The following is a 144,179-nucleotide window of genomic DNA, read 5'->3' as shown; positions in this document are numbered from 1 at the left end:
AAAATTTATCCCTAATCTGGCATGTTCTTTTCATGATGTCCCTTATGGCCGTCGGTTGAAATGAAGTATTTTCCAAGGATGTATATAATGCAGAAGCAACTGTTACAGTGTTAAGATCATAAAAATCTGTAAAAAAGAGAAAAGCCTGTGAATGTGTGCATTAACTGGTGTGATATCGGGTCCAATTCAGCCTGGAAAAGGAGATTCAGAGGTGACAGGAGAGCATGGTATATTACTGTATCCCGGAGCCGTCGGGAGGAGAGAGATCCAGCAGGCAGGAACTGTGCAGCAAGATTGATTTTATTTAATTATTTTACAAACTCTTTTATAGACTTTTTTCTTTATAGTCTAATTGGACAAAGGATCAGCCCCCCCCCGGGGTGATTGGCTAAAATCCTAAAACATCCATTGTCAAAATATTTTTCTACTGTACCATAAACATAGTTCTACAAGGATGCAGGTGTTCATAGTTTACAGAACTCTGCTAATATCTTTGTGAGAGAGAAAAGTATCTCACGGGCTTAGAAAGAAGCCAGAAAATTTCTTGCTAACAGCATTTTTGTATCCACAACGGTAACAGGAAATCAGTAAGGCACACCCCAGGGCTACGGCTCCTTCATGGCAGAGTTCATGTATTACAAGGTGTGGTGAACGAAGGGTTGCTGCTTTTTCTTCTAATGTCCATTTTACATCAAGGACAAGCCTCCATCAAAACAGTCTGTGAATTATTCTGTACCTTTTCTATATCTCATTGCTCATTCTTCTGTCTGGAAAAGGAAGTAGCTCTGGGTTCACATGCCGTATGCTTTTTTGAAAATATTTTGTGGTTTATGGTATTTAAAGGTATTTTATGACTCATCATGTTGAATGTACAAAACGATTTTTCATCTACAACTCTCCTTCCCACGGTTTTTTGAACAGGCTGACTTACCTTTCAGATGCACTTAGCAAAAACATTATGCTCTCCTGACAGATCCTCAGCAAGACAGCAAATTCAGAATGAAACCAGTGTAAGGCAGTCATACGTTCTCATACTTGAAATTTATGCTCAACTAAGCTACTAACAGTGTTAAATTTCTTCCAAATAGTTGGACATATTTAGCTGCTTCTTTTGTTTGAAAATAATTCACTGAAAGATTCAAAGCTTTGCAGATTTACTTGTCAATAAACATTAATCTGCAAATGGCTCATGGAAGCATTGTGCAGCCAATGGGCGGCTCACAATCTGTTTATTGCTCCTATTGCCTGGTAGCTGTTATCACTGCAACTGCTTTCTCATACAATGACTCCTAAAGAGCTTCAAAAGGCCACCAAACACTTTAATTCAAATATCCATGCAAAGCCACATACCATGTTTTCTTCCTGCTAACACCCTTCTGAACACAGATCCACTCAGCAAATATTGATGGAGACAGAAGAGTTGTTTTTGAAGCATTTGCCTAAGGCCAAAATTTTCAGAAGTGACTAATTATTTTGGGTACATCTTCAGTGCTTCACAGACAGGCACCTACAAGAGATCTGTGTATAAAGTGATGGAAATCCACAATAACTCTGGGTCAGATGCTCTGAGAACTTCTCCAGGTGGACAGCCAAGAGTTAGGGTGTTCAACATCCTTAGGCATTTTCGAAAATCCTAGTTTAGTGTGGAGTTTTTCTTGTTGTGTGGGTTTTTTTTCCTAACAGAACTTGAGTGCTTTTTTCACAGACATCTTCTCTTGGCTTATAAGATTTCCATAACATAAGATTTTGGGGTATCACTTTTCAGTTGTAATTACATTCAGATAACATGTATCTGATTTCTTTTCCTTGGGGATAGAAAATTTATGGTGAAAAGAAACAGGAAAAGAGGAGAAAGAGGACCGTGCATATTAAATGACAGAGCAAACTCTCAAATTGCCATAGTTATTTACATTTTTCAAGGTCATGTGTCAAATACAAATGAAATAATGAACTTTTGCTAGTCTGTGGTATCCCATGTCAGGCAACTTAGGCATCAGCATCAATACAATGGCTTTGATGAACTGCACTTCTGTGCCCTGCTGCTCTAACCTGGAAGTTTAAAAGGCAGCAATTAAGTTTCCTAAAGAGGAGCAAAAAAAACAGGAAAAAATGGGGCTAGCAGTATTCTTAATTGCAGAATAGTTATTTAATACAAAAGCGAAAGAACTAAAAATATGCAGATTGAAGGTAAAAGGCAAGGAGCAGGGATGTTAACGAAAAGGTTGAATAGGTTGCAGCTATGAGACTCACACTGACCCATGAGACACTTCAAGAAAACAACAAGGTAGGAGTGTGGGGGAAACATTAGAGGTGAAGGAGCTGTTACTTACAATCCTATGATAGAGTGCACTGCAAAAAAAAAATGCATCAAAGCTATTCTTTCAAAAGACACAGGGCTGCATGAAAAAACTCTTCAACTTGGATGATTTATTTTGTTCTAAACTATGTAACTGCAGTGAAATCATCGAGTGCCTTCCAGAAAGGCAACTTACAGTTAACTAGATACTGTAAAGGGGGGTGTATATTATAATCCAATTTAGGATACGTTATATAGTATCATTAGAGAACAATTTTCACTTCATGCAGCACAAAATGTCTTAATGGGTTTAAAACACATGCCTCTTCCTTTTCTCCCCTCTCAGTACAGCATAAAATGAAGCTATGGGCAATATTTCTGTTCCATGTGCCTTCTTGGGAAGTATATGTTACTGAAAATGTAATGGGTGATTCCAGGGTTGTATATGTTACGGTCATATTTTGAAAGCAGTCATTTCAGGAAATAATTAAAATTTTCAGCTATTTCACAAAATGGCTGTTTCATTCAGTTATTCTGTGAAATAAGAGAAAATTTCACACCTTTAATGAAGTTTGGGAAACAAGTAAGGAGGCACCATGTGAAATGCCTGATACCTTATGACATGAATTAAGTTATAAAGACAACGCATGAGCTTTTTATAATTTATTTACTTCTAAAGCCATATGGACTTCTACATTTATTTCTGAAATCTTCCAGTCTCGCATGCCAGAACTGAACTTGTCTTCATAACTAAGGTAGCTGTAACATCAGTATTACCTCCATATTTTTCAGTGTTTTCCTCCCTCTGGAGATGGTGCTTTACCAAGAGCCATGCCCGCAAAGCCAGCACTGCCCAGGCTCCTTCCTGGTGGCCAGGACAGCTGACAAGGGCAGGGGACAGCACATGGGGCGGGACTGTGCAGGAAGTGGTTGGCAAGGTGCCTTAAAAGGACCAGTTAGCTTTTGAGTATTGATGGGTGGAGGATTCGGTGGATCTGGATGAATCCTTTCTGAGAGAGCTTGCTCTACAGGAACAAGTCTGACCTTGAGCTTAGTTTAGCAGTGCTTGCCATTTGACTGCCTAGCACTGTATCAGGCACGGGGAGCACTGTGTCTGCTGGGGATGTGGGTGCACCAGAGTCATCAGAAAGAGCACTGAACACTGATTGCAGATTCTGCTGTTTGTGGAGGTGACTGACGAGCTGTGCCCACATTTGGGATTGGTACCAAACCAAGCTGCATACAGTGAGAAATCTATTCCAGATTGATGGGCGGTGCTTTTGAAAACTGGGCAAAGTGAGTCCCCACAGTCCAGTCCCATGAATTATTGTCTGCCATCCATGCTTAGAGCATTTGCTTAATACCCCCTTTGAGAGACCCCTGGATTTGTGAATATCTTGCTTTCCCATACCAAGCCAAACAGAGGCCACAGAGGCTTCATTTCTTGGATGACTTCAGCAGCAATTTGAGCTCCTTTATCACTCTGCAACCCAACCAAGTAGGGTTACCAAGACCCAACCAAGAGTTGCCAAGTAGGAGAAAAATACTGAAAAACTGAAAGGCTGTTTCTGTTTCCCTCTGAGGTAAGGTCTCAGAGAACACAAAACCTAAGAAGGTGGTCTTGGTACACCGTTATATCGTTCAAATTGCCTTGAGATGAAGCTTGCAGACCAATAAAGTCAGCTTGGCCTCATGATGAGTATTCATTGCTCAAATGATCAGTTTTATAGCAAGGCCATTAGTCAAGGATTTTGGCACACCAAATAGAAAAATCTCAAGAACTCAGCAGTCTGTCTTTTGATGTTTGCGTATTCAGATGATAAATGCTTTATGACAAGAGCATGTAACAATTCTTGCTTTTCTGGCAATATCATCCCTCTCTTCAATGTTCACATAGTATATGGAAAATGCTTCTTTAGTCCAATGTTTTTTGACTAGCTGCTTCTTGTCACCAGCCATAGAATTTCATACCTATGGGCAGTAGAGGAAACAAAAAAGAACTAACCAGCAATTTCATAACCAAAGAAGAGACAAATTACGATGAGAACAGAAAAAAAAAAAAAAAAAAAAAGTCTCTTCTTTAAAACTTACTTTACAAGCAAGTAGTGTTCAAGTCTTGAATTGAGTTTGGGATCTTGGCTTGCCTTTTTGATCTCAGCAATAACTGTACTATCTTTTCCCTTTAGTATCAAGTACTTTGGACACTTCTCATACTTTTTGTAAAGTTCTTTTCTGCAGCTACTTTCAAAATCCAGTGTCATCTCCAGCAGTCAAAGCAAAAAAAAGCAGAGGATCCTTATCCAATAACAGTCCTTTTCACAATATGCCTGTTACTGGGTGAAACAAACAGCCAAATAGTCTGGTGGAATATGCAGCACGTCAGTCACTTCGCAGAACGCATGAAACTTTTAGTCATTTTCCCAAATGAGTGACTGAAGGAGTCATTACGCAAAATGACTGAAAATTTCAGTCATTTCAGGAAATCACTGGTTTCATGATACTTCTAACATACCATGTGCTGGAGGGAAGGTTTAGTCTGGAAGCGGGAAGCAGATCGTGTTCTTCAAACCCCCTCTTGTGGCTGTGGGGAACAGCGCCATGAAACACCGCATTTTACAGTAATCTTTTGTTTAAAGACTGCAGTGATTGTCGAGGAAGGAAGGAGATGTGAGAGACCTTGTTTTATCCCGATGCTTATATTCTTCCTTGAAAATCTCTGTCAAAGGAGGATCTTAGGGTTTTTTCTTAAGTTGTTAAACAATAGTACATGTGGTTTGAGCTGGATACCTCTGCAGAGATCCAGGACAAAGAAGTTGCCAAAAAGGTTCCATATGGATGAATCCACTGGCTTTTTTCTGTGACTGTTTAGTTTTAGTATAGCTGTATCTGTCTTATATAAAAGCAAACCCTTCATTTTGTTTTCTGCAAAGTATTTTAAAGCTGCATAGCCTTCAGGTAGATCTGAAACAAAATGAATGTGTCCAGAGAATACTTTCTTAGGAGATAGTTAGCAGTGAAAAATCTTTCACAAGTGCAGGTGAGCAGCTATTCAAATTCAAGCGACTTTGAACAAAAGCTGTCCTTAAGGCCAAACTCCTTGTTTTCCTAAGTAGAAACCAAATAATTGATCTTCTGGTTACGTTTGGATGGGACTGAAACGATGAACTGACATTTTACGTTCCATTGTAAAAGGAGAGCAGGATAAGGAGAGAGGTGGTTGTGGTTTACTCAAAACTCTAAAATTCTTGCTTAATTCCTAAGTGCTTTATAAAGAGTGAAGCAAATGATGGCAGAAATTTTGGTCAATACCACATATCAGCAGTGCTGCCTTCCTGTGGAAGGAAATTACCACATTGGCTTTGGGATATTGCAAGCTGAGGGCACGTTTGCAGAAATGGCATCATACCTTGAGTCCCTGTCAAAAGGATAATGCCAGAAAGAGAGTTAAAGCCCTCAAATCAGATCCTTGGTTTGGAGCCACTCAGAAAAGATCAGTACATGTATCCTCTGTAGGACTTAATCACAAAAGCCTTTGGACACCATCCAGGCCTGTGATACCTCATTTTGCCAGCATTCCCCTCTTCCCAAATACCACATACTTCCCCGTTCTTCCACTATTGTTTCAGAGAATTCTTTTAAATATATTTTTTATCTAATGTAAGTAAACATTTTTTCGCAGCATGACACAGCTACTCATTTCTGGTTTTTCTTTTTTTAATTTATTTTAATTTTGAATTTACAGTGATATTGAGAGTCAGTAGACATAACTTCTAAGAACATAGCCTGAGAGAATCTGGTTGAAGTCCATTTTTTTTGTACATTATAATCTGGCAGAATGAAAGACGACACAGATCAACTACAGAAGTACTTCATACCAAAACTTAGAGGAAATGTGTCTGATCTAATGCAAGAGAAAATGACTGAACTGTGTAATTTAATAAAGGCTTATGTTAGTGTGAAATACCCTGTGAAAATAATAGTTAAAAAATATAACATGGAAAAACATTACTGAATCTACAAAAAGGAAACAATTGGTTGTTCTTTGCATGGGCTTTTTTCCCATTATGTAAGGTACCCAAAATAATAACCATTGTTAAGTTCAGTATACTTCATTTAATGTGTTAGTGAAACGGCTCAGTGAGCTTCTGCTACATAGGTCTGTAAAAACTAAACTGAAATTCCTTTTCACATTAAAAATTAGAGAGACTTTTTAGGGAAACATTGAAATATTTCATTTTGGAAATGTAACTGTAAAAATCAGCTAGAAAACGTTCTTTTTCCCTAGCTAAAACTGTCATACTTGACAAAAAACACAGCATGAATACTGGCTATGCATTGGTTTGACAACAGATACTTCAGCAGTGTGATTTTGTCCATATCTCTGTATATTTAAAGAGCTCAAGGTTTGGTGGCACAGTTTTTGCAAGTGCGTTAGGTCAAGGTCAGGACTTGTAACAGTGGCTCTAAACCTGCTTGAACATGTCTGAGTTTGAAACCAGTGAAATTCCACTGTGCTCCATTTCAGAATGTCCTGGTGTGCCTCAGCTCCCTAAAAATATCTTTCTGGAAGGGGAAATTTATTAGCTCTTGTGAAGCACCCTTATGCTGTGACAACAGGGAACAGACAGGAGGACAAGGGCAAATCAGGACTGGCCCAAAGCTCCTCAGCAGGGCAGGACAAAATGAATTTTTTCCATTCTTCAACTTATGTCATCCTCACAGGAAGTAGCAACACAACTTCTCCATGTAGAACCCTTCCTAAATTACCTAGGGCATTAGGGCATATGCTGGCCCAGGGAAAGACCAGCCTTCCTGGGAGGCAGCAGCAGGAGCTAGAGTTTGCCACCTCCCCAGATCTTTGGGGCTCAGCGGCTCTTGTCCTGGTCTGATCCCAGCCCCCTGCAGTCCCTGCTTTCCTCTGTGGCTGCAGGAGGTTTTGTCCTCACAGATGGTTGTGTGGGTCCTTGAAAGGTTGGCTTACCCCTTGCTTTGCTTTGAGGGGTGGCATATGTTTTTGGGGCTTTATAATGACCAGACATAAACTGTCATGGAACCTGCTATAAGCCTGACTTAAAACCTCACACAGCATTAAGCTTTTCCAACCCAACAGTTTTAATTAAGCCAGCCAGTTCGTACTACATGTTTATCATCATTAAACCCAGTATTATTTGCTGAAGTGAATGTAGACATGCAGAGAAGTCAGGTATTAGTAATTACTTTTCAAGCATACTGTATATATACAGCCACTCTATTGATTTCAAATATTTAATATTCCACAGTGACCAGCACAAAGCTAGCTATACTAATGAAAACACTAGTATATCATTCTCAGTTCCTTGGCCAATATTTTTATTTACCTAATACTGAAGAAAAACTCTATCCCTAATAAGTTTATCTGAGTGAGAAGCTACTTTCAAAGACCACAATACGCTGCATGATGCAAAAAGAAATATGTTTTCAAATGTAACTTGACTACATTATTCACATGTTACTTTTAGAATATATTTTAAGTATTTTGCACTTGTGCACTATAAATATGAAGAGTGAACAGTTTCACTGTCAGGCTGAGAAAGTTGGAGCTGTTCTACCTGGAGAAGGGAGTGTTGTTTGGAGCCCTCACAGCAACCTTCCAGTATCTGAAGGGGGCCTACAGGGAAGCCTAAGAGGCAAGCTTCAACAGGAACTGAAGTGACAGGACCAGGGGGAATGGCTTCAAATTGAAAGAGAGTAAGTTTAGATTAGATGTTAGGAAGATATTATTTACTGTGGGGGTGGTGAGGCACTAGAACAGGTTGTCTAGAAAAAGTTGTGGATGCCCCAAACCTGGCAGTACTCAATGGCAGTTTGGATGGGGCTTTGAGAAACCTGGTCTAATGGAAGGTGTCCCTGCCTTTCCAACAGAGGGGTTGGAAATGGATGAACTTTAAGGTCCCTTCCAACCCAAAGCATTTTGTAGTTCTGTTGTGCGATCACCACTGTGATCACGTTTCTGCAACAGAATATGACAGGTTGGTAATTCTTTCCTTTTTCTTTTTCTCACTCCATGAATAGGTTTCTACTAAGTTAAATTAACTTTATTTCTCAAAGATGGATAACAAGTAGACTTCTAAGCCTCCTGAACTTTCAGTGAGTGATCTATCAGATCTCCCCTGTGCTCTTGTTTTCTAGCCGTATTATTATGGAGATTGGACTTCAGGAAGGCAGATTTTTAGAGACCACTTAATTTGGGTTGGTCTCACAGACAACTTTTCTTGTGAATTCTGCCATTGTCTTCCATATGAGGAGCTTCTGGTGAAGATTGAGTACGTTTGAAACTCCTTCAAATTGGTGTTTTTCAAATGATATCTGTGGCTAGAAGAAGCCAAGCTGCAGGTTCAGGGCCTCTAACAACTGTTCACTTGATCAAAGACTCCAGAATTGGTGGTAATTAGATAATAGACAATAAAAACTGCAATATGGAACAGACTATAGGACATAAGAAAATGCAGTTTTTGTATGTTTAAATACAAACGTGAATGTGAAAAAAAAAAACTCAACCAAAAAAAAAATTTAAGGCAAGTTGTCAATTCACTGGAAGATACAATACCTGGTTTTCTTAACCTTTGCATAGCAAGTGAGGATAACCAGCTGAGAGGTTTTTTTTATCAGAACAGAATTTAGTAAGTTGAGATTTCCCAATCTAGGTCTTCTAAAAAGCACGTCAAACTAACATTATTTGTCTGTCACATCCATTCACCAAGTGAGATCATCTTGGCTTTTTCTTTTTCTATAACAGCTTACAAAAGCATTCAGTCCAGCCATCATATCTATTTCTTCTAAGTTTTGCTTCTGTCATTTCACAGCTTAAAGTTGTGACACTTAAAGACCCACACTTCCTCACAAAATAATGCTTCAAGGTACAAAATCCTTCTTGAAGATCAGTTTTCTTTTAAGCTCTGATGTTACTCCCAGTTGTACCACCCTTCTGTCCTATCTTCTGCCTTCAGTAATAGACAACAGAGAGTCTTTGCAAAACATGAGGAAAGTAATCACCAGGAACTGGATTTGTCTGACCATAAGGAAAATTCTGAAGAGCTATTTGCTTGGCAAGAAGTAACTTTGCTCAACAGAGAAGCTGAACAGTTAAAGATGTCTTAAAGAGATCTATTTTTTAAACCTTATTATATTTAAAATTCACATTAAAGTTAATGAGAATAATTTTGTTCTAACTATTGATAATTAAGGAATCTAATGCTTTCAAGTGGGAAAACAATCAAGTCTCAAGTAACAAGTGACCTCTGCTGCAAAATGAAGACTGGAAGCTTTACAATGTTTTCAGTCTTCTTTCCTGGAAAAGATCATATACTACAGATGGGGATCAATTAAAGGAACATGGAAAAGCTGACAATTGGCTTCCTGGCTAAATTTAAAAAGTAAAAAGAAGTTGTTTCAGATGATGCCAAAATGGACAAGTTTTTCTTGGGAAGTGGAAAACTATTGAAAAAGGTGAAAATCTTTTCAAAATGTTTTTTATTTCTCTCTGGGGTTTTTTTGTCAAGAGAATTCAACAAGCTTATCACAAACTTACACATAGTTTGATCTGACCTGCACTTACATTTACAGCAAAGAAATCACTCAAGCAAAAGACATTCATCACCTCTGGGAACAACACACACCTTTTTTTCCATGCAGCTTTCCTGAACACTAGTAAGCCATTAACTGTATTTGCTGCTTCCTGCATTCAATTACCAAACACGAAGTGTTTGCCAGACCAGATTTTCCGCATGAAAGTATTCAACATACTGATATTTTTTGCAATTCTTGTCCTATTCCAACAAATAGTTTTGTTTTTATCTGAACAAGGAGTGGGTTCCTTGATCAAGGATGAGAAATGCTATTTCTACATGCTAAATTCAAGATCTGTATCCAAATTATAGCACTCAGACTGACTCTCAAGAGGCTGAAGTACAGCTTCTTTCCGTATTTTTAATTTAAAACCAGTATTATATTGTATAATTGTACTCTTGGTGTTTTTCAGAGGTACTGTTTCAACAGCAGATGCACTCCATCAATGACAAATACTTTAAAAAACAATAGGACAGGTACTTTAATTAATTAATGCACTGTTAGAAGCAGTTTTGGATGCATAATCTATGGGGGAAGTTTATGAATATTTTGTCTGAACGGTGCCTCTGTTTTCCAACAATTCTGTAAATATTTTAATACTGTAGCAAAAATGATGCATCCCTGATGAAAAGTTAAGAGACAGGAGAAGGGAAAAGAAAAAGTGTTTTCAACCTTTCAACCAAAGTATTTCCACCCCAAAATAGGAGATGTAGCCCGGGGCCAGGCAACTTCAACCTTGTTAACTGAGCCATGAGCATCCTCTTAGGAATGACTAGAATTCATTGCAGGCTCACCAGAGCACTGTAATGGATTCAGCATTAGGCTTCAAATGCAAGGGCTGAACTTCATGGGCCAGCAAAAGGCATGGATTGCAAAACAGGCAAGAACAAAAGCTCTGTGTGCAAACTGCTTCTCCTACCTTTAAAAACTGTTTTCTGCTGATTTTTTTCCTTTCTGCAAGAAAAACAGCTGTTTCAGGATACCTTGCCTTCCTAATTCTACTCAAATTAGAGAAATTATCCTGGGAGAAGGGAAAACATAGACCAGGGTTGAAAATATAGGTGTGAAATAGTGGTAACATATTACTGGTTTTGCACTTTGGTTTGGTGATAGTGGTTTTTTGTAGGTTTGTTGTGTTGCTGTTGTTGCTGCTGATTTTTTTTTTTTAAACTTTCCATTCCCATTTCATTTACTCCCCTCTCCAAAAAGAAAGGGTTCAATTTTTCAGTCCCTTCTTTGCTGATATCCATGGAGGCAGATTTCTGTGTATCTTTTTAAGATATCTTGAGCTTTCTGGAAGGCAACAGAATATTCTCTATTAACCTGTAGTGTGTCAATGGTGAAAAGCCTTATGGTAGCTCTCCTGTTTTCATTTTCAATCTGTTCTTTCTGGAAGGGATAATCTGCTTAGTCTCTGTTGAGTAGGATGGGAGCTTGGGAGTTCCCACATTCCTTCTTGGCCTGCAGGATGCTGATGTTTTCTCCTCTGAAATTTTGAAGAGTCCTGCTGAGAGGATTGCAAAACCCTTCTCCAAATCCATTTTTCACCTGATATGACACAGCACTAAATCATCCCATTTATGTAAATCTGTTCTCTGAGACCATTCAAGGACTGCTCTCCTCAAAGTCTATCAGCACTCCTCTCAGCACTATCTGGACCACTTGTTTTTCCCTCTTGCCTTAAACAGTTGTGAGAAACTACAGACAACCAGGGAGTTTTCTTTAGGAGGCAAGTTATTAAATATGAATGCTGTAAATATGGGACTCCTAAATCCCTCCTCCTTTTTTTATACACACACACACACACCCCCTTCCCCCATATTTAAAGGCATGTGAAGGCTGCTGGCCAGCTCTCTTTCAAGGTTATTTGGAAGGTCTTCACTTTCCCTGGTGTCAGCAACCAGACATCAATCACAGTGTTCAGAAGGAAGGGCTGCCTGTTGGCTAAAGCATCCCAGAATACTCCTTTCAGACTCATCCAAAGCACTGCCACAATGTCTAATATTAAATCCCAGTGATAAGCCGTAGTAGAAATTAAACAATGTGGATGTCAAAATCAGCTGGATCTGTACAAAGGCAAACCCAGTGCACTTTGAAAAACACTGAAACAGCAATACCGGGGGAAATCAGTGTGTAAGCTGTCTGACCTCTTATTTTTTCCCCCATTCCTTCTTTACTCTCTTTCTCCTCCATCCCCAAAGGAAGTTAAAGATGTTTTTATAATGTGGATGATAGAGACGACTTATCTGCATAATGAAGCTGAAAAGAGCCTGCTTGTGTTGAAGCTCCTCCTCTGCATGTTACATGCCAGCAGAGATTTGCTGTGAAACAGGAGAGCTGCAATGCAGCATTTTCCTCTGGAACTTTGCAGCTGTATTACAGTTTCAAGCACACCACAAAAAGACTTTTGTTTACAGTATTTAAATTCAATTTAAATGGCAGCTGTTAAAAGTAGGCAGATGAATCACTACACAACCACTAACATTTTAGTGCTCACCTACTCTAAGGCTGTTGTTCTTAACTGAATTACTTCATGTTCTCTTACAATTAATTTTCCTATTGCTTTATCATAATACCTGCCTCTAACAATTAGTGGTCCTTAATACTTGGCTATTAGCAGTCTTTAATACTCATCAAAAAATAAGATGCCTGAGAAAACAAGCAGAGTCATAAAAGAGCTCAAAATACACAAAAACACTAAGTAGGGATGGTAAGGGCAGTAGCCTCAGAAGGCGGAGAAACTTCAAGGAAAACTTCACACAGAAATAATCTCTTAATTTCCTCAAGCACAGCAGTGTTAGCTCCCAATAATGTTCACCATCCTGCTTCCCGAAATGCACAATGTTACCAGAAGGTCAGTCAGGATGGCAGGATCTTACCTCCAGGAGTCAAAGCTACAAACACTCGATGACTCCAATCCCAGGCAGTGAAGTGTCTGCCGCTCCTCCTTCAAGTCCATATTGCTTTAACATTACCTAGCTTAGCAAGGCAGGATGTTACAAGGTCATTTCCAATATGCATCCCAAGCCCCAAAGCACTGTTCCAATTTAATCATGAATCTGAACTCCAAATACCCTACAAAAAGATAAATTCTGGGTCCAGATTCCCCCTCTTAGCCCCTACACAGAAGTATTAGTTTAATGCACCAACATTTCCTTTACAGGTTCAAAATATGCTGCAGTTGCAAGTGAGAATAACGGTGCTCTTCGACTAGTTCCCCATGGAAATAGTTGCCAAACCAGTCAGCATAATTATCAGACTCTGGTGAAGAAAAATCCTGGATGAAAAATATATCAGTGACAATGATAAAATTCAGCTGATGGAAAAACTCTGACAGAGCTCTGGGGGAAAACTATTCCAATACTCTCACGCTTTTGACATGATATGAAGATAATTCATATAGAAGAATTATATTTGCACAAGGTTAGTAATAAGAAATCTCAAATTGGATTTCTGCTCTGTTTTTTTTTTTTAAACCCAACTTCCTATATGCTGGATTTAACCACTGATTTCAATAAAGCTGGGATTTAACTCTCATTGACTGCAATGCAGCCATTTCTCCCTAAGCCTGAAAAATACTTAGCTTCCCACACCTGTGCACGCAAACAGAACAAAAGAGCAGAAACTACATATCCACATGTCTCTTACAACATCTGATATCAATTGCATCTTACAGAATGACGGCTGCAAGCGTGCTTTGCACCAAGCTTTCACTCTATGTTTGAAGCTATAGCACACAACATTAAAGCACTTGCAAATAGCTATGACTGTCACAAATGATAGAAGTATCTCTCCCCTTCATCTTTCTCCTGCTATTTCACTAGAGAAGGCAGTTTTATGATGGGTCCTTATTTGAATGATCATACCCTGATTTTTTGCATCTTCTGCTGCGATTGACTGGAGATTGATCTGTTGATAAGCACTGTGAGTGTTAAAACACGTCAGGCCAGAAAGAGGGACAGATTTCTCTATTAGCTGTGTACATAAAGCCCAAAATAGCAGACTTCTCTCTCCTGAAGTACTTACACCTTGCTGTATTGCAAATATCAAGCAGCAATGAGTTATTTATTGCCCAGTCAAGTCCTCTCACTCCTGAACATGAAAAACTTTAATGCTTTGCCTGAACTGACCTCTGATGGAACAAAATTAATCTCTCTGTTTCCAGAAAGACTGTACAGATGTCCAAAATATGGGATCTTCCTAGATGTTTTATTCTTTTGCTGAGTAGAGTGCTGAACTGGATAATCCCTAAATCACTGAATGTTGAGAGGGTTTAGCAGGGGAAGGATCACTATTTATGTTCCTATGCACTTCCCTAAGCATCTGCCCTCGCTGATTGCTAGAGACAGAATATTAGGCTAGAAAGACCCATCGACCAACCTCTGTCTTGTGACTATAATCACAGTTTGAATTCACAGTACAGGTTTTGTAGTAGAATTTGCAGATAATTTATGCTCCTCCATGCCAGGAAGAGAAGGTACTGGAAGTCCGCCTCTCCTTTCCACCCTCTGTTCCCACACTCCCACCACCAGCACTGGGGGAGGACCTGCTGGTGGGATCACATCTGGACTCCTCTCCCAGTAGCAGTCCTGCCACAGTAAGCACAGGTCACTTCTTTACAAGGTGCAAAGCCATGTTCGCTGCAGCACAGCAACATGGATACTACAGCTTCTCACTGTGCCGTGGAGATGATATTCTTCTCACCCTACAGCAACAGAGCTCACATGAGCCCTAAAAACTTCCTTCAGCCCCACAACCACATCACAATTAGGGTCAGGAGAGACATAAAATTTCAGATGTATGGAAAAACACTGGACTTGAGTGTAATCGCTTGGACCTAGCTGAACTAATATGGCCACTGCTCAAATGCCGAGCAACTTTGATTCTCACAAGACTGCTCCTTAATTGAAACTATTCAACAAATGTTTTCTGCAACTGTAATTCAGCCAATTGATTGTTTAGAATCTTTGGCTGTGACTGCTGCATTCAGTACAGGGAGAATTCTCTTGCTGTACTCATTTGCATCTGAGCATCAGCCTTGAAAACAAGGGTATATTGTTTATCAGAACATTCACAAGAAAATGTTAGAGGAGCAAATCCATACTTTTCAATTACCTGAAAAACATATTCTCAAAATCACCTGTGCCTACTGATTTTATACAAACAACTCTTTAAACCCAACCTTGGTCCTTGGCAGCTACAGAGCTATACAGAGTATAGTAGCTGGGAAACATTACCACCTTGAGAAAACCAAAATGCCAGCAATGAGCTACCATTAGTGAAAAATAAAAATTCTCATATGAAAGAAATCCTTACTTTTCACTGCTTTAGAACTATTCAAAAAGTACTGTCTCGATGCAAGACTCGACACATGCATTAGTGAACTCTGACCTCACTGGGTAGTACAGTCATAAGCTGCAGTGTTGGGCTTTTATTACAAAGGTCCTTCATAGTCAGTACTGATGGGGTAGGATCCCAGTGGCAAAAAACCATTAGAGAAACTTTCTTTTTCACCTGTCTGACAAACCTTGAATGTGCAAAGTACTCAGGCTAGTGAAGAACACCAGAAAAGCAAGGACATGTGCAACAAGAGTGTTGGACAATTTAATTAGAACAGTCACAAGATGAAAAACAACACCACAAACCAATTGATTGTTTCATACTCAAATACTACTTCGTCTTTATTCCTTTATGTTGTTGCAATTAAACTGCAGATTACTGTTTAATTTCCTTAAATGGGACAGTATTTCACAGAAAATGGATGTCCTCCTGGATCTCTGAACTCCTCCCTGAGATGTAAGTCACTGTTATTAAAACACTATTAAATTACCCTGTAGTAGTAATTAATCAGCCTCAGTTCTCAACTGTAAATGGCAATAGGGGAAGATTCCATGACCACCACTGAATATTAGTCCCTACTTTTAAAATCTGCATTGCTGATTGGATTTAGATTTTGGCAGGCTTGTCACTACTCCTAATCTGAGCAACTAGAATTTGATCAAGAAGAGGAAGTATGGGGAATGCAAGGGGAGAACAGCGTGTTTGGATCAAGCAAGAGGCAAATTAAAAATTCTTTATTCTATTTGCAGAAAGTTCTGCCAATGAAAACATATAAAAACAGAATTTAATCAAGTCAATAGAACCTAATATACAGGTACAAACTCCAGCTGTCTAATTTAGGGAAGTGGTTTTCTCTGATTAAGTGGTCAGCTACCTGGAAAAGACTGACATCATTAGTAGACTTCTTTGAATGAGATAAGAGAAAGATGCCTGTTTTTCTGAAATGTAAGTAAATAAAAATAACTAAACTCAGGCAAATATTACATAATAGAAAGACAACGTAAATGGGACTGGATGCTTTGACAGGACAATGATACTCCTCTGACAACTTGAGTTTCTTTGTTTCCCTGTGAATTTCTAGTGCTTAGTTAAACCACAGAAGACACCACTTTAAAAGCCTTGCGACTGACTTAAAATTGTATGTTTCATTAATCTGTGTTAAGGCACAGATATGCCAGACCTTTCATTCTTCACTCAGAAGGAATAAAGATACTCCATACTCAGGGCTGCTCCATCACTTAGCCAGGAACAGACAGTTCTACGGTGCAGTGCAGGTCAAATAATAATAAAAATTCATGCTTCTAACCCCTCAACAGTCACAAATTTCGGGATGTAAAAATAACACACTTGAGATGCATTAAATGCTCATTAAAATTAATGAGAATGATGTGATTCTTACAAAAAGTGCAGCATTGTCTAGTGAAGGAACTATTTAGTCTCACAAGTGAACTGAGAGTGTTAAGAAGTCTGGTGGTACCAGATAAAACACATGACAAAGCTGTATAGAAAAATTCACATGGCCACCTGGAAAATAGAAAATCACATTTCTGTCAGCTCTATTTTATCACAGATTTTGATACTGTTTCCACATATACGGAGGGTAGTTTTCACCCCTTGCCTTTTGATTTCTTTTTTTTGTGATTGTTCTTCCTCCTTTCATGCAGTTCTTCTCTCTGTGTTTCATGACCCAATTTTACCTCTTTGCCCTTGAAAGTCTGTATTCATTACCAGACAAAATAATGACCAGGAGTAACAAAATTAGCATGCTACAGTTCTCATGCTTGGATGTAGATATTGATAACTTTGACTCTGCTCCAATTTTGAATAGTATTTAACCCCTCCAAGATCTAAGATCTGGTAAAGAATAGCTCCAATAAATGAATTTTTCAAGGGAAAAATCTAAGAACAAAAATGGGGCTTCCAGGACTGTGGGAAGTATCTAAGAGGCATACAGGAGAGTTGAATTAATATTAATAAGGTTGACTATAACACGAGATCTTTAGAAATTGTCTGCATAATTAATTTTAACTCCTAGTTTGGCAGAAGTGAACATGTTGCAAACACATAGGAGCTCTACACAGCCATTGAGACACCTGGCTCCTCACTTACATTCCTGCTGCTGTTTGGAAAACTACTGCACTAAAGCAGGGAAGAGAGTACAGTTTGGGGTAAGGCATAGGAGATGGGGTCTGCCCCGTCTCTGTCAGAGAGGTGCTGTGGGGGTGTCCAGTCTCCCTCTGCTGCCATTCCCACTGCTGGTGTGGCCCCTCCAGCCTGGGCACTCACCGAGGCCAGGACCCTCCCTCGCCACCAGTCCACACATTGGTTAGTTCAAATCTAGGTGCCATCTCAGACGAGGCCTCAAGGTATTAATATAAAAAGCACTACATGGACAAGGACAGATTCCATACAAGTTAATCAGTGCTTAACAGGATTGGGATTTACTACAAAGAGTTGTCTCCTAACAAACCATGCCAGTATGAGACAGTCTGGCTGTTTACTGCAGTTCCTTAATGGCAATAAAGCAATATTAAAACAGAAGTCCTGTTAATTTGTGGTGCACTGAGAACATTAACAATTATCCCAAAAGATGTAAAAGAACAATACTTAATATGGAAAATAAAATCTAGAACTACAAAAGAAATTCATTTTCTGTAGAAAGGATTGGAATGTGTTAGCACTGCGGTGACATAGCCTGTATGTTTTACCTAAGGCAGGTCTGCAGTAATTGCAAAATCTCAGGCCAGACTGCAGCCAGATTAATCCTCTCTCTCCTTTGAATCACTGAAGTGTCACTAGAGATTTGTATCCTAAAACGATGCCTTGGGACAGTCCCACCATACAGCTGGTGTCAAGTTACCTGATAGCCCAACAAGAAAGAACTGTCAATAATCAGATCCCTGAAAGAGTAGTAGCCTTGAATTGATCAAGCACAAAAGAGCTTCAGTAACAGCCATTCAAAACATTAGAAAGCCTGAGGAAAATGAACAGAAAAAAACTGCCACCAACAAAACAACAGCAGCAAGCAAGGTTTGTACAAAGCCAAATGGAAAATTACTAGATTCAGCAGCTGTTTTACCAGGATGCTAGATTTTATATTAAATTTCAAAAGCTGAATTATCATTCATGTCCTGATAACAGTATAATGAAAAAAATGGGAAAAAATCCAAATGTGAATAAAATAATATTTTTTATGACAATACATGGGGGAAGGAAGACTGATATACACTGCTTAGCTTCAGTCCTCCTGACATTTCAGTTCCCACTCTCTAGTATTGAGTTATATTAACCAAATGCAAAAAGTCAGCTATTTTAAAATGCTAAAGTAGAATATTCTATCTAAATTCTGTGTAGGAAAACAGGTCACAGAATGCAGTCCCAGACTACTAAATCTGCTCAATGCAGACACATTCCTTTTCCACTTTAAATCAATACCATGATTTTCAGGAGCTAGGCAATGTTCTGCTGCTAAACAAATGTCCTTGTATCAGTAATGCTGAGATCCTATTGTTTCAAGAAAGTCATGCAAGATATAAAAGACACAACTTTGCGAGACCAGGACCAAACTGCCTATATGGATATAAAACATTAAATCACATTATATAAATAATGAAGAGAGATTCATGCAACAAAAAATCCTGAAAGAAAATAAGATTCTAGTTCCTGCACTTTTACTACAGATATTCCTCTCTTCCCAGAAGAATGGAAATGACAGTGCCTTTTTACCATGACAGCTTCCCTTAAAATACCGTTTTTTGTTTTAGATTGTAAAACCGTGTTTGACTCTTGATTTTAAGACCAGGAAAAGGCATCAAAACATTCTACTGGTGCTGAGAAACCAACAATAGTTTGATTTCTGAACACTGCCTACAGGGACGCTTCTAGTGACCATCCCAGTAGTGCTGCAGCATGCTTGGCACTTTGCAAAATCAGAAACAAAACAATTATTCTCATCCCACCTTTCCTTTCCAGTCTCTAAAGGGATCGAATGCAGACAAGGACAGGAGAGAGCAAATGCACAAACCAAATGCTTACTAAATACTTGCAAAAATGAAAGCAGAGCTTATTTAACATCACCAGCCCAAAATTTTGGTCTGCTGAAAAAAAATCCCTATCTAGATAGGTATCATGGTTTCACCCCAGCCAGCAACCAAGCCCCACCCAGCCACTCACTCACTCCCACAACCAGCAGGATCAGAGAAAGAATTGGAAGTGTAAAAACTGGAAAACTCATGGGTTGAGATATAGGCAGTTTAATAGGGAAAGCAAAAGCTGCACATACAAACAAAGCAAAACAAGCAATGAATTCACTGCTTCCCATGGGCAGGCAGGTGTTCAGCCATCTTAGCAAATCTCCATAACATTTAACAGTGACTTGGGTAGACAAACATCACCGCTCCAAATGTCCCTCCTTCTTCCCCCCACTTTATTTACTGAGCATGATGTCACATGGTCTGGAATATCCCTTTGGTCAGCCGGGGTCACCTGTCCCAGCTGTGTCTCCTCCCACCCTCCCAGGCACTCCCAGTTCCCTCACCAGCATGGCAGCACGAAAAGCAGAATAACAAAACCATCTCTATATTATCAATCCTGTGTTCAGCACAAATCCAAAACACAGCCTCATAGCAGCTACTGTGAAGACAATTAATTCTACCCAAGCTGAACCCAGCACTAGGAATGGATTGAAGGCAGGATACTGACTTTTAGTATGATCATCCCTAAAAATAGCAGTTAACATTATCCTTCCCTATTCTGAAGGGAATATACTTGTATATCACCCAGGTGAGACACCTATTCTTACAGGCATCTAAAATCCCAAATTAGGAGCCCTCTGTCAGAAAAGCAGCAATGTCGAAGAGAAGGGAGAGCCTGGGCTGTGATACAGCATGCAGCATGTAGACTCTCTTTAATTATCTTTCTACAAATTAGTACCTCTGTCTCTCAGAACTCCTCAACATAACCACATTCACTGGACTCTTAATTTAAGGTGTGTAGCTGCTGTTCTGTATGATATTTCTTCCAGATATGAAAAAGGTTGTAGAAAGGAGTTGCATCAGACTGTGGCAAAAAAAAGTCTTTCTTATACTATTTCCTGGGAGTAGTGGTATTATTAATATGAATAATAATGGTAATCATTATACAAGATATGTGTGCCTTTATTTACTTCACCTGAAGTCTACTCTGGTTTTCTCAAACCTGTCAACATAACATTCAAAGGGCCCTTTCAATTACTGAATTATTTTCTAATAAATTAGAAGCAATGTACTTCTCAAAGAAATAATCTATTATTTATATCTAAAAGGCAAAGAAACATCTAACCCACAATGTCTTTACAAAATCTTACAGCTGAACTGTTTGGCTGTAAACAGAAACATATTAATGGGCTCATTCTACAACAAAGCACTTAAAGATAGCACAGCAACAATGATAGATGCTAAACAGTTTTAATAAAAATAAAAATACAAATCCAAACCATTCATGAAAACATGTGAGACATATGAGTGAAATTCCCCTACTTGTAAGCATCACCCAAATGTCTGGTGTGGAACTCAAGTACAGCTCATTGCCTCCCTGCCCCAGATTCCTACAGTCGAGACAAGAAGCTTGGATATTTGTTGACTCCTGCTATAATATACTACACATATAATAGGCAACAATCAATATCTGCCTCATAATAAGGGGAGAGGAACTTCAGTCCTGTTTTATAGGAAGAAAAAAAGGTAGAAACCTATAAATCTTATCAGCACCCAAGACCCAGTGTGAAAGGTTTTTGTTACTGCTATTAGCCTAAGTTTAGGCCCATTGTAATATATCCTGCTCAATAAAAACCCAAGATAAAGGGAATTTATTGAAATTGTTAGTTTTCATTAATGAGAAGAAACTGAGCCCATTCCTTGGAGTCTAACCAAATAAGATGACTGTAAGATGGTTCCTGGAAAAACTCTGGATATAGCACTACATTGTGGGAGGGAAGACCTGCCCCTAAAACTCTCATTTGTCTCAAAACACTTCATCTTTTAAGCAGTAAATATAAAAACTGCAAAAGAAAAGCCTGGAAGAGGCCTCCAGACTTCATCTGGTTCATCCCTTAGACTAATACTCCTGCACTGTTTCAGACAGATGGTTTTCCAATCTCTTACAGGCTTTTTACAAGTTCTTACAGATTTTCAAGAAAGCTGCTGCCCAGGCTTTGCTCTTCTTTCTAGTTTTTCTTGAGTCCTAATTGAAGCATCCCTTGTAGTAATTTAAAATCATTGCTTTTTGCTTTACCTATACAGGAAAAGCCAATTGGAACACTAACCCCACTCAAGCAGCTTTACTACTACTACTACTACTACTACTACTACTACTACTACTGCTACTACTACTACTACTATTATTATTATTATTATTATTATTTTATTTTATTTGAAGACACAAATGAAACCCAAATTACTCCCTGGAGAGCATTTTTTTTTAACCTCAGTATAGGCCTCTTTTATAGAACATTTTCTCTCCTCTCCTTTGAACTCTATCTTGTCAGACAACACCTTTTCCAAACACAGTGACCAAAATTAAAAATAGACTTTTCATCCTGCAAGACCACATCTAGCAGACAAGATTTATACATCCCAGCACATTTGCATTTTTTCGCAACAGCAGCTTGACTCATGCAATTTGCATCCACAATAACCTGTGGATCCCTTTTCTATAGATGAGCTTGTTCTTCCCCTTGTATTTATGCAGCTGATTATACATGCCTAAAAGTAGAATTTGTAGAATTGAATTGTATCTTACTTTTTCCCTTAGCTCATTTCTAATTCAAATTCTCTCCTCCAGGGCATTTATAGGTCTTTCCACCTTGATGTCATCTATAGATTTAATAAACAAACTTTTCATTCCATTAACCACACAACAAATTAAAACATTCAGCAAGTTAAAACTCAAGACAGGAACAAAAAAAGCCCCCAAAGCAATGCAAAACACAATGTTCTATCTTGAAAACAAACACTGTCAGCACGATTTTTCAGTGCTTACACCTGCAATATAGTGGTTTTGTCCAGAATGTGAATCTGCAACTTTCAAACGTCATGCAAGTCAACATCAGAAGCATGAATCCTGAAAGTTAGAATATCTGTGGTTCCCTCTCTCCCCAGAATATCTGTTGCTTTAGTAGCAAGATATCAGACTGATTTGATGCACATTGTTTCCAACAACTCTCCATGGTGATTCCATTGCATCTCATTAATACCTTGCAAATAGCTATATTATCATTTCTGTTTGTTTGCTTGCTTTTTTATTTAACTAGAAATTGAAATTACATTAGTTTCTATTCTACAAGCTCCTTCTTCATGCCTTTTGAAAACAGAAATCTTATTTGTCCTTTTCCAGACTTCTAAAACCCCAAGTACTATTCATGAGGTTTCAAAGGTAACCTTTCACTTTTTGGAATTTGCTTCATCTTGCCTTCTAAGGAGCTTTGGATAAATGTTAGATATTTTTGAATTGAATGAATCAGTCTTCTGAATACTCTCTAACCTGTACTTTCTTTAAGTCTGTGAAATACTTCTGGTTTATCATTGTTTTTTTTAAACTATATTAATCTCAGCAATATCTTTTTTTGGTGAGAACTAAAACAAGGAACCCCAGAATTTCAGACTTCATCACATTTGATAGCTTTCTCTCTGTTTTGAACAGTGACAATTTTTTCCTTGACTGTCTTCTTACTAATAACATAACTTCCTGTTATCCTTTACAGTCTATGTAGTATGCATCTTGATTTATTGATCTTGTCCTTTTAAATTTTTCCTTACAGGCAAATTTTATTTTTTTATACTTATGTTTAGCAACTTGATCTGTTTTCTGAATCTGTACAAGTCTTTTTTCTGCTCAAGGTCATCTAAGTACTCAGGAGTTAGCCATACCTGTTTTTTTACTCTCTAGTCTCCTTCTACTTTCAATTGTAGCCTCAGAGTAACTTCTTTAAAGGTCTGCTGTCTCTCTTGAGAAACATTTTCCTGAGACTTACTTTCTATGAAGTCTTATCAGTCAGTTTTCTAAGTTGGCTCAGAAATGTTCTCCTTGCCTTACCTCTGTAAGTTGCTTCAGGTTGTTTGTACAGGACTGCATCATAAATCACCAAGAAATATAGACCTACTATTTTGTACGACTTTGTTACAATCTGTTGCCAGTGATAAATCTAATGTGGCAATTTTTTTTCCTTTTTTATATGTTTGCTGGTTTGGGGTTTGGTGGGGGGTTTGGGAGGTTCTGGTTTGTTTTTTTTTTTTAATTTTACTTTTTATGCTACATAAAAAAGCCATACAGAAACGGGTATAAGCAGAGAAACAGCAGGATAAGGGATCATTTTGGTGGGCAGAAACAAACACCCTCACTGTCTCTCCTTCTTTGCCCACCTTCACAAACAGGATACCTTTCAGAAGGATAAGGAACAGATATTGAGAGGCATAAAAGCAAGCTTTAAACGTATCAAGGCAAAGATATCACATTAGCAGTTGCAGCTAGAAATGGATTCATGCAATCAAATATATTCCCTCAGACAACTCAGCAATACAGGCAGCTCTCAGGTAGTCTGCAACAGTCCCTTTCACAGTGCCATCCATACAGCTACATGACAGAGCAAGCAAACACCTCCAACCAACACAGGCTTTTGGTACAGGCACACAGAAATCCACCCCAGGAATTCTGCAGCATTTCAATGTCAGTCTCCGTGGCAAGGGCAAGAGATTTCCGCAGCAAACGTTCGTCAATCCTGCGGCTGTAATAACGCGGTGCCATCTGCAGCCCCACACCCCCCGAATCCCCTGTCGGCTGCTGCCGAGTTGGAGGAGCCAGGGCTTTTCGTAATTCCACGGTCACACACGCGCTGCCCAAATTATTTAACTCTTTCTCCGCGCTCTGCTGTTGAAACAGCAACAAAATAACCGATATGCACAGAGCTTGGTATGAAATGTAGAAAGCTGAGCAGCAGAGGTGGGTCCTCACCACTCCAGACAGGGCTGAGCGCTGGCAGGATGGACTGGGGAGCGGGAGGGGAGTGGTGCCATATGCTTCCTGCACAGATCGAGTACCTATTGACGTGGGAGAGGCTGCTGGGTCCCAGGGCCTGCTGAAGCCACCAGCTGACACCGGTTTGTGAGTTGCTACCCAGACAAGCCCATGCTGCCAGGCTCAGGCTCCAGTGGCATAGCACAAGTGAGGGAGAGAAAAGAGTACCAGCACAGACAGGTTGTTGATTCACTTTCCAATTTCTGTCATTTCTCTTGACAAAAAAAAAAAAAAAAAAGGCATTTTGTTCTGCTCAAATCTCCTCACTTGAGTTTCTAAGCCCTCAAGCAGGCGCAGGCTATCTCACCTTTATTTCTAGCATGACGTGCCATCCTGGAGCCTGGAGCTGGGAAGTTTGCCCAGCTCTTTGCAGACCCTGCAGAGCACAAGAAGCAGCATGTAGGATTTGCATAGCTTTAACCCAGAGTGTGTCCACTCCAGGCTCACAAAGATGACAGCTATGCCACAGTTTGCCACAAGCTGGTCATGTTAAAATTAGAGGTGGGGGTACAAGGCTAGCATTCAAAACCATAGCCAAGCTCAAGTTTCCTTAAGATTTGGATGGATGCAGAGAGGGATGCAGAAGAGGTGTGGAAAGTTTGTCACACAGGCAGTTATGAGACACAAAGAAATTGTTCACATCTGGCTTGAACCAGCAAAAGGCCCAAATTTTCCCATCCTCAGGACATTTTCTGAAGACAGAGAGTCTGTCCAGCCAGCTGGGAGAAGTTCACTGCATCATTCATCATTCACTGCAATTTCAATGCTTCTGCACTTGCATCAGCCTGGAAACATTCAAAAACCTCTGAACTGACCTCAACATGAGCATAGAAGTGCAGAAGCATAAGCAAGGGGGAGTAGGAAGACTTGTTGCTTCACAGTAAGTACATCTGTCTTCAAAGCATTGCCTTAGATTGGCTGGGGCTTTAAATGTGGGCAGATATTTCTAGTTTCACTGCACAGCGGTTCATTCCAGCTCAGCCACTAAATACATGAATTTTAACAGCATTATTCTACTCTCCAGCACAGGGAGCTTTGCCTTACAACCCACTTTGTCACTGCTATGCAGAAAGAAAACAAGGAAAGTTTAATAAGAAGTCTTAAATACCACAAATTGAATGCCATTCAGGACAAAACTTTCAAAAAATTCAGCTCTGATATAAGACAAGACCTGAGCTAAATGAACACATTTTCATATATCCTAGATTTTCTTCAGTTACTGAATATTGTTCTTTTTTTTTCTTTGAAATCTGATGACAGTTCCTGAAATAGCATTTACTGGTAGTAAATTCTCCTAAATTATCATACCAGCTATTGCAACTGATCAATTTAATTTTGACTGATATGTTAAAGTGATTATAGAAGGACTAGGCTCCTGAATATAATTGAATTTCAATAGAACTGTGGCAGTTCCTTTCAATATGTAGAAGATTTCAGTCTTTAAGGCTAATTATTAAAGCTGCTTAAAAAAAAATGCTACAAAAAATTTCCAAACTACCGTGCTTTTCACTTCAGAAAGTGCTCTCAAATTTACATCATTTTCCACCACAAAAAAAGATGACATTCCAAAAAGAAAATCATAAGAAACCAGGGAAAGTTTTTATTGAATATGATTCATGAAACATTTGTTTAGCAGAACACATATGGGCTACCAATTTTCACATTTTTGATTAAAAATTCTCACCCACTAATGAAAAATTAACAGATACCTGATCTAAATGAGGATAAAGGTAAGATTAAATATTTAATAATTATCATGACATACTGTTATAGGGTTGTAGATGTTTCAGAGCTTTCTTTTTCTATCACATGAGCTGAAGTAGATTAATGTGGGGTTTATGGCACTTAAGAAAATTGAAAATAATTAATCTGTAATGGCATTGATGGAAAAAGTGTTCAAAATGTCAATAAAAGTGCTGCTTTAACAGTACTTCAAATAGTCTACTTACGCAACTTAAGAGACACATTATCTGCCAGACTACACACTTTTCCATTAAAATCTATGAAAATCTGCAGGTGTTTAATTACCTGCTCTCCCATTGTTCCTTGGCTGCAGCAGGAGTAGTTTGAACACTATGTAAAAATTAATGTACAATTTAACATAACAGTTATGCAGATTAAAACTTTCCCTAGTTTCTATTTTGTATGAAGAGTCTCAGACAAATAAACCAGAAGTTGCTTTTCACAAGAAAGAGTTGTTTAAATATTTTCACTAATTTCAAAACATTTTGGACTTAGACAAAGAGTTAAGTATCACTATTATAATTATCAACATCAGACCATAAAATACCTGGGGAAATACTACAAGAAAAAATACATCTCATGAGAACAGTTTAAATATAGTCCCCTTTTTCCCAAAGTAGGAGGCTGTTCAATAAATTTTTGTTCAGAAGTTCATTTGAGATTTCACAGAATTAAAGCACAGCTGAAGTTGGAAGGGATTTCCGGGGGCGTTTGGTCCAACTCCTGTGCTTGAACAGGGCCACCCAGGCACATTGCTCAGGCTTATGTCCAGACAACTTTTGAATATTTCCACAAATGAGGAATCCAGAACCCCTCTCAGCAACCTATGTCAGGGCTTCATCACCCTCACAATGAAAAAGTATTTCCTAATGATCAGAGGGAACATCCCACATTTCACTTTGGGCCCATTGCCTCTGGTCCTGGCACTGAGCAGCTCTTTCTCTTTGCACTTCCACTTCAGACGAGATCCCCCTGAGCCTCTTCTTCTCCAGGCTGAGCAGCCATCAGTCTCTCAGCCTTTCCTCATATGAGAGTTGCTCCTCTCTCTTCACCATCCTTGTGGTCCTTTGTTAGCTCTCTCTGGTATGTTCATGGCTCTCTTGTACTGGGGGAGCCCAGATGTGGGCCCGGCCTTCCAGATCACCAGCACTGAGCGGAGGGTGGGATCACCTCCTTTCAGCTGCTGGCATTGCTTGGCCTAAAGCAGCCCAGGATATCATTTGTTTTCTCTGCAGCAAGGGTGTATTCCTGACTCATGTTCAGCCTGGTGCCCACCAAGACCATGCCAAGCTGCTTTCCAGCTGGCTGGCCTCCAGCATGTACCAATGCTTGAGGCTGTTCTTCCCAATATGCAGGAGTTTGAACTTCCCCTTACAGGAGTTCACACAGCTCCTGTTGGCCCATTTCTCCAGCCTGTCAAGGCCCCTCTGGATGGCCTATCAGCCAGTTTGGTGTCATCAGCAAATTTACTGAGGGTGCACTCTGCCTCACTATCCAGACAATAAAAGAAAATGTTAAACAGGACTGGACCCAGTATTGATACCTGGGCATCACCACTAGTCTCTGGCCACCAGCTAGGTGCTGCACCTCTGACCACCCCCACTGGGCCTGGATGTTAAGCCAGTTTTCAATCCACTTCACTATCCACTCATCCAGGCCATACAGCAGCAGCTTCTCTATGAGGAGCTTACAGGAGATGGTGTCAAAGGCCTCGCTGAAGTCCAGGTAGACAATATGCACTGCCCTCCCTTCATCAGACTGGTGGCTTCATCACAGAAGTTTATCAAGTTGATCAAGTTGGAAGTCAGCCCCACTGACTACTGCTGATGATTTTGTGATATTTAATGTTCCTGGAAATGGTTTCCAGGATTAGCGGCACTATCACCTTCCTGGGGACCAAGGCAAGGTTTGGTCTGTAGTTCCCTGGGTCTTCCTTCTTGGCCATTTTGCAGTGCTTCTAAGTCTTTTCTGCTAGAGTTTCATCAATGTCAGAAGGATTCAAATAGCACAGTTTGATGTTTTTGGCCAAGAACCTCCAGTATCTTGGGTCTGAACAACTTACAAAGAAGGTCAAGAAATCTGAGTTTTCTTTTGGCATTTTTCCAAGATCCAACCAGCTTTTTTTGACAGGCTTCTTATTTTTCTGTTTCATGCTTCATCCTTTCAAGGCAGGCCCAAAAAAAGGCAGACAGTATTTAGCTGTCTAGTTCATGAATCCTGAACCAAATATACACATATACTCAAAGACCATGAAGGGCATTCCACTACATCAACTCTGCCCATTGCATGGTCTTTAGTACCATGCTTCACCCACAATCAACAGTCCAGAACCCACTTTGGGGACGAGGCATCTCCTTTCTTTCCTTACAGAGCACAGCTCTTCTCTATTTCTAAAACACTGTAGTATGAGAAAACAGGAAAGAAAACAAGCCCTATTTTGTGAAACTGCTCAGTGATGCTAAGTTGCATTCACTCTGCAGGTTTATGTGTTAAATTCAGAGCATTGCTCTCCAAGTCAACAGGGGTTGAGGCATCCTCCACCCTTGCCATAGGAACTATCCTACACTACAAAAAGAGAATTAATTAGCAATGGAACAAAGGAAAGAGGGAGAGTGGGTAACAAAATAGAACAGTCTCCAGGATCAACCTGGACCACTTCAAGGATAGTAGTTTTAAGTTTCACTCACTGGTCCCTTTTAAATACTTTTTATCTAACCAAGGCACCCTAAGATTTTGAAATCTCTCTTGAGATTAGCACAAACTATCTACTTGCACCTCAAGAGAACCAGATGGGATGCCTGTCTAAAGGGACACAGCTCATTTCTGTCAGCCCAGGTCCTTGAGGTAATGGTGAAGAACCATGTTATGTTGCACTTGCCATGATGCTACACACTGGTTCCACAGTATCTTGCAGACCCAATCCCAAAGTTTGTATTCTTCCTGAACCTTTCAAGATAGAGACTGTCACACCACTGCATCTGCATTGCAGACAGACAGGCAGGTCCCTGGGCAATCCATATCTTTTGCAATCCTTTGTGAAAACAGCTCATTGCTTTCAAAGGTATCCTGGAATATATTTTATGGTATTGTTGCCTGTTTAGATAAAAGAGCACAATTAGACCTTTCACTTGGCAGATGTCCCTTATGTGGGAATTACCTCCCAGCTCTCAAGATGGCCATCAGAGGTAGATCATGCCCAAATCTGCTGCAAAAATGTGAGATGGATGAGATCAACTGCTTTGTTATCCTTGTAGGCTGTCTGATCAAAGTACTATTTTCCCTGAATAGAGAGCACGTGTCCTATCAACACCATTACAGTTATTGATGCTAACTTTAGTTTTATGCGAGTTATTTATAGCTTTCCACATTACCATTTAGGAACTGTAGAAGTCCTACTTTCCATGTTTCAAGGCAAATTTAGGCTTGTTCTATGCTCCAGTCTAAGCAAAGAAAAAACCTGGAAGCTGTGTGGTCCTGTTAGCAGGGGAATGCACACAGACTAAGAAGCTCTATTTTAAAAGTCTGAAACACAATCCAGGCATTCCCCAATTTAGGTGCCAACAAGATTTTTATTAAACTCTTGACCTTGAAGAAGCACAGTCTTTGCTGCTCAGGGCTGAATGTCACTCTCAGTCCTGAAAAGTGCTAGTCCCAGGCTTCCCCACAATATGTCTGACAGCATGTGGATGCTGCATGAGACAGTAGTAAAAGTCTCTCAGAGGGAATTTCCTCCCTCTTTATACCTGCTGCTGTTCACCACTAACCCTGACCAGCTGAAAAGACATCATTTCATAGGAGGTTACCAGATTTTGCTGATTTTGCTGAAGCAAATTGCCTTATGTAATTTTGATATTTTCGCAAAGCTAAAAATACCAAAATAGGGAGTGGAAGGGAAGTGATGAGGTAATCATGTTGAGAACTTTAAATATATAGAATAGAACTAAGAGAGCAATACTTGTATTTAGTAGCTGGAAGAACCTTTCGGAGCATGAGAAAGAAAGAGACAAAGACTTCAATTCAGTTCTTTTCTTTTCCTATTATGCAGGACTGCAGCATCAACAACCAGCAATTGAGAGAAGAGATACATCATTAAACTTATTTATAGCATTAACTACTTTGCATTCATCCACACAAGTGAAACTGTAAAAAGAAGAAAAAATTATAAAGGGAGTGTGTGGTTCTTTCATTAGCTTGTCTGTAATGTTGGATTGGTCCATAAATTAATGTGTAAAAGAGGACGGCAAAAAAAAAAAGAATTCAAAGCTTTGCCATTGTAATTATAGCTCTTTAAATATCAAAAGACACAAAGAAAGATTCCTTTTGAAAAGAGTACCGATTCTCTTGGCAAGCCACTATTAAATACTTGCATAAATCTACAGTCTGTATCCTGTAAGTTGAGGTGACATTGCTATCATGGCTTACAGGTCTCTTCACATGACTATTGGTGCACTTCAGCATTATTTATATACATATATTATCAAGACACCTGGTTGAGATAAGATGCCTTCTTTCTGTCATGGGTGAAGGGCTAAAAAGTAGCAACTAAGAAATCTAACAAGTAAAAGGGCTTTGATGAAAGGTTACTTAATTGATTTGGGTTGTTCCATATACAACCTCTGGAAGTCTCTTTGGTACAACTCAGACATTCAGGTGCAGTTTCATCACAGATTTACCAGTAACTTCTCCATAGCGTAGTCCACATGCAAGTACCATGTCACAGCAGCAAGAGCCGTGTCCGCATCCCTCTGTCTTCCAGTGCACACAGTATTTGAGCCCAGAAAGCCACCAAAACTAACAGACAAAATACAGTAGTAAAACATCTTCTAATACGCAGAACAGAGTTGATTTCTAGGCACTGCAATTTCTAAATTAAATGCCACAAAGCTCAGTGCTCACCCACAATTTTTTCCCTCACAGGTAACCTTTCCTCACAGTCTCCCAGTGAGTCTTTTGAAGGGTGCCACAGAGAACAGATCTCATTCTTGGCACCTGCCAGGATAAATCAATTTTCTTTGGTCCTTTATACTTCACAAATTGCAAGTTTCCTTTGGGGCAGTCCCATGTCAGAGCAGTAGCTCCAGATATTTTCTAAAAGGGCCAAATCCCACACTGCATGGGGTCTCACAGACTAAAATAATCATGCACTGCTCCTGAAATAAATCAGAAACAGGCTTTTTATGAAGTTGAACCACTGCTTCCACAAGGCTGAGGTCAACACCTTTGTGAGCAGCTGCAGACCCTGTGGGTTTTTCAGGAGGCTGGTTGTTTCCTCAGGCCACCCAGAAATTGCCCTGTTGATGCTCGATAGTCATAGATAGATCCCACAGCCTCTCTTCTAAACTGACACTTTCAAACAAAATCCAAGATACAGCTCATCAAATACACAATGGAATGAGAGAGTTCTCTGGTGAAACACAGCAACTTTCCCCCAGATGCTAGAAACATAAGCCAGCACCCAGAAATGGGCACTTGCAGGACATATTTTATGAAGCCAGGGAACCTGGGTGCTCTCCTCTTCTTGGTCCTCAAGCACATAGTCAGAGGCACCATCCTTTCTCACTTCCAGGTATTAACTTTACTTTACAGGGTAATCCAGCTGAAGAGAAGCAGGGTGACTTTGTTGGTCACCTAATGGGTATGAACTAGACCACAGGAGAGCAGTACAGGAATGCACCATCTCAGGACATAAGTGGGACGTGGCAGAAATGTAGAGCCCAGAGGCAGTGTGGGGCACACCACAGAGCTGCTTCCCATAGCTCCTACTGAGATATAGTGGGTGAAATAGCTAATATCTAAGTGTAATACATTTCCAAAGCCAGCTACACAGTCCGGGCAGTATCTCTGCCAGTGGTTCATATTTGAAGGAAACTGGATTTAAGATTCAGCAGGAAGAAAAGCAGTTGCTATCACAGATGCCCTAACCATCAAAAATACACAGTACTTCTTCTGCTGACTTGCCTGATAGTGATGAAGAAAAAGTTCAAGAGCAGACCCTTGAGGTGCAGTGTGCCGCCTTCTAAGAGTGACTTGACACCATTTAGCACAACTTATATGCATTCTTCTCCATGAGCTAACAAGCCAATTAATTATGAAAGGCAACAGGTTTTGGCCTAAAGCCAAATTACAGTGGTGTCATTAGTCTTTGCTTTGTGGAAAAATCAAGAGTCCTGCCTGGATTACATTCTTTGAACTCTTCAGTTCAAGGATATTGTGCTGTAGAACTCTAAGTAGGTGCTGACACTTACATATGCATCATAATAACAAGTGCAATAATAGCAATAATCATCCATATTTGTAAAGGATTTTTCACCTTTAAGTGTTCAGAATCTCTTGGTAAAAAATGTCACCTCAAACAAACACCTTTCTTGTGTACATACCCACCTGAAGATGAGGAAACACCACCTGTATTAATACATAAAGTTTAGCCTGAAGGAGCCAATCCACCAGCAACACTTCTACCCCTATCCACAGCCTGTCCCTGCTCTTGGTACTGCCCCTATTTCTGACTGCCTACAGCTTGGATTTTTTGCAGATTATCCCTACAGACTGATTGCTCACAAATTTAATTTCAAGGAACAGTATTTTTAAAAACCGGAAGAAGGATGTATACCTGACAAATATTTTGTTTCAATTAAGATACTTTAAATTAGAATAATACACTAAAAAGTAGAACTGCTGGGTCTACAATATACATTTTAAAACTATACACATGTAGAAAAAAAATCAATAAGGTCTGAAGGAGACACGATTTCAAGCAAGATGGTGATCCCCTAAGGATTTTGCCCAATTAGGTTGCACCTCTACCACAACACTTTAAGGTCTTCCTCCTGAGATATCTTCACTTTCCACCTCATTTCATCACCCAGCACTGCTGTGCTACCCCCTGGCGTCACTCTCTGAATTGCTGAGCAGGCCGGAGGAGCTGCCATGAGCCTCCCAACCCATCAATGCAGCATGCATGGCTCAGTGATGTGAGTGAGGGAGCTGCAGCCAGCCAAGCAAACGCTTTATTCAGAAACTGGGACGGCTCAGTCTGAATCCCATTCAGCATTATTTATTGCAAAGCGTCATATTTAAGCTATCAGGATCAATGGCTCATCTCATCAGATTTCTGTATAATGTGAAACAATGGGGTTTCACCCTGTGACTTCTGTGTTGCTGTTGCTGCTTCTGATAAAGTATTATGCAAACATATTAAAGGAACCAATAGAAAACACCTGAGGTGTCTATCTACATGGGGCTCTCTTTCTGAGATGTCTATCTATCTTAAAGTTTTATTACTTCTGGGATCTCAAAAGGCTTAGGAAACATCACCAAACATTGTTTCATACCTACTCATGAAAGGGTAACATAATAAAACCAGGTCAAACAACAGTGAATATTAAATTTAATGTAAAGTATGCAAAAGAAAGAAATGCAGGAGGTGTTGGAAGAATTATTAAAAAAGAAGGAACTGTACCTGTGATTGTGGGGGTTTGGTGAGGATTTTCTGGGGCAGTTTGATGTGTTTTTAACTAGCACACAAAATTATTTTACATCCATAGAAAGATGCAATTAATTTTTTACTTTTTTTTTTCTGACTAAATTTGGAGCAGCTGAGAGGTTGGTTATTTCGATCTTTAAAAATGGACTTATAATGGTGCCATCTGTTGGCATATGACAGATATAGCATCCCACAATTCCAGACAGAGCCACAAAAATGCAGAAAATTAAAGGGACAGATGTGAGAAATACATGCTCTCATTTGGTTCCACTGTTCACATCTGTTCTCCTCAAAGATTTTTTTAATCATATAAATCTATCCACAGAAACTAGTACCCTGAAATGTTATGGCGTTTCTGGTAACCATAAAAATCATATTCTAGTAGAGTTTACTGCATTCCAAAACATCACTGGATTCATAAAAATCTGGTTTTCATCAAGAGGACACAAAGTATATAGCAACATTACCTGTCTAAGTTTCCTCTCCTTCACAAATCATGAGTATGTCTCATGCAGCAGTAACTACATTGCAAGAACAAAATTTCAACAGGTATCTGAGATACTGTGTGTTTGCACAACACCTAGAGAGGAAATGGGGCTCTCTTTCTGATGGTGCCTGTATGTTGCCCTGTCCCTGTGGGACCCCGGAGAGCGTGACCCCGGTGCTGCTGGTGTGAGGGCACTTCTTGTCACTGAAAAGGTTGCCTACCATTGCAGGCACATCTGCCTTTATTTGCCATGTTACCCATTTCTTTTCACCATGCTTTTGACAGGCTGCTTGCTAATGCTTCCAACAGCAACCAAGATTTTTCCCTCTCCCTGCTTCCCTGTCCCAGCTCCTCTAGTCACATAGCACCAGCCCCCTCCAGCCCCTTCACTGACCTGGGTAGTGTAAGACCTCACTGCTCCTGACAGGCAGAGATGAAATAAGCACAAAACCAGTCACACAGGTTATTACTCTTCCCTCTACTACCCTAATTTTCTACACCTGTTAACTATTTTCCTTTGGATTTGAACTTTGCATATCATTTTCACCCAACAAGATTGAAAAAGTACAATCCCTATCCCACCTCCACCCCTATTGTCTTCATGGGAGTGGGGACTAAGGATGTTTGCATTTTTGTGAGACACATATATTCTTCCATGGGCAAACATGTACCTCCTTTTTTATTCATTGATAGGTTTTAATAGAGAGTAGAGAAATGATGCTCAACTTCTTATTTCATCTTGGATACAGTGAGCCCATTTTCACCTTAAGTACAACATATCACCTCTGTAATACACTACATAAATTCTCTCTCAAAATGGCAGCATCATCAAAAATTAAAAGGTATTGTACAAAGCAAACAATATTGGAACTACGTAAGCATGTTGATTATTCACATGAACAGTTTTTGGTATTTACAGAAAGCATTGACTGATGCAGCTCGCTGGCCCCGTGAGCACTATGTTAAATCATTAAAATGTGAGCAGTCTTTATTTGTATTGCAGTAATATTCTGTATCCCCATCCCAGAACCCCAGTGTACTCAGTGCTTACAAACAACCACCAAATCACGATGTGTATTTGAGAACTAATTTTTTTCCTTTAAGAACTAATTTAATCTTTGACGACCTCTCATTTTTCTACCTATTTTCAATTATTTTGAAGCATAAAATGACCTGCAGGCTACCAAGTGGAAGACAGAATTCCTCCACATGCCTCCTACATGAAACATCAAAATAAGTAGAAAATCCTAATTATTGCATATTCCAGAAAGGCCAGTGATCTATATAAAATTCACAATACATAAGCAATTACATACTTGGCTTTAGTTGATAAGTGATAGTTGACAATAGGCTTTCTGGTCCCTCTTGCTCCTCAGGTAAATGAATAAGAATGTAATGGAAAAATCCTTTCTCAATAAAGATTCTGCATTTAAGACCAAAGCAATTTTTATATCAGCTGGTACTTAGCACTGCCTATCTAAACATGATAGAAGTTTAAAAACAATGGAAGTAACCACAGCTTCTTAAGTTTCAGATGCCAGTAAGCAGTAGGACCAGAGATTCAATAGCCCCTCTGTGGGCTGCCCTTTGCTTAGATCTTGTGGCCATATAGCAGGGCCATGATTTGTATTGCTATGAAAAGCCAACCCAGGGAATAAGGAAAATACATTAAAATACAATAAAATTAAGGCTGTCATTGCTAATATGGAGTCTCTTAGAATCATTTTGTCTCACATTTAATTACACTTAAAAGTAAATTATATTTATATACCTACTACAATTCTGTCAGATAATGGGGTTAGGCTAGGATTTATTACAGAGAAATCTGCACTAGCACACTGTTGATCTACAGTTAGCAGTTTCTCCACTTTTTTCATGCTTTTCTCCAGACTGATAATTCTGTGCAAAACATCCAACTTCAGTCGATTATTTATACAACTACTTGACACTCAAATTCTTTCTCGAACGAGTTTTTTTTCCAAAGTAATTCTAGAACTATGAAGAATAGCTACACAAGTTAATTTTCTTCACTCAAAATCCTAGCTGTGGTAGAGATCTATATCACCTAAATTTAGTCAGACCAAAAAGCTTGCAGCAAAAGTCTAAATGCAAAGTATAGAGACAAGTGGTTTTAAACTTCTTTGCACAACAAAACCAAAAGAGCCTCTGGGAGTTGTTTCAATATTCTTAAAACTCCAGTCATGACTGGAGACAACCTGCCTCTTTCCTCCATCCACTGGGAAGCCAGCTAGCTCCTGACAGGCTGTAGTGAAGCTGAGCTGCTGAATTCAAGAGTTTTTGAGAAACACTTGGTGCACTTACGAAATAAAGTGTTACATAAAAGAGAGTCCCCATGATATCAGACTTCAGCTGATATAAAGAGAAGAGCAGAAGCAACAGCCAAATTTGTGAGGCACCCTATTCTGTCAGTCTTGCATCTCTCCCTGATGCCTTAGGTTTTAACTTTTATATTTTTCAAATTCTGTACTGCTTAGTATGTAACTCTGAAGTTTCTTGTAGCCTGTTAACTTCTGCTCTCTCATGCTAGGTAGACATTACAAAGCCTGCCCTTCAAGGACACTCAGACCATCCTAGGCCCAAAAAGTATAAACCAAAAGCCTTTGGGAGGGGAGCAAGCTGAGGGGAATTACATCATTAAACTGAAGCTTTAACTAGAGAATTAACCCTGATATGCAAATGAACCAAACCTATAAAAGTGTGAAGAACTCATGACCTCTTGTCCATCTTGGGGTCCATCTTGGCAAAAGCCTCTGGCTCCTCAGGGGGTACCTCTGAAGGCCTTTCAAAGAAATACCTACTTTTATTCCCTTACTCCTGTCTAGTCTCTGTTTCTAGGAGGCCTCTTAAGGCATCATCCCGCTGTCAGGGACATAAGCAGAGAAACACTCAATATTCTGAATCCTGAAAACGCTCAAGCACAAAAAAGGTAGTGGGATGCCTGGCACTTGCAAAAGGAAAACAATTCTGGCCTTGCATTGAATGCATGTTATTTGTTTTTAATTAACATACAAAAATCAGTAAACTTGTAGAGTGCAGGTATATTCAGGTTCAGAGAGCAGTTGAGCAGGGGGTTCAGTGTCAAACCAAAACACACACTTACCTTCTGCATCTGTGTGTTGGAAGGCATGACTCATCAGCAGAGCACACTGTGGAAACGGGCACCCCTCCAGCCCTGACCTGAGTGGGAGGAGGCTCTGGAGCCAGGACTGCAGATGGAAGCAAGACCCATATCCACTCATGCAACCAAGGGGTTAACAGCTCATTATATCTCCCCCCAATAAAGCCACTCCTGATAAATGAAGAGCAACACTTCCTTAGAAATTAAAAGTTACCAAAATAAGTCGATTTCAAATCCTGCATTGTGATGCAAACACATTTTTAAGAAGACAAATATACAAATCAGAAAATGTTCACCTGGCCATTTGTAAGAGGAAAAAAGGCTTGAAGATGCTCAGTGCTCCTGTGTCACTAGGGAAGGGCCATGTAAAAAGTGCTTCTGTTTATTTCATTAGCATCCATTTTCATCAATACCCAAGATGGTATCATTTCACACACTAGAAAGCAACTGCCAAAAACACGCTTTCAAAAATGTATCAATTGATCAGAAAGTGCTGATGAGATGAATCAACTTATGCAGACCAAGGAGAAAAGGCTCATAATCCCCTCGCAGCTGGAAGAGACTGAGTATACAGCAGCCGGGAAACAGCCGTAGCAAAGCCCTTGGGTTTTTTGCTGGTCATGCTTAACACTCCTACACCACTGCCATCTGCCGGCAAACAGAAAGGTACACATTCCATTCTAAAAAAGAGAAATGAAACATTAGTAGTATTTTTAATTATGAAGTGTTGAGGCTGGAAGTAAGGTATTTGCAAGATCCAAGGCTGCAGCAAGGCACATGTGCTCACCTGAAGACACCACAAGCTTGGAAAGCACATCCCCTTCCACCGGCAGCATCAGCAGCACTAATTAATATTATTGCTCCCTTTTTGAAAGGATTCACCTTTCCACAAGAAAAATCAAGTCTTAAATGATCCTTTGTTAAAGACAATGTAAAAACTTCCACTGGCTCTGGTGGGAATCTACAGGTGACATTTAAAAAACACTGACCCGTTGGATAATACTTTTTTTTGGACAGTTAATCTATGCAATCAAAAGAAGAAACAAAAAGAAAAGTACAATGCAAAGTCAATACACCACAACATTTTCTTCCTTTCGCTAGTCAGTTTAGGTTTTCCATTAAATCCAGAGGAGTCTTCAGTGACACACAACAGCAATACATGCACAGACCTCAACAAACCTTCCTGGCACCCCTCTGAGTGCCAAAGTGCTATGTAGTTTACACAAAAAATTTACAGTGTGAGTATCTTTTCATTTTCCCTGGCCAAAGGGTGGGGTGGGTCAGCTGATCAATACAGATTGGAACACCAGCAGTGAGTTTTCCTGTGAATTTCTTTAGGATTAACTGATGAGAAGGAAAAATGTTCAGTTCTGAAAACTCAGGTATCAGCCCAAAAAGCAGAGGACCTTTCACAGGTCTAGAACTGGTTAAAATTTTTCAATTAAAAATTAAACTCTGCAGATAGAACAAAATAATAATAATAATAGCAATAAGAGCATGCAATTTACTGCCAAGGCAGTGATGTTCTTTTAGGAAATAATGTAGATTTTGTGATTTAATGAGTCTTCAGAATTTTTCAATAGAACAAGATTGTGCCTTAGGAAACAAACAAAAAACCAATCAAATCTTTGTTCTGTAATCATTAATCTGTAAACTACAACCCTATAAACTTTAATCTATAAATTGACACATCTGTATTATTCATGCTATGACAAGATCTAGGAGACTAGGTTATGGAGCAGGACTCCTTTTAGCAGCAGGACAATATAGGAATGTACAAAGTTTCTAAGATAACTGAAAAAGTTACCATGAAGTCACAAGTGGAGGAATCATCCTGGCAGCGATAGCAAGAAGTTTCTCTGAGCTGCCTGTGTGATTCACATCACAGAATGCAGCGAGCTGCCCTCATTCTTTGCCATGGGCAGCAGGCACTACTTAAGGATGACTCCTTTAAACTGGGCAGCAGTATAAGAGCCAGCTGAACCTCATGTCATGGTGGGGGGATGACAAAGAGTTGAGCTACCTGCCTCTGGTCAGCATCAGCCTTTCTGCTCACATCACCTAATAGTATTGTAAAAAGGCAGAGAGAAAATACAGATTTTGAAGGAGGGTACAGAGATAAGATGGCAGTATGAAAAGAGAGTGATGGTATTTTTAAGAAAATTAAAAGACAGAAAGAAATTGGCACCTTAGGTTACTTCAGAGGAAGAAGTTGGTACCATCATAGTGGAAGAAGTTGTGGGTTGGCTGGGAAGAAGCTGTGAAACGAAGTTTGTGTGCAATGTGCTAAAGAAGTGATAAAGTCTTAGCAATGGCCTGGGGGAAGAAAAAAATCTTGACAAAGTTGAAAACTGTGTCCTGCATATTTGAATAAAATAAGGCAGCAATTCCCAGCCAAAATAGATAATACGTGACACAGAAAATCAGAAAAAATGTTACCAGCACAATTGGATTGGAAATACCAGAAAAAATCTGCAGCAATTGGCTGTAAGATGCAGGAGAGGCAAAGACAATACCCAAAAATATACTGCCTTTTATAGGTCTGAAGGAAGTAGGAGAGCAGACTTGCCTTGAAGACAAAAATGGGAAGTGGATCTGTGAATTTCTAACAGAAAGGATAGTTTGTCTTCTTTTAATATATTATATTTATCCTTATATATATATATATATATATGTGAATGCATAAAATAAAACTTTTGTATTTATATAAATGCAAAGATTAAAAATATAGACCCTTTGGGAACTTCAATTAATGGTTGGCCATTCATGAAGAGATATCACACGTGGGATGGGAGTAACTGGGAAGAAGAAGGTCTGACAACAGAGAGTAAGTTTGGAAGTATAGAAATAACACCAGTCTCTGAAAAAAAGCCCAAAAAAAAAAAAAAAAGGAAAGAAGGAACAGAAGAATAAAAGCCTAAACTAGTCTGGATTTGGAAAAAGGAGATGTAGTCAAAGTCAGTATTATCACAGCTAGGAACTAGGAAGAAATTATCGGGAGATAATGGGAGTTGCTTGCAGGGAGTACAAGGGAGAGATGCAGGACAGGAAATGGCCTAGCAGAGAACTGGAAAATAAAATGACAGCAGGTGGGATTTCCAGTGATTTTGGAGAAGTGAAAGTGAAGAGGGAAGGGGAAAACCCAAGAGCTGAAATCAACACTGATAGATCGACAGCCAGAGAGTGAGCAAGGAAAACAGAGCATGCAGCATGTAGAGTGGGTAGTTGATGCCAAAATGAAATCTGAAGTATTCATTCACATTCAAGTCAGAGGAAAGCACGTCTATGGCTTAGTTTTTTGGCCTATGATCTAGGCAATCTCAAGAGATGAAGCCTTCTCTTTGCCCAGGAGCCCAGCTCCCATGATAAAATATTAAAGCATATGTGTTATAGAACATAACTAGATAAATGGAGCATCACAGAGAAGTAAACAAGCAATATGGCATTGAGCAGAGATCTTGCAAATGAGGGGGGAAAAATATCAGCATTTTCTTTCAGTTTGGGTCTGGAATCTATCCTGAATTTGAATTAAGTGTGAAGATCAAAAGTTAGTGTAGTTAATATTTAAAGATATGCTTTGGGGGAAAACCTTGTTTTTCTGATTATTTGTGACTAACTTTTAATCTTTAATTTTTTTATTTCACTTTCTGTTGAATAATATTTTAAGCAGTTCATCCTCTGAAGTTCCCCTGAGCTCCAATTTGAGTGTGGTAAATAACATGCTTTGGAACTCAGACATTTTCTTCCATATTCCAAATACTATAAACTTGAAAGAGTGAAAATATGTTTTTTCCTTCTCCTTTCTGAAGTTTCTTTTTCTTCTTATAACTTTGGGAGACATTGTGGGTGTAATGGAGAGTACTGTCTCATTTGTTGCCCACACAGGCTCCTAAGCTCTATACCTAATAGAAAAACAAGACTACGTTCTATGTTTCAAAAGTGTAATAAACACTAAAAAGGCTTTTCTAGATTAAGTACATTACTCTTTAACATCCTTATCAGCATCATGACAAGTGTGGATTATTGGTTGATTATTTATTTCTAACACTTTTCATTCAGAAGGATCAACTCACTCCCCAAACTGTGAGGTATTGCTACTCCCATTCAGAATCTAAGGCCTAAAATGGTGAAGTAATAATGCCATGTCAAATCTAGTGTAAAACCAGCATCTCATGACACTTCAACTCCTACTCTGTCCATTGGACCACATAACCTGATATCTAATGTGACACAATTTACTAGAGATCTTCTATCCCACTTTTTGGAAAGTATTGTTTTACTATACTAGTAAAAGGTCCCTGGTTAAAGTATTTAGGAAGCAGCCATCCTAACTGTATATTATCCATATCCTTTTTCAAGTAAACGATATGAGATATCTCTCACTACAAGCATAACAGTAATAACTAACATCAGATGCATGATAAACTCCTCAGTAGTTACTGGTTTAGACCTACTGTTTGTAGTTAACCAGAGGAAGAAAATAAATTTCTGAAGGTAAATAATATCATGTTGTGCTTGGCCAATGGAAAACCATTTAACTGAGAACTTCATTCCTACACATTGTTTTATATGTACAGATGGTCATAAAATTATCCAGTTGCAAAAAAAAAAAAAAAATCAATCATAATTCTTTGAAGCCAGAATGAATCAAATTAATACAAACTTGGTAACAAGCTAATATTTCAATAAGGAACTAATACTAGACTCAGAGAGAGTGAACAGATCCAAACTTCATTCACCTGCCACTGAAGTAACAATCAGCCTCCTTTAATAGCATTAAAGTTGCACGATATAAAAAATTAGTTGCAGCCATCAGCAACCTTTGATATCACTGGCACAGGGGAGATCTCAGCCTTCCTGAGGAGCAACACAGGTCTCCAGCCATCAGAGGAACATTCTATTTCAGGCTTGAAGATCTATCTCAAACAGTTAACAGCCAGCCACAGCTCAATATCCACAATAAGTGACCACAGTTTACAGAGCAGAGACTGCTCCCATGAGGGACCATACTGTGCAGTGGCTGGTACTTCCATGCATGACACCAAACAATATTATTCCAAACGAACACAGGCACAAGCTAGCTTGCTCAGTTGTTTGTTAGGTTTGTCGTTTCTTTTTAATGCTTTCCTAATAAGCAGTTAAGTAGTCAAAGTTCATAGAGTGACTTCAACCTGATGATCTCATGAGTGTACATCTTCCCACAGGAATAGAAGTGCCAACAAGATGAGTTGTTTATTTCTGGTCCCCAGAGGCACAGTACAGCTATAAAGGTCAGACATTACATTTGCAAGAGGTGACAGAGTTTCCGCATCTACTTCATCATTTCAGCATCCATAACTGAGAACTATCCAGACATGTGAATGGCAATAAGGAAGGACAAGTATATTTGGGAAGGTGAAGGTTGCTATGGTATTTAATAATACCATGTTGTCATGTATATTACTACATGACAGCTGGAACTTCAGAAGATCAACCCGTCACTAAAAAAAAGACACTTAAGAAAGTAATTACAATGGACAGATATGCCCGGGTGCCCCAGCTTTCGTTTGATGCTGTGTCTAGGAATTAAGAATGTCATTATTAGATTGCAGAAAAGAAAGAATGATAGCAAAGAAACTCCTGAAGTTAAAGAGAGGTTGATATCCCACATACTGGAAACTTGTATATTGACCCAAACATTGTTAAAAACAGTAATCCAAAGTCCTCAGCCTTCTTTTCTCCTCATTTTTTTACTTCTTTTTTAACTTCCATGTTTAAATTAATTGCAAGTTCCTATAACCCCAGATTAGTAGATTTCTGCACTTTAAACTCAGGAGCTGTTTCAAATCAACTGTAAGCGTTCATAAACAAAGAACAATGGCCATCATTTTTCTAGGAAGACACTAACATGGCCAACTTTCCAGCAACAAATGGATAATTTGAATAAATGAGTGGAAGCAAGAGTGAAAAACAAACCATAAGGATGGCATGAAGGTTGTTTTAGTTGAAAGCACTCTCTCATGCCATAAACATACAATATAAGATTAAAGAAAAAAAAAGAGTTCTTGTTTTGCAAACGTAATTTTATTAACATTAGAAAATTTTCAAAATAAAAATATAAAGGAGATTAGGAATATCTGTAATGACTCATAAAAGGTCTCAGTGACTTTCTGAAAAAATAAAATACACTTCTTAAATGATACTTTAAATTCAGGCATTATACATTTAAGTAAAACATTGATAATCTCAATTCAAGAACTAGCTGGCATAACAGGATTTAAAATGTAATTACTATACACAATGTAAAATTTTAATTTTTATTCAAAAGGGTCTTAGGGTGCAGTTAAAAAAAATTACTATTTCTTTAACCTAAAAACTAATGTCCCCAGAATTTGCACACCCGTTTGAGTGAACAACAGTGGAAAATCTGCTAGAGCAGAGAAATTGTTATTAGATTTCAGAAGGAGCAGTCTTTAAAAGGACAGGAGTTTACTGTTCCTTCCTTGCTGTCCAATGCAAAATTCCATCAAGTTACTGCTGTGGCAGTTATTGAATTAAAAAAATGAAGAGAATACTCATCCTTTTTTACTCTAAATTTTGATAAGCCTTAATCTCAAGATACTAATTACTAATTCAATTTTTTAAAAAATTCAAAAGCAAGAACAAGTCCATGTTTTTATGTTTCAATTTCAGAGGAAATAACCAAATCCAGGTAAAAAGTAAGACTGTGCTTTTATTTTTAAGTCAGTGCCGTACTCGTAGTAACCTAAGATTTTATAAATGCCAAGAATCTTGCTTTTAATTGTCTGTTTTCTTTTAAGAGCTCTATCTATATGTACAGATTTCTTCCTGGAAGCATCATTTTGCTGTTTAGACCAAGGACTAATAGATCCATCAAAACAAGAATAATTTTTATTATTTCTCTCTAAAGAAAGCAATCATTTTTTCTGAGTACAGAAATATTGCAGGATCATACCAAACAAAACACATCTCATTAATTGATTGGAATTCTGATGGCAAGTATTAATTTCTTCCCTTCCTGCAGATCTTTTACCTCAATTAGCAGCCATCAGAGAAGCTAACCTTATCAAGGGAAGAGGGAAGAGGTTGAATGCACCTTAGAAACTGGTATAAACAGGACCCTAGCTGCCCTGATGCAGATGCAACACATCAGAGCACCACAGAGGCACAGGTTACTCTAAGAGCAACCCAGGTAGAGGGACTCTCTAAGACCAGCAAGCAGAAGACTTCAAAGTCCTCCTCTTTTCACACCACCTCTGTGCAGCAGCTCATACTTCATCTTGTCTACTGCACAAAGGCTTTCCATTGACCTGGAAGTTGCAAACAGCAGATTTGAATACACAATGCACTTCAAAGAGCTCACATTATTTATAAAACCTCTGACAGCTTAGTTTACCATCAGGTTTTCTGTGTTTTGGGACTAGTGTCAGCACTGACATACCAGGAGGTGGCCATTACACAGAAGTGATGGGGTCAGCAAATCTGTCCCTGCTCATGATACATTTAGTTCTACAGGTGGTATAGAAGCAGCAATGCTAGCATGAAAACAATATCAATCTGTCTAGCTGCAGTTAGGGCTTCTAGGATGTCCATGAAGTCTCACCTCTACTTGCATTTAGTCTCAGGACTCTCGTTTTTGTTTGTATTCATAAGAGTCTAGGTTTGCTAAACTGAGAACATAGCCTTTGGTTCCAAGCACATTTTTGTCTTCAGCTAAATCTCTTTCCACAGATGACTAACAACCTCCAGTTAAATCTATCTCTATTAGAGAAATAAACTGCACTGAACTCTGACAGATTCATGCAGAATTTTGTGCAGGGAAAAAATGGCTATGAGCCATCATTTAAAGGACATAGCAATTTCTACTCTTCATATCCAAAACTGAAAACCTTCAGCATCCTTTGATAACAAGACAAATCTGCATGCTCTCTGCCCACATAGGCAAATGTTAAAAAAAGAAGTGTGTTGAGGTCCAAGAACCATTCTGATATCCGTGTTTGTCAACAAGGATTCAGCGGCTCTAGAAGTATACCAGAACGATTGTGAAGGTGAGATACTAAGATAAGAATGAAAATAAAATCTCTTCTCAAGTACATGAGGAGTGTTCAAACATTAAATTAGCATTGGATCTTATATGTTTTCACCAAAAAAAACAAAACCAAAAAAACCAACAAAAACAAACAAAAAACTCACCCCAAAACACAAAAAACAAACCAAAAAAACCACAAAAAAACCCCCAAAATAAAACCAACCACAAAAACAAACAAAAAAAAAATGCCAAAACACAAAAAACCCCACCACACCTGTGAACTGAAGAAGGATAGGTACTTCTAAAGACTGATGGGCATTCAGGATGTAACTACTTGGGAATCTTCATGAAGGGTAGTGTGAAACTCTTACTGCTGCTGTTCAAAATTAGGTATCAGGTATTGCATGATAGCAGAGTCCTGATGCAAAATAAATGCAGTAAGTGTGGCAAATAATGGTGCTAATGCAAACATTATCACCTAGCTCTGTTTTACAGCAACTATGATGCCTGGAGTAAAATCTAAACCGGCATCGATCTGCTGTAGGCAGCTCACTTCATCTTCCCCCCTCCACTTTCTCCTCCCACACCACAGTTTGTGCTGCACCATTTGATTCAGGGACCACGTGCCACAGTGTTTGTGACGACACCGTGTAGCACGGTGAGCTATCATTTTTTTTTGTTGTGGTTTCTAGCAGGTAAGGGGGAGAGTCAATAACAAGAATTTAAACTCTTTTTTCTTCTTAGCCAATTGCGCCAGCCTATCTGTTAACAAGATTTCTGAAAATACGGAAACACATTTTGTGCACACATAGCTTTCTTTTGGGAACTTCTGTTAACGTTCTTGCAAAGCCCACACAGCTTCAGGCACTGTGCAAACATATGGGAGTATATAGACTGAAATAAACACAAAACAGTAGAAAGAAATATCAGCAGACATAAAAAATGAGGCCAGTAATAAATACAGATTAAAAATAACATGGATTCAGAGCACAGATTTTAAAAAACAACACGCCACATTCTGGTGGAGACTTCATGCATTTGACACATGCTGCACAGAACTTCTTTAGGAAGGCGCCCAGAACACTAAAATAATCAAATATCTGGAAGCATCTCAATACCACAAGTGGCACTAGTGTAAAATGTATTGAACCAGCATGGATTTCCCCCCTCTCCCCCCACATTCTAATTCAATTAAATGTGAAGGGGAAAAGTGCTCTGTAACTTGAAGTCCCTTTTTCCCCCCCCCCTTTAAAATAGAACCAAATAAACCAAATCTCAATGGCTCCCTCTGCTGTCATGTCTTAGAAGTTTCATTATATTTGTGATTTTTTTTAAAAAACAGTTTTTCCTTCCTCAGTCAGTCGTCTGAGGAACATCTCGTATTTTCACTATCTTGTATTTTCACACCTCACACAGCATGCCAGCTCTAAAGAGTCAAAGACACCTTCATCCAAAAGCAAATTTCTCAAAGTGCAATTCAATGCCTGCTCATCAGGTCTGGAATAGTAACATCTCTTCATGCCTGCATGGCAGCTACACGTAACATCATGAAAAAATGTTCATGACTGGTTTATCATCTTTGTAATCAGCTTTGGGTAGATCTGGATTCGACTGCAGAGGTATGGATTTTGACTCTAACACCAGACCACTTTGCATGAAACAACTGTATTTGTAACAAAACAACTGTAACAAATATTTCAAAGCTATGGGAACAGTCCTTGAAACAGAATACATTTCTCCTAAAACAAAAAATACTCCACAACCCATTAACCAAGCTGGAGAGCTGTACTGCTTCTGGCAAGCATTCTGGATTGCTCTTCGCCAGGCCCAAGAGACAGATAATGGTCATTACCTGGCACAGGTGAGTAGCGAAGCAGCAATATCAGGGTGTCTGGCCACACAGCTGACAACGACTTGTCTGCCTCTCAGCATCCTGGTAGGAAGCTTAGCAACAAATACTCCATCAGGGACCTAACTCCAAGTCACAAAAGTCAACAGGTCACACAAAAGAAGCAGAACCAGACCCCAGGATCTGCCCTCCCACACTTAAAGAATAAAGAACTCTGAAGGATATAATTTATTCTCACAAATGTACAAAAAGGGAGGATGATAAAAATCTGCAGTGGTCGGTTGAAATACAGAGGTGTAAATTTAAGAGAAAAGCAAAATGCTTCAGTACTTCACTTTCCAGTCTGTGGAAGCACCTCCCAGGCACAGTGTGTGGGGGGAGGCAGCTGAGGAGGGACCTCCCCCCCAGCAGTGCTCCCCTCTCCGTGGCTGCCTGGCAGAAACACACACTGCCAAGTGACAGTCCCTCAGTGCTCCCTGAAAGTAATTTGGTGCCTGAGGTTAATGGAATGACAGCAGAAATATTTCCATACTAGTCACAGAATTTGTCTCAATTGCCTCTGTCTTCTTTCCGCTCCGAACCCGATGCCTCCCAAGCTGGGAGCTATATTTATCCCTCGCACACAGGGATGTTCTCATGGTTCTAAATTAAGCAGCTTCTGTCACGCCCAGGACCAGCCATAACCCTTCTCTATTGGTTCTCCACAGCAGAGTTCTTGGTGCATTTGTGGTGCCCTGTCTACACCAACCATAGATGTACCCACTTAAAAGTCATCTCACTCATGCGGCGGTGAAAGCTGACATCGCTGCATATCCCACACCGTGCGCGTCCACCTTTCACACAGGATGCATTTAAACTGGTGAGAGACAGCCTCTCCTCAAACTGCTAGGGTATCGTTAACACCTACAGCCTAATTCTGCCTACAGGTTATACCCACTGCATCTACCTCAATCACCTTCCTCCAGGAAACATGCTGAAACCCCTCACATTTCCAGTCTTCTCATATTTTTGCCAGTGCAAAAACATCCTCTAGATTTCAACTGTTCTTCTCTTTTTACTTTTTACCAGCACGTTTTTACTATGATGGTAGGTTAATTCACCTACAGGAAGGAAGTCTAGTTTATTTTTTGTAAAGTACAAACACTCTAATTTATTACTAACAACCTCTTAGCATGAAATGGCTTTGCTCTCATTTTGCTAGGCTAGGCTCACACATTAAATTCTACCCCTCCAAATATAGATAATACTTCTAAGATCCCAGATGTAGCTTGGAGATACACCATCCTAATCTGACAAAAGAAAATCTGAAAGGGCTTTTGAAATATTCCAAGTGAAATCTGCCCAAATAATATTCAGACAGGTCTACATTTCAAACCTCTGAAATGCCTTCAGCTTACAATCATGGTTCTTTGCTATAAAAGTCCATACCCACTGAATGTCAGACCAGTCTTACCTACATTGCAAGTACAAATTACTTAATCAGCTTCTTAGAGGCAGATACTATATACAAGTATCAGGGAAAAAAGCTTAGCAGAATGTCCAAAAAACATTAAAGAATGATTCCTCCTAAGGAACTTTGTGTTGTCAAATACACAGTTATAAGAGTGATCTATGTATTACACACCATCCAGACAAAATTATGTTCCACTCGTGTTCGTAATAAGATGCATCTTCATTTCCTTGAGTTGGGCCCAAATGCTACAAACTTCCTGGTTTACTGGCATTACTTGTATTACTTTCCTGACTGGCAGGCTTGGAAAGAGAAATTTTCATACAAGAATTGCTGATATCACAAAGCAAAAAACAAAAAACAAAAAACAAAAACCATTTGGCACACTTAAACTTGTCACTTCTATATATTAGATGCTGGAAAGCAAGGGAGTGTAAGAGGAATACAATTAGTTAAAGTGAGCAGTGATCAAGCCCATTCTCTGTGCTTTTTTAGAGAGAGGAGAGAACACAACCTCCCAAAGCTCCTCTTGCATTTAGTCCAGACTCTGCCTACAGAGCTGGAATAATTATCCTGACTTGGGATCAACTAAGTGTCAGAAAGCCTGAAACAAAAGAAGTTTGTTAAACTTAACAGTGTTTGCATGGTTAATTTATTCCCTAACCCCTTCTAGATCAAGGAGAGCCCACATTACTGACATGAAACCAAGGCATGAAGATTAAAGGATGTTTGCTGTTCTACAGAAACTCTGAGGCACCAAAAACCCTGTCCCCTCCTTTTCTGTAGTGCTGAATCCATGAATTTAAGGGAAATCTTCTCATTTCACCCCATTGCAGATGCACCTGCTATATCAGGTGTATCTTTTCTTTGCTCACCCAGTGGATTTGAACTGATCCTTCTTTGAACTCTCCGGATGTGATCCAGCTGTGAGAGAGAAATCTGCAGCAGTCCAGGGCTGCTGCTGAGCTGGTTAAGTCTGATTGAGAGCAATTCAAGTAGCGAAGCTCTGGCCCAGGACTCTGCTGCACAGGTGGGCACACAGGCAGCAGAGGTGCCTAACTCAGCTGACAACTAGATGAGCGCTTGCACAGGTGACAATCAATGTATAAAAAGGACTTTTTCCATCCTAGCTGTCACTCTTTCACAAACAATAAACTCTCTATATTGGCATTAAAATAACCTGAGCTCTGTGTAAATTATGGTACACTTGAAATTCGATGTCCTACAAAAGGGCTCTAGCCTGAGCTGAAGAAAAGAAAAAAGAAACCCGAATACTCAGGTTATAATCTGTGGAATATAAGATGTAATATCCAGCAGCATCTCACCCCTGCTCTGGGAACAGAAGTTCCTGGAAGGAAAATCTGGATTCCTAAGCACTTTTACTTTATTGCAGAAAGTATTTTCTCAAGTAATTACATTTCAGCTAAAAGCAGAGGACCCAATTTTCACCTGGGAGTAGGTTTTCCTACACCAATACGCAGAGGCCCCAACATGAACACAAGGGAAGAAATCTATAGGGAAGAACAAACCCAAACCAGTAACAAACCTTACATCAAGTACATTTTGTCTTTGTACAGGGACAGAAGCACTTGATTCAGTGGGAGTGCAGCACCTGCCCCCATCTAACGCCTATATTTAGTCTCCTGTAGGTTGCTTTAGAATGCTTCCTCTGTAATACCAAACGCATATAAAGATGGAAACTTTGACCAAATGCTCCAAAGGTAATATTGCTAGAGTTGTGAGGTACTTTTCCAAGGGAAAATCGAGTGTGAAAAGTCTGTGGATAGCCCTTCTAGACACACCTAGTAACAGAAACTTTCCAACCACATTTCTATCAAGTGCAGCCTAGATTTAACTTTGCAAAGTAAATGCCATTTTGCCTGTAGAAGAACATTCCATTTATCATCTTGATAATTATTCATATTTGGTTGAAGTTTCTTTTTAACAGAGACAATCTATGCTTAACTTTGTCCTTTTGAGAGAATTCTCAAGGGACTGTTTTGTTCTTTGCTCTCAAGTGAATCATATTGCTACTGCAGAAGATATAACAATTTTTTTTAAAATTATGTTTTGCTACAGAATTTTCCTTCGTTTAAAGGTTTTCTGAGTCTGTTCAAGTTGCGTTGAGCTATTTACGTCATCCACAAACCATAAAGCAACTGAAACAATTCAATGAACTAAAAATCCAGGAAGAGTCTTGATTTAGAAAGTCTCAGCAAACTGGAGGTTAGGTGAGCATGCTGGAGGTAGCTTCTGCTTTCCTTGCTCCCACATTGCTCTTCAAGTGCTCACAATTGGTTGTGGTCAGAGGCAGGATATCAGATTAGCCAGATTTTTGGTCCAACTGTCATATCCATTCATACTGATTGCAAAAAAACATGCAAAAATTGTTGAGTTAAAGTTTTTAAAATATTTTTGCAACAAACTTCTTGAACTTGTTAAAACCTAGGACTGAAATATCTTTTCATACTTTCTGGATCCCAGTTCAGGGAAAAAAAAAAAAAAAAGGAAAGAAATTCAGTTTTATTTACATATTTCATGTATCTATTTTTATAATCTTTTTTGAGCACAATGTTATGAACACTAAGTAACAAAGAAGTGTTTAAAGTAATTTGATTTAGAAAGAATCATGGAAACAATGTACTCTGTGCAATTTAATACATCTTTTCTGCATTCCAATATTCTGGTACATTTCTTTAATTATTGAGGTAGAAGACTCCTATACAGGTGTGCTTTTTTGTGTTAACATTACAAGAAGATTTTAATTTGATCTGTATCGAATATTAGTCATTGTGACATTACTGGCCAAGGACTTTGGGCTCATCCTAAGTCTGTGAAGCTTTGTGACGAAAATGAACGTGGCCCCAAAACTCTGCAGTATCAGAGCATTCCATACAGATTCCATACAGGAGACCTACAAAACTGGATCCAAATCAGCCAACAATGAGTCTTTTATTATTCATGATGTGAGTCAGATGACAGGGGAAGGCTAAAACTTAATCTTAAACCTCTCCTGAAAAATTTCATACTCAGAGGCATAGTCTCCCTTAAGACTCAGCAGTTCTTCTCTTTGAAAAGCTGCACAGAGCTCATCCTTCTTTAAATTTTGCTAGCAGATTAGAGGGTAAATTACTTACCAACCTGGATGTTTCCCCCTTGACTTCCTTCCTCAGGCAGGAGTGATTCGAGGTCAAGTTCTTACCTTTGTACGGAAAGTTGCAACCAGCAGAGAACTGCAGCCATCCTGGGAGCATGCTCCCGTATTTCCACCTCTTCCCTCTGACTCGTGTGATGGAAGACTTGTACTACAATTGTTTTCTCCCAGATCAAACTCTAGACTCAAGAATGCTTAATTATTATCAACAATTTTACTTCAAGACCCCTTTGCAGCCATTTCTGTGCATTCTCTATCATTGATTCACCCTGTACCTCCTCATTAAACCCTTTTCAGTCCCTAATACTTCTCTATCTTCATGGTCCTTTCCCTAGGATTTCCATGTATCCCACCACTACTGACTTCTAATTAACCCTTTTCCCGTTACACACACACACAAATAAAAAATATTTGCTGTCAGCACACTCTTCTTTCAACTATCCCCATTTCCTCAGTCTGTCTTATTTATAGGCTTTTAAGTCCAGTGACATCCATTTGTGAAGTCTAAAGCATCTCATCCTTTGCATGTCCTTCAACTCTCCTGTAGAAAATGTGATTTATTGTAATAGGATTATTATATTATCAGTTAAATATAGATGAGTTTATGCCTGCTGACAGTTGACTAAGTATAAATATAGGAATTACTGTATTACATTTGTGCATTCTAGTTGAGGATCTTTCTCAAAAAATACAAAGAGGAGAAATTTGCGCACACCAATGTTTGCAGAAATATTTTAAATATCAAGATTATTAGATATTCAAGATTATTTATTCAAGATTATCTTTTGACTGCCAAGTGAATATCAATTCTTCTTTCTCTAGCAGTATTTTCATGCCAAAATTTAAGAAAAATTAGCTAATTTATTTAAATAAATCTTATCACACTGAATGACTTAAAAGCGCAGCGCAGTATGCAGCTATTCTGTTCTGGGCAGGCCAGCACACCATTATCTCAGTGCTTCATCAAATCATTAATTGCCAATCTGTACTCAGAGGGTGTTTTTTTTCTCCCATTGCTCAGGAAAAGAAAATACTCTGCAGCAGGGATGGTCTCACTTGGGGTCTCTAGTGTCTGTGCCTCAGTGGTACCTTAACTTTTGAGAAAACAATTGTAAAAAACCAGCAAGTTATTTGATCAGAGATCTGACATAGGAGTAACCTGCTCCAAGTCTCCTTTCACAGCAGGCTTACCTTGCAAAATGAGCTGTGTTATCTTCCAGGGTCACACAGGTAGCAGTGCCTCAGCCAGATGCTTCTCTTTGCGCACCTCTTTGTGGGCTGGTGGATTGCTCCTGAGCTCACAAACTCACAGTTAATTGTTCACTTGCTTGCATTACACAAACTTTTTCCTGCACTGCTGAGGGATTTGAAGATGGAGAGGGAGGGAAGGAAAAGTACCTTCCAACTTTAAAAATAAAGTAAAATTTCAATTTCTCCCCAGTGAAAAAAAAAAACCTCAGATTTTTATTCTTAGCAATCATTAGAACTGTAGGTTTAAGATCAGAAACTCCTTCAATTATGAAAAGACCCCAACAAGCACCAAATATACCCAAAAAGCCTAAGAGAAACTTAGTTCCATACTGAACCTACATACAAATGTGTAGTAAAACTGCACATCTGGACAGCATTTCCTCCATTTCCTTTTACCTTAGGTTTTGTTGGTGTACTTTCTTCCTATAGTTGAAAATACCATACAGTTCACCTGTTTTCCATTTTTTGGAAAGATTTCCCTCCCACTTGTTTCAACCAAATGAACCAACAGCTCATTGTTCTTTTACATACCATAGGTATGATTAATTGAATTGCAAGGAATGGAAAAAAAACATCACAAGAAGGCAGAAAGTCATGGTGTCCTTCCAAGAGAATTTTCTGTTGTAGACAAAGCAGGCAGGTTCACTGAACGAGATTTAAGTTCCTCGGTCGCAACCTTACTCTTAGATATAAAGATGGACACCAAGTGAGAAACTCCATCGTGGTGGAATGCTGCAGAAAAGCCGTGTTTAACAAACTTTTTCAGTCCATCTAAAAAGTCTTGAACACCATTAAGACAGATTTGGCACAGAGAAAACTAAATAGAACGTGCAAGAGAGTTAAGCCACAAAGTGTGTGGGAAAATCTCAGTATTTTTTAATGTAAAGCTCGCATTTCATTGTCTTGTCATTTAATCAGTATGAGAATAAAAATGATGCAACTCATCACTATAGCCCGCTCCAACTATTATTCTCAGAAATAAACTAGTAACTGAGTAACTTCTTCAGCTAACCAGCATTAAGTACGAATAGAAGTATCACCGCCCATGGGATCAGCTGGCTAAGTCTAGTGCAGAAGCAATGGCCTTGCTTACTGAAAGAAAGGATGAAACAGGGAACCTTTTACTGGAAAGCAAGGTAAGGCTTTAAACTGATTTAAGACCAAGAGCAAAATCATAATGTGAAGTAAAAAGCAGAAGAGAGATGTGAGATAAATGAGGGGAAAAAAACCAAAACAAAAATCCCATTGCACGCAGACCGATTCAGGAGTTCAACCGGACCATGCAAATGTATTTAGTTTTAATTCTTCAAAAGATTCTTCCAGTATGAGAAAAGCTACATGGAAAACAAGAATGAAGACCCATCTTCACAACACTCTCTTGGCTGTTTAACATCCTTTGTCCCATACAGCTGAGTCCTCTTCAGTATTCCAGCATTTCATCTACTTCCCAAGACACGCATTCCTGTCTCCAACTTTGACTTTCAGTTTTCAAAAAAATCATCAATACTCACTAGCAACCCAAAGAGCAGATAATGACAGTTATTTATTAACATTTAAAATAAGCATAAATTTCAGTAGCTAAAAAAATTCTCTGAATTGTTCTGCATGTGGTATTCTTCAAATTAAAGAAGATCAGTACAACTGAAAGACCAAGCATTATCATCAAATATGAAGTCGAATGGAATACAGATCAAGTTAATAGCAATTACATTACATTAACTTGAAGAAATTAAATACAGTTTTACACATTTCTGATGAAGCACCACACTCACAAGACCCAATGAAGCATCTCATGAGGACTGAGCTGCAAATCAGTTAAGCAGCTGAAAACAAACTCGCAGCCAATTTAAGTTAAAAAAAAAATTATGGTAAGAATTTAGTAGCCATGTTTTCCAGGTAACTAGCATAAGAGGGATAGATTTAACATCCAGTGTATTCCAGTCACACGTCACAAACATCTGAATTTTAACCAATTTAACAGCTCTTTATTTCTGGAAGAAGAGATCCCAGTACTCTCATCCCCTATTTCACATAGCTGCTAATCCAAACTGATGCAAACTCCAGTAGGATTCTTGGGTAACAGTGAACAGCAGCTGCATATATTAATGCTTGCAAAATAAAATTTCAGCTTTTTTTTTAAACAGTAGATATATAATTACAGTAGATAATGAATGATCCACAACCTTTAATCTCACCCCTTTACCGAAATGTAATAGCTTAAATCAAAGCTAAACCTCCATTTAGCTTGCTCAAATGCTTAGTTTGGAAATTTTTATTCCTGGACTCCGCATAAAGGGAGGATTTCTTTTTTTAACATCTGAGGTTCTTTCAGATGTTTGCAGAACAGGAAAGAAAGGATGCATAAATTCAGAGCGCAAGATGAAAGTGTAATGCTTCACATAAGAGGGCACAAATCAAGACAGCTTGTGCATTTGGAAGTCCATAATCTCAATTTAAAACACAGTCAGTCATCGATCTAGAGTATCTTGTTTCATTTTACATGAACACCCACTTCATTCTCAAGACACACGTAAACTTGTGCAGGCAGATGAAAAGTTATGGTATCCCAGAGTGGATGAAATTCAAACCAACAATAAAAAAAAAAAAAATTAAGTTTCCCAAGAGTTACAAACTAATTTTACAGGCAAAGGAAGTTAATTCAGTATTAAGATGACAAGTGCAAATGCACACAGGATACGCAAACAGCTTATAAACTCTCACTGTTAACACTTTGGTTATCACCAGCACTAAAATTCAGAAGAACGCTTAAAAGTGGACCTTTGTATTTTAATTACTGCATCCTTAAATTCCAATGAAATACTGTCTGTTTCCACCTTCTGAATGAAAATGCTGCAGAGTTAACTTTAAAAAATGGCATACACCACATAGAAGACTGAATTAATCCAGTTATAAAAGCAGTATTTCTCTATTTACATTGTGGCAAACAAGACAGACTGAGACAAGCTAAACTCAGTCAGAAGATTTCCTCAATCTACAGAAGGAAACAAGTGAAATCAGGAACATTTTATAGATTCTGAAAACAGCATTCAAAGCCAGGCTTCCCTTATGAGCATCCAAAGGAAACAGCTGACAGACATACCCAGTGGAGTTTTCACAGAAAAGGTAGTAGGGAAGTGGAAAGGAATGCTTACTTAGACAGGAGTAAGAAATTCACTGTCTCTTCAGTTTTTAACTAAGAACAGATGTCTGGAGAAAGATACTTGAAGACCCACCCATCTGCACTCAGCCTGCAGTGCGGCAGAACAAGTTTATTGTGAAATACGTAAGAAAATTGACTGGAGAAGACATCCAACTGGTCATTGACTCCTGTTTGTTGCATTTTCACTTGCGGGAAGGACAAAGTCAGAAAAGAACAGATAACACAAACATAATGCATCTCCTAATATTAATAAGCAGCAAATTTTATTATTAATATTTTGCTTAGAGAACCCTGGACACTGACAGTATCATCAATAAGAATGCTTCATGATAATTATGAGAACGGATACAAATTTAAATTTGTGAACTGAAAGGTTCATATTCATATATTAAAATGCACTTTATTAAAATATGTAAAGTAGAACAGACAGTATAGAACAGGTGCTTTGCAGAAAGCCTGCCAGCTGTACACTAGTATTTGTATATGAGGCCAAAGTAATTTACTTAGAATTCCTATGACCCATAGAGAAATTCTTTCCTCTCCCATGCTGAACTACAGTGAATGTGTCAAGTGGAAAAGAGAACAAATAAGGATGTGAACAGGTTGCTTCTGAGGAAACTTTCAAACATATTTAGTAAGATCCAATGGTCTCTTGTTAGAGAATTCTCATCTAAGTCACCAAACTGCAATGGTACGAACAAAATACACCAAAAAACACCCCCACAAAATCAAAACCAAGGTTTTGCTACACCTAGATGGAAAAAAACCGCTCTCTTAACATCTCTTAATTTATCACTAAATTATATGGATCTTCACACAACAAAAGGATAAACAAGACACTGAAAATCTTTGTGTATTTCCTTAACTAAATGGTAGGAAAATTAGTACAAATGGCTCTGGAAATCTATTCCTAAAGGGTGATTTGCATTTGAATGCCTAGAATTATTCATTTAAAAAACAGTGCTGGAGAAAATTCAAAGACTGTCTCCACTGGATTTTCACTGCACTACAATCAGATGAAGTCTGTAAACATCCTTCTGGTGAAAGAGTCACCAGAAATTTTGAAAAATTATGGTAACTGCTACTTACAGAATTTAAAACACTGTTGCTTCAACTCAGTTGCAGCTAGGAAAAATGCACTGATTTTTTTAGGAATTTTCTAGGATGACCCTGCTTGAGCAGGGAGGTTGGACCAGATGACCCCACTGTGGTCCCTTCCAACCCGACCCATTCTGTGATTCTGTGAATATATTTCAAGTATGCAAGTTCTCCTATGAAATAGAAAACAACTTCAAAATAGAACCTGGACTAAACAATCAAAAATATTTAAGATGCTTCCTCCTAAATATTGTATTATTTGCACTTGACCTCAACATTATCTTTTGTTTGGTGCCATAGATTTGCCTGGAATAATTTTGGCAAGGGGCTTTTGCATCTAGATTTTGCAGACAGTCAACACTGAAACTGCTAGAGTACCCAAAAAGAAGAAAACAGAGAATGTAGAGAAGCAAGTACTTCATAAATTAAGCCCAGAATAACAAAATACATGAAGAATTGCGATTTGTCTAGTTGTGAATATTGACTTTTGCCCAATCCAAGTCCATCAAAATAAGCAGTGCCCATGTTTTCCTTAAGCCAGCAATGTGTGCGTTCAACTGACAGAAATTATTTCTGTCAAGTATCAAAAAAACTACGTGAAAGATGCCGATGTTACAAAGTCAAAGATATTCAAAGATGAGCAAAACTCTTACAATTTTAGTTTGTCCCACTTGTGTTGGTAGGACAAGCTTTTCCACAGTAGCTTTCTATGAGAATTCTCAGGCCTCCTCAGACTGGAAGAGGCAATCAAAATGGCGACTACTCAGCATTTCCTCCCTCCTCCTCGTATCACTAAATGTGTGATAAAATTGTATCTCACTTGTACACTACCAAAATCTTACACTGAAAGCAGAATTTGTTTTGGTTTTTTTCCCCTGGGAAGCCTTTCCCGCTTTTAAATATTCTGCTGCATCTCTGGCTCACCAACCTCAGGTGCTATATATATAGCGCAGCTAAGCCTGTTCAACAGGGGGTACCTGCTTCTGAAAGAACAGGTCTCTTTCCTTTCCCTCCCACCATCTCCCTTCCAAACACTTAACATCACACAGAACTGGCCAACCATTAAAGCAGCAGAAAATGGCTTGAACTGGCTCAGTTTGGATCACAGGAAAACAAAGGCTGGCACAAAGGAGGAGGCACCAGGAACAGAAAAGGGGTTCCACTGATTCCTCCATTAGCAAGTTAGAAAGCAACCATTGTAACACCTTCACCATATTGAAAAATCAGACCAAAAAAAAGGCATTTCTACATTTATTTGAGATATTAAGCACCATTCCTTTTCTTTCTGGAGGAAAAGAACTTGTGCATAAGGAAGCTGAAGGCTAAAAGCTTCACATGTCCATTAACTAATACAGCACTCCACAGCTGATTTTACAATGTTATATACTATTTTTACAGTACTTCATATGCACATAAAATTCCTTTTAATTTCAGCTGCACATACTAAACTCTCAGCAGTCAGCAAATCAGTTGCAACATGACTAACACCATCAGCAATCAAACTCTTCTATTTGTAGATTTGCTAACAATCTTGAAACAGTGTAAGAACTGTCACAGCTCTCTAAATGTGATCACCTCCTTCTCTCACAATCCTGTCTCATCTTCCCAGTTTTCAAAGCCTGCAACAGAGTGATGAACCCACTTGATATAAACCTGATCCAATATAAGAGCAATGCTCATGCTATTAGAATAAAAGAGGCATGAGGTAAGGCAGGAAATACTAACAAAGCCTGCAAAAATATGAATACTGCAGTGAAAGCAAACTAGAGTTGCACATGCAATCAATTCCTGAATGCTTGACTCCAACATCAGCTTTCTGGTAACTGGAAACTTCAGGGCATTTTCGTAAGGTATTTTTGTTATAAAGAAGCAGAAACATGCTGATACCTCGACTTATCACAGAAGAACTATGTTCTTTGGACTCACAACACTGACCTTTGCCACTTCAGCTGATCAGTGACAGTTGGAATAAATCAGCCCACAAAGGGAAACAAATAGCTATAAAATCTTTCAGCAAGAAACAGATATGCATGGAAGCAGTAATTTTTGGGCTGAAGCCAAATTTCATAGGGGTCGGGCTTGAAACCTTTGTCTCCTAATCTCCTCTTACAATATGCACTTTGCTTATCCCTCCCTTATCCTGCTTGCTATTTGTTACACATCTAACATTTAGGTGACATTGCTTCTTTACTCCAAAACACAGAAGTAGCTTCCCTTCTGAGCTTCCAGAAAACTGGCAGTAAAAATTAAGATTCATTTCTGCTACTCTGCAGTCTCAAACAGTATTTAAAATAATGAGCAAGAAGTGTGCACTGAACTCTAGTGTTTGCATGGTTGTAAAGAGTGCAAAGGGCTTAAGAAGAGAGAAAGCAAAAGTCAGCAAAATAGTCTGTATTCAAAACAAACCTTTGCTACTTAAGCTCCAGAACTTTGACTGCCAAAATTTGTAAATGAAGGACTTGAAACGCAATATAAACATCTGTGTTGGACAGTAAGACATGAAACATGTTCAAACAATATGTGCTACTGCTATTTTAAGCTATAAGATATCTGACTTCTACATTGCTGTTCTAAAAAGAGAAAGCTATCCTTGGAGTTTGGTACAGGTTGTTCAGTAATTTGTACAGTCAATACACCCTCTTAACAGTTTTTCAATATTCTCTTCCAGCAGACAGAATGTGTTGCTATTGAACTGAAACAGAAGATATACTTTAGAGTTTAAAAACTAGTATAGAACTGGCCCGTTTAATATGTGTTCTAAAATTCTTGTTGCATGGTTCTAAAATCATCTTAACATGGTTATGAACATGTAAACTCCATGGACCAAAGTATTTTTCTCAAAATATTTTCAAATAGGGGGAAAAACATCTCAGTGTTGGCACAATGAAACAAAAAAATTTGAGAAACAGAGTATATGCTTGCTAAACAAGAATTATGTTTATTTAGCTAGTGAATCACCTAGAGGAGTAAATTTTCACTTTCATGATAGCAATCTGTCAGGCTTGCAAACACCCAGAAATAGGAATTAAAGATTATTTTAAATGTAGTTATAAAGGTCATAAAAAGTCTGATTTAGACTGAGGTACATTTACTCAAAACTGAGATTCATTGAGTGGTAGCAAACAAACAGTTCCTCAGACAAATGCACTTTTTTCAGTATACATGTTACAGAAAAAAAATAAAGAAATGTGCATTAACTGGTGGTGTCCACCAAGCTGCATATTAATATTCTCTTACACCAAACAGTTTGAAACAAGGGAAATGTCATTCTATTATAATTTCCTGTTATAATTCATTTGGCTAAACTGCAGCTTAAAGTTGCTTTGCCATATTAAAAGATTACTACAATAATTTTCACATGAACATTTAGACTTGAGTTTTACTCCAGGACTAAATATGGCATGATTTGCTTTTTAATCTGTTGAATAGCTAAAAACTGACAATTAAAAAAACTACAACAAAGAAAAAATTAAGTTGAAGCAATGTGAATCTCACATCATTGAACCACTTCTAATGGTTAAATGTTAGTATTTAACAAATTCAAAGAGTTAATGAATCCTTGCATTCGTTCGGTCTCCTGTGCCTTAGCTAGGATGCATAAATACAAAAGACAGCAGATACTGGTAAAAGCTTCAGGACAGAAAGTGCTTGACGAAGGTACAGTTCTCAAGTGTGTTTGGTGAGAGAGTATAAGGGCAGATGCACTGATGAGAACCATTACAAGAAGAGTCAATTTCGTGTTAAAGTGTTCAAAGATGTCACCTTAAGCAGAAAAAAGCTTTAATAACGTCTTCTTAGACATATTAGGCATTTCCAGAGTCTACATCATTAGTGTTGTATTCTAGCAGGACATCTCCATATAGTTATTGTTTGTTTCTATTTCTCTCCTGAAAAAAACAAAAACAAAAAAGGACAATCATGTTAATACACACAGATCAACATTATCTCTTTCCTTCCATTACAGCATTTTCACTGCTTGCAATTTAGCTAAATCAGGCAAAACGCTTTCGAAAAAGCTTCAATTATTTTCTGGAATATGAAATCATACATTTTAAGTCAACTTCTTAAAGAGAAACACAGAAGTATATGTCAAACTAAAAGGCAAACATGTTCCAAAAAAAGCTATCAAAAAAAGGACTTATAATGTCACTTTTAATTCACTCACAGTAAAATATATTGCACAAAGTGAACTGAGCAAGGAGACCAATGGGCCCACAAATAAGGCAAGATATACTTGCCTTATATATATAAATCTTCTGCTTAAGTTGTCAAGAAATGTTCTACTCTCCATCCATTATATCCCTGGAAAAATACGGTATTGCCAGGTATCTCCCTCAAAGCCCCATACAATAAAATGTTCCAAAGTGCTTAAGAACAAAAGGTAAAGTAACTAGTTGGCCCAATACCTTATCCTCCATACAAACACACAAGTGGCAAGAAAAGCATTTTTTTTAAGAAGCCCCATCCATACCTTTTTTTAGAAATTACTTTCAATAACAAAATGGAAAGTCAGTGAAATAGGAATGGCTACAAAGAAACCTCACTTCAATGTGAGCCTGAGTTGCAGTGACGACCATATTAACTACACAGCCCTCATAGCACTGTGAGATGCCACATTTGGCATTCAGGGCTGACATACTAATGGCACTGTAACTATCAGGGACTAACAAATTCGTACACTGTAGTACAAGTCTAACAGAATAAATTACATTTTCAGTGCTTAATCATCATCGTCCATTTTCTCTATTTTGTTCAAGATAAACATACACTTAGGCATTATGACTACCTCTAGCAAAAAAATAAAAACTGATCAACAAACTGTATCTTTTTGCCTTCATAATGCATCTTCTAGACTGTAAAAAGACACCGTGGTCTGAGTGTAAAAAACTAAGACCTCATCTTTCAATAGCATTTTCCATAACACATTTCTTTATATGTACAACTGAGCACATTATAGAAATAGACTAATACCTGCATGGAAGAGAGGCATGTTCTCATCCCCATTAAAAAAGAATTAAAAAAGTGTAAAAATACCTCTCCAGATTTTTATTATTATTGCATCATACAGCATATCAAAAGTGGAACAGTAACATAGCAGGGAAAACAAAATAAACCAGGAGGCATTTGAACAATGATTCCAAAACCACTCTCTCCATATCACATTGAAACTTTACTATGTTAGAAACTATTTAAGAAAATTGCAAATTAGCATATGAACCCACATAGAGTCTCCCAAAAAGACAGTCTAGTGCAAGAAGAAGGTATGTAACACTTATACTGGTTATTACTGGTGATCTAGTCCTTTCCAAGACAGATCTCCAAGTTGCTTCAAGACAAACGCCAAAAAAGTAAAGCTCAGTCTTGGTCACAATGAGCAGCTCATGGTCCCAGCAACTGTGTGTCTAAGACTGGACATTTGCTAGAGTGGAACTTAAGTATATTTAAAGTGAGAATGATACTTGTGCTATTCTGCTAGAAAAACTTTTTTCCGAGTCCAAAAATATATCATTAATATTTTCATAGTAAGATACTGCTTTTTATATGTAAGATTGATAGTATCAGTCATTAATACAAGCTGGTATCTTAACAATGCACTCTTGGCTGAAAACAGATGATGACTGGCCTCATGCCTCACTGTGAGGGTAAGGCATGCAAAAATAGCCTGCTCAGGTACATCTCAGATTATTCCTCTAATATTAGCAGACTTCAACTGCAAGAACTACACAAAGTGCTCAAAAACACTCCTGTGGTAGTAAGTAGGAGCCTATGAAACTGCAGTATTAAAATACAGATATTTTATATTGAACAATTTTAAATACAACCTGTATACACCTAAAAATCATCAGGTCCTGTTCATTTGTAAGTATTACATCCATAAGCACTGACTCAGGCTGTCTAGAAACACTCTCGGCATTTCAAATTGCTGTACTATAAACTGACCAACGTTATGCTTCATGAAGCCCTCAACTCAAAACGTATTTAAGTTCATAAAAACTCAAAGTAGAAAAGGAATGATGACCTGACTACCTGCTTCCACTTGATGAAATAAAGGTGTTGCAAATTTTACACCCACTTTAAATTCTACCAAGAAAAAAGGCTTCAAAACATCAGCACACCTTTCCTGTAGTCTCAGAATTACACATTAGTTAATTACTACATATTATTTAATTTATATTTAAATACTTCAAGCAGATATATAAGCATGACATTTTTCAATGCAAGTGAACAGTACATTCTTCAAATACTGGTATCAGCAACATTTGGCACTCTGTACAGAAAACAGAGAGAAAGAAGACCTGATTTACTCAAAACACACAGTGGTATTCCACTCAAAAAAAATCCCAAATCCCTCCCCAACTCCAAGTTGGATCATGCTCCTGGACCACTGTCTCAAAGTAATTTCCTTCTGGTTTTTTGGTGTTTTGATTTTTGTTTGGGTTTGTTTTCTGGGGTTTTTTTGTGGTTATAGACAAACTAACAGAAGACTTTACCTCCAGAAGGTTTCTACCACCAGAGTAGAAGTTTCCAGCATAACCACTTCTCTCTTACCCAATTAATTTCATTTCTTATATTCAGAGGAGCAAAACTTTTGTCACATCTCTTGCAATGCTCTTGGACGAAAACTTTTTCCTGTATATTTAAGTTCTCTTCCAAAGGTCAATTTCACTTCAGAACTCACCATGGTCAGGTTTACCCAGCTTTATGGGGAGTTTATGAACAGGACATGGAAATTAAGTATCATTCAAACCAGGACAATGTGGGAACATATTAGTTGGTTAAAGGTACCTGCAGCAGACCATATGCTGCAGACCATATGCTAAGCAGATTTCATACATGCAAATAACCCCATGCACAAACCAAGTAAAGGTGAACCTAAAACCTGCTTAGGCCTTAGAAATGTGCATCAATCTAGTATGAACAAAACTATGAAATTAACTTGGCCTGAACTGCGAGGCAGACTTACTTCCAAATTTTAGTTGCCTGAATTCAGAGCATTAATTGAATGATCCCATGCTGAGAAGTAGCTGCAATGTAATTTATCCTCAAATATAATGAAATCTCTGTGCTAACAAAATTTCAAAATTCAAAGCAACAAAAACATTTCCTGATCTGATTTGAAAGAAACTACTGAGATGCACACAACCCTGACTTTGGGATTCCTTTGCCACAAAGAAGGTAAACGAAAAAGCCTTGTTTTAAGTAGTCTACATGTAAATGCAAAAGCACTTTAACAAGAACAAGAAGCTACTACAATCCTTGGCTGTATTTTTTTTCCAAGGTCCCACAAACTGAAGCTCAAGGCCAGGGAAGGCAGATCTGAAAGAATTACTTTGGCTGATTTTTACAGTAGTTGCAAGTGCAAGCATTTCAAGGAGTCCATTTTGAAAGCTGTCCAGGGTTACACAGGCAATTGCAGAGTTCCCACACATCCTCACCTCCAGCATTATCAGCTATACTTGCAAAAAAAAAAAAAAAAACCTAGAATTTTGCCAAACCTCTGCATCTTACTGCAATGTTTAAAGCGTTCATGCCTGGAGCTGTCTGCTCCGCCCCTCTCCCAAGAGGCAGCATTCTCACAACAGCTTCAGAAGCTGCTTTACTGCAAACTGCGATTTAATCTTCAACTTAAAAGCCCTGCTCATCTGCAATGTAAGCTAACATGTCAGACTGCATTCTGTGAAGTGAGGCGCGGGCACTCATCTGCTCTGCCAACTGTGCTGCGTGGGCAGAAACACCTGGCAGAGGCAGAGCAGGCAGCTGTAGAGGTGGTGAAAAGAAGCCACAGCAAAGTTCATGAAATCTCATTTACTAATGGCATCAGCCATAATCTGCAATTTATTTCGCCCCAGTGTACCATTACAGCTAGGACAGCATAAGCATTGACCTTAGTGCTCAAGAACCACAATGAAAAACAGATTACTGGAAAACTGAAAAATGCCAGAAATCGTTTACTCCATTTATATCACTGGCTGTTAATGTAAACTAGATTACTGAAACTTTAAAGTTGTGTGAAATATTGGTCCTTTTTAACTTCTCACTCTTGAACTCCCAAGAGGGACATCTCCTCAACACAGAAACTACCTTAGAAACAGATAAATATATTTAAATACATTTCTCTGAGAAGCACTTCTGGGAATTCTGGGAAGAACAGAGGGAAGGAACAGATGAAAAGGGTCTCTAGAAGTCTTACATGAACCTAGAAATTTTTCCTGTGCAGATGCCATCCCCTTCCTAAACACTAATTTTCTTCTATTTCTTAACCCAACATGAAAACCACAAGGCACAAATTAAAAATCAAAGTTAACATACAAAGTCAAATAAGGTTTTACACCTTCAGAGTAGCTCCTTCTCCCAGTAAGCTTTATGAATTAATACTCATCTGAGACTCTGCTGCTGCAGATCAGTTGAACAACAGACAGTATATAAGGCTCTCAAGCACATAAATATTAAACTCTGCACAAGCCAGAAGACCTAGACTTCTAATTTATTTATTCTTCCTACTAGTTTTGATGGCATTTTACTTATTTCAGTCACTGAAACATACTTGTAAGTACATTTTCCTACTATAGGAAAAAATGTGAACAAATTATAGTAAAAAGGTAAATAAATTTAAATTTGAGCAAACACATGCACTGTTAGTACAACATGGACAGACCACATTATTTGATTATGGTAATGATAAAGGCAGTAAGAACTTAATCCACATCTGAAACTCCACAGGGTACAGCAATTCAGAAGGCAGAGGTGGAGAAAGAAACCCAACTACTTAAAGATACCATATGGTAACACACAACAAGGAAAGGCTCTGCAGAAACCAAGCTTCAACTCCATGAGCCAGAAAAGCCCTTCCAGTCTTGTTTTCCCAGGCAGATACTTTCCGTGATGGATCAGCCAATTCTAACTACAAGCAGAAGTGCTTTGCTTCAGTGCTGTACATCATTATACACTGAAATATCAGACTTTAATTATCTACAAGACAGCCATTTCAGCAAGTTCATTAAAAAGAAAAAAAAACAAAAAAAACCCACCAAAAAACCCAAAACAAACAAAAACAAACTAAAAAACACAAACAAAAAAAAAGAACCAAACAAAAAAAAAGCAAGCCTCCAGATCCTCATTATTATTTGTTAACAATGCTCAGAGTATACCACTGGTTTTTGAAGCCTGACAAGAGATAACTTCTTACCAAATCTGTAGAAATTGCATTTAGTGATGACCTCTGTCCCAGCAAAAGAAGCAGAAAGATAACTCTGACACCTGGGTTAGTTTTTTTCTCTCAGATGCTCATGGGCAACAAGAACATGTTATTTATTTGCTCTGCTAAGGAATTTATAGTAGCCTTGGAAGGGAAATAACACTCACTGCAGGGCTTACACTGAGGAAGAACTTCTCAGACAGTTTTTCTTTAAGCCTCACCACTCGTACTCTTTGAATAGGTGTAACTCAAATTCCAATCTACCATGAGGAAAAATGAACTTATCTTGGTTTCCTATTTATATGAAAATGCAGTGAACATGGAAGTTTACATTTACTTTTTACAACCAACTATAATCCCAAGGGTACAGAACAAAACCATAATTACTCATCAATATTAACTACCCTATCAAACCTCTGAAAAACTCCCAAAGAACTGGGCTCAAAAACTTTATCATCTGCAAAGTTTTGTAACGTTTCATTTCAGCTAGATGCATATGAAGGTTTAAGCAAATCAGTTTTAATGTAAAACAAACAATCCTAGTTTAACTGAATCTACAGGAAGACCTTTAATAGACATGCAAGATCTGTATGTTTTAAAGTGCCATTTTTTCCAGCAAACCACTTCCAGAAATCTTCACTGAGTTTCTGCTAGCTAGCCCATCTGCAGTATGAATCAATGAAGCAAGGCTGTGAAGAGTCACATGAGTTAGGACTTCCTTGCAATATGCAGGCATATTTCTTCCCTGCAAACTGCAGGAAAAGCACCACTGTTCTAGACAATTTGTTCTTAATAGAGCACTGAAATCTGAGGAGATGTAGCAGGAAGCAGAAGGGTGCCTCATGGATTTTTACAGCTATTTGTGTATACTCAGTATTCTGCTTTTGCTCTGGAACAAGAGACTTAGAATTACTCTTTTGCTTTAAAAATCACAACTTAAAAGACATAGCATTTAGAAAAGGTACAGCTGTCACAGATCCAGCTCAAATCAAGTTTGAAGTCTTGTCTTAGGTAGCTGCCTTGATATTTAGGAACATTAAAGTATTAGATCCCAAAAAATGACTGGTCTCTTATGCTAGAAGTAAACCATTTGGTTGATATTCCTAGCTTTTCCAATAGGGGTCCCTATTTTACAGGAGAAATTGGTGTTTCGACTCCCAGAGTAAGAGAAGTTGAATCCACTCTGTAAAAAGGACTTCATAGGCTTGATTTTCAGGTTAAGGATTTCAAACAAACAAACAAACAAACAACAAGATCCACACAAGTGTTGCTATGAACTAAGACTGCCTGTGAGTTTAATTACTGTCCACCTCTTTTATTCAACAGTCCAATACTGCACTTTCCCTCTTGCATCATCACTAGAGAAATGCAGACATCACTGCTCAAACTCTTACATGGCCACTCTAACAGACCACAATGTAACATCTATCCCTATCCTCTAATGAATTCTAAACTGTACCTTGGAACAGAAATAATTGACTCTACCAAATGCACAGAAAATGGGCACATTTGAAATCCCTGAGCCTGTAACATATGGGCTTGAAGGTAATTTTTAAAGTTTTTCCAAAGATTAAAGATGCAAAAGCAAATGAAAACATGGGAAATAAGCACACCATCATGGAAAGGGAATTCTGGATCAGTATGTCCAAAATTATTCCAGCTCCAAATGATCATCTTCTCCCATGACCAGGCGTACATATTCATCTCATGACTGACTATAAAGGGAGGGAAAAAAGTGTCTCCTGTTTCTACTTTCTCACTTTCAATTACGAAGATGACACTGTTGATAAATATGAAGTCCAAGGAAATTGCAAAATAATGTCCCTCGAAACTTCATCAAAAGCATACAGGATATGAACATGTTTCTCAGAAGATATTAATTACATAACCTTTTAGATCGTTTCATGTTTATTACATGAACCTCTTTTAGATGTAAATACACAAACTTTTAAAAGTTGTTTACTACAAATATCATTTAACTGCATTAAAAAATTTTGTCAACTACCTGTTTTCCTTAACTGAAAATCTGTCAATGTATCTATATCTGATTTTAACAGTGTAACATAGTAATTGATGGTTGGAGGTAAAGAGGAGGAAGCAGCAGCTACAGTTCACTGTTAATGATGTTTTCTCCCTCCAAGATATTTTTAAGAAATATCAAATCAAGCACAATGTCAGCAATGTCCTAGAAAGGAAAGAAGTTACACTGCTTAACACTGCAGCCTGATAATGACCCAATTATCAGAGAAACAAAAGTTACATTGGTATGAGAATGAAGGGGAAAGAAAATTACTCCTTTTGAGAGTCAAGAAGTTCTAGCTATGTCAGCATTCCTATTACAAGATATATAATACAAGAGGAGAAAGCTAAAATTTAATTATCTGTCATTTAAAGGCTTCCTGAAAAGTAAGAAAATTCCAAATGCAAATTAGATAAACACAAATATATACTAAATTCTTCTATCTTACCTCATGAAAAAAAATCAATTACTTTTCTGGAGTATTGCATTAAGCAAACCATCTAAAGTGCTCTACAATTACATGAAACTGTGACCTTTTTTCCCCATTGTGTGCTACGAAAGTAGAATTCTCCACCAAAAAGCACCAAAAGAAGTCCTAGGACAACAGGTAGTAAGCCACCATCTGAGGGCAAGGAAGTTGTAATCTGTCAACAACTGCATTTTTAATCAGTCACATTTTACTTTCATTCATATACTTACTGAAGATCAGGTGCAAAGCTATTATTACAGATGTTTTTCTTTATTTTCAGTACCTTTTATTTTCTAAAATGTAATTATGTAATCTTAAAAGGCATATTTTAAGATTTCTGTTTCTTTCATTTAGATTTTACACCTTTCTGCTGAAAGACAATAAAACATCTTTTTAAATAATATGCATACAAATCAGCACATTTATACCACAAAGCAGCAGTTAGCTAAGGACAAATGGAATTCCAGACTATTTCAATATATGTCTGACAGAACTCATGAAAAGCATCACTCATTTCTTTAATTCTTTGGTAAAACATCACAGCACTTGTATGTTTCAATTGGAGACTGGAACCTGAGATGTAAGAGAAGGGGAATGATTACTGCACAACCCCAGCTGGAGATACCTTACCCACACCAGGGTAACATCTAACAGTGGTAGACACTAGAGTGCTAAAATTTATGCTTAAAGAGACTATTCATTATTATTTTTAAGTAACCTTTATGAAATGGCAAAGTTACTGAAGCTTCACGTTTATCAGAGACTATTCCTTGCACTTTTAGAAGTATACTGCCATATTTTAATAAAACATACTGCTAGGCCATATTGGAAATGAATTATTGATCCCCTTGAGTTGTTAAGATTAAACTTTTACAACCAATTATTTTAAGATAAGTTAGCTGTAATGATGAACAGTTATAAAGTAAATTAAATCCCTATGTCATTTGCTGTTTATGATATTTAGATTGCTGGCTGTACGAAAGTTTGTAACCACCTATGCAACAGCAAAACATTAACTGAATTTCAAAGAACATGGAAGTGACTACTGCTGCCTGATGCATTTAATATTTTATTAAGAGTAATAAGCGTATTTTTCATGACCAAAACACTGGAAACAAAGTGATTGCCACACCTGCCAAAGAAAATGAGCACGAATTTAATCCACACAGTTCTACTGGCAGTAGAAGGTGCACATATTTAAATACGGCTCCATGAAAGCCTAGCTGCCACTAGGTAATAATTACTCAATTAACCATAAACCAGAGCTTACAATATTAATTTGTACATTTACAAACTTGAATCATAAGGGTTAACAATTGTATGTTTACAATTTAAAGACAGATTGCTTGTACACTGTGTGATAAAAGAAAAATCTCAGAGATTTAAAATCAACATTCAATCATAGGAGAATGCTAAACTCTCAGTAGATGTCATTAGTTTAATTTGGACTTCCTATATTTTAAGTCCATATTAATTTGCTTAAGGCATACCTCAAATCCATCTACAAAGAGAAAACCTCATGACTAACCTACACAGTTCTAAAGCAGTTTTTCACAATTGGTCATAAAACCAATTTGTACGATGCTGTAAAAGAGCCAGTGGTCACTATGCAAGTATCTTGACAAGTATGTTTTCTTTCAACAGTGTTGGGAAAGGTACCTACAAAGAGACACGGAGTTCAATACTTGAGTCATACAGATACTGTATGTTTCTCTGAAGATATTATTCAAATAGCAGTGTTACTTTATTGCTCAAATACCCATCAGCACTGTTATCTAGCGCAAGACATACTAAGTGCTGGACTTAGTACTTTGAATTTTAAGTTTAGCATACACTTCCAATAATCTACATTCCTCCTCTTCATTACATTTTGTGCCTTTTACCTACTACTGAGGGAACAAAACCACAAATAAAACACAATCTTCCTGAGTTGCTACGCATGTCTGACTTACGACTTTCTTGTTAAGTTTTTCCAAAAAAGGAAATACTTTTGAAGCAAACCAGTTATTTGTGAAATATCTTGAAACTTTAAAATTTTGGAAAATACTGAAGCATGAAGGCTACAGAGAAACATTATAATCTTAGTCCTCCTGAAACATTACAAAATCACAACGAATCACGGAATCAGAATATCTGGAAAGGGCCCATGAGGATCACTGAAGTCCAACTCCTGGTTCTGTGCAGAACAGCCCAGGAGTCGCACCATGTGCCTGAGAGTACTGACCAAATACTTGTTGAACTCTCTCAGGCTTGGAGCTGTGACCACTTCCCTGGGGAGCCTGTTCCAGTGCCCAACCCCACTCTTTTCTTATCTCTGATCTACATCTTCCCTGATACAGCTTCAGGCCATTCCCTCAAAAACCTGTCACTGGTCACAAGAGTGAAGAAATCACTGCCTGCCTCTCCACTTCCCCTTGTGAGGAAGCTGAAGACCACAATGAGGTCTCCCCTCAGTCTCCTCCAGGCTGAACAAACCAAGTGTCCACAGCTTCTCCGCACATAGCTTCGCCTCCAGACCCTTCAACATCTCTGTGGCCCTTCTGGATGCTCTCTAACAGCTTTATGTCTTTCTTCTATTGTGGCACTGAAAACTGCACACAGGACTCGAGAGGAGGCTTCACTAGCACAGGGTAGAGTGGGACAATCACCTCCCTTGATGGGAGATGGTGATTCTGCACTTGATGAAGTTGTGCCAAAGCCCAAAAAAGTCAAAGCTTGCCCCTTACATTGCATATTCATTAAGAAAGCAGTCTGTCACCCCATCATCAAGAAACCATGAAAGTAACAATACTCATTTAGGGCATAATCCTTTTTCTTTTTACCAAAAGAATCTAAAAGGCATTACACACCCAACTGGGATATTCATCTAGTCTCCCAACACTAGAAAACTTTCAACATGACAATTTATTGCAGTGTCATGCAATAGAACTACAAAATTGATTTGGGGTATACCCAACACTGTTCTACAAGAGATGCAACACATCATGTAGGAACGTACAAGCAGGGTGAAACCATGACAGTACTAGAAACCCAAGAGAAGTAAGCGTTTCATCTGCTTCGCAGCCTCTTTATGTGTTGGCTTCAAGTGAACAAATTCTCAACTTCACACGTCTCAAGGCCCCTACTTAGCATAAACCCTAAACTTTTGGGGGTTTTTATTCAGTGAGTGGTATGACATGACAAACAGAGATTATTAGCACCAAACCACCCTGATGGGAACTCCCATTTTTGAATAGTTGCTTATCATCTAACTGGTAAAAATAGCTCCTGAAATGTTTCTAACCACGAGACAAATCATACATTTACAGTTATTGGCAAGTCTGGAAAGAAAGTAAATACAGGAAGAGTAAATATTGTGGCCAATGGTGAACACAAGCATTATGATTAGGGACAGTACACAAGACAAAGTAGACAAGTACTATAAAACTGCTTGAATTAAATGCTATTCCCTTGTCCGGTTTCCTGAAATGCCTTCAAAACTACAAGTTTCGCTACAGATTTATCACATTCACTCTTCCTTGCAGAAATGAACTACACATTACTTCCTTTAGGAAATGCACTATCAGAAAGGTCCAAAAAATTATTTCAACACTATACAAGTCATCACTGTATCACTTCTGTGTTTCACGGTTGTACAAAAAATAAATTGAATTAAGGAGAAAACCTGCTTTTCACAGTAATCATGCTGTTAACATTTCATCAAAGCAGAATTTGAATTGAAATGTTAGATTAAATAAAGTACGCTTCTTCTCAAATTTCTGGTCCTTTTCATGACATCAGAAACTGTAAAAACCTAAGCAAGAAGACTTCAGTTATGAATAATACACTAAATTCAGCTTTCATTTGCATTGAAGAAGTAGAACATGTCAGATTTCTGCTTATTCAGGCCTACCTTAGTTTTGTGATTAAACACATGACTGAACTAACAAACAAGTTACAAGAACTTACATTTTTTCATTAAGAGCCAGTTATATCAAGTAGATACTTTGGGTAAGAAGTACCACTTTCTGATTCAACACTTGCAGACAGAAATTCCAGATGAATGAAAAACAAGTTTTCCAAAAACAGAAAAAAAAAAAAGAGAGCTACTGTAACGACACTGATTGCTTACCCTACGCATGGCTTCCTCCTCCTCTTGACGCTTCTCATAATGTGCAAAGTCATCAAAGATTGAGGTGGTATGCTTGAAAGTAGCAATTATTTTAAGCACTTGCTTGGCTTTTTCTAGGGGTACCTCTTGAGTGTCCCTCGAATTGGTAACCGGTTTGTTGTCATTGTTTTCCAAGCGAATATGTCGCAGTTGGTTATTGGGAACGTCTTTGACAAAGATCCATTTGACATCAAACTTCCCCTTCCACTTATCCTGAGACCAGACACCAGCATATGCATTGTAGTCCACAACAGACTTCATCTCAGCCACTCCACAAAAGTGTCCACTGCCATTCACACTGAAGAGTAAATAGAGTGGGCCTTTTCCATTCAGGGACCGGTAAGCAGCATCCAAGCGCTTATTACCATGCTCAGTACTACACCAGATAGAGTACTTAATGGAGCGATGAATATCGTCCTCTGAATAACTTTTGATTATAAACACACGTCCATTCTTCAGATTCCAATCGAAGTCTTTGGGATTGTAGTTGTTTATGGCCTTTAGTTTCTCCAGCACTGGGTGCACTTCCACACCAGAAGGTGAGGAGCTGACAGATACAACACCTAAACCAAAGTTCTCACTACCAGCTCCATTGTTCTGGCTGAAGCCCACACCCCTATTACGAGGAGCTACCCAGCGGTTTTGCAGCTGTTGCTGCTGCAACTGGTGAGGCTGGGCCTGCTGCTGAGGTCCTTGTTGCTGTTGTGGTTGCTGTGGCTGAGGCTGCTGTTGAGGCAGTTGGCTTTGCACCAGTGGTGGTGGTTGAATTAATGGCTGAGGCTGCTGGATTATAGTCTGAGGAGGCAGTACTGGTTGAGCTGGGGGTGCTTTTACCACTGACCCTTTGTCATCCCAAGTTCCAATATTCATGTTGTGTTTTATAGGTGGCGGCGGTACAGCAGGGCCCCCAATGCCCACATTACCTTTAGGCTTGAGTTTTGGCTGAGGTTTAGCAGGTTTCCTTGCAATTGCAGCCCATGAGGTTGGTTTAGGTGCTGAACTGCTAACTGGGGGCACGCTGTTAGCTGCTATGCTTGTCATACCTGTACTGCTCAGAGCTGAACCTACAGTTTTTGTTACAGCAGCCGTCATATCTCCACCAATTTTCAGTCCAGTCATGCCTTGCTCAATGCTGCTAATCCCAGGCACCTTGCTCAGAGTATCACTGCCAAATCCAGCCTGTCCATCTGCTATGGCTCTCCCAAGAGAACTAGGTGGATAGCCATAGCTGCTGCTGTAAGCAGAGCTTTGCGTTGATTGTCCCTGAGATCCACTTGTCCCCCATGTAGAGAAGTCTGCATTCCCAGGAAAAAAATTAAATCCATGCTGCCCGAGAAACGGAGGGGTGTTTCCTAATGCCCCAGGTTGACTAAATACACCATCAGGTATGTAATGGTGTTCACCATTGCTCATCTGTCCATAAGTTGTCAAATATGGCATTGGAGGGTCACCTGCAGTTGACCATGCTGCTTCACCTAAAGAGTATGGAAATCCAATGGATGGAGCATAATAGCTAGGCATATATGGGTCTGACATTGGTGGATAGCTGTTACTCTGCAAGAAAATAAAATTTAAAAATCAGCAATACTGACAATTAGGCTCAGGGAAAAAAAGCCTGTAATACAATCCAAAACATTTTTAAGCATTATATGAATGTATTTTTAACTTCCACCATTCCACACAACGTGAACAATGAGTGAGGTATCTGTCAGATATGGCCATTTCTTCAGGAGACCTTCTCAAAGCACTAAATGGCCCCATTTTTTTGGAACATTATCCTCATTTTTAGCTACTAAGCTAGGTTTAAAATACCTCCATGCCAACAGTATCAAGAAAATAACAAGCTACGCTAAACAAGTCATAGCTGCACCTTCATAACTAAAAAAAAAATAACTGCAACTATGATTTAAAGTTGTGGTATTCTTAGTTTTGTCAAATTTCTCACTTCTAATTGAAGACTCTCAACAGATATTACAGTGAAATGGATGCAAGGACACCTGTTTGTTTCAGGAGTAACAACAAAAAATGGTAACATATCCATGCTAATGAGAATGGGCATTGAATCAGTACTACACCAGAAAGACCCGTGGGAAATCACAGAATTTACTTCTTGAGGTATTTGAAGGACTACCCCCATATGGCTTCTGGTGTTGTCTTGGAGAAAAAATTGCACTTTATCAATCTGTAGATGATGCCTTGTTAATGTTGTATTATTGGAAAAAAAAAAAGTGAAGGCAAGCAAAATTCTTGGTCTTTTAATAACTTGCACTCTCACTCAAGACCACTCCAACTTATGAACTTAACATAACTGGTATTAACTTTCAGCTACAGAGGCAATTCACAGCTCTGAAAGTCAAGTCATTAACTTCCTGGCAGAAGAGCTGTACCAAGCTGCAGTAATATTAAGCTTCCATCTATTATGCCATCAGCTGTGAGCTACTTCTACCACCTTTAAAGGAAATCATGTCCAAGCAGTTAATATATTCTCAGAGCCAGTAAAACTGTTGATTTGGACTGCATCCAAAATGATGATTTTGTTTTAAATGTAAGGGTTTGGGGTTTGTGTTCTGGGTTTGGAGTTTGATTTTTAGCTCAAGTTTCTTGTAACTGCATCTTTTTGAAGCTAGAGCAGAAGCACAAGAGCAAGAGACATCAAAGCATGCTTTTTAACCTTCTCCAGAATTTTTAAGAATACTTCATCTGCCTAAGATATCATATGATGAAACAAAATATGATATAAAATTATATTTCAATGTATATTAAGGCAAGTCAGTAATTCTAAGAAACATCCAAAAATTAAGTCTGGAAGTCAGCTGAACATCAAAGTTAACTTCAAGGTAGTAACCAATGTTCACTTACCTGATTTGTCTGACTACTTAGATATGGCTCAAAATCATCATCATTTACTGCATCCTTTTGATGAATCGAACCGTTTTGTACTGAAACTAAAAATAAATCTGTATTAGAATACTCTCTGGAAAAATCTATGCTGCACTTTCAATCTAGGTAGCACTTCTTAATCATCTGTACATTGAAATACATATTATTGTTAAGCACCACTTCAATTTAAACAAAATAGCTCGTTCTACTCATCACGTGGATCACATCTCAGGAGAGGTCTGCAAAGATGGCAGCTAGAACAGCCTACTCCTGACTATTCTTTCCTGAGATCTACAGACAGATGACGAACTACAGGCACACCTTATTTGCATAGGCAGTAAATCCAGCATTTCTGGAAGTACCAGACCAAGTGCAAATGTGCAGACCAACCCGATCTATAGACATATTCAATAGGTTCAGGGAAAGTTGCAACATACAGCTTTCTCCTGCCAGGAGGAAAGGCAGTTACCCACCAAGACAACCATGAAGGACACCACTATTCAGCTATTTAATCCTGTATTTCCTACATAACTGTACTGCATTAGTGACATCTCTGAAGTTCTGAGGTGACAAAGCAAGACAGGAATAAAAGCTTAAGTCCCAAAGGGTGATTACAAGCCTTTCCCAACACATACGCCACTATATGCTGGAATCTCTTCCTACCTGCTCTTCTTGGTCTCCTATTACCTTTCATTTCATCTAAGGTATTACACCTACCTGGAATTTTCCAGCTGCCCAAATTACTTGAAGTGTGGGCATCCTATCATCCCCCAGGCTACTAATCAAACAAAGCCACACTGCACAAGTTTCTGCTAAGTTCCACTGTTTCCCATGGTGCACAGCAGAACAGGGACTTAAACCAGCACTTGCAATTACACAACCTGAAGATGAAGATCTGTTCTCAAAAAATAAATTACTGGTTATCCAAATGCAACTTTTTTTTTTTTTTTTTTACTTTTCATATAGGTTCGGGGGGGGGAGGGAGTTTCAGGATGATCAGTTAGGTGCACTGAAAAACCACGACTGCAGAAGTTACAACAAAACAGCAGATTTTCTGAAACTTAAACTGAGTTAGGAGCCAACTCTGTGGTCTCCCCATTTTAGCAAAAGCTTCTGAAAAGCATACAAAACCATATAACTAAACATTCAACTTTGCCAAAATTTGTGTTTAAGAGTCAGCTTCATTGCAGGTAGGGGGGTTGCCACCCAAAATTCACATCGTAAGCCAAGTGGTGCTTGAATTTTTTTTTCACATTTGACTTCAACATCCTTAAAACAAAACTGACTTCAGTGAATGAAACTAGCTGAAAGAAATTACAAAGGAATAGATATAATCACAAGGAATAATCAAAATCCTGGAAAACTTTATTAACTTCAGATAGCAGTAAAAAGAGGTAAAAATTCATAATTTAACACAGAAGGGTTTTTTTCCAAAGCAATTATCTGGGAAGAAAGCAACTTGTGTTTTGAATACCTTCTTGAAGTTTTAAAAGAATACCTGACACTTCAGTTATTACAAACTGGCACACTGCATTTCTATACTAGCTACAGTCAAATATGACTAGCAATGCTGAGCAAAATGCAGTTTAGAACTGGATAGAACAATATTTCTAATTAAACACCACATTTAAATTAAACATTAGGTGTTGGGGGCTCTTTTCCCCCATAAATGAAGAGTTTCAGTTAAGGTCACGAATCATCCTGAATTTACACACAATGGTAACAGATTAATGAGCTGGAACACTATATTCCTCTCTGTATTTGGCCCAGTTACACACAGGATGAACGTCAAAACATTTTGTCTATGCCACGTCCACTGCTTAGGCTTAACCAAATACTACAGACAGCACAACCCTCCAACACAATGCTATTATAATGAAAAACATGGGCAGCAGCATACAGGTTTCTTAAAAGCATGCAACCACAATAAAAGGAATAAACAGCTCTATGTCAAGACTAGTATCCCATCAAAATTAACCTCCTCATACTGACAGCTAATCTCCATAAAACGTGCATCTGCTGTGTTTATTGTTCCACAGGTATTTAAAGGTCACTAAAGTTGGAATTATTTTTGGTCTGACATTACAACTAACAAACATTCTTGTAAATGTATTTTCTCTCTTATTCATTCTGTACTGAGATCTTAAGTCAATGACACAAAATATTTCTACACTGACATTTTTCCTAGTGAAATATAGACATTTCCCAGTGAAATAGCATCACTGGAAGCATATTTCTTTAGCTTTTAATTCTAACTTTACATAATGTGTTAATAGTGAATAATGTAGCCCACACAGACATTTAACAACAGCAAATGAATGCCTCATTCCCAAAATCTCATGTTAAGTGTTCCAACTGAACAGGGCAGTGATGAAGAATACTAATTGAGATGAATCTACAGATACTAAAAATATCTGTATCAATACAAAGCTAAAAATACCACATGTTTCTGCAAACACTGTGAAAACACACAATGTAATTAGATATTGGGAAGAAGCAACCCATCAAATAGAGGAATTTAAAGCTAATATTCTTTTAAGTGCTACTATGCTTAGAATAACCACTCACAAAAAATGATGGCCAAAGGCACAAGAATAACTTTTTCATTAGAAGTCATCACACCTTAATGTGAAGAATAAACATTAAAAATCATGAAACATTTCTTTCTTGTTTTAAACCTAATAATTACATTTAAGCCTTCTACAAAACAAAAAAATTGTTATACACACAAGTGTAAAAACAAGTCAGCACCTTCCTACAACAGATTTGATACACTGGCACAATAAACAAGAGGGGGAAAAAAAAGGAGTTCCAGGAATGCCTTGTTTCTCCACACCCCTGTAAGACATAATTCGATTGATGTCAGTTCTGATGGTTTATGTCAACTGTACAGTAGTTGACAACTAGAGTAAGAAAACTTTCACAACAGGATGATTTACTCATTCAAGTCTCTGAAATACCAACATGAATATCTGACACAAGAGATAGTACTGTTCTACATACTAAAACTTCAGTCCCACAAATTGTGGTTGAAGCAAACAGCACAGTACACCAATTTATAATCAATTAGAATAAAGCATTCAAGGCATTTTGCTAGACAATAAAAATCAGCTACCTAGCAATATCATTTGCAGGTCTAATATTTTTCATTTCAATATGAAATATGTATACACCCTTTTTACTGCTCACCCATTCTCTCACATGCTCTACCAGATATGTGGACAGCTTCTGCCATCTCTTTTAACACTACTACTCTTATGCACAGAACCAACTACAGATTAGTCTGTTAACTCAGTATCACATCTTCCCTCAAAGCTTCTCTAAGCTGAGACCTATCATGTCAACTGAAAGATTACTGTCTGCTAACATGTGGTCAGCAAGGACTGCTGACACTGACTTAATTCGTCCTCTTGAAACAGCCTCTAACCCAAAGCCAACTACTTGTGCTACACTGAAGATGGTAGCACAATCTCCTAGATCTTTAATCTAATGCTAAGACATAACTTAGTTTCACTAAACAGACATTACACCAAACAACGGAACTGAGATCAATTGTTCTGTTTCACTATAGTTTCCATTTAGGTCATACTCTCACCAAGAGAATACATCGCAAGTATTTATTATTTAAAAGGATGTACTCCATAAAAAAATCCAAGTTCAGAAATGCAAAAATCTCCTCCTTACATAGCAAACAGAGATGTGTTTTGATTCAAGTATTTCACAGCAGTGACAAATTATGGAACACAAAAATATGCTAACATAAATAAACCAAAGTAAAGCTGACTAGTGCGCTTTTACACACTGCAACATAGCACCCAAATAGAAATGCTTAATACTTCCAGTCCAATTCACATATATAGAGTATAGTTCAAAAATTACCTGTGTGATTCTCTAATAGATGCATCTCATTAGCTTCACTAAAACTGAGAAATGATAATTCAAAGACTGTGAAGCCACAAACTACTTGCTACAATGAGTCTGACTTTTCATTTAAGGGTAACATGGAAGGTATAACCACAAACTATTTCAAAAACATGAAGTAGTTAAGAAGTGCACTTTGGGGGGAAAAAAGGGTAGGACTATTAGAATATGAGAGAACAAGTATTCAAGAATGACCAAACTAAGAACATCTAAGGAGGTAAACAAGTTCATTTTTCTCTGAACGTAGAGAAATTAAAAAGAACAGGCCAAATTCAGTGAGATCTGGGAACCGTGTGCCACCTCACAAGCAATATATGTAACAAGAAGCAGATAATCTGCACGTAGACAGAATAATAGAATAAGTACTCTGTGGATAACATTAAATGACAGCTCACAGAGAACAATTAGATTAGTTCAGATAATGAACTAAAGGGGGCAAAGAGTACCTGAGCTCAAAAAGTAAAATGTTTATCTGCATAAGTATAATAAGCATATTAACACAGAGAGGTAGCTGTGTGCATGCTATTCTACAGCTCAGCTTGCTGAGCAGCTAGGAATTAAATGGGCACAAGTGTACTGTTCAGGCGGGAAGAAATTCCAAATAGAATATTAGTAAGAAAACAAATTCCAGACAAAATACTGCAAGATATAATCTGAAATGCTGTTTACAACTGACTTGCCAAGAATTTCAGAGAGAAGAATATTAAGTAGTTAGTAGTTCCTTGTTTCTGTGGGAAAGAAATCCCACTGAGTATGGTATTTAAAAACTAAGATGTTGACAGAAACATGAAAAAAGCAGAAAAGCAGAAGGCCTACAAACACTGACAAAAGATTCTGTACTAGTGCTAAAATGAAGCAAGACCATATAAATTCTGAGAATAAGGAAGGTGATGTTTTCTGCTCACAGATATGAGTAACTAGTCACATGGTTGCTGTCTAGCAAACTAAGGAAGCTGTTCAAAAGATTCTTCCTGATGATTCTACTCACTGCACAGAAAGGCCCAAGGTGTACTGTTAAAAAGAGATTATACAAGCATATCACAAAGGCAGCTAAAAAGAAATAACTATTTAACTGTCTGACTTCTGACATTAATCTTTTCCAAAATTAAAACATTGTAAACTGATGTACTGCTGTTCCACAGTAAAAACGCTGGGAAGCAACACTGTAGCACACAATTTCCTGTCATCCTGCTCTGAAATAAAAGACATCCTATGGCTACAACCTCTTGCTATGACTGTCAGACATTATCCTCCATAAAAGCAGTATTACAGATTTATACAGAAATACGAGGTATTAACTTACCTTTATTTCCCTGTCCTTTAGGTCTCTGTATATAGGAAAGTGGGGGAGAGGGGAGGGAAGCAAAACAAGTTCAGTTAGAATCCTCGAATATTTACTTCGGAGTAATTCTATTTATTTGCCAATTCTGCCCTTTTCAACTTAAATATCACTTTAAAATATTTATTTATTTAAAATATTTATTTTAAAGCCATGCTATTATAAAAAATGTTGTAGCATTACTTAAAGTAACATTATAAAATACTACAAAAACAAAACCTGATAGAATTTCACTAAAAACCATTGAAATCATCTAGGATTTAACAGCATGTGAAGCTTAAATGGTGCTGAAAAACTGAATTTTGATTGCCCCTGGGCCTGAAAAAACATAAGCAATAAACAAAAATAACACATAGAGTTAAAAAAAAAAAAGTTAGTAGTTTAAGATTACTGCCAATACCCAAATTTCATTATGATATGTCATCTTTTAAATTGACTGGCAGGTACTTAGCAGAGAATAACATACAATGCCTTGCTTTTTAGATATACAAAGGCATATACAATGGTATCATATGGTGAACTTCAAATTGTGCATTCCTCACCTAGTCAATTACATTGAGAAAATGATACGGTCCATATGAAGCTTTCACACAAGGAAATAATTCCTTAGGAGGATTTTTTTTTTTTTTTTTTTTAGGATTTGTCATTACAAAACACTGCGATCTGCCATGCACTAAGAATCAATGTAACAGTACAAGTTACAGTAGCCTTAATTCCTCTATAGCAAGATAAAATAACTTAGAAAAACAAATGCTAGTCCATGAAAATCTAATTCACCTTCTCATATACTTTCAACTAAGCAGGAGTGGGCCTCCAGGCTCCATCACTCTCTTAATACTTTTTAGTCCTGAAGAGCTCAGTATTCAGAGGTTTGAAAGTTTAGGAGGTAACCACCTCCATGCTACTTTCATGTGCATTTGTGTCAGAGTTACCATAACACTGTTCACTGCTGCTTCATCTAGAGGTGCACTGATTAGCCACTGCCCTCTCCCAAAACGGGAAAAATCTCTGGAAGCTTTAAAACCCCAACCACCTCATCTTTTGGGATGAATCTAATCCAGACACAAAGGCATGCAAAGACCAACAAGAGACACGGAACTAGAAAAAGTTGGGAAGGAGCAGCCTTCATGAAAGACAGAACAATGAAAAGCTAAGAGATCACTGAGCTAGAAATAAATGCTTAAAGGAAACTGGAGAGCATGCACAGAGACAAAAGAAACAAAACATTAAAGGCACGGAGAGAAAATAAAAGGAGGCAAGAGACCGCAGGGCTAAAACTTTTGGGGAGTGGCAAAAGCCCACGGAGGAAGCAGAGATCAAGACAGAATAGCTTCCAGCCAGCAAGAAAGACCAGCAGAGGCCTAGCAAAGGTAAAAAAATAACAACTTCTAAGCTCCGTGAAGGACCAAGTTAAAAAAAGTACTGCACATCGCAAGGAGAAAACCTGAGAACTACTGTAATAAGCGGAGACCGGGGAAAAAGAAGAAGCCAGAGGCCCGAAAGGAGAAAAGGTGGGCGAGGAGAGCGAAAGGCAGGAAGAGAAAGGATGCGGTAACGAGGAGCCTGGGGGAGTTTGGGGTACGCAAGGGAGGAGACGGCGCTGGGCACCGCGGGGTGCCCGGCACTACGGCGCTCCCGGAGCGAAGAACCGGGAGCCCGCGGGGCCTGGCCGGGAAGGGCCGGCTCCCGGGCAGGTCACACACAAAGGGGGCCGCGGGCGGGGGCCGGGCCGGCAGCGCTCGGGGCTGAGCGGCGGCGGGCCCTGCGGGCAGGCGGGGAGGCGGAGCGGCTCCGGCGCGGATCAGCGGTTATAAATAGGGGCGGCCGGGCCGGGAAAGGGGCCCGCCATCCCGGCTCCGATGGACAGCCGCTCCCCATGGCGGCGGGGAGGGAAGCAAGCAGTGAAGGAGGAGGCCGCGAACCGCGCCGCCCCGGCGGCGAGGGAAGGTGCAGGTGGCCGCCCTGCCGCCGCCCTCCCCCGCCGGGGGTAACGACGGGGCCGGGAAGAGCGAAGGGGAGAGAGCGGGCGGCCGCCCCCCCGCCCCGCACGCGGTACCTGGTCGACGCTGGTGGCTGACATTCTTCACGGGGAGCCGCGATCCCCTCGCTCCGCTGCGCCTGGGCCTCGAGTGATTCCGCACGCCGGGGCCGCTCGCTCGCCTCCGCCGCCTCCTCCCCACCGCCGCCTGATTGTCGCCGCCGCCGCCTGGGCTCGCTGCCGCCGCCGATCGGGTTCCCACTGGAAGGAGCCGGCCGGCCGGACGCAGCGCCGCTTCCCCCCCTTGCTCTGGGCTCCGCTTCCCCACAATGGCGGACGAGGCTCCGGCTCCCACTTCCGCTCCGCGCCGCCCTGACCTTCCGCTCCCCCCTCCGCCGGCGTCGCCACTGACCTTTCCCTTCCCGTCCCCGCCTCCTCCATGTCACGTGGGGCGGCAAGCAGCGCGGCGCGGGGGGCGGGGCCTGCGGCGGCGGGCGCGAGTGCGCGTGCGCGCGGCGGCAGGCGGCGGGCGCACGGAGCCGGCGTCGCTCCCGCCGGCCCGGCAGTGCGCGTGCGGCTCGGGAATGCCCGGGAAGGGGCCGATGGAAAGTGATTCTCTCAGCTTCACCGCGCGTGTGCCGGGACCTGCTGTGGCGGGGCAGTGTGGTGAGAGCGGCGGGCAGCCGGCGGCGGGGCCGTGAGGTGACCCAGGCTGGCTGCCCGGAGCGGCTGCGGAGCGCTCGGGCGGCCTTCCCGCGGCCGCTCCTGTTGCCCGTCCTCTCCTAGGTCACAGAATCACTGAATGGGTCAGGTTGGAAGGGACCACAGTGGGGCATCTGGTCCAGACTCCTTGCTCAAGCAGGGACATCTCAGCCCATGGCACAGGATTGTATCCAGACGGTTCTGGAATATCTTTAGGGAGGGCATTCTGTTCCCGTGCATGGTCACCCACACAATAAAGTTCTTCCTCATATTCCAGCAGAACTTCTGTCCATCAGTTTCTGTCCATTGCCTCTTGTCCTGCTGCTTGGCATTGCCGCGAAGAGCCTGGATCCATCCTCTTGGTACCCTCCCCTGAGATACTTACACACGTTAATGAGGTCCCTTCTCAGTCATCTCGAGGCTGAACAGGCCCAGCCCCCTCAGCCTTTCCTCATAAGAGATGCTCCAGACCCTTGAACCAACTCAGTAGCTCTCCACTGGGCTTGCTCCAGGAGCTCCATGTCTCTCTTGTACTATGGAGCCCAGAACTGGGCACAGCACTCCAGGGGGGTCCTGCTGCTGGTACTTCCACAGCAGATCGTAAGCGGGGTCCAGGGTGGTGCCTGGGGCCAGAGCCCGCAGCTCAGAGCCCAGGCTGTCTGCACACTCCAGGTGGGTGAGCACATGGTTGACAAAGCCTGCTCAAAAACCTTACCGTGCAAGCTCATCCCCACTCTGCTCTGCTCCTGCCCAAGTACCTGTGCTATAGTACAGGTTTGGTGTGAGAACAAACGATGTTTTGTCAAGTGCAGGTTTTTTTATCTGGCTGCTTTCAACACCATCATTAATGAATTACACCGTCCTTAATTGATAGGAAAAGTTCAGCAATTGTATAGGGGCTTCCTGTAGCAGACATCAGTAAAATCTAAGATGACTTCAACAATGCCACAGGGGAGAATTAAGTATTTATAACCTTGAATCTGAAAAGTCTGCATTGTAGTTAATATGCCGCTTAGAGTTTGAAGGCGAAAATGCCTTAAATCCAATACAATTGTGTAAACATAACTGTCAGAGCAATGGGAAGGTGCATCCTTCATGACCCTGAGTCCAAGTCCTGTCTAAAACTTGGTGCCTGTGTTCTTTCTTCTCAAATTAGTGTTCTTGTTCTGTTTTGGGTTTTTTTTAAGAATGACCCAAAGTGATATTGGGGAAATAACAGTTCTGGATGAAGAGTAACTTTATAGTGGCAAATAATTTCTTAAAATTGTCAGAAAGTGAACATTATACTGGAAGTTTGGGCAGCTAAGTCTTGCAGAATGCTCATTTACTGTGTTCCAGCGTAGTCTGTAATTTTGACCACTACCCATGAAGGAACACCTTAGGGTACAGAGGGAAGCAACAAGGATGATGTAGGTCTGGATGTGGAAAATAGGTTCTAAAAGAAAAGATTGAAAGAAGTGGCCTTGGGTTAGAAGTGGGTTAGAAGGAGAAGAATGAGGCTAGGACATGAAGAAAGGAATCAAATATTTTTATGCATTTCAAACATCAAGGACAAGGAAAAAATATTATAGATTTAAATTGCAGCTGGCAAGATTCAAGTTGATCTTTTATGACACCTGGATGAACTAGTTGACATTTAGTAGATCTGAAAATTTTACTTTGGATAAGACATTTAAAACACTATCCAGAAGTAAGACTGCACTCCTGCCTCTAGCGAAACAGTTAAAAAGCAGGTGGAACCCTTCAATTCAGTCTTTCAAAGCATACTTCTTTCTCTCTTTTACAGTTTTCCTAATCCGTAGGCAATTATGGCATGAGGGGATTTTCACTTCTTACTGAAGTGTTATAACGTACATACAAAAAGATTGAATAGGCAGAGGAAAAGTAGAAGTGAGTCAAGCAGAGCACAGGCTCTGGAAGGAGTGCCCACATTAGACAGTCTCCTTACTGATAGGCTTAGGCATTCATTTCTGCCTTTGGTTTGTTGGGGTTTTTTGTTTGTTTGTTTTCCTGGCATCTTCTATCCTTATTTCATTTAGCTACAGGGAAATACCTTCAGCCTTGGAATGCATTTTGGTATGGTGATGATACTGCCGTGATAAATGTGGATTGTAATCTCTTCCCAGTGATGAGAGAACTAAGATCTAAGCATTTCTTAGGTCATGGGGACTACTGGCTATGGGTACACCCCACCAAGTTACATGCTGAATATGGCACTGAAAATTCCAGTTGCAGTCTTAGAGACCTTAAATTTGACATCAGTAACACTCAATAAGAATCAGGCACAGAAGTCCATTAGAAAATCTGGTTCAGTGAAACAACAGCCTTTAAACCATCTGGTTCATAGCAACTTGCCAGTTCTCAAGATTTTATCCTGTGACCCAGGAGATGTGGCTTAATCCTCTATTTTTTGAGTCATAAAATGATATTAAAACACCAGTGTTTTAAATGGTCTTGGCTCGCCTGATTAGAAAAATCTGGAGAGAGAGAGCAGTCAAAAACTTTGAAAACGGACGTCAGGAAAGGAGAACTCAAATTTATTACTTAACAACTCATTGGTTTTGACCCAAAGCCATTTATTTTATGAGTTGTTTTTGAAGAGTTGGGGTTTTAAATGGTGCTTCTTTTATAGAAGTACTATATTGCCTTTGAGATAGTGCTGGCTCCTAGTGACTTATTAAGATCTATTTATTTAAATATGCAGTGTAATAGGGGAATAAATAAAAGCAATAGGATATTTTATTCACTTTATAATGGTTGCTGTGATTTGTATGACAAAAATCCAATGTACTGCAAATATTTCCAGTTTTTGATAACGTTGGTATCTGCGCTTGCAAGTGATTCTACATTGTTCCTCCTTATCTATACCATTAGGAATGTGGTAGAGTGAAAATTGTCCTTAAAGAAAGTGCAAGTTCAGCAGGATTCCAGTCTGCATTGCAAGCATAGGCTCAAATGAGCCTTTTTGATGGGGAATAATGCAAGCCTCTGAGGACTTGCTGGAATGCTCTGTGGCAATTAGTTCTGTAATATTATAGTTCAAGTTCCGGCCTTATGTGGCTCTAGAGACTTTGGAAATACATACGATTCATTTTTCAAAGTGCTTTTAGGCCTCTTTTTTATCCCCTCTAATTTTCCATCGTCCAGTAGTTATGTTCAGGAATATTAATTGTGATCTGAACTATGATAGTTTGATTCCACCACCCTTTGCCATCAGATTATCGTACTGAAGGTCTGCGTCATCCATGTGCATGACTTGCAGAGTTGGTGCCAATGGAGCCATTTCTAGGCCACTCTGCTGGCAGTTTTCTGAATTGACTTAATTGGACAGGGAATGCCAACCAACAGTAATACTCTCATCAGGATGCTGTTTCCTCGTGCTTCTTTGAAATGCGTATCAAATGGACATGTGCTCATGACCCTGGAAATGGCTTGGGACCATTGTAGAAATGTAGCTCTGGACTGCAGCAGTGCTAAGGAGCAGGACAGTTTTCTTTTGTTTAACGTGGAAATCAGTAGGGTCTTATCAAAATCTTCCCTATTACATTCAGTGAAACCTTTGGGATTTTCCCATTACTACTTTTAGCATAGTTATTGTGCCAACTTAAAAGCAAACTTGAAGGATGACTGTGTTTACCCTTTTGAGGTACCTTTTCCCCTTTCGCTTCACTTGACAAAACCAGAAGAATATATGTATTTTTAAAAGTTAGGAAAACTTTATGGTAACAATTTCTTTGAAAATTATTGAGATTTAATACACAAGTTCTGAAGTGCTGAGAAAGTGCAGTGAAGTTTCTCTTCTTAACAATTAAAATGTAAAAAACCACCATGATTTTCTCATACATCTCCAAGGTTGTCACTGGACTGTAAAACAGGTGCTTTGTCAAGTCTTGGCTACACACAGAAAGTGGCCCCAAAATTCTTAAAAACTAATGCTAGACAACAGGCAAACTGTAAATAGCCTGCTGCCTTCTGTTTCTCAGAGTAGCCAAGCTGTAGCTCCAAAGAATTAAGAAAATATTTGTTCAATAAGTAGAAAATACATGCTACTAGTGTTCTTCTGTTCCTTCTGTCTCAAAAAATATAAAAAAATACATCAGTGCATTATGATCTAGTCTTGGTGATGGCCATCTCCAAGCAGCAAGCTAGACTATATGGCCTTCAGATAGCCCCACTAAACAATACCTTTATTATTAGATGCGATTGAGAGAATCTGTGAATGATTCATGAGACAAAGTCAAAGCTCAGGTGTTGGTGACTGCTGATAAACATGCCTTTCAGAATGCCCCAGTTATTAGCACTCTTCCAGCTGCCTTTTGGCATTAGCTGGGGTCGAGAGATTGGGATGCCCAACTTCATCTGGCAGAAGGGATCATTGCATTAATGGAAGTCCTCATAACATGGGTATAAAGGAGTGACAGACAGCTCAGCTGCAGATAAATAAAAAATTCCCCTCTCTGTGTGTGAGATTTAATAGTTCTGAGCTATTAAATGTAGGAATATATGAAGGTTTTGTCATATATCTTTTACTCAGTAGTTATTAAACAACTACATGTTCTGCCCCCTGTGAGAAATTAATTTCTATGCTGAAGTCCAGGGCAGGTCCCAGATTCCATCGAGCATTCTTTTACAGGATTTGAACAGTTCTGAATGTACAGTAGCATCTACATAACAGGAAATTTCAAAATATGCATCAGGCATTCTGGAAAATACACTGATCATAAAAGAGTGATAAAGTTATGCAGTATGTTAATGTTGATGCACTTTTTGGGAATGAGGAAATACAAGTTTGCACTAAGGAAATAATTTGAAGTAAAACATTGTATGAAAGGACTGCAAAATTGTATGATAGACTGTTAATAATAGTAGAAAAAAATTATAATTGATGGACAGTTAAATAGAATTTAATAGCTCAAAACTAGCACTGTGACAAAGTAAAGCAGCTAAATTAGTGGATGCTGTCTTTAAAATAGAAATTACTGTGTTTAACCAACAATGATTTCACCTCCTGGATACTTTGATTTTATTTCCTTTGTTATGCAGTGTGTTATTTTTAGTGGGCTCCATTATCTGGGAGCATGAGGTAAGACAGAAGCTTTTCACACTGGCAAGCTCTTCTCCACAGAGATACTAATGTATACAAAAGTAAAGTTGATACCAGTGTAAGCCAGATGTTTGGCTTGAGGGAGCATGTAGCCATATCACAGTAGGCCGTGTCTACAGCAATGATTAGTTACTGATGGATCTTCTCTGTTAGTTCTTATGAAAGATAGTCTTAAAAATTAAATATATATGCCTTTTATTTCTTACATCCTCTCTGTGAAACCTTCCTGTCCATCAGTCTATTTTTTAATTTAATTTTCACCCATATTTTGTGTAAAATGAATGTCTCTTGCTACCTTTGCTCCTAATCACATAGAGCAATCTATCTTTTGGTGTACAAATTGCTCATCATTATTGCCTGCTTGAAGCTGGGCTCTGCCATCATCCTGACTACAGCCCGAGGGCTACAGAAGACTCCAAGTAGACAGTTTTTATTTATATGGCTGGGTTACTTCTGCTCTGCATCATAGCACTATTTGGACTGCACTTTTCCCAGTCCATTAGCAAACAGCCCATAGCCTGTCCCCACCTGTCTCAAGATATTCCATATGCCGGATCAGAAAAAGCATGGAACTTTTGTACCGATACTGCCAGATACCCCTCTGTTTGTTCAAGTATTTTTAGGTGCCCTGTAGTAAGAAAAGCTTCTTAGTTCCATTTAGCCTGTCACATTTTAATTCTGGCACAGCTGCTTACGTTTTCACCCCTGTCTCAAGATTTGGCTTTGATGAGCTGTAGGTAATATACACAAAGCTAGTGTTTTAGGAGCCTCACATGCTAGCCTGCTTGCCTGAGAATATGCACAGAGCGCTATTCTCTAATTTTAGTTTAACTTTACAATTTTCCTGATATTTAAGAAAAATTGTCAGGAACTGAATTCCATAATTATTTCAAAGACAAACTGTGTGATTTCCACCTCAGACATTAGATTCAAGATTAATATTTGCAGTTAAAACAAAGTTTACTGCATCAAAGAGACATGGTGTGCATTTGTTGAGACAGCCACCTGTTCCATAAATTTGCTTTGGCACTTATTTTGGAAAAAAAAGTCTTAAATAGATTATGGAAAGGGTGCACAATTCTACCACCTTATTTGTGATTTTTCTCTTTGCCATAGTGGAAAATACCTGTAAACTTTTCTGAAGTCCTATTCTTCATGTGAGTAAAGTATTTTGACTCCTGCACTCTTGATTATTCATTAGATGAAATGAAATGTTTTTACTACCTGGCTCTTCATTTCACAGCACGGTCCTATTTACTTTTTCCCCTAAAATTTTTACTTTTTTTTTTTTTTTTCCCAGAAATGGCAGAAACTTGGGTCTTTTTCACAGGATTCTTGCTCAAGAAGTCCCGCAACTTTTGTCTTTGGTAAAGTGAGTGATTTGGCTCTGCTCCCAGCATCCATACCACATCCCATTCCATCAATCTGATTTCTAAACTTGGGAAATTTTCATCAATTTTATAACCTTACAGAACTTTCTAAAATCCTTCTACCAGCGATGCTTGCATTTTTTTTTCCTAGATGCTTTTTGCTATGTGGTTTGCTTAGTGGTTAGATTTGAAAGTCAAACAGCATAGTGCTGTAGATGTTAGCTGCTAACCAGAAGAAGAGGAACTGGAAGGTTATCTCTAGCACTAGCTCCAAGCTTGCTTGCTCTGACAGGTCCTGAGAGATTTAAAGTAATCCCTCTCTCCAAACCCTGCTGTCTATAAAGGTATGTCTATGCAAGATGAGTTCTCTTAATGTTCCTAGAAGGAGACCTATGAATTGGAACATTTGTTATTTTGTATTTGCGCCACTCTAAAATAATACAAATCTGGAAAAGGAAGAACTTTTGTTTTCTTCGAAATATGTAAGCCCTGCACCTATTTTGTCAGCACAGCCACTCAGCATCCCTGGGATAAAGGAATTTATATATTTAGGCACAAAATAAATATGTTTTATTTATATTTTAATGTCCAGATATTTACAAAAGAATACCATGAACAAATAGGTACCAAAGTGTGATTCCCCTATTAGTATATATAGGAAGAGTGCAACTTAAATTCTGTTTTAGAGCAGAGATATCTTGTAATGTACCACATACAGACCAAACCAACTTAGGTAATTTCAGAATAAAGGTAAAATTGTGTTGATTGGTACATAGTACCAATATACTGTAGTACCATACTTTAGTACCATAGTACCGCAATTCATCATTTTCATTCAGTCAACCAATAGTAACTACATTTCCTTATTAATGACAAATGTCTGTTCTTTATCTCTACTTGTAGCTCTGTGTTACTTAAAAGAATGGATTTATTTCCTGTCATGCCTTCATGTAAAATAGCAAGTTAAATCTAGACTCTGAGTTCAGTGTAAAATGTATAAAAATACTTTTAATATACAAAAGTTAGAGCTAAGACCCTTTTTTTTCTAAATATAGAATAATTGAATGAATAAATGTAAAATTCAGCTGACATAGATGATGGAACCCATAATCCATTGACTATTTTGAATCCATTTTTATTTTAACAGCCTTATCAAAGAGAGATATACAATCCTTTATATTTCATTCCAGACATAGCTGGAAGCTGTCCATTTTTTTAAAGCTTTTCATTAACTTATGTACCCAAATGTCTGATCAGCTGCTGGATCAACACCATTAATTCTAGTCTGCTCAGAAATGTCTCCAAGGAAGAGAGCTCAGGATTATGGTTTTTTAAGCAGTGGTTTTTGCTTTCAGGAATTTCACTAATTTCTGTTTGCAGTGGTTTTGATCTTTCACATCAGTACCTGCATCTTGTGAACACCCACGCTGATTCTGGCATGACAGTCCTTTCTCTTATTGGGACACTTCACAGTATTCTTTCTATTTTAGTTGGCTAGTCATGGCCCTTTCTAGTCCCTAATCTTATTTGCAAAGTCTGGAACTAAGCCTCCTAATTAGACAAGTCACTCAAGGTTTGGTCCCAGTCCTGTGTCATGGCAAACTTATTTTACTTTAGGCTGATCGCCCATCACTTTAAAAATCCCAATATTTTATTATTTTCAATCAAATCTCAGTTTCTTGCAACAATAATTTTGAAGTCTTGCTGAAAAATGCTTTTCACAGGTAATATGTAATGCATGAATTATATACATAAAGAAGCACTGCTCAGATCAAATACAGAATTTAAAATAAGTAACTGTCCCTCTATACTTAAATTAAATCAACAAAAAGAATAAAAATATTAACAAACTGTGTACTGATTAATGTTATATTATTTTTATTTTAGGGAATTGCTCAGAAGGACACCTATCAAGCAATCTCTATCAAGGCCTCTAAGCTTAATATACTACATTTTTAAAATTATATGCTTACATAATTACATGGCCACATTTGGCTGTCCTGTGAACAAGATTAGAAATACCTTCTTTCTTTGGCTGGTTACTTTCCAGTATTAAAATCATGACTACTCAGTCTTTCTCACCTGTTTTCATTTAGAAGAAGAAGAAGTTTATTTTTCTTTACTCAGCATATTCTGAAAATTAAAGGACATATCCATCTTAATGTTCTGGGCATAATGAGTTGGGAAGAGAATGTCCGACACAGAGGCTAAGTAAGAGCCAAATTTTGTGCATACTAAGCAGTACTTTTTCATCTGTATTCACTTAGTGTTCTTCAGAGCTGTTGTGACTTGCAATTAACAACCAATCAAATGGCAAATTTTAAAGAGGGGAGAATGACAGCTGCCATTCCTATTTCAAAAGGAAAAATATTTTGCTGCTTGCTTTTGTTTTGGTAGCTTTTAAATAGATCCACTAGGTGGTGCTTGAAATACAGGGGCAACTGGAAATCACTGTGACTGAGAAATATTAAAGTATAATTCCTTAGTCAACACTCCAACAGGAATATTCTTGGCAACGGGAATAATATTGCTATCCAAATGCTTGGATTCCTCCTTTTCCAGAGTTGAGTTTTCTGTTTCAGAAGTAAAACTAGATATTCCCCATCATGGAGATATACTGTTATCCGTTATAAATTCAGTGGTTCTTCACCTTTGGCACCTTCAGAATAGATTGTTTTCCATTAGTATTTTTGGCATTTGAAGAAAAAGTTTATGTTCAGATTCAAAGTGATTTGGATGAGTAGTTCTTTAAATATATTAAATAAAGACAAATTCTGGCATTGTCTGAGTGCTTTATCACTGCCAAAAGAAGTTTAACTTCCAGTAGTGAATGCAGGAGGACTGTTGGGATGTTATGGCACATGGCCAGGGGAAAGGGCAGGAAGGCCCCTATGGCCAGTTATGCAGGTATGAATTATGGACACTATTCAAATTTCCTTGTGGAGACCAACACTTGTTTTCTCAAGTTATTCTTTAACTATGTGCTGTGCAATCACTTGTCCTAATGTAAACCAGCTTCTTTGGAGCTGTGAAAAAACACAGCTACCCCAGACTTCCTGGTCAGCTATGCACCAATCAGTTGCCCAATAATTCTCCTACCTTTCAATCTGACAATAAAAGCTTCTGGACATACTTATTTGTTCCTAACACTGCTTTTCTATTAAAGAGGGTGTTAATCCTGTCAAACTGCTGTCCAGTGCCCCAGTGGGAACTCTGGAGCCCCTCCAGCTTCCAGGAGAAGCTGTGACAACTGTAGCCTTCAGGCCATTCCAGTTTCCTGTCCTTCTGCCTTGAAGGTGAAATTCTGGTGAGCCCGGCCTCCCTTGGCATGTGGTTTTGAGGGAAGTGCCTTTCAAAAGGCATTTCTCTGTTTGTTGCAGACTCCAGGAGGACAAACTCTTTTAACTTGTATGGTGAGGGGAGGATAGATCAAGGAGAGGGAGGAAGCACACTGAACTTGTGCCTATCCTTTTTCCTTGCCTATGCACCTCAGGCAGGTGGCTGAGGATGCTCACACTGCCTGTTCAAATCTTGCCCAAGGAGTAGGCTGGCAAAGGTGAGACCATGAGAGGGATCTGATTGCTGGGGCAGGTCTAGGAGGGCTTCAGGTATGGGGTGAGGGAGTTGAAGAACTGAAGTGGGAGAGCCCAGTGGGAAAGTCAAGATAAGACTGAGGGTGGGGCAGGAATTGGAGGTGCTGCACTAAGAGCTATTGACGATTAGGAAAATCAAATTAACGGCAGCTGGAATAGTTTAAGAGACATAGGACAAATTCAGAGTTAGACAAGCTTCTGTTATTCATACAAAAAGTGTTTAAAATTACTACATGAAGGAAAAGCATGTGTGAATTGCCAATGGAAGAGATTCTAGTGAGGCTGTTATTAAGGTCTCTAAAGGGTACACATGTGAACCTGGAGAATTCAGATCTAATTATTGGTAAGTGCACTGCAGTGAGATTTCATTTGTCATTTAGGTGTAGCAAAAAGTCTGTTTTGCTCATGGCCAAAGTGGAAAGGCCCTTTTCACTACAAGGGTGGGAAGCAGATTAAGGTGTACAAACTAGGGTGATGTACATGAGAAACTAACCTTTCACCTTTATATGTCTACATCATGTCAAGTATTTTTCATGTTTAAAATGTAGTCTATGAAGAAACAGCCTAAGGATATTGATCTTAAAGAAAATGAAGGATTTGGGTCACCGGAAAGCTGTAGAGAAGAAATTAATCAGAAACTCAGCATTTTGTGGAAAGGTAATTTATAGGACTTGAAAAAATAGGCTTAATTATCTGCAGTGCATCTTGGAATAATGATGATATCCATAATCTGAAATATGCATATTAGAAAATGTTAGTGCAGCCCTTCATTAATATGAAGTTGATTGTTCAAAAGCTTCCTCCTTCTCTTTTTCTTTGTTATTGTAGATCTGAAATAGATATACAAGTTTTATAAAGACACTATTTTCTTTCTTCAGTTTGTTGTTGCTGTTAATGTTTAACACCAGATTTAGTTTTGTACCTGAGTGCCTTCCATTTTCAATATGCCAAACTGCCAAAAATCAAAGTCTTTCTATTAAACCAGAAGTCACATTTGGGTAGATCAGATTGTAGATTTAGTTCTTTATTTAGCTTATTTATTTATTAAGTTTGTGGGGAGTTTTAACAACCTAGTTCTTATTTTACCGCTTCTGTTTCATTTTCTTGTGAGAGGCTTATAAAATCTTTGTTCATGGCAATGTGAGTCTGCTGCATAGTTAGGGCCAGAACTGTAGGTGGATCTCAGCAGAGAGCCAGGAAAGAAGCCCTTGATTCTGGGAGTCCTCAAAGTAAGGAGGGAGCTACTCCCTGTGTCTCAGGATAGACCATCTTCAAATCCAGATGCAGAAGGAGCATACTCTGATATCTGTGCTTTAACATTGCACTTACTGTTATGGCTGTAATGTTATTTGAAGAGAGAGCATTCAGGCTCAAGAGCTGAAAACAGATCACTTTGGTAAGACCTCAGCTAGGAACAGGAAAGAGTTAATTTCTATTTCATTGACATAATGTTATCTAAATTTTCACTTTTTTAAACAAGTGATTTAGTCATAATTTCTTGTACAAAGAACTAAAAGCAATTAATTAAGTTTCAGGATGAAAATGAGACTATATGGCATTTTTAGTATTTAATGCTAAGGTAGGACAAATGATGCTTTCTTCAGTTGGTTTGTAAAATTTCCAATGCAATCTAACTGGAAAAATGTTTAGCTTAAGTAAGGATTTTTTTTCCCATGCCATGTTCCGAAACTGCTATTAGTTTTAAACCAGGTCACATTCAGTTTTGGTGTAAATCCACATAACTGAGTGGTGTCAGTGTTTTAGAAACATTTTTTGGGGTGTTCTGTGAGACAGAAATTGGTAAGTTTACAAAGAAGTCAGTCTGAAGACAGAACTGCAGAAATATGCCTTGATCGAAAGCCAGGCCACAGCCTTAACAAAGGGGGGGAAAAAGTGCTTTGCTTTGCTTTTTAAAAGCTAGAAAAATAGCAGGTAAAGATGTCCTAAAAGCATCGTTTCTGTACTTTTTCACCAGACTCTCTCACAGAATGAATATGACTAAAGAGGATGAATAATCAAGGTGTTTGCAATGAATTAAACATTGAATATGTAAGGAAAACAAACAAGCAAACAAAAAGCTGGAATTAATGACTGTTTCTCCAGATAGAAGGATGTTGGTAACAGGCCATGCCAGGGATATGCATTAAGACCATATTACTTTTGTTTAGAAGCAAATCTTTTTACCCACTAAGTCTGAAAATAGGTTAATATGAGATGGAAATAACTGTTAGAAATAGAAACCTTACTGCTTTGCTACAGGACAGAGATGGACTAATAACAGTTCTGAGATAGACTGCAGTATGTGATCTGTTTTGTGCTTGTATTGCCATCAGATATATATCAAATACCATTTATTTCTATGCAATTGGTCATGCTTTTTTTAGGGTTGTCACATCCACTTCTCGCTTCCAAAACATTTATCTGGCAGCTAATATACTCATATGGCTTCCAGGCTTCCTCTGATGGATGATTAGCCAACAGCCTCACCCTCAGAGCCTAACCCTTCTCTGCCTCCTCCTTGCTGCTGTGGCAGATGTCATTTCTCTGCCTGTCATTTTGGCTATACCTGAACATCAGGCTTCTTTGTGTCTTCATCTCTAGATCACACCTCTTTTTTCTTTTTCTTTTTTTTAATAATTTTCTCTCTATAATGTGTCTAGGATAGACCTCTCTTGGTCTACTTATAAATTGAATTTCTCATTCATATTATGGTTGTCTCATTTATTGAGAACTTGTTCTGGTTTTTCAAATTCAGTCTTGCCCTGCTCACACGTACCCACATGGCTGGTGTAAAGACTGCTTTTTGTATACATCTGAAAGTGTTAGCTCTCTGTGTATTTCTGTATACTCCAATTTCTCTGTCACACAAAACCTAAGATGCTTATCCTCAAATTAAAGCACTTTTTACTGTTGCCATTTAACCTATGGCACCAGCTTTTCTTTAATAGTGAGTTGGAAATAGGTGCAGGCCAGCTTCTGCCTCACTGTTGGGAAAAGTTCTTCAAAAGGAGTATCCTGCTTTCAGCCCCTCCTTGAAGCTCTTATCTAGGCCATTTCTAGGCTTCTCTAGAACTAGGCTGCAGACATGCAATAATTTGGGCTTCTTATTGTGGCCAGTATGGTTCCACTGTTTTCTTGTCCTGTGTCTGATTCTTTTCGTGTCTTTAGTATATGTCGGTGTAGGCAGCTCAGGACCAGGGACCAACTTGTTCTGCATCTGCACAGGACCTAAGAGAATAGAGCAACATCAACCGTAGTAGTGGTACCATCAATGCATGTTATTCATCTTGCATGTTTTTTTTGGAATCACGGATGTCTTTTGGGGTTAGCCACATCACGGAACTACCTTTTAAGTCCTTCTGTGCTCATGCCTTTTATTGAATTTCACTGATATGATACCAGGTTCTTCTGCCTGGACAGCTGAAAGGACATCACAGGGAAGACTTATTTCATTGCCTAGGGATAGGTCTGTCCTCTGGCTACCTTCATGCACTAAAAGAAAGGAGAATATTGACAGAAGATAGAAATGGCTCACACTGACAGAAGGTAGAAATGGCTCATGTATGCTTCCTTCAATGGTGCTGCTATAGAGATTACGAATATGATTAATATCAGCGATATAGAAAGCATTAAATTTAATTTTAAATTTTTAAAATTTTTAAATTAAATTTACTGAAGAAACAGTAAAGAAGATCAAAAATAAAAATACCTAATTCATTTATTAATTCATCTGAGTCAGTTAATACCCAGTGATTCCCCACCTGGATTAAAGTTTATATCTCAATGAAGGACTCAAATATTGTTTCACTTGGCAGACAAGGATCTAAGTAAACAGGATTTCCCTGAATGTAGCAAGAAATAATGATGTAATGTGGTTATTGATTAGCTTTGGTTTTACTGTCAGGGAGATGGGCAAATAATACCCTAATGCTTAGAATTTAAATGAGTCAAACTATTGCTTAGGCTCTGCCCAACTTCTTTATATGTTCCTAAAGATAAGCTTCTTGATAGACATAATTTTGAGAAGTCCTTTATTCTCCTTTGATACTTTGTGTAAGTTTAAGCACTTTTGAAAATCAAGCCATTCATCTAGGTTTTGCAATGAAACTGCTCAGAATCATTTCTTTGCAGAAGATATTCCTCATTTAAACTCAAAGCTCTCACAGAGAATTACCAATCTGCTTGCACAGAGATCTGCCAATTTGGTGTGGATTTTTTTCCTGAAATGTCCAATGTTGATGGTCTAGTCACTGCAAGTACAGTATCTAAATATCCATCTGACATTTTAAATTCAAATCCAAATATTTTGACACAGAATGCTCTCATAGGTTTTGGGGTTTACAGTATAAAATGAAAGCAAATTTTGTAATCTTGGAATGCAGTAAATGGATGGTTGTCCTCTGGACAGATTTATTTACATTCGTTATAAATAACTTTTTATTTGAAAAACATATAGAAAAGTCCTTGTTCTCAGTTTAAAGAAATAGCATTTAAAAGCTAATTAGTCTTTCTCTTAAAAAGCAACTTTCCTATGAAAAAAAATACTGAGAGTGAAGTATTGGTCCCACTGATGAAATCTGCTTTCCATTTGACTGACTAGGCAAAATTAATTTTGATAGTGAGGCATACCAGTCCTAGTTTTACAGTGCCCAGCAGACAAAGGTATCACATCTCTACTTCTAGTCACTCTGCTTACTTTCATCTGCAATCCTTCCTCCAAATAGTTATCATCCAGAATTTGCTCACAGGTCCTGACAGTGCATCTTATCTACCACGACATATGGCTCTTTGCCGCACACCCTGTGTGTAGAAGTAATGCAAACCAAATGAAGGGCTGCCTTGATTATGCCTTCACAACATTTCACTGGTGGCCTTGTCTGACACACTGTATGTTTTAACTGGCTATAGAAAATGGGAGATCTCTTATCCAATATTTATTTTATTTATTTTTATCACGGTGAGAACTTGTACCAACATTGTTTCAATGTTGACTGTTTGTCAGCAATCTAAAGCTTTGTTTTCCCAGTGACATTTTTACCAGGGTGTAAATTAGGACACCGGTTGTGACTGTACATTTTTCAAGGTGTGCAGGCATCATCATTGCTTTTATGCAAGCTTTATAAAATGGTAGACTCTTCAAAATCAGTGCCAAAACTCCTATCATCTACAATTTTAAATACAGCAAGTGGGATTAAGGCTAATCAATTGATACAGAAAATCCTATTAAATTCATTTAGGTTAGACTTTAAATGTTACTTAGGTTCCTAATTCTCCTTTAATCTGAGTTAAGATGAGGTGCATAAATAAATTTACCACTTTGGGTTTGAAAATCCCACCCACCAAAATACAGTCTACAGTTTTGCATATTATTTCATTTATTCTCAAGGAAATGTGATCACATTGCCTGCCCCTCTCTCTGTCTGTCAGTCAGTCTCTGACCTGTCTCTCTCTCATAACTTTTGAACCCAAGAGCTAATGTTGACTACAGACAGAAAGGTGAGGACCCAAAGGTATAAAGTTCTTACAAAGTATAATGCTTGGAGAAAGGCGATCTGCAGCATGAGTTCCACTGTCCTCACTTCTCTCTGATCTGCACAGGCTCATGGGTTAAGCCATGTGTTGGTCACAGCCAGCACAGCACAGCACCACTGTCCCTGTCAGGCAGAGGATCCTACCTCAGCCCCAGGAACAACCCACACAGAGAAGGTAGCAGGCCTCCACCATCTGCCAAGGATGGTGAGGGAACTTAAAACATTGGTCCACTGGAAACTAGGCCACATTGATTTCATCATCTAAAACCCATCACTTGCTAACTTGCAATAGCCAGCAATGAACAGTCACTTCTCAACACAGCTTCTGGAAAAGCTCTCTTGAAAACCACACATTTCCTCTGAAATGACACCAACAGAATTTATTTAAAAGTAGTTGTTCTCTGGATCTCCACAACTTTTGCTGTCTTGCAAAGGGAAAAAAATTTTGACATGTCCCAGTGACAGCAGCCATACTGAAGAGCTAACATTGGTGCCTACCCTGCAGAAAATTCTCCAGTCTAGACTGACTCTATGATACGCCACCAGCTGTAGATGCATTATAATCCAGTTTTAGTTCACACTGGATAGTATTTCTAATTCCCCAAGTCTACCTCATCTTGATCCCAGGTGATCAGCAAAGAGGATGGGTACCATGTCAGGAAGAATGGAAATCTATCCACAGACTGTGGCTGTAACTTGATTTCTCACACTTGGTCTCTTTTGTAAATAAAATATTGATGCCCAGGCCCGTGAAGCTTTACGCCATCAAGGCAGTGGACAATGCTTTTACATGTTAATAAAAGTACATTTGGAAATTCAGTAGAGATGATTGGCCTTCAGCTGCAAACAGAGAAGCTGGTATTAAATGAAATTAAGTTGTCAATGGCTCATCTTGAAGTTTTCTGTGTATTAAGTCAATGCAAATTGGAGGCAGCATAGACCAGCTTTTAATCCAGTATGTGAAAGGAAAATGATGATAGCAGAGTAGGAGGAAGAGATGAGAGTTGAGGAACCTACACGAGTCTTTGCTCCCCTTATATACAGTGTGATGCATATTCTCACAGCCATGTTGCAGGACTGGGTCTACTGAGTCCTTATTGCTTTCATAACATGCTCAGACTTTGAGAGGATGTCCATAAACCTGCCAGTGAATAAGCATCTCTTCTGCAAGCAGTTTGATGCAGATGATTCATACTCTTGCTACAGCAAGACAGCAGGATCAAAGTCTTCATCACTCAGTCAGTCCTTGAGTGACCCTGCCAGTTCCTGGCCATGAATGTTTTTCATTATCTCATCACACACCAAGGACTGCAGTGTCTTACAGAGCAGAGTAAACTAGGTTTAATTTAAGTAGAAGCTTGCGCTGTGCTTATATTACACTTTTTAAAAAATTATTTTTACACCAAGATGGTTTTGCAAATAGTCTATTGTGATGTAAAATGAAAGACAAGTTCTGTGCCATGTACAGAGTACATCAACTCTCTGCTGAGATTGCTGAATTATATTACAGAGTATGACTTTCAAAAGCCGTTATTAAGTTGCTGAGTCACCAACCCACCTTGCTACACAGTATGTTGTAAGCTTTTGGTCCAGTACGATAGAAAAAGGTTTGACATAGTTTCAGGCAATGCTATCAGCACCAGTGAGTAGACAGACAACAGGAGGAGAGATCATGGAGAAATTCAGACAAAAAATCAGAAAGTATACACTGCAACCAGACCTGCTACACTTTAGGGTTTCAGTGAAAGGCTGACATCTTCAGCACTACTAAACTGAGGTATTCCTACAGAATGGATTCAGAGAAGGGTGACAACAATTTACACTCCTTTTTGCTGTACAAAATGGTCACCCTTCAGATACAGTCATGACCTCTCAATTCAATTTTGCTTAGCTTGAAAGATTTTTTTAATAATAATATTCCAGTTACAAAGTACTTTACATGAACAGATTCCTATGACAAGCTTGGAGTCCTACTGATATGGCTGTCTGCTCTGGATTTCATTGGAAGTTTGCATTTGCACAAGAGTTTGCTTGTGCAGGACTGTTGGTCTGGGAGGATTTCGGATTTTTTACCTATACATAATAAATACCAGAGTGATAGATAATATTTTTTTTTTCATGTGCATGCAATGTCATGTCGTTCTAGTTAATAAATGTTATTGTAATTCTTACCAAATGCCTGTTCACCCTGGAACATGTGATAATCTTGAAGAATAAATACGTGTATTCTATTGGGAGAGTAGGGTTATTTTGTTTTAGCTGGTATGCACTTCTTTGACTAGAAAGGCAAGAGGAAAGAGTAAGCTGTTTGGCACCATCAATCAACTCTCCCAAAAACTGTCTTGATTTCCTGACTCACGAGTCTGCATTTACATGTTTTAAATATGTGAATTCTTAGTAAAAACATCAAAGGCCTGAAAATTAAACATTCCATGATGACTTTCTCTGCACAAGTTTAAGCAAATTAACTGGAACTTTTATAGAGATGCTGACCTCCTGCAATCATCTGTGGCTGGAATTAAGTGTTCAGCATTTATGCGAGTTAAACTCTTAATCTTGATCTAAATGAAAATTGTGTATTAATGTTAACTTAAGTACATGTGCATGACAAAGTCCTTCTATATATCTGTATCATTCACAGGAAAAACATACAGCTACTACTGTAGGGTTGAAACTCAAAAACCTCTTACAGTTTTTATAGTGTCTCGTAAAAGAAAGAAGCACAAGTGCACATGTATGTTACAGTCAATCTAAGATAGTTGCCTCCACACCTCTTGTCACAGACCTGTTAAAGTATTATGTGGGTTTTACTCAGATATAAATATTCTCCTGAAGGACTGCAAATTCCAGCTATCTGCTAAAAGTCTGTTTGTCACAGGAATATGCCAAAAGGAAACATCAAAGAGCTGTTGCCACAACTTCAAGTCTTTTTTATAAGAGTAATCATCCTGGTCCAAGGACACAAACAAGACAAAGTTTACAAACAGGCATAACTTATTTAGACAGAGCTTTCAGACCCTTGGGCTCTTTTCCAGATGTAATTAAACAAAACACAAACTTTATTTACAAGTTTCATCTTGCAACAGGTCTTAATTGCTCTGGTGAAGGCTCAAGTATACAACATGTTGGCTCCTCTGAAGGAAGTCTTGATGATATCACATCTTCATTGTCAGAGAAAGGAGCTCTCATTAGTTTTACAAATACAGTTTCACTCACAGAATTTTTAATAAAAATCTCAAATTTACAGATATTTTTGTAACTCAGTCCTGATGGAAATCACTAAAACTGCTAGTATAAGTAACTTTGTTCAAATATGAAGCCAAAATACAAATGTTGTAGAAAAGCTAGTTAGAAGCTATGAGTTGCTCATCTGAGCAGTCTAAGGAAAAGTATCTGTATTTTTTTGCCCTTTTTGTGTTCACAGATGAAGCACTAAGTTGGAAGAATTCTGAGATGGCAAAAATAAGTGCTCAAAAATTATGAAGTGGTGTTTAAAATTACTATATGAACTTTCTGTGATATCCCTTTGCTTGTCCTACCACCCATAGTTGGATTACACATTTGCATGCAAATCTTTCCCATGGAAGATCTGTCCAGAAACAAAAGGGTGGTTTTTTAAAAACCTGTTGTTAGTGTCCCCTCCACATTCTGTCCTCTCTGTTTCTGTCTGTACTTCCAGCTTGCTTTTTCTTGATCTAGGGTAAGTCCACACTTTCTCACACCTCCTTGCCCACATTTCCACATCTATATACTCTTGACTGCACACCCAGCTGTTTCCCAGTGTTTATCCTTTCCTTCAATACTTTCTCCCTGCAAGCTTGCATTCCCTATTCAGTCTCTCAAGTTTCTGCTTTATTATCTTTTTTTGGCAAAAAAACCCACGCCTCAAATGCGCTTGAATAAAGCGCTATACATTTAAAATTTTTTAAACAGCTCTTTTGCAGAACCAAATCTGCCAATAATCAGACATTTTTCCAACACCACACAAGCAAAGTTAAAGGAAAAGCCTACAGTTTTAATCAGAAATCCAGAGACAGGGAAAATTGAAGGCCCATTCCCACTAATAACCTGAGGCAAAGAGTATGCTTGTGTCTCCACAGGTGCCGGTCCAAAGTGGATTCCTTCAAAGAACGGGAAGCCCTACAAGCCACAGGAATACCCAGACACCCCTGGAAGCAGAGAAGGAAGTATGCAGACATGAACTGCAGAAAGACCGCAGCTGATGATACACATCTCTTCCCCACATGCAGAAGCTGTGAGCCTTGGGTTTTGTGCCAGTATAATATTGTGGGAATTGTTGATATCATAAAACCTTGTTGACAAGTGCGTGGTGTGGATCATGTTACGATTCAGAATTACATATGAAGTGTAAGGCCACTGAAATTTTAATTATATTAGGTCATGAGGAAGGAAATGGTTGTTGTCTCCACAGTAATTGGAGAAAACTTCAGAGAGAATCCAAAGAGGTCCAAATTTGTGGAACCGAATGCAAAAGGAATAACTTCCATGCCTCACGCTTGGCTTGTCCCAGAACGAGATTGAGAAAAGAAACCAAAGAGAAGCATGAAACTAAATCAGATATCATACTTGTGCCTTATTATTTCACTGTTTGCCTTAAGTAACGTGATCCTGCCCGTGAGTCAACCTAAAAACCAATGTTTGGGTGACCTTAGCTAATGCCTCAGGCTTGGATACCATTTGTTTGACTTATTCAAGTCCAGAAAAGCCATTTTCAACCTGCTTGGTTGGTTTACCAGTAGACAATTGGCCAGTACCAAAAAATGTGTCTTCAGATCTTTTACAATTTCTCATGAATCCCACAGAGGAATGGGGTCTCTGGGCTAAATTTCTCCCTGAGACACCCTATAAGCCTCAAGAATTGGAAATCTTTAGCTCAGTAAAAATGGATTTTTGCATAAGATTTGATTCTCCTGAGTCAAAACAAAATAAAAACAAAATCACAGATGTCACTCCAAATCATGCATTGTATAATAATGCGACATCTTGGTGCAATCTCACCTCAGTCTTGCACACAGCACCCAACCATGTCCCTTTACAATTACCACAAGGAGATTTTTTAATTTGTGGAGATAGAGTTTGGCCTGCCATTCCATCATACCCCAAAGGTGGACCATGTAGCATTGGGAAACTTACTTTACTAACACCTAACGTAAAAATGATAAAAGAACATAAGCATAGAGGAAAAAGATTTGTCGATCAATACACACCTGATTGTAATGATAATTTTAAAGCCTGGAATTTTGGAAGAAGGTTTGTTGCAGCTCTCTTTGTACCTCAAGTTGCTGTAGGAGCAGCCTTGAAACAATTGGATCAATTAGGCTGTTGGCTAAGTAAGAACTCTCATGCCATTTCTCTTGCATTGAGCAATTTGTTAAAGATGTTCAAAGTGTAAGACATGCAGCTCTGCAAAACAGAGCAGCAATAGATTTCCTCTTGTTAGTGCACAGACATGGATGCAAAGACTTTGATGGAATGCGTTGCATGAACCTTTCTGACCATTTGGTGTTGCAGTGGGGATACTGCAACACGCATATATCAAACCAGGAGTCCCGTGGAAAGAAAATATATATGGACAGACAGATTCTTGCTAGATGTTTCAGAGATGTTTATTTCTCCAGCCGCATGGCCGGGGCTCTGCCCAGGAACTGTTCCAGTCACGGGACCAAGGGTCCTTCTGCCCGTGCAGGGAACACAAACCAACCAATGGGAACGAGGCTGAGCAGGGGCAGGGAAACCCCGTGTCTGTGCCCTCAGGGCCCCTCTCCCAGGGCTACACGGCAGGGGAGGGACCCCAACACCTCACCTGTTTTATTTTAATAAAAGGAGAATGAAAACAACTGGATAAACATAACAAGAACAGTTTCAAAACAAAACAAGCCACCCTCCTGAGTCTTTAAATGTCCAAACAGATTCTGTGGAACATCTTAGGGCTGACAGAAGGGAGACAGAACTCTCTGAGCATGCTTTGTGGGGAAACTGAGGCAGGAGAGGGTTTAACTTCTTCCCTTCCCCTTTTCATCCCCCACTCGGCATTGGAAAGGGATTTTTGGGGAAACAGTTGGCAAAAGCATGGTTTTGTGAGGGAAACCATGGATGAAAAAACGGATTGGGAATACACTGGGGGTAATAGGACATAGGGTAAAAGGGAAAGGTGGGATTAGGAAAGGGAGACTGTAGGGGGGGCTTACAATGGAGATACTGTCTAACATGACTACGATTTTTTGCATATATACTGCCTTTCACAGGAACACCATCAGGCCCAGTGACCTGCGATGCTTGTAACCCTTTTCTACCTCGTATAATTTTGAATTCCACGACTTCTCCATCTGCCAAGCTTGGGATGCATTTTTCAGGGTTATTCTTTTTAATAGCAGTTCTATGCACGAATATGTCTTGCTGGTTGTCACACCTTGTTATAAAACCATAATTTTGCTTAACATTATACCATTTTACTATCCCTAAGATCTTAGTTACTATGATCTTTTCCTTTTTCTGAGTGGCTGCTGTTTTCTGTCTCGCTGCATCTTTGCTCTCTCCTTCGGTCACTCCCGTGTTGGAATTGTCGGGGCTGCTGGTGCCTGCGCGCTCTTCCCGGGGGCGCGTTCGGGGCTGCGTGGGCCGGGCCGGGCCGCGCCGCTCAGTTCTCCGCGCGTCGCCTCCTCTGGTCGCAGCTTCGCTGCCGCTGCCAGGCGCTGCACCCACGTCTCGGCCGGGCCCCCGAGCGACGACCCCCCGTGCCCTGCTCCAGAGCGCGTTTCGGTTCGGCGCGGCTCCGTTCCACCGCCGCCAGCCGCTGCCTGCGCGCTGCCCCTCTTGGTCGGGCGTTCACGGGGCTCGCTCCACCACGCGCTGGGCTGGGCCGTGCGGGCACCGCCGGGTCCCGCCGCTCCTCGCTCCGCCACCGACACTGCGGCTCGGGTGGCTCCGCCCGCGCGCGGGAACTGCCTCGCTGCTGCTCGCAGAGCGCTCGGTGCACGTGGCCTGGGCCGCACGGTCCCTGCGCCAGGCTTCCCTTCGCCAGGACACAGCTGACATTGCTCAACAGTCTCGGTAACTAAATAATATTCACGAAAATATTCTTCCATCGGCATATATTTTGACTCCAGTATTAACTGTGTCCAAACGGTTTTCCAAAAGCCCTTGGTAAGAATTAAATCCCAAGAAACATAGAAAAAGTTCTTAAACAACCATGCCAGGAAGTGTTTCAGTTCTTTTGAGCTTGAATCAAGCTAAAATTTACAAATCGTTGTTCAAGAATCATTTTAAGTTTAAGATAAATGTCCATATGCGGCTCTGAGAGCCAAGAGTCTTCCCACCGTTCCTCCATAGTTTAGATATGGAATAGCAAAGCAAAACCAAGAAGAGGAATCCAAATTTTCCAGGATTTACTCACACAAATCAGTCGCTTAGGGATCGGGGATCGTTCTGCTCACAATTCTCCATCATTTTGTTGCAGTGGGGATCCTGCAACACGCATATATCAAACCAGGAGTCCCGTGGAAAGGAAATATATATGGACAGACAGATTCTTGCTAGATGTTTCAGAGATGTTTATTTCTCCAGCCGCATGGCCGGAGCTCTGCCCAGGAACTGCTCCAGTCACGGGACCAAGGGTCCTTCTGCCCGCGCAGGGAACACAAACCAACCAATGGGAACGAGGCTGAGCAGGGGCAGGGAAACCCCGTGTCTGTGCCCTCAGGGCCCCTCTCCCAGGGCTACACGGCGGGGGAGGGACCCCAACAATTTGGTATCAATACACAAGAGCATTCAACAATTAGAAGAAGGTTTCATCAAACTCCAAGTTGAAAGAGGATCACGGATGGATGATCTGTTTGATTGGTTCAGCCTTGCTCCACTGTGGAGAGAGCTTTTGAAATTTAGCATGTATGTTTTGATTGTCATCATGGTACTTGTACCTTGTCTACTTCAGTGTATCCAACAATGATTTAACAAAGCAGTTAAAGCAATGTTCATGCTTCAAACAGGAGGGGGAGATGTTGGAACCCTGAGTTCAGAGAATTTCAGTCTTTCAGTGCTGATGGGCAGTGATCTTCAAAAGCACACTGCATTTGACCTGAGGCCTTGGGAAAAGCTTCCCAAATTATGGGGTAACACTGAGATTGTTGCTGTGTAATTAAAGTTATATCACTGGGTGGATTAGGTAGAGATGTAGAAAATTTAGGTTTCTGGGATATAATAATATGCATGTAACAAAATGGAGGATTTTGGGTGTGAATTAGTTCTTCTTTCCTCCTTCTTCTTCACAAATCTGGGTGGTTTGGTACCGGTTCAAAAAATCCACAGTGTGGAACATGAATGTTCAGTTACTGGATTATAAGTAAAAATAAATTAGTTGGCATTCCATAATTTGATAGATTGGACTTTAAAAGACCTTGGACTGTAGCACTCAGCCGTTTTCCACCTTGTTAACTTAGAGGCACATTCCATGCAGCTGTGCTATAGATAAGAAAGAATAAACATCAGTTAGAAGAAATACCCTGCATCTCCTGCATTTTAATCCGAACTCTGAGTAAAAGAACTTGTGAGACAGAGGTAAAACGAAAACAGAGAAATTAACAGCTTCCCACTCTTTACCTATCTGCATTTAGCTAGGCAGATGTTTTTTTTAGATTTGTAAAGCTGAGGGGGATACCTGTAGACCTTTAAGCAGTGTATAAGAATCCAAGATGTGGTTAGATACAACCAAAATGCTGATCAAGAAGTAGGTATTAACTGTAGAAAGCCAGAAAAGGGGAAAGTAATCTGGAACAAAGTTTTGTAAATCTTTTTACAATGCCGAAGTATGCCTTATCAATTGTATATTAAATAAAATAAGGCTTTTAGCCTAAGTAGGCCAGAGAGATCTCAAAGGAAACCTAATCCAAGGAAAAGGTTATACTAAAAATACTAACAACAGCAATGAACTCTTTACCTTTCATAATCGAACTCACTGCTGGGCAGCAAACTTGGACTAAGACTGAATTCAATTTCACTGCCCTTTCTCCTGGCAGAGTGAATATATTTTCGTTACTGCGTATCCGTGTTAAGGATGAGGTGCTCCAAGGCAGTTTTGCACCAGCAGTGATCCCCGCTTTGCACTTCATTTTCAAGCTGCAATCAAGTTGCAGCTTTTTGCGATTTAGTATCTAAAGATGGATTATTGTCGCCCCAAGGGGAAGCCACTACCCTTAGCACGTCCCAGGGGTCCGGGGTGACCCTCCGGCGGTGGGCGCCGCGGGTACAGTGTCGGGGGTCTCCCTGCCCGGTGGGGCCGCCTCTCGCCCTCCAGAGGGAGCAGTTACAGCTCACTTTTGGGGCTGGAAGCGAAGAACAGGAGATGGGCTTTAAGCATAAAGTCCTAAAAACCGGTCAAGTTCATAAAAGTGAAAAAGCAACCCCAAAAGAGGCACGGCCGCAGCCGGGCGGGCCCAGGACGCAGCACACCGGCCTCCTCCCTTGCCTCGGGCCCGGGAGGGTGCTCAGGGGTTAAGCCCCGCCGGGGGCGGGGGCAGCCCGGCTGGGCCCCGCCGCGCCGCCGCTCTCAATGGGAGCGGGCAGGCGGCGGGGCTGAGCTCGGCCGTGCCGCGGGGATGTCGCAGGGTGCGCCGGGCGCGGGGCAGCTCAATGACCTCCCCGACCACTCTCCGCGGGTGCGCAGCGCCGTGTCCGAGCTGCGGCGGCGGGCGGAGGCAGAGCCCGGCCAGCGCTGGTCGCAGCCGCTCTCCGATGCCTTCCTGGTGCGGTTCCTGCGCGCCCGGGACTTCCACCTGGACCTGGCCTGGAGGGTGAGGAGAGGGCGGCGGCCGCAGGTCCCGGTGCCCGGGCAGCCCCCGCGGCGGCCGTGAGCCAGCCCCGGCCGGGACGGGGAGCAGCCGGGCTCGGGCTCTCGCTGCGGGGATGGGGTGTGGGGTGGGTCCGTGCCCTGCGCTGCCTGGGTCGGCCGAGGCCGAGCGGGAGTTTCAGGGTGTAACTAATGCTTGTCACGCGTGTCTTCGGCGTGGCACCGAATCAATGTGCGGTGTCGCGGCTGGCTCAGTGAGATACGGATGTGGTAACATAAAGGCTGTGATAAACGTGGTACAGTCACTCGCCTATACAGTAAATGTGGTAAGCTCACAGCTCCGGTTAAGAAACAGTATTTTTTAAAGGACACACTTGTCTTGATTATCAGGCTCAGATTACTAGTAGCCGTAGTAGTTTCACTACAGACTTACAAGTAGTCTAAAACTATGAGTAAAAACTTCTTTTTGCTTGCAGTTTAGTCATTTACAGCGCTCCTTGCAGGCTTTGGTAAGTCGTGTTACTTTCCTGGCTCTTTGTATGCCTTTTTGCCACAGAGTACACATATTTTTAATATCCAAAGGCACAGATCGTTATCAGGTTTTTTTGTTTTTTTTTTTTAAAGAAAGATTGACAACCACTAAACCTTTGGAACAGAAAGTATTTCCAAATCCTCCCAGGGCAGAAGCATTGATTCACATGTGCCAACTGAAATCTGTGTTTCCATAGAATTTCTTGCTGATTACACAGCATTGCCCAACAGAGCTCACCTATTAGTTTCTGACTTCTCTGGACTGTAGATTTTTCAAGTTTAGTCACCGTAAGGGACGTATGTATTGCAGGATCAAGGTAGTAGCTAAAATAAGAATCTGAGAAATTGAATTAGCCCCTTAATCATAAATAGCTTTAGAAATTGTATTTTTGCTCTTTTCATTTCACTCATGAGATTTGCATCATAGCTTTAAACCTTTCCTCCTCAGCAGAAGAGCCAAGGAGTCAAGTCAGATTCCTTTGGGTTTTATGGATCTTACTTTTACTTGAGGTTTGTGAGATTGTTTGTATCAAAGCTGTGCACTAACAATTGTAGGACCATGCCTTTTTTTTCTTTCCCAACAAAAGCCATTTTATTTTCCTGTGTTTCTTGGTTCCAAAATGCAGGGCTTAATGAGGACAACATGGACTCCTGAATATCCACTCCTAATTGCACTGCAATTGGTGGTTACTGGCAATCCTGTAGACAAGACAGTGGCACTCCTGAATTCGGCCCATACGTTTCTGCACTCTGTAGTGGTTAATTGTGAGGTGTGTTGTAGGTAGGACTAATCTTTGCGGGTGTGGAATCTAGGCTAGGTTTAGAGATGGAAGTCTATGAAGGAGCAAATTGCCTATGTTCCTCTTGAGAATCAGCCCTCTAGACTGTGGACCTGCTTTGAAAAATTAAGTCTTTTTAAAACCTCTTTAGATTTTCTAGGTCTCCACAGACTGCTAAGTTTCTGAATTTCAAACCTTTCTTCAAATTAAGAGATTCTGATGTTCAAAACCTACCTGTATTTAATGTTTCTGTCTAGAATTTCAGTTCCCCAAGTGCTGTAGCCACTTGTACTTAATCTTCTACATACTAGCTGACACCATTTTCTAGAATACTTCTCTTACAGTATGGGAAGAATAACACAAGCAGTTCTCTTTTTTTTTCCTTTTTTTTCCCCTCCAAAGGAATATGTTTATTGCAATCAGTATATCAAAGGCCAAAGAGAATTATTGTGAAAAAATCTGTCGTGGTCACAAATTGTATATTCATCTAACCCAAGTGTGACTTCATGCAGAAGTTATGTTAGTACTTCACCCTAGACAGAGCCCTCCTGCCATCAGTCCAGACAGTGGCTCTTCCGTCCTGTCCTGGTTTGATTGTCCTGGTTGTTGTTGTCCTGGTTGCCTCTTGGTTTGGTGTTCAGGCTGATACACTCTTAGCCCACTGGGCTGCTGTGTACTACTGCATAGTATTTCTAGAGCAGCTAAGGGATAACCAAAGTTCATGGCTCTGTCAATGCTTGTAAGCAACAGTTGTCCAGCATCTTAGTATGGGCTTAGCCTTAAACATGAATCAAGAGTCTGGCAACTGACCAGACCTTTTCATTGATGAATTTCTGGTTAATAATTGACAGAGATTTATCTGATGTCAGTTACCAACATTTGGAAATGCTTCAGAAAAGAATAATCAGGTAGATTGTTTCAAGACATTGCATTTCTAAATCTTTGATGGTGACTCATAACAGCAATGTTTTACATTTTTCTAGTGGCAATTCCAGACTTGCTTTTAACTACTGATACACTGATATCTCTCATGCTAGAAGAAAATCCAGCACTGAAACAGGTAGCTGGAATTGAAGGACTTGAAGAGGAGATAAAACTATCTTAATTTCTTAAAGACAATGATTATTCAGTTAAGCTCAGGAACAGACTATTCTCACAGAATCACAGGATATGCTGAATTGGAAGGGACCCTCAAGGATCATCAAAGTCCAACTCCTGGCCTTGCACAGACACCTCAAGAGTCACACCATGTGCCTGAGAGCATTGTGCAAATGCCTCTTGAACTCTGTCATGCTGGTGATGTGATCACTTCTCTGGGGAGCCCATTCCAGTGCCCAGCCATCCTGAGGGTGGAGAACCTTTTTCTAATGTCCAACCTAAACCTCCCTTGACACAACTTCAGGCCATTCCCTCCTGTTCTGTCACTGGTCACCACAGAGAAGAGATCAGTGTCTGCCCCTTTTTGAATGTACCAGCTATGTGTGTATGTTTGACTTCACTGTTATCATCAAAAGCACTGTCACTTGGATTCACTAGTGATATGTGAAATCTGGAGAACTAGCATCTCCTTTTGGATGTAAATGTTTTTTGCTAGTGTGTTTTATTGTGCCTTACAGCCCATAACTCTTGTATAGGACTGACTCTAAGTGACTTTGGAATACTTTTTGTACCTGAAATAGATTATACTCTGGGGGACAGAATGAAAATGTTTGACATTGAAGCTCTATGCAAAGGGTTTTCATAGCATACTATTGTAAGCATCCCTTCTGTGGCACTGAAAACTCTCTAAATATCTAGGATCCTTTTAGGAGTTCTGGTTGATACCAAGGTATATATAGCCAGACTTTGGTTTTTCTCTGCATTCGACTTACAGAGAAATGAGGTTTTCCTAGTGTGTCGTACTGCAAGTAAGTTGCTTAGGATGACCCACCCAACAAGGTGGGTTGTTTTCTGTAGTGCCAAACACACTGCTGAGTCTCAGACATTATCTCTGAGGATCTTCACATCATTCAAACATAAATGCTAAGTTAAAATCAGTTACTTGGCTGCTTTTCTTCCATCAATACTAAGGAATTCCTTGAAAAGGATGGAAGAGCCCTTATTAGCTCTCTGAGCTGACTCTTGAGGAAACATAAATCAGTCAGCCAGGATTCCCTTTGTGCTAAGCCAGCACGTGCCAGTCTTTTTCCAGTGACAAAGAGGTAATGCATGTGGAATTGGGAAAGTTCTGTGTCTCTATAAAATATTTAAAATTCTTTATCTGTGTATACTGTGTGCTTAAATTCTGGTACATCTGTATACACATATATAAAAAGAAGTATAAAATACATATGCACAAAGGTTTATATTCTGAAGTTTGAGCTGTGGCTTCTCCTGCAAAGAATGCCAGTAGAAAACTTTTTCCCAAGCATTGTGTGCATTGGTACAACTGCTGACACAATAGAGGCCTCATTCTGCCTATCATCCATGTTAATAAAGAAATAGTTATTAATCAAGAAAAATATAATTCATTTATGTATACAGACACATTAGTTTCTCTAACAAGCACAATGTTTTCCAGTTCTTTTGTGTCTAAGCAAAGTACTAAGTTCACTTTGGTTTGTAGGACATGAATCTTGGTTTAATTGGTAACTTTGTAATCTGTAATGTTCAGAAATCTGGAACTATCCCCAACGGATTTCAGGAAAAAAAACCTCTTAATTAATGCTTAACTCCAGACACGGGAGTTTTTCATCCAGATTTCTCCCCTTTATCAAGTTATCTTGCATCTATTTTCAGATGCTGAGCAGATCCTAAGTAGGTTATTCAGTTTGTAATCACAGATAATTATACATTGAGGGGTTTTTCTTGTGTTGTAGGTGTGTGAGCTGTTTTTTATACTGGGTAATGAATGAGTCTGTTTTTCCTGATATTAGGTTGTTTCACCTATATCCAATGTGTTTGTTGTATACATTTATGTTTTTCCTTGCTGGGAAAAAAAAAAATCATACTTTAAAAAAATTTCCCATGAATTTCTGTGCTTAAACAGTGTGAAACTAGAATACCTGTAAGTACCCACTGCTAGTTTTTGAACTCTTTTACATGTTTAAGGATTACTCTTTTAAGTGGCTGTGTAAGACTTGACCATGTGCAGCTATAAGAAAGGGATTGCCTACATAAATTAAAATTTACAGAATATCTGCCAAAACTAGCTGTAGATGCTGTGGAAGATTCTCTAATGCTAACCTTTACTTCAGATCTAAATCATTGCAGGTAATTAGATTAGGTTTTCAAAATCTACGAACTCTTCAGCCCTTTGTGACTTTCTTGCCAAGGGAAGTATGTTTTAGGTTTAGCCATGTTATGTGTTTGAAAGATGCCCCACTTGCTCATGTCATGGAAAGTGTCAGAAGTATTCCAACCATATATTTACTCCTTAATGGGTGTGCTAGTGATGCCATGAAGATTTTTTGCCTTTTCTTTTATACCCCTGTTATACCTTTTTTACAACTTCTGTATTCCTAGTGCTTTTTGCCTACATTCTTGGACTTTTTTGTCAAGCTAAGAGAATAAACATTTTAGAAGCTTCGTAGCTAGGGATCAGTGTGCCCCAGACCCCAAGGTCCTCTCCAGAACACATTCTGTTAGCTAAGATAGAACCATCCAGGGGAAGGTTCTTTGGGGAGGGGGCCTCACTTGAGCCTCTCACTGGGGAATTTTTGATAGATATGCTAATTAGTAAAACCTATAATGTTATACCAGATCTTTTGGGATGGGCATTTTGCAGGGTGCATTTCGATGCATATGACCTGGATGTGTGCACCTAAGGATCCTTAAAATAAATACCAAGGTAAAATCCCTTTTCCCCTTCTAACCGTGTATGGCTCTTGATTTTAAGACCAGGAAAAGGCATCACTAGTAGGTAAACTATGCCTTCTGTAAGGATCTTGAGTGTATCACAAGCTGCAAACAGCACTCTCTTTCTTCCAAGGTCCAAGAACTTAAATCCTTGTTGTTTCCAACTTGGAAAATGTAAATATCATGAAAATGAGAAAGTAACTGTACGGACTGGACAAGATTATTTAGGTTATTGAATGAATGTATCATTTTTATTCTCATCTTAGTTTTGGTAGGGAATTCTTCAAAGAGGTGTTTAAAATATATACATTCATTAAGTTGCAGCACCACAGATTTTAGAAGAAAAGTGAGAAATTACAAAGCTACAGATGTTTGCATAGCTCTTTTCAGGGTGTTTTTGTATTCTGCTGCTGTTTCAGAGTCTGTTTTGGAAAGACCAAGGAAAAAACATGTTGACATTGCTGTCTGGCACAAAGCAGTTGGGATTGCTCAAACAGTGCCCTTTGTAGATAGTCAAGTACTGACAGAGTGAGATAATCAGAGTACTTCAACAGGCCCATCTTTGCAATTATAGTGAACTCCTGTTCCACAAATTAACTTACTTTCCCTACTTCCTCCCTCTTTCCCTCACCTTGTTTGTTTGTTTGTTTGTTTGTTTTAAAATTAGTCTAGGCTAGAACTGATTTAATGCAGTCGAAAGGCTGCTAATAAAATTCTCCTAATGGTTAAATGTTTCTTTCTATGGTGGTGGATGAGGCTTTTTATCCACTTTTTTTACTGCCAAATCAAGAGGGATTCTAGCATGGTATATGAACTTTTTTATTTTTTGGATCTAAATACATAGTTATAGGCTCTACTTCCATAAAAATATAGCTAATTTCTGATCAGTATACCCTGTATTTTTATGTAAATTCTGCTGATAAACAGTAATGTTTTATAAATAGTTTTCTCATGACAATTCATTTGAGAGACCTTCAAAATCCTTCAAGACCTTAATCTGAGCAGAAAAGCATTAAGCTGAAGAAAAAGTATGTTATATGTAAAATGATACAAGAAGCTTCAAAGTAGAGGGAAGGGTAAGAGGTAAGACTAATTATCTGACATGAGCATACTGTGAGCTACAGGATGATGAGTCTCAGGTCTCCCTCTAAGAGTCTGTAGGTAAGAATCAGCATAGCTGATGCTCTGATTTTCCAAGGGATGAATTCAATTTTTCTGAAGTTCATTCTGATCATTCTTCCAACGAAAAGGCTGAAGAAAATTATACTTGCATAGATACAAGTAATTTTTTTAAGGTTATATTCTATTAGTTGGACCTGACAGCTCTTTTAACCTCAGTATTTCTGTTGTGAAATATGGAGTAACTGATAAAGGAGAAAAAAATTCTGTTAATACAAATTATAGGAAATAAAGACTTTCAGTTGATGCTTTTAGTGTGGTGGGCACATTTAATTTGTGAAATTGTGCTGAGGATCAGATTGGGTTTCCCTGTTTTTGAAATATAGAAATGATTTAAAAAGCTAGGCTGTGCATGCTTCCTTTAAGATTTAAAGCTACATTTCAATTTCTTGTGAAACAAAGTTCTAAAAAATTCTGATTCTCTTAGCTACTTTTGAAGGTCTTGGGTTAGAACTCTAAGTCATAGCCACTGAGGAAATTAAAACAAAATGTGAATTATTTGTAATAGTTACGTCTCTGATTTCCAAACTTAGTGCTAGAGAACTTAGCAGAGGTGATAAAGCAGAGGCAAAATTTAATTGATGAGCTGAGAGGAAGCATTTTAGAAGACAGTCTTGCAGAGCTTCCTACTTATGCAAAATGTCTTAAATAAATTTTAGTTGCAGGGCATAGCTCATTTCCCCCACAACCACTTAACTAATATTAAAGGAGAAACAGTAATTAGACTTGGAAATTAGAACTACTGCATCACCAACTTAATTTTTCACGATCTGTCTCTAAGGTGACCTTTCACAGTGCTCCCTGTAATTCCTCAACACAGATGTTACCTCACAAAGGAACACCTTTAATTGCCTCTTCCTTAGCATTAATCCATCGCCTTTCAACACACAGCTCTTCCTGTGCCTTAGAAATAGTGGTTATGATGCTGCCTCCCAGCCTTAGGAATCAGGGTGACCATGTCCCTGACAACAGACAGGATCTCTGTTTTAGCCAAACAGGTTCTCATTATTTCCACTTTGTGGGAGGGAAATTGTCAAATGTGTAATGGACCCACTACTTTGTTATATTATCTCATTTCAGAGGGGTAGAAGGGACTTCAGAAATGGTTTTGGATATGCTGATGAGCATACCTGTTTCAAATAGTAAACTGGAATTATTTATGACTGTGTAAAAAATAGGGAGGAAGGGAGAGGGTGTGTGAGTGAAGGAGAATGTTCCTCCATAAAATTTTGCACGTCTAAATTTAAAAAAATCCTGAATGAGTCTGATGCAGTAGCAAAATGAACAATCCTAAAGGTATCCTGAATGGAAAAAATGAGGTTTAGATGCATTTTACATAGAAACTACGGCCTTATTGTACATGCAGTTTTCATTTTTGCCACAAAATGGCAACTGCAGTCCATTAGTGATTTGACTGGGTTCTAAATGCATCATGGCAATTTACTCACTTACTTGATCCAGTATAGCAACCTTCTGTTTCTAGGAGTGATTTGGTTAAAATATACAATTAAATTATAGCTAATTTAATGAATTAAACCTAACTGTGACCACATGTGGAAAACATATTTTTAACTGTGTCGTTCCTACAATAGCTGATGCTTACCTGACATCCATGTTAATTTTTTTTCCAGTTATTGAAGAATTATCAGAAGTGGAGAATTGAATGCCCAGAAATAAGTGCAGATTTACAACCATCTTCTGTTCTTGGTCTTCTGCAAGCTGGCTATCACGGAGTCCTAAAATCAAGAGACCCACACGGAAGCAAAGTTCTAATATACAGAATTGGTGAGTGACAGAATTGCTTGTAAGTGTTTCACACCTGATTCTGACACTGAAGTTTTGGGGTTTTGTTTGTTTGCTTTGTTTTGTTTTGTGGTTTATTTATTTTTTAATTATCACAATTTCAGCAGCAAAACAAAAATATTTTATGAGTACAACTGCAGGGGTTGATAAAATTAGATCATATCAGAATGTCTTAACTAGAAAGGTAAAACATGTTCCTTGCTAGAAATACATTTACATTAATTTAAAGGTGAGTTTACTGAGCTGTAACAGTTACATAATTTTACTTATAAACTAGTGTGGCTAAAGCTGTACAATCCCTTATGAAGAACATAATTTTCTTTTTAGTGAAATTCTTGTTGCATTGAAAGAAACTTAAAGATTAAAACTTGTAAGATTATTTGGGTTTTGGCTCTGAATGTCCCAACGATCATTTGATTTCGTATAAATTTTCAAAGCTATGGGCTAAGACTGTGGTACTGATGCAGATGCAGCACAGAGCAGGGAGAACACAATAAAAAGGTGCACACCTAGTCATGTATCAACGTTCAGTTTAGGCTTGGATGAGCAGTTCACCAGGTTTTCACTGTTTACTTGTAGCCAAAGAGCCCTAGCTAACACTACTTGGAAAATGTTTGACGTACCTCCCAAAAATCTTTTCAAAAAATATGTAGTTAAATGGACACCATATCTCTTTATGCTTGTTTTGGACAGAGACATTATTTTTGCCAGCTTTCAAAGAACTGTCTTATTATCAGCTGGTCTAGTAGATAATTGTGCCCTCTAAAGCTTTCATCTAAGGTTAAGGCTCATCCCATGCAATTTTTTGCTCAGGCCTCAGAAAAAAAAAAAAGTGAGATACATTGAACTGTGAGAGAATTACTGTGCTGAAAAAAAGTTGTAATAGTTGATTGGATTGATGATCTGCAGCTTCTGCTAGCATGACTGTTACTGAATTAAGCTGTTCCTGTCAAAATGTTGTACTGGGCCTATGGCTATAGGTAGAACATGCTACATTATGTGGTACCATCTACTAAAAGATCATCAAAGATGAATGAGAGAGCAGGCACACAAAGTAACTTATGCATTAGCAAAACAGATTGTTTCAGGAATTTCGTTATTGCTGGTTAATTCTTGTTCCTGAGAAGCACATTAGAAGCCGTAGGAAGCAAAAGTGCAGGTGTATGGGGTATTCTCATAGTAATGCAGGGTAATCTGTCTTCTCTTCAGGACAATGGGATCCCAGTTTATTTACAGCATATGATGTGTTTCGTGTAAGCCTCATCACATCTGAACTCATTGTAAAGGAGATTGAGACTCAGCGAAATGGAGTCAAGGCCATCTTTGACCTTCAAGGGTGGAGATTTGCTCATGCTTTTCAAATCAGTCCAGCTGTGGCCAAGAAAATTGCTGCTGTTCTCACAGTAAGTATGACATAGTGCTTCATGCAGCTTCATTGCTATGACTTCCAATTTTTCATCTCTTCCAAGCTATAAGTAAATTTTGTAAATTTTCCTTCCATAGACATTCTCAGACTGCAACTTAGAAGAACAAAATCCTAAATCCATTACAAGTCATAGGTTGTGCTTGATTTTATTTCAAGTTTATTCTTCTATAGCAGTAAATGCCCTCTAACTTCTGGTATTTTATAAGAACTCCACCAACGCAAGAATTTCATTACTGGAAGAGCAAATGAAGCCCAGTTTTGGAAGGATCTGTGTTTGCTATCCTGTTTCATCTCTTCTCTTCCATTCTTTTATGCATTAACTCAATATTTAAAGCATTTATTCCCGGCTCAGAGAATATTAAAAGTAGCATGCACTATGAATAGTTAAGAGCAAGACACTCCTAACTTGTTACCAGTATGGATGATGCTTATGTGATCTTTCATCTGCTAACAACAGAATGTACAACATTTATGTTCTGCTTGGTTTTTTTCCCCCAACTTGAGCATTGTTTTGTGCAAATCACTGCTATCTCACCTCCTATTTTTCACAAAACTTCTCAGGACTTTACTATCTTTAAGGCTTATTCCTTTCTGCCAAATTCAATTGAACTTTGCCACTGAATTTGAGAGAAAAAAATTAAAGAAAAAAGGGGACAGAGAATTGACAGGCAAGTTACCGTGTAGTCCAATAATCCTATTTTCCTTCAGAAGTTGGGTTGAAAGTCAGTAATAATAAAACTGTTAGCCTGTGATATGGAGATGAGCCAGGGAGATAATCTCTTGCTCTGATTTGGTAAGGTTTATATCTGAGATTCAATCAAAGCTTAGTCATTGAATTAATATCATCAGAACTTCAGATGTTCTTTCTTCTTGGTATCTACTGTAAAACTTTAGTGAAACCATCAAGTATTCCCAACTTCGCACATCTAGAATAAGAAGTCTTCGTGTTACGCAGTCGTGGGGCAGATCTCATGAAAACAGGACTACTGAGAGTGTTTCAGTTGATTTCTGAGGTAGTAAACAAATTGCTGGTAATTTTTTTAACCTTGAAATAGAGCAGAAAGGAATCAGAATAGGATTTGCAAGTACATCTAAAGGTTTCAATCCATAATCTCAAAGCAGGAAATTCTTTGAATATGATGTTTCCATCTTGACCTATTTCTGATATTTTCAGTGTTTTTCAAACTTCTAAATGTTTTTTTGAGCTATGAAAAAATAAAAATTGTGTGTTTCCAGTGTTCTTTTCAAAGAAGAGAAAGAATTTTAACTCTTTTTTTTCCCCCTGATTCCTTTCATCACTTTTAACTGGGTTTGTAAACTATACCCAGAGATTATATTAGTGTTGTTCAATGTCATAGAACCATAGAATCATAGAATATGTTAAGTTGGAAGGGACTCATCAGAATCATTGAGACCAGCTTCTGGCCCTATGCAGGACGCCCCAAGAGTCACACCATGTGCCTGAGAGCACTGTCCAAATGCTTCTTGAACTCTGTCAGGCTGGTGCTGTGACCACTTCCCTGGGGAGCCTGTTCCAGGGCCCAAACACCCTCTGGGTGAAGAACTTTTTTCTCATATCCAACCTAAACCTCCTCTGACACAACTTCAGGCCATTTCCTTGGGTCCTGTCCCTGGTCAGGAGAGTGAAGAGATCAGTACTTTCCCCTCTTCTTCCCCTTCTGAGGATCTTGAAGACCTCAATGAGGTCTCCCTTCAGTCTCCTCCAGGCTGAACAAACCAAGTGACCTCAGCCACTCCTCATAAGATTTGCCCTTCAGATTCTTCACCATTCCCGTGGCCCTCCTTTGAATGCTCTCTAATAGCTTAATGTCTTTTTAATATTGTGATGCCCAAAAATGCTCACAGGACTCAAGGTGAGGCTACCCCAGAGCAGAGCAGAGTGGGACAATCCTCTCCCTAGCCAGGCTGGAGATGCTGTGCCTGATGCACCCCAGGGCATGTTGAATGCAGTCCAGAAATGCTTATAAGTAAAAGCTGAGAAACCTTAGTTTTAACCCTGTGTTTTACTCAAGAAATATGACTTGCAAATTGCTATCCTGTATCAAGAAACAGAAGTTAATACAAAGGAAGTATGTACCAAGGAATGGAAAGCATAGTATGAATAATAAGTGACATTATCTTGAAAATCTGTTATGAAAAATCTATTATCTGTTATAGAAAATTGTTTTGTGAAATCATGATAGTAGAATTTAAGTATATGATAACCCATAATAACATTAAATAAACATACAAGCTGACAATTTTAAGGTCTTTATCATACATTAAAATCTAAAAGGAGTGGGACTAAAGAAATGTGTTGGGTTTGGGTTTTTTTTCCTTAGAACTACTGAACTAGTGAGGAGATATGTTTGTGAGAAGTACCATTTTTATAAACAGAAAACATCTGTTTCCAAGGTAGTATCAGGTGGGATATGAATGGAAGTTTTACTTTCCCCATTGCATAAAGCTTGCTTTGATCACTGCCATATTTTCTTTTAAAATTCAAAGATCTGGAACTTTTAAATGAACACAAGTAGAATCCAAGTTATTTTGTATTATAAAGGCTGTATGGCAGATATTTTAATTTTATTAAAACAGTAATCTTGTTGTAAAGCTGAACTTCTGGCTTGGTCAAATTCCTAATAATTTCAAGGCTTATCTTAAATAAAAAATATAATGTATTTAACTTAAAGTTAGTATCTTCAATAATTTATATATATTTACGTATTATCCTTCAGACTATTGCCAATAATAGCACATAGCTAGATAGGTTTTTGTAAATTAGTAGCAGAATATTTGTTGTGAAAAAATTGTTCTTTAGAAAATGGCTGAGAACAAGGTTTGTGTACAATACAAATTATGTGCAATTTGGTGATACTTTTCTTTTTTGTTTTTCTGTTTGTTTGTTTTTAATATTCAGTCTCACCTCACACTGAGATTTAAGAAAGGTGAGATTTTTCTTTCTAATGGGAGGAACAAGATATGCTTTTTCTAAATGTTGTTCTTAATTTACACTGCTACAGCACTACAAAATGCAAGAATTGGGAAGGTCAGAAGGAATACTTTCACCTATGGACTAGACAGTCTTGTCCTTACTAATAGAAGTGTTTCAATAATATTTTCTTTTTCTTATTCTGTTTTTCATGTATGCTGACAGGATTCCTTTCCACTGAAAGTTCGAGGTATCCACTTGATTAATGAGCCTTTATTCTTCCACCCAGTCTTCGCTCTAATTAAGCCTTTTCTCACTGAAAAAATAAAGCAACGGGTGAGTGCACACAAATATTTCTTTCTGCCACAAAATCCTTATATGACAATCTGTAGCACTTCCTTAGGCTCTGTTACTCCTGAGTAATGAAGAGCATAAACCATTTTTGTTTGTTAATGCCGTACAGACCTCCAGAATCTAACTGTAAAGCATTTGCAGTCAATAATAACATGACAATTGCAATGGTGTTGTTATCACTGCTCTAAAGATAAAAAACACTGTGACAGAAAGAGGTTAAATAATTTGCTTGAGGTCACATAACAATTCTTCTGCAGAACTAGAAAGAAATAGATCCTGGACTTTCCAGTACTCTGCCTATAAATGAGAGAGAAAAATGATCACTAAATAGTGTTTTATGCTCCAAGTTGTGCAGAATTAGTAGAAGACAACTATTTAGCCCTGAGAGACCTCCAGAGGCATTTATGCATCAAAAATTGGTCAGACTTAACTTCAAAGTTTTTTTCCAAACAGCTCCTTAGTTGTTTTAAATAGTTTTCCCGTTATAAATCTGCAAATAAATTTGTATTTGGATGCAAATGCGTGGCAAGGACTACGGTGTATTGCAGCATAGGAAAAATATTGGAGTTTTCAGCTGGCACAAAAGTGAAGTGTTAACAGCAGAACTAAGGTACAAAATAAGCAGCCCTGCCTATTGTTATTCCCATTCTGAAGCCTCCTTTACTCAGCACATGAATCTTGGGCATTTGCAATAGCCACTGCACGCCAGGACAGTAGATCCTATAAAAGTATCAGACTGGAAGTAATGAACAAGACTTCAAAATAGCTACAATAAAGCAAGAGGAGAAGAACCAAACCTACAGTATTGCAAGGGTTAAAGTGAAGAAGTAGTCCAGGATCTAATTTCAGTTAGAACAGAAACGTAAGGACTGATACATAGATTCTGTTGAGTATCTTCCTTGACACCTGTCTGAACCTACATACATACTACATAATCTTGTTTTTAAATACATGTGGCAGGACCAGATAGTAATGGCCAGGAGCCAGACACAGCTCTGTTCTTGGAAATGACTGAAGGGCAAGTACAAGATATCATGACTAAACAAATCACAAGTCTTCCCATGGTTTAGCTCAGTTTAGCAGTTTGGATGTAGTGTGTGCTCTCATCAGTGTTGCTAAACCAGTCTGGAACAAGTGTGTAGTTAGTTTTGGCTCCTGTGCTCACGGCTACATAAAATGCTCTTCTCAGGTTGTAGTCCATCCTTCACCAGCCTTCAGATACTGAGCAGGACTGAGTTTGAGCACCTAGGGGAAACTCACCAGGTAGTTCCTTCTTTTAAGGAACTCGTTATGAACAAATACACTTAGTTAAACCAAGCTGGTGGGTCCAGCTCTTGCACTGAGATGCTTTGCTGCCTGTTCTCACTCAGTAGTTTAGCATTCATACCCAAGTAAATGCTTTTAATATTTTGGTTTAGGTGTATATGCATGGAAATAACTACTTGCAGAGTCTGACTGAACACTTCCCCGTCAGCATTCTCCCACAGGAATATGGGGGGGAGGAAGTCTCCATTGAAGAGCTGGCCAAGGAATGGACTGACTTCATAATGGCATCTGCAGATTATCTTCAGAGCATTTCTCTGGTTGCCTGGGAATAACCTTAATACAGTATTTTATGAATTCTTGAACACTGGAATTGGAAATAAGTTTAAGGTGAAAACTTCCATTGTGAATGAAACCAGCATGTCTTTGCAGGGCACTGAATGTTACACTGGGTGCACTTTTACACTAACTGGAGTCTATCAGTGTGTATGTCTGAAGAGATGAATGAATTTTAGATATCTGTAGCACTGGTTGTAATTGAGTACCTTGTATGTCAGAAAGCTGAAGAGTGCATTGGATATCAGATTGATACTACTCTGTTAAGTCTTTGGAGATAACTCGTCTGTAATAATGCAGTCCAGAACCTTACACTTAGCTCTTGTATCTTTGGCTTGTCAAGACAATAGGATACAAAACAAAGAACAGACTGTGAATAGGGTAGAGTAGTTTGTCACAGAAATAAGACTACAAGGCTAATTTACAAGGAGTGGAGAGGTTGCTTTTTGGATTGATTCTCAGGAAAAAATGCTCTTTTGTTAGTTTGCATCAAATTGAAAATTAGCCAGCAATAGTGAGATACTTGTGTTACTCTGTGCTGATTGTGCAGCTTCTGGTTTTGTGCTAATTAACAGAATAATCTTCAAGTTCTATAGAGAAAACACTATACGTATTCAAAGGACAGTGTGAATCTGAGGGAGGAACTGGTAAGAGAGTCAAAACAACCTTGAAAATTCTTATTTTCTTTCTTCAAAGTGATACTGTCTATGGACAACTATAAGAAACTCAGATTATTATCAACTTTAATCCCTAGTGTAGAGGACTAGAGAGGTCAAAAGCTTTCAGCTGTTTGCATTATCTGTTTCAGAGGGTAAAGTAGGTTATCCTTTATGGATCTGAACTTTAGAAATATCTGTTGTTTAAGGGTGCTTGGAGGTCACTTTGGACCTCAGCATAGGAGATGCTTGGTATCTTCATTTTATTTTCAGAACAGTAATTGACAACTTGTCAGTCTATGTGCTGTTGAGCACTGGAAGAAATTACTTTTAATTTCCATTTAGACTGCTTCTTCATTACTATAGGGGTAATAAAAAAAAAATCTCCATACTTACTGAAAACAGGTTTTTGTTTTGTTTTGAAGGGGCATTATTGACATATGAACACTGGTATGTGGCAGTATCATCCTGCAATCCCCTGTATTTAGTAATCTTGACCATTATTTTACTTTTCTCAGCTTTTTCCTAAAATCTTTGTAAGTATACCAACTGCCAGAGTTCATTTACCCAGTTCTTAACTCTGTTTTGTTTTTGCATAAGCACTATAAATTTAAGCATTCCATATGAATTTCCATATAAATAAATCCATAACAAATGCTTTTATCACAGTTAGCTAGAAATGACAACTTCAGTTATTTTGTAATCTTTAGGACATTGGGATGGTATATAGGCTTAGGGGAGAGAAATTAAACTATCTTTTTATATTCGATATGTCTTACTTTAGATTATGATTAATAAGGCATTATTGCAAGAGTCATTGGAAACTATTCCTTATTAGCAAGAGGAACATCTGTGAAAGACCCATTAGAGTACTTGTTGGTTGTAGTTTCTTCTGCTGTGGTAAGATCGATGCCAGAAATTCTTTCAAAACTGACAAAAACCTCTTAATTTTTTTTCTTCCAATTCCCAAATTTCCTCAAGTGCATTTTTCATTTTTCTCTTTCAGAATATTTTTGATATGGGGCTTAAATTTAAATAAACCCTTTTCAGATATATGATTCTATGAAAATGTATTTCATATATATTTCTTTTTCTCAGATTGAACTATTTTGTGATACAAAAGCTCCTTAAATAGAGGAGTTCAATGAACTGCAAATTCTTCTTTATAAGAAAATAGACTAAGTAGTCAGGTATCTGGCAATTGTTCAAGTGTGTAACTCAAGTTCCAAGTCATTTACCAGCTGGAGAACCGAAGCTATTGTCTTAATATTACAGCCCTTCAATTTTCATCCATGAATGTAAACTGCACAAAGGAATGAACCATGTTTCAGTGAACAAGAAAATTTAAACTTTTCCTATGAAACCAATTTCTGATCACTGCTGGTTTATGTAGCAGAAACCTCATTTGATTGCATATGTATATGTATAAGCACATGCATATGTAGCTAGGTTTTTTTTAAATCTTTATTTGGACTCATCCAGCTCTATGAATATAAAGTCCTAAATATCTTCAAAAATACCCTGGTCTGTTATTAAGTGGTAGCATGTTTGCATAACACAGCAGTTAGAGCATAGAGTGCAGTTATTTTTTCCTGAACTGTTAATTATTTTTTAATGTTTATATATTATATAAGAGGTGGGAACTCTTAATTGCAACTGCTGCTAAAAATACGGACACAAGGTAATTTACATAATGAATGGTAGAGATATTGGTATGGCGCGTGGTGGTGTTGCAGCTTCGAGCAGCAGTCAACAAAACACAGATCCCTAAGTGCATTATTCTTTATAAACATCGGGAGTGCCTCTAAAAAAAAATAATGTTCCTGTTAAACGGTGCAAATATAGATTACTACTGACTGTAAGCACGATGTAATGCACAATGTTTTTTAATTTTTTTTCTCTCTTTTTTAAATGTATTAATACCGTTTTAATTAATAAACCCTTTCTGGTTGAACCAGCCTCTTCTGTCACCGTTCGGCGACACCAGCACCCCTCTCCCAGAGAAGGACGAGGCCGCGGGCGGTAGCGGGGGGTGTGCTCGGGCCGGGCTCAGCCCGCGGGCGGGGCAGCGGGCCGGGACTGCATTTCCCAGCGAGCTGCGCTGCGGGCGGGCCTGGAGCTGCGTGCGCAGGGCCGGGTGCCGAGCCGAGCCGAGCCGGCAGCCGGGCCGTGCTCCGCGCCGTGCCGAGCCGTGCACCGAGCCGGGAGCCCGTAGCTGTGCCCGGCGGTGGCCATGGGGCGCCTGGCAGGGCTCCGTCCCATCGCGGCCGCCGCGCTCCTCCTGGTGCTGCTGCGCTGCGGCTCCCCCGCCTCGCTGGCGCGGCGCGACCTCGCGGCGGAGCGCAATGACAGACCCATCATCGGTAAGGGGCCGCGGGGCCTCGCACCCTGCCTTGGCCGGGCGGGGGGACGGAAGCGTCTCCCGGAGCGTAGGTTTGCCTAGAGCTGTTGAAAGCAGCGTTACGCTCTACGTCCTTTCGCTAAAAATCAGTCTGGTTTGAGAGAAGTCACAGTGCTGAGCAGTCATAGCAGGGAAGCCGGCTCTTAGTCAGGTAATGTGTGTTTATGTGGTACCTTGTGACGGAGCACCGTAATTGATGCCCCGTTGTCTCGGTGCCTGCGGTTCCTCTAGGCAGTAGATGTATCGCTGCAAGCTGGTATATGGGAAATGGGGGGTTAATCAATTAATTAATTAATGAGAGCACAAGTCTTAGAAGGAGCAGCTGAGGAGCCTGGGGTGGTTTGGGCTGGAGAATGGAAGGCTCGGGGGTGACCTTACTGTTCTTTACAATTGCTTGAAAGGAGGTTGTAGCCAGGTTGGGGTCGCTCTCTTCTTGGCAGCTAGCAATAGGACAAGAGGACAGAGTCTTAAGCTACCTAGGAGAGGTTTAGGTTAGACATAGGAAGAACTTCCTTATTGGAAGGGTGATTACATACTGTAATGGACTGCCCAGGGGAAGTGGTGGAGTCACTGTCCTTGGAGGTGTTTAAGGAAAGACTGGACGTGGCACTTGTTTCATGGTCTAGTTGACCTGTGTTCAGTCATAGGTTGGATTCGATGATCTCAGAGGTCTTTTCCAAACTAATTGATTAAGTGATTTTGTGATTTTTCTTTCAGTGTGTAGCATTTGCCATTTGTATAGTGCTAATTTTCTTCCTTGGGCCCTTCAGGGATATTGTCACAGGAATGTCACTTTGATGAGTACCAGAGGTATGGAAGATCTTATATTGCAGCTTCATATGTGAAGTTTGTGGAATCTGCCGGTGCTCGAGCTGTCCCAATAAGGTACATTTTTTATATCCTTAAGAATGGATAATAATTGCATTATGTAAGGTTTGTGCCATTTTAGAGGCACAGAAAGCAGTTGTACTGCTTTTATGAGTCTTTATTGTTCCTCAAAAACCATTTGAAAATGCCACAATTTTCAGAGAGTTTCAGAAATCAGAATAAAAGCAGAGTGGAACATGTACTTTTTAATGCTTCTTCTTATGTTAAAAAATAGTCTTTCTTTGAAAAGTACTAATTTCTTTTACCAGTAAAATTGCCTTCTATAGTTTGCATGCATGGTTTTTGAAGTTAGCTATATTCTGTCTACTGTGTAGTGCCCCACAAACACGCATAGATACCTAGATACATAGATAGCTATATCTTTTTTTTCACATTTTGTAGCCCTGGAATTCAAGGAATCAAGGAAGGCTGTCAGTACTCCTTTCAGAAACCAAAGTCCAGTTCTGTTCAAACTATTGGTCACTAATTCCTTGTATTTTGGTTGTTTGGTAAAAAGTAGCAAAGTAACAGCTGACAGTACTTCGTGCCAATGCTTAGCTATAAAATTTTAAGAGCACTGAAACCAGATGATAAAATTATAAATTTCAGTACTTAAAAACAATACTAATACAGCTGCAGAAAAATAAAATAGGATGTATCTACACAGTCCAATAAGAGCACTACTTAAGTGCCCGAATTAGAAGCCAGCATTCCTCACGTAGCTGCTGGAGCTTTCAGAATGTTTGTTGACCAGAAGCTTCACCAATGAATGGATGCTTCTAATTCTGGCAGTTAAGTTACTTGCAGCAAAGCTGAACACTTTCACTGACACCCAGCATATCAGTTCTGCAGAAGTGCAGCCATCTGTGCTGGTTTTGGCTGGGGTAGAGTTAATTTTCTTCACAGTAATTGGTGTGGGGGTGTGTTTTGGATTTGTGCTGAACACAGGGTTGATAATATAGAGATGTTTTTGTTATTGCTGAGCAGGGCTTACAACAGAGCCAAGACCTTTTCTGCTTTTCGTGCTGCCACACTGGCAAGGAGGCTGGGGGTGCATGGGTGTGACCCACTGTTGGCAGCTGTGCCCTTCTTGGAGTCAGTTGGAAACCGGAGTTTCCGGTCTGCAGGAAATAATAACCATGCCATTCATGTAAATGGTAAATTTTTCAAGTGTCTGCAGAAGGGTCTCAGAGTACCTCATCAGGAGCTGTACCTGACAGGGCCCTGTTTTCAATCTTGTGGATTGAGCTATTTCAGGTGAAATGTTTCATTTGATTTGTGTCTATTTTACTCTATTTAAAGCAAGCCTTCTGCATATTTTCTGTGACAGACATTTCCGTTCAGTAGAGATTATATTTTTATGGTTAAATACATGTATTTTGTATGTATTCTGTAATTATTTTTTGGTGTTTCAGATTAAATCTTACAGATGAAGAATATGATAAAATATTCCACTCTATTAATGGGTAAGTTTTGATCACTTTCAGCTTTCTGTTGAAAGACATGATAGTTCTGGTTTTGAGCTCTGCTGTGTTCCCATGGACATTGTCTTCCTGCTCTTTTGAGACGTTGCGCTGGGCACTGCAGACATGAAAATATGTTCTAAAACACAGAATGCATTGTTTCATCCACTACTGGTGTTCTGCGTTTCCTTCCTTGAGGAACACGTCAGATAATCTGCAACAGTGCCAAGGCTCATCTTGGCATTCCCTTGTGCTTGTCTGCAGGCAGGGAGAAGTGGCATTATAGTTAAGAGCAATTTTGCAAGTGAAATACTCTACTTCTTCTTTGTTAATTTTTCTGTCTTCCTCATTTGAGCTGTCACGTTCATTTTGATGTTTAATAGCACTTGCTTGGTATTTCACCCCTGTTTCTACCCTTTCTTCCCTCTTTCAGTCCTTTCCATATCTCCTCTATTATAAAAGTTTCTGATTTCCAGTGTCTTCTACTCTTTTCTCCATGTGTGCTCTCTCTCTTGCTACTTGAATGGTCTGTCTTGCCTGTTGTGATCTGTGGCTTAGGTCTTTGTTAGACAAACTTCCTGGCTTTTCAGGGGATCTGTAGCAACTGCCATCCCCATGTTCTTCCTACATTTCAAATGTGGGATGTGATCTTGCCTAACAGTTTTTATTGTGGACTAAGAAAAGTCAAAACTTTTTGTGGTTTTTTTGCAGTGTGCTAGAAGTGCACTTTAGAAGAGTAAAATCAGCTGATGCTACACTTCACAGCTGATTTTGTGTGAGGCCAGAGCATGTGATTGGTCTACTTGTAGTCATGAGATGAGCATCTTAAACCATTAATACATTTGTTAAGCTTATGCATATACTAGAATGTTAATCTGCATGTGTAGACCTTGAATATTTAGACCTTTGGCTGTCTGGGGAGTGCAGTGTACTCCTATGTACATCAAGATGCCCTTGGACACTAAGACGTGGGTCTTTGCAGTCTTGCGCTATAAGTGAATATAAGACAGTGATGCTTTCTCTGCTGTGTGCTGTTGGAGACAAAATGAATCATTTCATTCCTTTCTCATGGCTACCAGCTTCTCTTTGGTTGCCAGAAGGGCTTCCACCAATGGGGTCTCTCATTGTTTCTACCTCACCACCTACGTCAATCCAGAAGAGTGTTTGGAAAGTAGATCCATTTCCTTTGTCCTTCTGTCCTTGCAGTCAGAAGTCAGTTGAGTTTGTGTTATGTAGGTGAGTAAGGATGGTCTGATTTTCCTCTTGTGGCCCTCTACCATCACCTGTTGGCTTCCACAATAAAATTGTGTTTAAATAACAAAGTGTTTAAATAACAAAAAAGATCTCTGGAGGGCATGACTTTTATTCTGTGGAAATTCAGAATAAGAAAGAGATACATTGATCTTTCATATTGTTCTTCGAAGCTGGAAATTACTTACTATTAAATGCTGCCGCCTTAAAATAATGGAATTTGCTATAGTAAAGACATAATTTTATGAATGTACTCCTGAGGTAGCCATTGAAATGTCCAATAGAAATGATCTAACCAGCTCTAACCAGTTAGAGATACTGGAATACACCTAGTTGCATTTCAATCTGCTTATGACAATGTCAAGCCATTATCATTGCTACTTAATGGGTTGTTTCCTTTTTGCTTTAGCAAAAATGACAATCATTTTTCCGAATTAGTATCATCCAGGTTTTGGTTTGAACAGGTGAAGTGAATTTTCTACCACTTCCAGGTAAAGATCACCTTATTTGTCTAATTAGATCTCTGAAGAAATCAATCTGGCCTATTTTGAAAATACCTTTAGCTGTATTAATTTTCAATGTTGATACTGGGAAGTAAAGTTTTTTGTATTTTTGTGAATACTACTTTTCCACTAAATACTTGATGGCTTTTAGATGATCCTGTACATTATTCACTTAAAAAAAAAACCTGGTCACAGGGGTTTAAATACACATTTTCTCTGCAAACGCTTGGGATCATGTGGGATGTTAGTTGTTTCTAACTGCTTTTTAGTATCTCACTGATACAGATTGCCATTTCCAGAGCACAGAAATATAGAGGAAATCCTACACCTATTTCGGTAACAAATCAACACCTAATGGATGTGACTTGAGTAAATCTAGTTGAGGTTCTGCAGCAGTGGGTTGGGGAATGCTCACACATCCAGTTCTGTTGGTTCTGCAGGCACTGTTCCAGTTACAGCCAGAAGAGGCTTCCTTTATTTCATGTTACTCTTTCTGATAGTACTTGATTATTTTACATGTCATCATGTGTCCATGTAAGTTCTCTGCTAGACTGTACTGAATCTTTCTCTTCTGTGGTGTTTGTTTGGGTTTGTGGAGCCACACAGGGAATTGCCATTCCTGATTGTATTTTGGGGGGGGAAAAAGCTTTTGCACTATTTCTGTGAAATTGTCCCCGAGATTGCTTTGTCTTCCTTAGCTCTCTGGGATCCTGTGTGACCAAAGGTAACGGTCAAATGTACTTTTCCTCCTTTTTTGATAGGAACTTTTTGATCTGTGTTGTCTCCAATAAGAAGGTCGCTGTGTCAGGGCCACAATTCTACTTTCCTGAAACTGAGCAGGATGAATTGAGATTTGGGCTGGAATTTTAAAGTGATAGTGAGAGCCAGCTGAGGGGCAGGATAGGAACTCAGAGAGTCGTGGCTTGCAACCATTTTGTATACCAGCTGAAGTCTGTGTGTTTTAGTGTTTTATGTATTTTCTGTTCACTTTCTTCTTCCATATGTTTTGTGAGGCTTGATCTATACTTTGTGATAGAGTAACCATTCTTCAGTAGAAGAACACTAAGATTAAATTAAAGACTGAAACACCTAAACTAAACTGTCTGCATGTGCTCTAGCTGTCCAAAGTCACATAATTAATGGAATGCTAGTCAGTACAGCCAGTGGAGCCGACAGGGCTGTCCCACCTACCCGCCACTCAGGTGGCTGGTCCTGAAAACCTATTTGAATCTCCAGTGTCTTTCCTGACTAGATCTGTGTTGTCCATAATGGGATGCCTGTCTGTAGATTTCTAAAACCTAGACCTGAATCATACCCTTAAAACTGCTATCAGACATTTCTCTGTGTACGTTGTCCAAGTTTTGAGTTGATCACTGTTGCTAATCATATTCTTGGATGTTGCCTTTCAGGGTACTTTTTCCAGGAGGTGGTGTGGATCTTAGGACTTCAGAGTATTCAAGGGTTGCTAAGATATTTTACCACAAGGCCTTGGAGGTAATTACTAAGGAGCAGTTGGTTCTTGTTATTATCACTGTTCAGAGATCAAAATCACCAGGTTCATATTTTTCATAGTTTTGCACTGTCATTCAGTATGTTAACTCTAGGCCTGAAAATAGGTAGCTTATTTCTTGCTTCTGCATAAAGCTTCTGCATTAATAGCTTAAGATTCAGGCTTGTGACACCTACTCCTGTTATATGTTGCGTTATGGTCTTAAACTCCAAAGTTCTTCAGGTGAGAACAGTATTGTTTATTTGCTGTACCTGAGACTTTATAGGTCTATGTGAACTTGCCAGTGAGGAATTGCTCTTCCACCTTTGCTGCTGACTTTCCAACAGCAGGCAAGGAAAGTGCAGGCATTGGCATTCACAGGACCAGTCAGCTGCTGCAATTCAGTAATAGAGCTCCCTTTACTCTTCAGTCCCTGTGGCACCAATGTTTCTATGCTTTTGTCTGTCTTTATTTTCAGTGTGTCTTGCAAAGAGCGTCTCACTTTTATGTGGGACAATTTCATTTGTCTCTTTGGAACTGCTCACTGTGTTAACTGCAGCCTCTGTCTTGGTATCCAGTACTAGGGCGAGGGTTTCTTGTGGTTTCTTGTACGATTATGAAATTATGTTGACGTTTCACAATGATTAACTGAATTGCCTATGTCACTTTATGATCAGAGAGACAGGTTTATTAGCTGATATGTGTACAGCCAGTGAGTGAAGGACAGAAAATAATATTCAGTTCATCAAGGCAGGGCTTTTCCTTGCTGTTTGTGATAATTTTGTGTTTTGAGTTTCATCTTTCAAATCTTAATAGTGCTATAAAATATTGCTAGCTTTACTTATGTAACGTAAGCTACAATAGTCAAGAGTATCTTTACAAGTACAGAATGACTGAATTTTATCTTTTTCTAACCCATATGAAGGGTCCTTCTCATTTGCAAATGTTCACAATGAGAAATTACTTTGATCTGTCTCTGCTTTATTTTGAATAGAGGGTGTGAGATGCTAATCCCCATTCAAGTCAGTAGAATTTTACTAGCTAGGCAAAAATCTAAATTAAATACTGTTTTCTGGCTCTTAAATTAGTTTTTAAAATGTGATGTCTTGAGTGTTGTTTAATACATGCTTAGCCTCCAGGCTCTAGTTTATTTTAAAAAAGGGGGAAGGGGCACAAAATCTTAGTTTCAATTGCCATTGGTTTTAAACTGTAGTTTATTTTTTGCCTTCAGTAGTTTTAGTCCTCACTTGCAACTCCACTGTGTGTCTTTCATGTAAGTCCCGTGCCTCGTTGTACATGACGGGTGGTCATGAAGACTCTGCAGCCCTATCAGCCTTCTTTCTTTACATCTTCCTTGCTTTGCTCTGAGGAGAAGTAGTTCTGTGGGCTTTTATTACCATACTGTCAGTAATGCAGTAGGGGAACATTTTTATTCTGAGCCTGTCATGTCAGCTTTCTCAAAAATGGCTTTGAGCAGCAGCTCTTCAGGGGTGGTGTGTGTGTGTGTTGTGGTCTGCATAACTTAAAAATGTTTAGAAACAAGTTAGGAAAAAACCAGTCAGGTTCCACAAAAACAGGAGTTCTGAAACATCCCAGTCTCCTACATGTGCTTATGATCAGGTACAAACCACTTAAAAATGCAGATTTCCAATGCCTGTATACACCATGCTTAATTAGGTCACAAGAAGCTAGTTAGGTTCTTGGTTTTTTGCTTTCTTTTTCTCCTTTTTGCTTTTTTTTTTATATTGTTTTCACACTGACCTGCCAGTTTTTATTCTTTTGAAAATGACTGCCACTTTTTAATGTTGCTTAAATGCACATTTTGTCTTTTTGGAACACAGGTCCAAACCTGCTAGTTAAACAATCATTTAAGTATGTCACGTAAGACCGTAGCTGTGCTAGTAGTAGGATTCATGTTTTCTTAATACAGTTCTGTGGGCACAGACATTGCAAAAGTCCCTTGCTATGTGATCAGTGTGCTTCATAGAAAAGTATGAATTATAATAGGTAGGCTTTCCCTCAAAATGGTGACAGACTCTTCTGTGTCCCTTCTAATGATTGCTTTTTTTTGATTGAAATGTTGCCATTTTGTGGTTTCTGTTTAGGCTGCTCTCAACATTACTTGTAGAACAGTCAAATCAGTATCCACATTAGGCTCAGTTTGCTGCTTCAACACAAACATATATCGTTTAGTCTTCATATTCTAGGAGAAACTCTAAGGGAGTCTGTGCTTATTTCAACTGCAATTGAACTGTTAAAATTTCTGTGGTAGCAATTCACACTACTGTAGTAGTTATACTTCTCACCTAGAGAAGAGAAAGTGAAAAGAGTAGGAAGCTCTTGTCAGTCTCTTTTCTGTAAATTTTTATTACTGTTCCCTTATGTTGTTGCTTTTATTTTGTAGGCTAATGATAAAGGAGATTATTTCCCAATATGGGGAACATGTCTTGGACACGAAGAGCTTACATATCTCACAAGTGGTGAAGTTTTACTTGTTCATACCAAGACAAATGGTTTTTCACTCCCTCTGAACTTTACCTCAGGTGAAAAATTTATTACATCTCGTGTCTGAGTCTTGCTAAGAGGTGTTGGGTTTTGTTAAGGATAAATATTGTGGGGTGGATGTTTGGGAGGTTTCTGATTATTATCTTCTGCTAAATTCTTTGTAATTAAATTGCCTTGACTGTTTTTGTAAAGTCAGTGCAACTGTCACTTCTAAAGCAGAGAAGTGAGCACAAGCCATTTGAAACAAAGAGCAGTCAGCAAAAACCACAGTTGTGGCTCTTTGACTCATTTGAAAATTCAGACCTACAGAGTAATGTCTGCTTAGGGTCGTTTTCTGTGACCCAGTTGAACAAAATTCACAGGTTCAAAACCTTTCAAACTTGGAGAGCAGGTGATCTTACATTTTTCAAATCACATTTTCCTAATGATGAATAGTACCATTACTGTCCCATTTGAACAGTATTGAAATCAGAGAGATCCCTTAAGGTAGAGCTGTGGCACTCAGCAGCACTGGTAAAATGGGGCCTCTGTTGATATTTTTACCCTTTGTGAATAATCCATCTGCAGACTGTGGAGCATTCACAAATTCTGTCACTTGTGCTCATTGTGAGTGGAAGGGCCACTGAAATGAATGTCAAAGAATGATGCTTATTTTAGTGAGAACTTAGGTAGCAAAGCTGCATCCTCTCTGGAAAATACTGGTACTCAGTGGTAACAGCATATTGGAAATCTGTTGTAGTTAATTCACTGATATTTCTTGCAGGATATTCTAAAGTAATAAAGATTTACTGCCAAAAAAGTTTACTTTAGCGCAGCATTTTATTAATTGTCTTCTGTCAGTTTAAATCCATCTGAGACCGGCTTGGGTAATGGAAAATACAATTTTTTTTCTTTCTAATAGCTGCAAAAGACAGTAAAATGTTCAGGAATTTCCCTGATGATGTATTACATGCGCTTGCTACTGAGCCATTGACATCAAACTTTCATGTGTGGAGCCTCTCCTTGGAGGTATTTGATCTTTTTTTTTTTTCTGCATACAAACTTTTTTTTTTAGTTAAAACTAGAAATAAATAAGCAAATAACACCTTTTCCCTCTTCCTCCTCTCTTATCACAGAATTTCACAAATAATGAAGAGCTTCGTACTTTCTATAGAGTTCTGACTACTAACACTGATGATGAAGTGGAATTTATATCTACCATGGAAGGTAAGGAAGTTAATTTCCTTTGGAAACTGTGACTGTTACAAGGTAGTTTTTTAGAGGTGTTGTGGCACCGATGTGAATTTGTATTGCAAGTTGTTAGAATAGCAGGGTAAGCATCAGCCCTGTCAGTGCTCTGGCTGTGAGGAGCATTTCTGTTTGCGGGGGTATTTTATCTTTTGAGTACTGTGAGCCTCATTACTCCTCCCACCTGCTGTTTCCCTTCTAGATAAGCTGTTACACTTTAGCACTGGCATATTTGAGTGCTGTGGTGTGAACTGCACAGCACTTCTGCTGCGGTAGTTGAATCCCTGTGCAGTGCAGTGTGCCTCTGTCAAACCTTGCTTCCCAGCTGTCTGCTTAGGCTGGTGCTTTCTGTGTTTGCTGTATGGGAAGAACAATCCAGGCTGCTGAGGGAACAGCAATATCCCTCATTACCTTAGTGGCAATGCTGGTAATTGCCCTCCTCCAAAAGCCTTTTGCGTGACTTGTTTTGTCTGTTTCAAACTGGGCTTGCTCAGCTCAGGAAACAAGTTAGCTCTCCAGGGAGTGTTTTATCTTGATCAGTGCACCACTAGCAGCCCTACTGTAAGGCCCAGCTGTCACCAATGGGATTCTTCTGTGTGGCATCCTGGCTGTCCTCCAAAAGAGAAGAATAGCACTTTGATCAGCAAACCTGATTGGGCTAATGACAGGCATCACCCGTGCCTGCAAGCGGTTTATCACAGAGCAGTCATCAGCTGCTGTGCCGATGTTCCCTGGAAGAGAGCTAAGGACTGACTCCCCCAAAATGTATCAGGCCTAGCTGGAGCAGATGGGAGCTGCCCCTGGATCGATGGGTCCTTCAGGGTGATACTAAGACTTGGATCTCTCCCATGGAACTGGCATCCTGTATGGCTGTGAATGCTGAGTGATGCTGGCAGCAGATAGGAAGCTTTGAGACTGATGCACTTGAAACGTTATTTTTTAGTGTGTATATACATTAATTCTGAAATGAATAATCAAGAAAATGATGTACTGATATTTTCTTGCATGTAATGAGACCCTTCTTTTACAATATCCATTTATTTTCCTTCAGTTCCACTCTGACTTTAACAGTGTTTCAACTCACTGTTCACGCTTTTGTGAAACTGTTGATAAGTGAGGTATATTTGTAGCAGTAAGATTAAGCACATAATTCTTAAGGCATACAACTTTACACGCCTTGTGTTTTGTTGTAGCATACAAATATCCAATTTATGGCATGCAGTGGCATCCAGAGAAAAATCCTTTTGAGTGGAAGGATTCTCCAGGCATTCCACATTCACCATCTGCTGTAAGAGCAGCATATTATATGGCTGATTTCTTCGTTAATGAAGGTAAAAAGTTTGTTATCTATAAATGTTGGGGGTTTGAGTGAAGCATTACTTGAAAAACTTTGAAAACGTTTTCAGCTGTCAAAGTTCAGTACCTCATAGTGCTTTCTGAGAAGCTTTACAGGCTTATAAAACACCAAAGGATACTAGAAATAGATGGCTTAGTGAAAGTAACATCAAAAGGCGAAGCATTCCACAAACTGTTTTCACTAGGCTGGCTCTAAAGCATTGTTCTGTGACTTTCTACCATTTCAAAATATCCCTGTAACATTTTGGCCTCTCTTGCACAAAGCCAATAAAAGAAAAAAAGTACTCCATTCATAATTGCAGGGGCTTCTTCAGTTCCAAACTGGCTTCCAGTCATTCCATGTGTTCCCAATTTTGCTTGCAAAATGCATGCACCGGGGGTTATAAATATGGCTTGGGCAGTATGGATGTGTCAGAGGGGTGCAATACCGTGCCCTACAGTTGCATACTATAGACAGCACAAGAAGTTTTTGAATTTTACAGAGCTGCTAATTTTGTTTTTTTGTTTATACCCTAGGAATCTGGAAGTAACTAATGGATAACATTTTGATAGTTTATGACACTACTGGTCTATTTGCTATAAATAAGCAGGACATGAATAGAGGAGTATTTGAAGGAATCAGACTTTATTCCTTTATTTATCCCTACCAAACCCTTCTGCTGGACTATTTTATGAAATTGTCTTGCTTCCTTGATGGGGCCTATGAAGAACATAATGATTAAGCTGGTTGAGGTTGGTCTCTAGACTTGATCTCTAATCAAAAGAGTCAACTTAATGAAGAAAGTAGACAGTGATGTAAAGAAGTGCAGTTTGTGCTGGTCAGTGAGAGTGTAGAAGTAAAAGTTGCATTTCATACAAATTCAAGGTGCTTTTTCGCATGAAGTAGTCCTACTCCTCTTTGTGAAAATGTAGCAAAACCTTTTTGATAGAGAACTTACAGCCACGCAGAACTGGGCCTCTGAGCAGCCTAGTCCAGTGGAATGTGTCCCTGTGATCTATTAAATGGTGGACTATGACAAAAATTAAGGCGAAAATAGGAGAAAATACAGTATGAGTCTGGTTTTAATTTTGTAGTCTAATACTAGAACGCAGTGTGTTTTCTGGCTTTGTTTGCTACTTTCTCTAGTATCTGTCTGCAGACTGTATTCCCAACAGAAGTAAGCTTGCTCAGGCCATTATCCAAGTTAGGTGGGACAAAGCAAGTGCCAAGTCTGCATGTGAATGCTGTTGAGACATATTGCATATGAGTTCTGTGTGTGTGTACACATACAAGGAGCTTGTGCAGAGTGCCACACAGATGTGTCACTAGCTTTGGGATCTACAGACCTACAATTCCGGTAGAGCAAACTTTTTTCAGCCTGCGGTGTCTACCCCGATCTCATCTACAAAATCCTAAATTATTCTTCACTGCCTCCCCAGTCTTTTGGGGAGTTACTGAAGAATAAGCTGCTCCTACTGAGTACTTCATATCATAACTTTGCAATGAGTAATTCACATTTTTAGCTAATGTAAGGCAGAATATCTTCCCTAACTTTGAGAGTAAACCACAAGATGAAAAATATAGTCATGTAAAAATATACTCATGTGTGATCACTTAGTAATTAAGCCATTCCACTGAAATACCATTTTTGTATCCATCCATCCATCATTAATTTTAACTTGTGTTGAGTTGCCAACATGATAAACCAGAGGAGGATTCAATTTTATTGTCCTCACCAGCACAGTCCATGCAGCTTTCAGTAGGCTGATACTCTGATGCATTTCTTTCAGAGTTAAAAGTACTGGTATTTCTGGTAGATACTGCCAGTATCTCATGGATAACTACTTCATACAGTCTTGGCTTTAAATTCTCCCTCTCCAGTAATAATATATGCTGTAACCAGCTTTCTGAAGATGCATCTTCCCAGTTCTTCACATACAAGCTACTGTAATTCCATTTTGTTGTGCTACACAAAATAACTTACTTTACCAAGATAAATACTGTCGAGGAGGATGACATTAAAATTATCTGTACTTTTACAATATTTTACAGCCCGGAAGAGCCTGCACCATTTCTCCAGTGAAGATGAGGAAGCAAAAGAATTGATCTATAATTATAATCCAGTTTATACAGGAACATTTTCTGCATTTCAGCAAACCTATTTTTTTGATTGAGTATCTTGTCAAAGGTGCAGTGTTGTTATTTATAAATGGAATTATTTGCCAGCATTGTATAATTAAGCTGATACAGTGACAGAAAGCTGGAACAGTTTTCCTTTACAATGATTTATTCTGTGTATCTTCTGCACCATTGAAACATTAATATATAAATTTATGTTCAATAACATAATAATCATCTTGGATCACACTTGAAGGCAAGCTACAGAAAAATGTATTTTTCTTCCAGGACAGATGACTTGATTATGCTTATAAACTTTGAAGTAATCACCTTTGGTACAAGGAAAAGTTTTCATATATTTTTAAAATATGAGACGTGATCTTTGTAAAATGCTGTGGACTATGATAGCATTAGACACTTAGATACATTGTGTAGTAAAATCCTGTCCTTTTCAAACAATTTAGCAAATGAGACTCTTGGGTTTGTCATAGATAATGTGTATGCAGCCAACTTCTTGACAGGGATTCCTTTGTCATTTCAAAAATTGACCAAAATAGTAAGGCATGATAGCAAAAAGACATTTTTGCCTAAGAAGCATGTTATATCCCATTTGTGAAACTGTTTCTCTTGTACATTCAGCATTATTTGGAATCCTTATACCTTGTGAGGCCTTCATAAATATGAGGATGCAGTGTACAGTCAGTATCGCAAATATCACATAAAATAAGTTTGAAGGGCATAGTTCAGTGCTGATTCCACTTTCAGTTCTTTTCAATTCAGTTTTATATATCCTCCAAGAATTTGTTTGGGAGTAACTAGAGGAGCAGCCAGGTATGAGATGCGGACACTCATTCCTTTGTATTTAAAGGAATGTAAACCTAATTTTTTCTCTAAAGTGTCTGACTTTTCCTGTAGCTGGATACAGTTTTCACTTGAAGCCAAGAGGTAGTTTCCCATTAACTTAGTAAACAAGGTAGTTTCTTCCTGTCTTGTTTGAAAGTTCAGTGCAGCTAGAATTTAAACAGCAGATGAATGTATATGAGAAACCTGTTGAAGGTGACATAATGTGATAATAGCAGTTGCATGCAATACAGTGATACCATTTTTTTCTCTGCTTTGCTTCAGACATGGTGAAAGTTTTGTTCAGTGGTTTTGTGTGTTGTCCAAAAAGAAACTAAGATTAGACAATCAGATATAATTCTCCTCTCTAGCATAGCTTCCAAACTCTTGTTGACATTAATAAGGATTTGGAGTTTATGAAGAATTCAGGTTTATAAACTTCAGCTCTGTTTTGTAGAACCTCATACTCTCAGGTACCATATCTGAATAAGTCTGGTAAGTTTCTCAGGTTTTTCAAGTAAAACACTCTCTTGTTCTTTATCATGAAGCAACTGCATAAGAGAATGTGAAATGCATCACTTAGAAAAAACTATGAGGAAACATTAACTGTGACTAGCAGAAAAACACTTCCAGGTAATTGCAAGCTTAAACATGTGGTATTTTTACATTTGTCATATCAGCCAACTTAGTAAATGGTTCTTTTTAATATAGGTAACTTTATTAAACTGACTCCTGAATAAAACCAAGTGTAAAAAGAGGGTGTTGCATGTAAATACAGCAGCTATGATACTCAGAAACCAAGTCTAGTCTTCTACTTGTTGTTCAGGCTACATTCTTTGGAATAGCTCTAAGAATTTGCTTAAGTAAGGTGGGCAAGTTTTAGCCTTAAACCAGAGATCAATCTTGCAAGTGAAATGTCTGCAATGCAATTATAATTACTAATATAGTAATTAGTTCCTAAATGTGTAACTATAAAGAGTATTGTGTGTAATATGATGAGAGAAGTTTATATATTATGAATTTGTATGCATCTTTCCTTTATATCCTTTATGTTGTAAAGCCTTACTTGATGATATGCATGATTTTTCTATGATACATGAAATAAACTTTCATTCAAGCAGATTTGTATTTTTGTCATCTTTTAGATACCAAGGATGAAGCACCGACAACAGTCTTTGTTTTCTTGTTTCCATCTGTGATAGTCATAAATGAGGAAGGCACTGTACAGGTTACAATGTGTGTTTGCTTTGGTCATGCCAGCAAGTCAGGGTTAGGATGAGTGAGATCCATGATCTGGCACGGATGTGCCCAGAGCACAGGTACCCATGCCCAGGGCCTGAGCTTAAATGCACTTAAATGTGGCTGCGGAGACAAGGGGCAGGAGCTTTCAAGAAGGTTGCCCACAGCTCCTTCTCACAGAGCAGGGCTCACCCCAGGGGCAGTGTCAGAGCTCACTTGTGCGCGGGCAGCCAAACCCCCATGAAAGTGGGAAGGGGCTGCAGCACTAACAGGGCTTTCCGGACTCTGAAAGCTGTAAGCAAAGAAACTTCTGTCTATTCCATATAATGCCTGGTATCTTCCACATGTTCTCCAGCCAGAAGCAAACTATAGGAACCCAAAATTGTCTAGCAATCACCTAACAGCAAGTTTAAAAGTGTGTTTTAAAGAAGGCTTCCTCTCTGCTCTGTGTTGTACAATATGGTTTTTCATTGCACAGACAGAACTCCTATTACAGTTTTCAGAATTAATGCTAAAGAGAGAAGAGTCTGTGACCATACTCACAGCTTGCTGAGTCTGGTGTATGAGCCTAACCAGCTTTCTTGTTGCTGTGTGGGAAGGACATCCACTGATCAGCAAGGTAACCCTGTGTATCTTGCAGACTATATTACTAAGAAGGAAAAGTTTGAAATGGTTTCCTTGGAGTATTCTGCTCTTCCCACTAGATGGCCTCTGAGAACCAGTATTTTCTGCAATTTTGTAATCGGGTGTGGTGGTGTCCCTAAAGTTGAGTAAGATATTTACTGTACCATGGTATGTAGTTATGTGCCAGGGTATTTGGGATGTGGGGGAAGAAGAAGGGAGGAGACAATAGGGCTGGAATCTTACTGGCACAACTGGGCATATTGGCAGGACTGCAGGAGAGAGTCTATGAGCATTCAATTAATTCAGCTGGGATTAGATCTTGTTTCCAGTGAATATTTAAACCATTCAGGCATTAGCTGGAGGTGGCTGGAATTACACCTGTCTTTTCAGGTGGTTGTTCCACCCCTTTAGCTATAGAATCTGTCTTGGTTCCGTTTTCTATAAATATGAAACTAGCTCGTGCAGAACAGGATGGACAGCTTAGATGGGAAGAACCGAGAGCTTGAGCTCAGAAAACCTTTGCCTGGGAGGCAGGAAAGACCAGTTTGAATTCCTTCAGGTAAAGAAGAAATTACAGGGAAGAAACATCCTGAGTAAGTGCTGTAAATACGGAGTTAAAGAGTAAGAGGAAGAGCTTAACCCACAAGGTTCATTGTGGGGAAAAGCCAATCACAAAACAACTCGCCCAAACCCCCCACCGCTTTTGGGCTGACAAGCTATACAAAATTCCCTGGCAAAGTAGTGAATCCAAAGCAGAGATTACTGTTCAAGCACTTCTATGCTGAATAGCTTGTTTTTAGGTTAATTTTTAACCCTTTGCCCTTTAGCATCAGTGTCACCTTATTCATTGCTGTGGATGCTGCTCACCCAAACAATATTGAAAGCTGGACTGTACTGGGAAGATTTCTATAGAAATTGGTGGCCTGTTAGGAGCATGATGGTTCTTTCATTGGAACAGTGAGGAAAGTATGGGGACGGTTTGGATAACTTCCCAGTTGTGTGTCATCCCCACATTGCCCTTATGAGTCAGGAGCCCTGAGAGAGAAATGGCCGTGTGTGTAATCAGGTGGCTGAAGTCTGCATGCCAGTGCTCACTCAGGAATGTTTGAGTTTGAGGTGGGAAAGTGTACACAAGATTTCAGTCACTTTTATCACAGTAAATAACATTTTATCTGGGGTTGTGAGAGGTTTTTTGTTTTTTTTTTTTCTTCTGAGGAGTTCCCATTTATGTATCTGGTGATGGTGTTACCAGAAAAGCTATGGGAATTGGCTAGGGTCCAAGTCCCATTAAGGTTTCTAAATGCCTTTTCAAATTATTATGCTTTGAGTACTTACAGGGAAGACAGATTGACAGATACTGTGATTGATTACCTTCCTTTATTAGCCTTGTGTCTTTCCCCAGGGCAGGCCTCTTCTCTAATCCACTGCTCATTTATAGGGCAAATAGTGCCCAGGGCCACCTGTTGATAAGGATACTGTTCCAGCTTTCATCACTTCCTCATTGTGTTTAAATCTGTTTCATAATGTAAGCAGTATGTTTTAAGAGCCAGCCTTCTCTGTCAGTTCTTGTATAACCAAAAAATTTTCCAAAACCCTTTCTTGCAACAAAAGTCTAGACCATTTAAAAATAGCTGTCACTATTTGGAGGAGCACTCGAACAAAGCATTTGCTCCAGACTTAAGAAAAAAACCCTCAGATTCTCTGATTTTCAGAAATCTAGTGAACAAGCATCCCTTGCAATTGAGCTTTCAGTAAACTGAAAAGCAAAAAGCAGAAAACCAAAAAGGTTGAAAGGAGTAAATTCTAGCAGTTGTTGCTACTAAGCATCAAAACCATTGGGTTGAATACTGTGGGCTGGTTTTGGCTGGGGTAGAGTTAATTCTTTTCACATAGTTTGGATGGGACTGTGGTTTGGATTGGTGCTGATACAGGGTTGGTAATTCAGGGATGTTTTAGTCACTGCAGAGTAGGGCTCACACAACCTCCAGGCCTTTTTGCTTCTCATCCCACCCACCGCAACGAGGGCTGGGGGT

General features: G+C 39.1%; 3 protein-coding genes across 4 annotated transcripts; 2 read left to right on the top strand and 1 right to left on the bottom strand.

Annotated features, from left to right (window-relative positions):
• Positions 1–54,399: 54,399 nt before the first annotated feature.
• On the bottom strand, positions 54,400–83,537 carry YTHDF3 (YTH N6-methyladenosine RNA binding protein 3). The gene is made up of 5 exons (XM_039548414.1): positions 83,164–83,537; positions 81,072–81,096; positions 75,827–75,912; positions 72,929–74,521; positions 54,400–61,019 (listed from the first exon to the last, which is right to left on the bottom strand). The coding sequence occupies exons 1-5, from the start codon at positions 83,185–83,187 to the stop codon at positions 60,996–60,998; spliced, it is 1,752 nt and encodes a 583-aa protein (XP_039404348.1). The 5' UTR covers positions 83,188–83,537; the 3' UTR covers positions 54,400–60,995.
• Positions 83,538–108,930: 25,393 nt separating this feature from the next.
• Positions 108,931–123,993, top strand: TTPA (alpha tocopherol transfer protein). 2 transcript variants are annotated; one of them, XM_039548863.1, is made up of 5 exons: positions 108,931–109,191; positions 117,145–117,298; positions 118,526–118,719; positions 121,900–122,010; positions 123,503–123,639. In XM_039548863.1, exons 1-5 carry the CDS (start codon positions 108,997–108,999, stop codon positions 123,542–123,544), a joined length of 696 nt encoding a protein of 231 aa, XP_039404797.1. In that variant the 5' UTR covers positions 108,931–108,996; the 3' UTR covers positions 123,545–123,639. The 2 variants fall into 2 exon arrangements, with proteins under 2 accessions (XP_039404797.1, XP_039404795.1); XM_039548861.1 differs by having other exon boundaries at positions 108,933–109,191; positions 123,447–123,993.
• Positions 123,994–126,401: 2,408 nt separating this feature from the next.
• Positions 126,402–141,405, top strand: GGH (gamma-glutamyl hydrolase). The gene is made up of 9 exons (XM_039548860.1): positions 126,402–126,646; positions 127,455–127,569; positions 128,967–129,017; positions 132,178–132,262; positions 134,662–134,800; positions 135,664–135,770; positions 135,878–135,968; positions 137,183–137,320; positions 139,378–141,405. Exons 1-9 carry the CDS (start codon positions 126,517–126,519, stop codon positions 139,497–139,499), a joined length of 978 nt encoding a protein of 325 aa, XP_039404794.1. The 5' UTR covers positions 126,402–126,516; the 3' UTR covers positions 139,500–141,405.
• The last annotated feature ends 2,774 nt before the right edge of the window (positions 141,406–144,179 follow it).

This window comes from Corvus cornix, chromosome 2 (genome assembly GCF_000738735.6).
Source record: "Corvus cornix cornix isolate S_Up_H32 chromosome 2, ASM73873v5, whole genome shotgun sequence".
Taxonomy (NCBI): domain Eukaryota; kingdom Metazoa; phylum Chordata; class Aves; order Passeriformes; family Corvidae; genus Corvus; species Corvus cornix.
The sequence above is the reverse complement of the archived record's forward strand: the minus strand, read 5'-3'. Positions and strand labels throughout refer to the sequence as shown.

Coding starts and splice junctions, on each gene's coding strand:
- YTHDF3 (XM_039548414.1), bottom strand. CDS start 83,187: ATGTCAGCCACCAGCGTCGACCAG. Junction 81,097..83,163: donor CAGCCACCAGCGTCGACCAG/GTACCGCGTGCG, acceptor TCCTATATACAG/AGACCTAAAGGACAGGGAAA. Junction 61,020..72,928: donor AGGAGGAAGCCATGCGTAGG/GTAAGCAATCAG, acceptor TGTTTTTTTCAG/GAGAGAAATAGAAACAAACA.
- TTPA (XM_039548861.1), top strand. CDS start 108,997: ATGTCGCAGGGTGCGCCGGGCGCGGGGCAGCTCAATGACCTCCCCGAC. Junction 109,192..117,144: donor ACCTGGACCTGGCCTGGAGG/GTGAGGAGAGGG, acceptor TTTTTTTTCCAG/TTATTGAAGAATTATCAGAA. Junction 122,011..123,446: donor CTGAAAAAATAAAGCAACGG/GTGAGTGCACAC, acceptor ATTTTGGTTTAG/GTGTATATGCATGGAAATAA.
- GGH (XM_039548860.1), top strand. CDS start 126,517: ATGGGGCGCCTGGCAGGGCTCCGTCCCATCGCGGCCGCCGCGCTCCTC. Junction 126,647..127,454: donor CAATGACAGACCCATCATCG/GTAAGGGGCCGC, acceptor TGGGCCCTTCAG/GGATATTGTCACAGGAATGT. Junction 132,263..134,661: donor TTTACCACAAGGCCTTGGAG/GTAATTACTAAG, acceptor TTTATTTTGTAG/GCTAATGATAAAGGAGATTA.